Source organism: Pipistrellus hanaki (genome assembly GCF_964339955.1).
Source record: "Pipistrellus hanaki genome assembly, chromosome: 17".
Lineage (NCBI taxonomy): Eukaryota > Metazoa > Chordata > Mammalia > Chiroptera > Vespertilionidae > Pipistrellus > Pipistrellus hanaki.
Window position 1 is genome coordinate 47429158 of NC_140519.1, and position 140036 is coordinate 47569193.

Consider the following 140036-nt stretch of genomic DNA (forward strand, 5'->3'; position numbering starts at 1 on the left):
GTGGCGGTCCCGGGGCCCCACCAGGAGCTGAGACGTGCGCCCCGGGGCTGGCGCTCACTTCGCAGAGACACCATCACCCCCGTGGTGGGGTGGGAGTGGGGGAGGGTCTACACTAAGGTGACCAGATGTTCCGCTTTGGGTGGGACAGTCCCGATTTTTTAGCAATTTGTCCCGCGGCGTTTTAAAAAAGTCTTTTTTAAAGCGCTGTGGGACGCAGGACAAATTGTTAAAAATCGGGACTGTCCCTCCCAAAGCGGGACGTCTGGTCACCTTATCCTTCGCCGTCAGGGTGGAGAAGGCACTGAGACCAGGAGACCGGAGATGGACCTGGTCCCCCCGAGCTCTGGGCCCCGTGTCCCCATCCGTAGGCCGACGTAGGATGGCCTTGTCCACGAGGCCCTCCGGGCTCTCAGGGTCTTACACCTCGGCCCAGACACGCTCACCACGGGCACCGCCCTGGCATCCGGCAGCTGCCCCCAGCCCGCCCACAGGCCTGCGAGCTAGGAAGGGGCGCTGCGTTCTGAAGGAGTGGAAAACAATAGAAAGAGTAATAGTTTCATGGCAGGAAGAATGATGCCAAATTCACGTTTGTATCCATAAATCCAGTGTTATGGGAGCATGGCTCTACTCACTCATTCACGTTATCTGCCAGCGGCAGAGTTGAGTACGGTAGTTGCCATGGAGACTAGCCTGCCACACCTAAGATAGATAGATAGATAGATAGATAGATAGATAGATAGATTTTTTTTTTAATCCTTACCCCTAAGGATATTTTTTTTCCATTGACTTTTAGAGAGAGTAAAAGGGAGTGGAGAGAGTGAGAGAGAGAAACATCAATGTGAGAGGAACACATGATTGATAGCCTTGTATTAGCCACAACTGAGGCTGGAGATCGAACCTCAAAACCCAGGTAAGTGCCCTTGACCAGGATTCGAACCCAAAGGCCCTTTGTGCCAGCACTCTATCCTCTGAGCTCACCGGCCAGGGCTTAAGATACTCATCATCTGTCTCTTTAAGAAACAGCTGTAGCTTCCTGGTCTCACGTTGTCTTTTCAGATTCACACAGTCTTTGGAATACTTGGCATTTGTCTTTCTTTCTCCAAAGGTCACCGCCGTGAAGATCAGGGCCGTTTAGAAGACGGGAGAGAAGGCATGGAGAATTCCTCCCGCCAGGCCGCTGCCCAGGGCTCTGCAGGGCCTTCCCAGGGTCAGGTCTGCCGTGTGCAGCGGGCTCAGTGCCAGCCCCCGACCCTGACATGCTGACCCTGCAGAGATGTAGCAGCACCGACCGTTTGCTCAGTGGTTAGAGCTGGCCCAAGCACAGAGGGATCTCAGGTTCAATTCCCGGTCAGATTGCAAGAGGGCAGAGGCATTTACTGTCTCTGTCGCTGCTCTATTCCGGTCCCGACACGGCTTCTGGCGCATAGTAGGTGCTCAGGCAGTAGGTGTTGAATGAAATACATGAATGAGTCAGAGCGGCCGTTCTTTCCTTCCTTCCTTCCCTCACACAGCTCTTCAGCACACGCCACAGGGACTCGGACACAGGACGCAACCTATGTTGACTGAGCACCTACTGTGTGCTGGCTGCCTTCCCTCCTCCTACCCCGGTTCCACCCTCACACCGCCCCGTGGGGTGGGCTTTGTGCTGGAAGGAAAGTGAAGTCTCAGGCCCGGCAGCCACTTCGCTGAGCTCCGCTTCCTCCTCTGCCAGATGGAAAGGCTTAGCCAATGGAGGGCCTGGTGCAGCAGAGTAGGTGCTCAGTACACAGTGCTTCCCCTCCCCCCGCCCCCGAGGGTGGGAATAGCTCTCCCTGTTGTAGCCATGGGCGCCCCCACCCCCCCTCCAGCTTGTGTCTGGGACTCCCATGGCCAAGACAGAGGAGGGGGCGGCAGGAGGAGAACAGGAGGAAGAGGAAGTGAGAAGGAGCCGCCGCCAGGGCAGCGCCCGCCCTGAGCCTGTGAGCCTTTGGGGGCCGCTCAGCTGCTTCCCTGGCCCGCCTCTGGGGTGGCTCAGGACCCACCGGGGTCACAGGTGGCGGGAGCCATCCCGGGACAGATGTGAGCTGCCGCAGCGCCAGGCCTGGAGGAGGCGCCGGGCGCCCGGGGCCCGAGCTCAATGGGCCCTTTCTCTCTGCGAACAAGCGCCTCCCTGTCGGCCTTTGTTTGTGCGCTCACTTCCCAGGCTGTTCCTCTTCTGCTTTCCCGCCCGGGGCTCGGCGGGGCAGGTGCCTCCCGGAGCGCTGGGCTCCCAGCACCAGGAGCATCACCCCTCTCCCTCTCCCCAGGCTGGGCCACCGGGGGGCTCTCCCCTTCGCACAGGACTCGGGGAGACAAAACCCGCTCACCTGCAGGGACTGGCCTTCGGCACGCATTCCCCCGCCAGCCCCGCCTGCAGGCCAGCATCGGCCACCAGGACAGACAAGTCACCACCTGCTTCTCACTCTTCCCGGCCCAGCTCTGGCGCTGGAGGAGGGGCGGGGGCACAGGGCTCAGCATCTTAGCAGCCGCAGGGGCTGGATTGGAACCCGGGCCCCGGGTGAGGGCCCAGCTCGGCCTCTGCACAGCTGTCCAGCTCCCAGCCCCCCACCATCCAGCTCACCATCACCGTCAGCCATGCTCCCTACCTTCCTCAGCTCATGCGTGTGTGGTCAGGACGCAGGGTTTCCTGGGAACAAGCCCTCAGGCCTCCTGTGGCCAATAGACCCCAGCTGTTACCGTGGCCTCGTCCACAGAAGAAGGCCGTGGTCGGCAAACGGCGGCTCCAGAGCCACAGGCGGCTCCTTGGCCCCTGGAGTGTGGCTCTTCCACATAATGCCACGGCCTGGGCGGGTCTGTGTGGAAGAAGTGGCATTAGAAGAAGTTTACGTTTAAAAAATGTGACTCTCCGAAGAAATGTCAGTCGTTGTGCTGTTGGTGTTTGGCTCTGTGGACGGATGAGGTTGCCGACCACGGGATGAAGGTGTCAGGAAGATGCTAGTGCTGCTCCCACTCTGCACTGAGGAGCAGGGGCCCCAGGCCGCCCCACCGAGAGCGGGGCTGGGGTCGGCTCCTGTTCACAGATTCCCCCTCCAGGTCCCGCTGGACGGAGGCAGTGCTGGGGGGGGAGGAGGGGGGAAGGTGGAGGCTAGGCCTGAGGCCAGTGGTCGGCAAACTCATTAGCTCATTAGTCCACAGAGCCAAACACCAATAGCACAACAACTGACATTTCTTCGGAGAGCCACATTTTTTACACTTAAACTCCTTCTAACGCCACTTCTTCAACATAGACTCGCCCAGGCCGTGGCATTTTGTGGAAGAGCCACACGCAAGGGGCCAGAGAGCCACTGTTTGCCGGCCACTGACTAGGCTGTGGCTGCCGCGAGGATTAAACGTGGGAGTCGCTGCCGAGGCCCGGTGCTCGGGGAGCTCAGGGAGTCCCGTTTGCTGGAGGGAAAGGCTGCAGGCTGCTCCGTGAACGCCCAGGTTCCCGTGTCCTGAGTTAGCCCGGGGCCTGAGTTCCGTCCAGCAGCTCCCCGTGGAGAGGACGGCATTTGCCTGGTCGGGGAGGTTGGGTCTGAGCCTCAAGTCGCACCATGCGCACAGGGAGGTCCTGGCGCCACGCCGGGGTTTCCGACTCGCTGTCTTCCAGTTCACCCTGGGTCCTCGGAATCCCGCCTCGGGGGCCCACGGGCTGCGTGGGGACCCAGCGCGGGTCCTGGGACTCGGTGCGCTGGCCACGGAAGCAGCCGCCTCCTCCGGCAGGGGCCGTTGCCCGGAGGGAATGGGGTGTGGGAAGTGCCCTCACCGCCCTGAGCCGCTTCCTGAATAGGGATAACGGACAGCTGTCAACGTTTACCGAGTCTGTGAGGACTGCCCTGACTGAGCACTTTGGTGAATCAACTCCTAGATGAGATCCTCGCTAACCCCATTTCTGCGGATAGATGAGACAATGACGGCACAGAGAAGTCAGTTTGCCTGCTGAAGGCCACGCAGCAGGTGGGTGCAGGAGCTGGGACTTGAACTCGGGGCTTTGTGAGACAACTACAGCACAGAGAGGTCAGTTCACCTGTCAAAGGTCACACAGCAGGTGAGCGAAGGAGCTGGGACTTGAACTTGGGGATTTGGGGTTTCAGAGGACATTTCAGAGTGACGTGTTCTCACCGTCTCCCCACGGCTGAGGGTGGGGTCTTCCGTGGCGATAACAGGACGTTTCTGTTCCATTTGTTCCCTCTGATTTTCACAGCGACTGTGGACTGGCCCGGAGACGCGTGAGAAACCGTCTCCCGCCCTTGAGGACGGAGAGTCTCCGGGGGCAGGGAAGGCGAAGACGCGGCCTCGCCCTGTCCGTGTTTCGGATAATGAAACCCAGCCCGGGAACAGAGCGGCTGGCCGGGAGCCCGCGGCCGAGCGGAATTCCACCGCGGGGTCAGGCCGACCCCTTCCACACGCTGAGCGAGCGGAGAAACATGCCCGGTGCCAGCGCCCAGCGGGCCCCCGCCGGCAGGAAGCTCGGCTGATCCGGGTGCCTCCCCAGGCAGGACCCCTCCTGTCGTAAACGGTGCCCGGACAGCCGGCCGGTGCGGCTCATGAGCCAGGAGGTCACGGTCAGGTTCCTGGTCAGGGCCCATGCCCGAGGGTGTACAGGAGGCAGCCAATCAATGTTTCTATATCTCTCCCCCTCTCCCTTCCTCTCTCTCTAAAATAAATAAAAACATATAAAAAAAAATGTAAAAGCCCAGCAGGCGTGGCTCAGTGGTTGAGCGTGGGCCTACGACCCAGGAGGCCACAGGTTGATTCCTGGTCAGGGCACAGGCCTGGGTTGTGGGGCGTGCAGGAGGCAGCCGATCAAGGATTCTCTCTCCTCGTTGAAATTTCTATTTCCTTCACCTCTGAAATCAATAATTTATATAAATATATTAATCATTGGTTAATAATTAATATATGTATTTTTTTAGGTTAAAGACTGTATATGGACCATGGAATGAAGGTCCTATTTCTCTAAGGATCGCTTGCATTTCAGGGATGAAAGTGTGTCTTGGTAACAAAGAGATGGGAGTGCAGCCCCACGCTGGCCAGGCCCGGGGAAGGCGCGCCTGCTCTCCTGTCTGTTTCCATCCCGTCTGGAATGGAAAGAGCCTCCAGGAAAACACCCCGGGCGCTGTGTTTTCCCACGCCGCTGGCCGCTGACGGCGGCCTGGCTGCGATCACGGCTTCCCGCAGGCTCCTGCGCGGCTCCCTCATAAATCCCCGCCGCTGAGAGGCCGAGGGAGCGGTGCTTCTGGAAGGCTCTGCTCCTGTCCTCACCCTCGGGAATTAGACTCAAGTCAGGAAGCCGAGGGAGAAATATGCCCGTTATTGTTTCTCTTCTTGTCTTTGTCTGGATGTTGTCGTGAATGTGAACAAAAGGAATACAAAAGAAAAGCTGAGGTTCATGCTGCCTGGGAAGGAACACATTCCAGAGGGAGAAGAGCCTGGGCGGGAGCCAGCCCCTGGCTAAGGCCGCTGTGCAGATCAGGGCGTGAAGAGAGAGCTGGGATTTGCCTTCCGGTTCCCATCCTCCTACACTGGTGAGGGAATACAGCCCCTTTCAGATGCGGGGTTCGAGAATCCTACGGGAGGTGCGTGCGCATGCAAGCGTGTGCGTGTGTGCGTGTGTGTATGCGTGCACATGCATGTGTGTATGCGTGTGTGTGCGCATGTGTGCGTGCATTTTTTCGCCCATGCTGAGAAGGGTCACAGAGACTGCGGCTTAGAATTCGAAGCCACGCACACCTGGATCCGGATCCTGGCTCTGCCCTGAGTGACAAGGGCACTCTTGGGCATTGGTGTCAGTCCTCTGCCTCCAGGACCCTCTTCTTGCCATGGGGAAGGGGCGGTCAGGCCCCCTCGGGGTTAGCGTGAGGGTGACGTGAGGTAACCGTGAGATGCCCGTGGGCTTGCGCTGGGTGCCGAGAAAAGTGAGTTCCTGTTTCTCTGGGAAACACCTGGCCTAACTGGTTTTCCAAAGCGTAAGCAGCGCTCTGTTCGTTAGCCTGGTGATGTGCACCTCTCTTCCCCAAAACCGGTGAGCCCTGGCCGGGGAGCTCCGCTGGTTACAGCATCGTCCCAATTCACCAAGATTCAATCCCTAACCAGGAAACACACAAGCAGCAAGCCAGGCGTGCATAAATAAATGGGACAACAAATCTCTCTCTTTCTCTCCTCCTTTCTAAAAAAAATTAAAATTAAAAATTAAAAAAAAATCAGTATCTATATTTTAAAAGTCTTTTTTAAAAAATATATATTTTATGGATTGTTCTCAGAGAGGAGGACAGAGGGATAGAGAGCTAGAAACGTCAATGAGAGAGAAACATCGACCAGCTGCCTCCTGCACACCCCCTACCGGGGATGTGCCCACAACCAATGTACATGCCCTTGACCAGAATCGAACCTGGGACCTTTTAGTCCACAGACCGATGCTCTACCACTGAGCCAAACCGGTTTCGGCTATATTTTAAAAGTCTTAACAAAAAGTTACCGGTAATCTCCCTGTGGCAGGGATCACTTCTTGGCCACTCAACAGTCACTCTCCATTTCTTCCTGAGTCAGAAAGCCCTTATATTGTTGGGCTGCCCAATAGATGAAAATATAACACAAAGTAATATAATAGAATACGATTCTTGCAGCCTGCTGAAAAACTACATTTCCCAGCCTCCTTTGCAATTAGGTATGTGGTTGGTGGGACCTCAGAGCTAGCTCAGTAAAAGAGGCACGCTCAGCCTTTTCCACATTCCTGCCTGGACCTGATTCCCAGCACACCGGCCATCGTCCCTGACCACTGGTGCCCTTGAGGCCAGAGGCCATTAGTCAAGGGCGGCGAAGCAGGAAGAGAGACAGCGAGAGCTGATGCCTATCGAGCCTCATTAACTCTGTTCCTTTGTGAGAGGAAGGGAGATCTATTTACCTAAGCCGTGGCTGGTGCGAGTTTTCCATTGCACCTGGCACTGGTTAGGACAGATAACCTCGCCACCCCTCCTGGCCCCACTAACTGACGTGTCTCTCTCTCATTGGTGCTTCTTCCTCCTTCCCTCCCTCTCTCTCTCTCTCTCTCTCCCCTCTCTCCCTCTACTCTTTCTTAAAAAAAAAAAAAAATTAATAATAATGGGAAAACTATACTCAGATAAGGATTAATTTTTTAAAAATACAGAAAACTAATTGTTGAAACCTATGGGGATTAGCGTTTAGACAATAACAGGACAGACCACCCTTCAGAGTAGAAAGACCACAGGGTCTAAAGCCAGCAGGCCTTGTATTGTATCTTGGCTGGGGGACGGGGCCATATCCCTTCTAGTTTCATTTCCTGGTGGTAGAATAAGAAGGGACTGGAACTACACAAAAGAAGGCTGTAATAAAGTCAATAGAATAATCTCTGTCAAGTGCTTGGCCCACAGATGGGAGTCCATGCCTACAGCCTGCTCTCTCTGTTTGCATTTCACTTGGCATGGCGTAGCGTGGTTATGGCGTGTTGTGGCGTGGGCCCGCACCTGAAACACGCCTGTTCTTGCTGGGTGGCCGAGGACGTGTGTGATCTCCAGAGGGTAAGACGTGAAGACAGGGGGTCAGAAAAGGCCTAGGGCTCCGCACAGCCTGGGTGTAGCAGGCGTTGCCTTTGTGTGAGTCCCAGGATGCACAGATGGCCCAGGCAGCTACCAAGCCCATGGGTTTGGGCCACGGTCCGTTCTCCTGCCCGCCATCGGGCTGACTCTGCAGGCCGGGAGCCCCGCGGTGAGTGGACACATGCGATCGTGAGGGGAGAGAGGCTGGACACGGAGCGGAGTCCCAGAACATGTCCAGGCCAAGAAGCCGAGGCAAAGGCAGCCCGAAGCTCCCTCTGGAAGGAGCCGCCTGTGTGTTCCTGAGCTTTGGGCCCAGGTGCGTGGACACCTCCTTCTGGCATGTTCTGCAGGTGCGGCTGCAACCCAGCTGGTCCTGCAGGGGCCCCGCAGCCGGGCCTCCTCCCCAAGCTGAGTACCACGGGACCACCTGGCCCCATGTTCTTTCCCGCTAAGACCTGTCTCCTCCCCTCCTGCTGCCTCCTTATCATCCAACCGGAGGTCACATCCTGTCCCATCTGCCGGTCCTCGGAACTGGTCCTCTCCTCCCTCCCCCGCTGTGGCCCCTCCCGCAGCTAACCCATCCTGACAGGGCCCTTCTGATGGAGCGTGGAGCAGGCCCATTCCCGGCCCTGTGCCCATGCCTCCCGGGCTCTCTGGCACTTGGCTGGAAGTCCTGGCAAACCAGGAAGAGAAAGTGCTTCTCAGTTTACTTCCCGAACCACGATCCCATCTGCACCCACCCGACTGGAAGCCTCTGGGCCACGGCCGCCGACCTGCCCACTTGCTGTGGTTCCCCTCCCTCCCCATCCCCCCCTCCACCCCCGCCCCCGCCAGCTCCAGGCTCTGCCAAAGTCCACCTGGCGCTAACCGTCCCCACCCCGGAGCCTCCAAATCCGCCTGCCCACCCCCCCAGGTCCCTGTCACACTCTGACCGCCACCTTATCGCCACCTCCCTGATAAGTGGCAATTCATGGACATGTCTATTGCTCTTCCCCTGACTACAGATTAAGGACTTTGTCTCATTGAGTTGCATAACGAGACGGGTATCCGGGCCAATACTCAAAACATGTGGCCCACTGTGGGCACGTCCTGGCCAATGAGAAGGCCCGGCTGGTGAGCCAACTGCCCTTCGCTGGCACATGGTGGGCACACAGCAGGCCCTTCCTAACATTTAAGAAATAGTTCCTGCACGTGAATTACATTCCCAATCTCATCCCGGGTCTCTTCACACTTCCTTATATTTTTTACCTTCGTTAGGTCCCCTTCTAGCAAGTTCTCTTCGGCTCCCTGACCTCTGGGGAACGTATGGTTCCTTCGCTTGTTCCAGAAATGCCTGTGGGCACGCCTGGGGGCCTGGCACCATGCCGGGCAGCAGGGGTACGCTCACGGACACAACACGTGGCGTCTCCACTTTCAGGGAACTGGGACCCAGACCCCAAAGACGAAGAGCAAGAAGAGGAGAAAACCAGCCACAAAATCCATGGCGATCAGGGGGACCAGCAGGGCGCTGAGAGGGAGTCTGGGGCAGGGCGGGAGCAGGATGCTGGGGTTGGCACCGCACTGTAGGTGGCATCTAAGCATGTGGACTTGACCTGGGAAGCCAGGACGGAGAGCCCTGCAGGCAGAGGGAAGACTCCATGGGAAGGGCTTCTTGTGGGAAGGAGCTGACCCGCTTGGAGGGGGAAAGGAAGGGTCCAGAGGGTGGGCAGAGCATCGCTGAGGCGGGAGAGGCAGCGACCCCGGGGCTCCAGAACGTCGCTGGCAGTGGAATGATGGCCATGGATGACGCTGGGTTCGGTCCGAGTGCCTGGGGAGCCACTGGAAGGCAAACTGTCCTCCGATGTGTTTGAGGAAGCTTCTGTCACCAGGTGTACGACCTTCCTCACCCCTCCCCTTCCGCAGAAGTCATTTCTCCTGACCTGAGCCCGGGCCTCAGAGAGAAGGTGCCCAGGCCCTTGGAATCCTACCCCAGGAGGCCACTCAGAGTGGAGGGCTCCCTGCTGGGCGACCCTGAGCCCCCAGCACCCACCCGGCTCCGGGTACAACAGCCCGGGGTGTGGGAGCTCAGGCCCAGCCCCTCCTCTTCCTCGTCAGGAGGGGAGCCCACTGCCCCCTCCTGAGGCTCTGCCTCTGGGGCTGCAGGCCCTCCGGGCTCTTGTTGACCTGAGTTTGAAATCGGACAGAGGAGGTCTAGTGAGGCCCCCAGAGCCTGTCCCCCGGTGTGACCCCGTCTCCTCCCAGGCCCTCTGAGCCTCTCCATGGTGAGGAATCGCCCCTGGGCCCCCAGTGAGCCCCTTCCCCTCCGGACTCCACAGGACTTCCACGAGCAGGGATGAGAAGAGACACATGATGACCTTCAGCCCCCGGGAAATGGTGCTACAGGCTCTTATGCATTTATCTTATTGGAACCTCCAGGTCCTATTCGCCCCAACGTTCAGGCAGGGAAGCAGGCAGATGCATGGACACCCAGGCCTTGTCCTGCAGAAGACTCCCGGTGTTGCCTGAGTTTTCACTTCCTCCTGTGCCCCACGGGCACGTCTGGTGACCAGAAGTTCCATTTGTCACGTGTGCTGAGCACCGGCAGTGGACCAGGCCCCTCCCAGGCCACCAGGCCTCGGTGATGACTAAGGCCTGACCACCGCCTCTACCGAGAGGCCAGAGGAAAATGGGTCAGCTCACTCTTTGGAGTTACTCAGAGGCCAGGGCCAGCCCTGGTCGTGGAACCAACACCGTGGCTGTGTGATTGAGCAAGTGACTGACCCTGTCTGCTCCAGTGTCAAGGCCACAGCTGGGACAGGAATCACACCTACTTCCCTCTTTCCTATCAGCAAGGCGCTCCCCGGTATCTCCGCCTTAGAGGTCAGAGAGTAAACGTGAACTTCCACCTTCGTCTGGCAGACAAGGCAGCTCCATTACTCACGGGGGTGGCAGCGGGGAAAAATGCAGGTTTAAATGAGACCCAGAGTCCCCATGACATAACGCAGAAATGGCTGGGTTTCAAGGTCACACCAGGAACCAGGAAGTATAAAGGGATTGAAAGTAGGTCACCAATTGATAGCAACACCATGATGACAGAAGTGTTAGAATTACACGAAAAGGGTTTTAGATTGGCAGTCAAAAAAAAAATGGCTTCAGGGAGTAATTATAGACATGCTTGAAACAAATAAAAACATAGAAAGCCTCATCAAAGAAGTAGGAAGTCTCAGGAAAAAAAAAAAAATCCTATAAAATAAAAGGCTAATATGCAAATTGTCTCCTTGACCAGGAGTTTGACCAGGGAGCGGGGCTGGCCTGCCAACTGCCTGCAGCTCCCTCCACCAGCCAGCTCTGTCCCCTGATTGGCTCCCACACCTGATCAGGGACAGGGCTGGCCAGCCAACCTCCCACCTCTCCTCCTTTTGGCAGGCTTGGCCCAATCAGCCCAGATTGGGGTGGGCTGGCCGGACCCCACCCCTGCATGGATTCATGCACCAGGCATCTAGTAGAAGATATAAAGAAATACACAATGGAAATGTTAGAACTGAAAAATGCAATGAGTGGAGTCAAAAGCCCAGTGCATGGGCTCAGCAGCAGAATTAAGGGATAACCCTAATCTCAGGAATCGTCTTCACCTGCAATGCACCGAAGGCTCCTGAACACTGGGGAGTAGGATGGCCATCTCTGTACCCCAAAGGCTCCGCTCTGGGCCTGGATCGTCCTGGTTCCACACACACCACATACCATGCACCAATGTTACCCACACACCATACGTATCACACACACACACACACACACACACACACTCCCTCAGGGACCTCAGGTCTACAGCAGGAAGCAGGATAATGAGAGGGTCGGTGGGGTGGGGTGCAGGGCGGGGTGCGAGTTTTCTTACCTTTGGTTTTCTTTATCACCCAAGGTATATAATTGCAGGTTTTCAAAAACGCTGCTCTGGTAAGAGGCCTGTATTCACTCCCTGTGTCTGCCCGGACAGATCCCAGGACCCGGGCTTAAAGCAGCAGCAATGCTCCCAGCTCAGGGGGCCCCTTCCAGCTGTGAGGAGGCTGTTCCCCGGGGACTCTGAGGGACAGTCCGTCCCGCCTCTCCCAGCCTCTGGTGACGGCCTACACCCCCTGGGGTCCTGGGCTGGCTCACATACCACCCCAGCCTCTGCCTCTCCTCTCCCTCTCAGCTCTCCCCTCCCTCTCAGCTCTCCTCTCCCTCTCAGCTCCCCTCTCCCTCTCAGCTCTCCTCTCCTCTCAGCTCTCCTCTCCCCTCAGCTCTCCTCTCCTCTCAGCTCTCCTCTCCCTCTCAGCTCCCCTCTCCCCTCAGCTCTCCTCTCCCTCTCAGCTCTCCTCTCCCACTGAGCTCTCCTCTCCCTCCCTCTTACACAAGCACCTGATGTGGCTTTAGGACTCTACCTCAATCCAGCAAGGCAGTGTTTCCCAAACTTCTCTCATGATGAGAATCACCTGGTGGAGTTGTTAAACTACAGATTCCTGAATCCCAACTAAGAAGTGCTAAACTAGAGTTTTGGGGAACATATAGGTAAGCTTAGAGCACTAGTTCAGTATACAGTTGTATACTTATATGGGGAGGAGAGTGGAAGAGATGGGAAAGGAGGGGAAGCAAGGGGAGGCCAGGGGAGAGGAGAGGAGAGGAGGGGAGGCCGGGGGAGGCCGGGGGAGGCCAGGGGAGGCCGGGGGAGGCCGGGGGAGGCCGGGGGAGGCTTCTTTGGGTCTGGGATGCCATGAGGGCATTTCCCCAGCCCCTGGGGAGCTGGATGTGGCTCTTGGCCCTTGACCCCCAGGGCACTTGTTCTGAGCTGCTGCAGGAGGGCCCTGTGATCCCGCAGAACCTACTTTGCATCCTGGTCCCGCCTCCTCCGCTGTGTGACCTCAGGCAGGCAGCTGGGCCCCTTTGGGCTCTGTGCCTCCTGTGTGCCCAGCTCGGGGTGCACAGGAGTGAATCCCTCCCCTGCCCTCCCTCCACCCCTGGGGACAAACGGGAACAGAGCCGCGGGGCGCGCTGGGGAGAGAACTCTCTGGCCCCGAGGGTGTGTCTGCACAGTCTGGTTCCCTGCCCTGGGCTCTGGGAAGAGGTCCAGGCTGAGCGCGCTCGGATTCCTTTCCTTACCCACCCAGCCTCGGGTTTCATGGAAAACACAGCCGAGAAGGAAAAGCCAGAGCGGCCTGACTCCGATCCGGGCAGTTACTGTGAGGATCGCAGAGTGGGTGGAAGTGGGGGTCTGCTCGGCGGGCTGCGCAGGGGGTGCTGGGGGGCGAGAGAGCCCCGTCTCCCGGAGCCTCGTTCTCTCCGGCGGTTCCCACGGGTGGAATGACGAGGCCCCAGCCGCCTGTGTAGGGATGGTGCCCGGGCAGAGGGCACAGCGATGGCGCTGCGGCTCTGGGCAGCCCCTCCTCACCCTCGGCCACATTGTCTGCCTTCTGGACCCTGGCTCTGTTTCTGCAGCAATCCAGAAACTTCTCTTGCTTCTCCCCGTGATTGCTCAGCCACGCCCTTGCTGGCTGGCCATCTGGGGCCGAAGGAGGCTTTCTGGGCCCCTGGCTTGTCCCCTGAGCAAGGAGGGACCTGCTGGTGCCTTCTCCGCCGACCACAGCCGCCTCCTCCCCGTGCCTCCTCCTCTTCCTCTCCGGCCCGAACGGAGCGGACTGGGCTTGGCCGGCCGGCACCCGTGTCCCCTGCATTGGCCAGGAGCCTCCGGATTTCCATTCCGGACTCATGTCTCCTCTCTGTGGGCGGCCGCGGGGCCTCGCCAGCGGGGGGACCCTCTCCTGGCCGGGCTGGGGCCTGTGGCCAGAGCCAGGCCCGTTGGCTGCGGATCTCCGGCAGAGGGACCCAGGATGGAAAACAGACGGGGTCACTTGTTCCAGAAACAGGCCCAGCCATCTGCTGACTAAGCCCCGCCCCCACCCCTTAGAGATGTCCGTGTTCCTCACCCTGGGAGCCGCGGCTGGGCCTGTTGTGTGTCTGCAGCCAAGGGGACGTGGTGGGTGTGAATAACGATGACGTTCAGGGTCTTAAAACGGCCCAGGTGCTCACCAGGGTCCTGAGGAGAGGAGGGCAGGAGGGTCAGAGACAAAAATCGGAGGTGCTCACACCTTCCACCCCCTCCCCCACCCCCACCCAGAACTGCCTGCAGCTGAGAGAGAGAGAGAGAGAGAGAGAGAGAGAGAGAGAGAGAGAGAGAGAGAACTCGCGGACAGGCCATTATCCCGCTCACCTCGGGACATTTAGGCCTCGCCCCTCCTCCCACCTCCCCTTTGAGGCTGCCAGGCCCACACAGGCACAGACAGAGTGGGCGAGCTTGGACAGGTTGCAGGCCATTGTCCCACCTCCTCGCTGTGCGCCCCTGGGCCATCGCTTAGCCTCTCTGGGCCCGTTTCCGGCGGTCTGAGGGCACAGAGCATGCCTCCGGGAGCACGGGGGACAACCTAACGCCATTTGGCAGGAAGGGCTTAAAGCAGTGTCTCTGGGTTCGTAGACCCGTTGGCTGACTTCTCTGAGGGAGGATCTGGAAGGATCCTAGCTCCTTTCTCATCTAGCCCCCGGGGGCAGGAGCCTCTTCCTCCTCCTCTCCCTCGGGTCTCTCTTCCCCTCCCCGCAGCCGGGAGCCCAGTGAGCCGAGAGCCAGGCTGCCCCCCTCTGCCCCAGGCCCCCCAGCCCTGCCTCCCACGGAGAAGAGAGGCAGCAGGATGCCAAGACGGCCTCGGGCACCGGCCAGGTGGGCTGTGGCTTTTCCCAGAAATCTCCAGGCTGTGCCAGTCCTCCTGGAACCCGTGCTGTCCTGTGCCAGGGGGAGGCCTGGCTCTGGTCCTAACAGCCTTCAGGAGCACAGGCGGCACCAGGCGGAGAGAGAGGGGCACACGGGCCCGGGCACTGGAGGGGCTGTCGGGGGCAGTGCCAGCCACCTCTCCAGAGTCCGTGCTGAGAGCTCTGCCCTGGGCTCCCACCAGCGCCAGGCGGAGCCAGAGGCAACATGACCCCTTCATGGATAAATAGATGGGCACTCCCCCCGCCCACCACAGGCCATCAGAGAAACACATGCGGGCGACACGTCAGATCTGAGGTCAGACATGCTAACGTGCATTGCGTGTGAAGGGCCTAGAACACGTTTTCTTAAAGTCAGTGAGCATGGTGGGCCACTTTACAACCCCTTATCTCCTGACCCACCCATTCCTCCCACTTCTAGGGACTCACGGTCAAAAGGGAAACCAGGCCCAGCCGGTGTGGCTCAGCGAGCACCGGCCCAGGAGCCAAGTGGTCACGGTGCAGTTCCTGGGCAGGCCACAGGCGGGCTCCATCCCCGGTCTCATCGGTGTTTCTATCGCCCTCTCCCTCATTCTCTCTGAACACAATGATTCATGTACAAACATCACCAGCTCAGTGTCACCTGTAAGAAATAAAAAACTAACTTGTCAAAAATGAGGGATCCGTTAAATAAATAAATGTTGGTGGTTCCCCTGACAGTATGCTAAGTCGACGAGGAGGTCCTAACTGGTTTGGCTCAGTGGATAGAGCGTCGGCCTGCAGACTCAAGGGTCCCAGGTTCAATTCCGGTCAAGGGCATGTATCTTGGTTGTGGGCACATCCCCAGTAGTGGGAGGCAGCTGATCAATGTTTCTAACTTTCTATCCATCTCTCTGGAAAAAAAAAAAATCAATAAAATTAATATATATATTTTTAAAAAGTCGACAAGGAGATAAAAATGTTGATAGGTCTCTACCAGCATGAGAAAATGATCTGATAAAGGGTTATGTAAAAAATAACAAGACATGCGTGTACTAGTTAGTATATATACTATACGGTTTAGTAAGGACACACACACACGCACACATGGTTTCAAAAGAATCTGCCAGAATGATAAACACGGTTATATAAGCTGGGCGGTAGCTTTTCTCCTCGTTCTCACGGTTACCAGCTCTTCAAAATAACAGTGTGCTACCATTAGGTCGCTTTAAAATCAGAACAGGTGTAGGTCATTTGTTGAACCCACACCATCAGAGACACACAGTCTCATTCATTCCCAACACCTGCCAGGTGCCCGCTCTGGGGGCTCCCGCGGCAGATGGAGGCCTGGAGACAGCGCCCCCAAGAGGCTCTCGACGTAATGCAGGGCCCACGCGGCGCCCGCCCAGCCACTCAGAGCCCCAGCTTATATAACCTCCTTTTCCCATAAAAAGCAGCCGATCTCCGCCAGCAGCTGTACACATTGAAGCCATAGGCCCCGGGCGCGTCCGCTGACCTCACCTCAAATGGGCTTTACACGTGCCCACCTGGGAGGGACTCCAGGCCTCCCGGGGGGAAGCTTATGTATTTTTGGAAACGGAACGGATCAACAATAGGCGAGAGCATTTCCTGCCTCTGCTCTTCGGGGGCCTGGCCCTGACTTTCGGAAACCCAGACCCGACCTCACCAACCCTCCCTCCCCTTGCCTCCCCTCCTCTTGCCCGCAGTGTAGGCGGTTCTCTTTCACCAGAAGACCCAGCCGTGTAGACAGGAGGTTGAGAGCAGAGTGTAGACCCCAGAGAGCCGCGTCTGAGTCCCAGCGTCACCGCCTACAAGCTGTATGACCTCCAGCAAATTAGTAAAGCTCTAACAGCTCCGTTTCCTCATCTGTAAAATGGGCACAATGCACGCCTCTTCCACCGAAATGGATGGTGGGTGTTCATCCGTTTGAGTATTTACCGAGTTCTCATTGCGAGGGAGCCCCCGGTGCAGCGGGGAAGAGGCTGTGCAGGAATTCTGCTGAAGAGATGAAACCCGCCCAGCTGGCGTGACTCAGCGGTTGAGCGTTGACCCATGAATCAGGAGGTCACGGTTCGATTCCCAGTCAGAGCACATGCCCAGGGTGGGGGCTTGATCCCCAGCGTGGGCCGTGCAGGAGGCAGCCGATCGATGAGTCTCTCTCATCATTGATGTTTCTCTCTTTCCCTCCCCCTTCCTCTCTGCAGTCAATAAAGATATATTTTAAAGAAAAGGAAGAAAAAAGCCCCGATTTGTGGTCTCTGCCGATTTCTGTGGTGTACATCCTCCTACCATCACCGATTTGAAACCACCAAGCCTTTGACCGGATGGAGAGATTCCTGCATAGCTGACGCGTGGCTTTCAGGTTTAACAGCCAGCACACCATTTGCCCAAGAGGCCAGACTCGGTGGGGTCTTCAGAGGCGTGAGGTTTAGTGGGGAGGAGTCCAAGAGCTATTTGTATAAGATTTGCTGGGCGTCTCCATAGAAGCTTGTGATGGCCGAGACAATTTCTTCCTTCCTTCCTTTCTTTTCTTTTTTGTTTGTTTAAATATATATCTTTATTGATTTCAGAGAGGAAGGGAGAGGGAAAGAGAGATAGAAACATCAATGATGAGAGAGAATCATTGATTGGCTGACTGCTGCATGTCCCCCACTAGGGATCCAGCCATGTGGATCCCCAGTGGGGGACATGTGCAACCCAGACATGTGCCCTTGACCAGAACCAAACCCGGAACCCTCCAGTCCGCAGGCCGACACTCTATCCACTGAGCCACACCAGCCAGGGCCAATTCATTCCTTTCTAGAAAACCTTTGCTCTCTGTGGAATCCCCGTCCCAGCAGACAGGAGGCACCCAATACGATGTGTCAGAGGAATAAATAAATGTCTGTAATAAAACACACAGTGAGCTCAGTGCTGCCATGGAGACTAACGGGGAATCCGTCTTTCTGAGCGGCGGCCGCCCCGAGCGAGGCACAGGCGGGAATTAAAGAAGACACACACCTATAGGGGGCACCGCAGCGTCCACGAGAGACCAGCCCGTCTTTGTTCTTGGGGGCCCCAGCTCCCATGGGGTGTCACTTCCTCTCTCTGTGCCCCCCACCATCATCCTCTGGGGAGAACCTCATGGTGGCCCCCCACAGCTTGGGGAGTGGGTACTGGGTTTCTCTCTCTCACCCATGTTGCCTGTGGCTGAGCTCGGGCCCCCGCACGTTCCCCACCTGCTCTGGAAGGACCTGGTCCTTGGTGCCCAGCACAGGGAACAGGGTCTCCTCTCCCTCGGGCCCTGGAGCCTGAGGACGTGGGAGGGAGCCTGACAGGCGAGGACCGGTTTGCATGAGGTCGAAGATCGGTTCTGGGCCCAGACACGGTTCTGAAGACCTGTTTGGATTCCTGGCTGTCCCCTTGGGCCAGTCGTCCTCTTGGGGATCTTTGTTTCCTAAGCTCAATTTCCTTTGCAGAGTGGACACGAAGCTCCGAGAGGCTGGGTGAGAACTGGGTCCTGAACCCAAGACCAGCTGGCTCAGGCTTGGCCCCCACCTCCACCCACCCCCACCGAAGGCCACAAGTTCTCCACCACGTGGGGTTTGCACCCCTCACCCCCCACCCAAAGTGCCCATGAGATCAGCTGTGTTGACAAAAGGCAGGTCTGGAGGCCTCCAACCCGGTTACTCATTACTTTATTAAATGCTGATACGGCAAGCCCTCATAAACAGGCTACGGGGTGCTAAGTCACCAGAAGGCCGAGCCGGACAAACAACAGCCTTACTGATTAACCACCCTGTTGTCCAGGCCGCCAGCTGCTCCCAGCCCCGGGGGTGGGGGAGCCAACACCTCAGCCAGGAGCAGGGACCAAAGGCCGGCTAGTTTTCTGGCCGAGCTGTTAGGGCCCCTCGGCCTTGTCACCAAGCCCTGGAGCTTCTTAAAAGCTCGTTTTGGGGTGTTTTTCAGGGAAGGTAGCCCCCTGAGTCCTGCTGAGGCCAGCTGTGGGGCAATGATGCTCCTCCCACCGCCCTCAACCCAGCCATTGAGGGGCTTGGCTGTTCCTTCTCCCCCTGGACCCAGGGCCTCAGCTGCCACGTCTGCCCTGGTGCCGGACATTGGGCAACATTTAATGCCGGTGGGTCTTGATCTGGCATCTAGAAGAGGTCAGCAATCCGGAGAAGACTGCAGGTATTATTTAGTAAGAGTCCAAAGATGAAAGATAATTTTGAAAGGCATTGGGGGTCAGGGGAGCTTTAGCTAAAAGAGTTAAGTAGTCCTTGTCTCAGCACCCCTTGCTTTTTATTAACACAAATTGTCCTAAGCCAAGGTGGAGACACACTTCAAAGGGTAGGGTTTAGTACAGATGCATTGTCAGATTGGGGAAATTGGGGAATAGCCTATAGCTGTTCAGATGTTTGGCCAGTAGGAGGCAATAACCTGTAGATTAAGATGCCCTGAGCTGTCAGGCAGCAAACAATCAATTTACTGCATCCCTTTCAGGTTTGGGGAAATACCTTTAGCCATTCCAACAGGTGATAACGTATGTGACTCAGCCCTCCTTGAGTCCCCGAGTTCCTTCAACCTTTTGATGAAATGCTTGCAATTAAAACATGCTGGAACTGGCTCCTGGCACCCTGGCCCTCATGTGCCAGGGCTCAGAGTCAGGGACACGGGCACACACTCTGGCATCCCCAAGTCCAGCCCTCGGGGCTCCTTGGCTTTTACATTTCCATGAACAAGGGGAGGCACAGGACCCCCACGAGAAGCAGCTGACAGCTAACAAGAAGTCCTGGCCTCTTTCAACTCCCCGTGGCACTGTCTTGGTGGATGGCTGTATGAGCTCCCCATGGCCGCTGTGACAAATGGCCCCAAATGCCAGGGCTGAGTCTATTTTGAAGAAGTGGCTTTAGAAGAAGTTTAAGTTGAAAACATTTGGCTCTCCGAAGAAATTTCAATCGTTGAACTGTTGGTATTTGGCTCTGCAGGCTAATGAATTTGCCCACCACTGGCCCAGACCACACAGAGAGGCCGTGAGGGACGCCCTGGTTACCAGCCCCCTCTCTCCTTGCAGAGGTAGCATCAGCCAACTGCTGTGGAGATGGCTCATCCCTCAGAGGCTGAGACCCTGACAGCCTGGAGCGGACACAAGACCCCCTGCCGAGTTCTGTCCGGATTCCAGACCCACAGGATAGGCCAGCAGATTAGAGCAGTGGCCTGGGTCTGCGGGTCCATGCTGCCAGGGACGCAGCAGCGGGAATGTCCCATCCCTGTTCTCCCAGCGGCCAGAGAGACCCCCTCCCCTCGCTTTCTTAAACCTCGCAGTCCCGCCAGGGCTTGGGTGGTCCTGGCCTCTGCCCTCGGGTCTCAGATTGCTCCCCACCCAGGCTCCTTAAGGTGTTTTCCTAAACAAAGCTTCTCTCTGAGGGGCGTTCGATGCCAGCAATGAAGACAGCAACGTGCTTGGTCGCTGCCAGCGTGCTGAGTGCTTGGCACACACGGATGCTCCGGGCATGTTTGTTTTGAATTCCATGTTTCTCCTTTGAACTCCCGAGGAGCCAGGAGGTGGAAGGGCGGGTGCAGGAGTCACTTTAGGATTCCAGAAACAGGCTCCTGGGGGACCCAGCATCTGGATCAGGCAGGAGCCAGCAACAAAAGACCCCGCCCGACCAGGAAGTGGAACAGAGGACACTGAATATGGAGAGTTGGGAGCAATGGCATCAGAAATGTAGAGAAGACTTACCTGTAGGGTTGCCGGGTCAAATATGGGACAGCCCGTCATGTTTGTATTCAGATAAACGAGTGTGTGTGTGTGTGTGTATGCACGCACCATGCAATGTTTAGGACTATTTGTACTAAAAATGATTTGCCATCTTATCTGAAATGCAAATTTAACTCAGCTCCCGGTATTTTTATTTGTGCATTAAAAGGGGGGGGGGTCCCCTCAGTCTTGCCTGCACCCTCTTGCAAACTGGGACCCCTTGAGGGATATCAGACTGCCAGTTTTGGCACAATCCCTGCAGGCCAGGCTGAGGGACCGCACCAGTGCATGAATTTATGCACCGGGCCTCTAGTGCATATAAGGTCTTTGGTTAATCTCTTCCTGCCCTTCCCCCTCCCCCTTTCCCTCTGAGATTCATCAGTCTGTTCCGTGTTTCCATGCCAGTGCACTGAGCATCTGCCCCCTGGTGGCCAGTGTGCATCATAGCTACTGGTCACTATACACACACACACACACACACACACACACACACACACACATATATAGACTAAGGGCCCAGTGTATGAATTTGGGCACCTTGAAAGGAACTGTGGGCTGCAAGGCTGTGAGCAGCAGCTGCTGGCCCAGATTGCCCCTTAGGAGTAGGGGGAGGTGGAGAAGCCCTGAGGGGCAATAAGGGCTGGCAGCTGCCACTCACACATGCTGATGATGCCAAGCAATCAGGGCCGGCACCAGCAGCAGGTGTTAACAGCGGCTCTGGCACCGGCAGCAGCTGCGAGCGCCCAGTGGGACCACAGCACACAGGAGCAAAGAATTTTCAGTGACCACCAGAGGGTCGCCCTGATGACAGCGAGCAGCGCCCTGCCTTGGTCTGGCACCCCCGCTCACCTGCTCCACCATCTCGGCACAGCCGACACCCGCCACGTTCCTCACTCTGCCACCTGCTGCTGACATCCACCATGTTCCTCTCACACCCCCTGGTGGTCAGCGCATGTCACAGCAACCAGTTGTTTGGCCATTTGGTCTCTGCTGATTAGCCTTTCATTATAAGGATTCTGGTAATCCCCATGCACCCAGGGGGTAGCAACAGCAGCGGGAAGCCTGTCTCCCCGGGGTTGGGGGACGATGGGGAAGGGCTGTTACCAGCATCCAGGAGCTGGCACTGCCCCATGGAGCTGGCACCCTGGCAGGGACTGCCTGGCTCAGGCTGGGACCAAGGAGGGGGCGCAGGCCCTGCAGGGATGCTTCCTGAACAAGGGGGAGGAACACCAGGGCTTCTTCCTTCCTCCTGCCCACTTTCCTCCACCACCGTCTCCCATTGGCTTAGCCCAGACAGAGCCGTGGGCAAAGGGACCCTGGGAAATGTAGTTTGCAGGAGGCAGACCTCGGGAACAGGGGCAGAGCAAGACATTAGAAATAGGATCCTATTTATCAAAAACATACTACGTAAACGTCTTTAACCAGTGCTTAGGCCCGGTGCTGAGCGATTCATTTTCATCGCGTCCTTTAACCCTGTACTAAACTCCGAGGGAGAAGCTGTTCTTGTCCACATTTCACAGTTGAGGACTTTGAGGCTCGGAGATGTGAGGAAATTAGCCCAAAGCCACCAGGACGTAGGCGGCTGGGCCAGGCCCTTGCGACCTCAGGGGAAGGCACGTTGGCCCCGTGGGAGGTGGGCAGGAGGACAGAAGTCAGGAGCACAGGCAACATCAGCTCCTCAGTGTTGGGCTGGAAGGGGCCCAGCTTGATCTGGGCCCACACACGTGGGCAAATGCAGCCGCCCCTCCAGTGTCTGAAGGCATACGTCCGTCAGTGCTTTCCTCCCAGCATGCAATGCTGCCTCTGCCAGGCGCTGCGCTGGGCACAGAGGACACAGGGGAGTGAGGCGGGCAGGGGAGCAGAGGTGCAGATCGCCATGCTGGGGCCACTGGAAGCATGGCAAGACCGAGGGTGGGGTGGGAGGAGGGAGGGGTGACAGATCCCCCAGCCGAGGCTGAGAAGGCGACCATGACTTCCCAGCGGCCCAGCCGGCTGCTCCCGCCCTGGTCCTGCCCTGGTCCTGCCAGCTGGTGCCCAAGAGGAGAAGGAGGCCATCTTCCTGTCAGGAGCTCAGGAGAGCTGCAGGTCAGGGAGGGGCTGGGCTTGGCCTCCCAGGGGCACCCCCTCCCGCTCCCTCCCGGGAAGAATTGGACCTCAGACCACCAGGGCTCTGCTTTCCCAGAGGCCCTGCCTCTCCGCCTCTGCCTCCGTGCGTCAGGCTCGGGCTCCCGCTGCCCACAGACAATGCCGAGGGGCCGCGCCTGAATGTCCCTCCTTTACGGGAAAGGTCAGCCGCTGGGGGGACGCGCCATCCTGGAACAGGAAGTCCGGTTTCCAGGACTCGCCGCAATCTGGGCTCTATTTCTGGAACAATTCTACAGGCTCCGGTTTCTTTAGAAAACTCAAATGAAACCCCGCAGGCCATCGGATAAAGGAAAGGCTCAGCGCTGCTTTCTCATGGTTCCTGGTCCTGATCCTCCCTCTCCCGCCTCTCTCTCTCCCTTCCTTTCTGCTCCCAGGCCTGGCTGCTGGGGGCCAGGTAACTCACCATCCAGGCTACAGGGGGTTCCCGGCCTGTCGGACCCCCAGGCCAGGCCCAGACGGCCCCTCGTCCCTCCCCAGAGCAGCCATGGAGGAAGCTGGTCTCTCTTCCTCCTGCTCCTGGGACCCCGGGGCCTCTGCCCAGGACTCTCAGAGCCTCGTTTCCACAGCCACAGCGCAAAGTCAGCCCCCTTCACAGGTTCACTCCAGCACAGGCTCACTCCACCACGGGAAACCTCTTGCATTTATAACTGCTTTATTTATTTTAAAACATTTGCAGCCCGGCCGCGTGGCTCAGAGGTTGAGTGTCGACCTGTTTGACCGGTTCGGTTACGGTCGAGGCACCTGCCCAGGGTGGGGCGTGCAGGAGGCAGTGGATCCATGATTCTCTCTTATCATTGATGTTTCATCTCTCTCTCTCCCTATCCCTTCCTCCCTGAGATCAATAAAAATATATATTAAAAATTTATATTAAAAATATCAATAAAAATATTTATTAAAAATTTTAACCATTTTTAGATTTAGGTAAAATCCACGTCACACGTCATGGTCGTGCTCAAGGGTGCCGCACGCTCCATGGCAGGTCCGCTTTCCACAGCGCGGTCCAACCACCCCTGCCCCTGGCTCTGAAACGTGTGGCTGCGGCCTGTGCCCGCCGCTCCCGCTGCCCGCTGCTCCTGTGCCTGCGGGTGTTGTAGGCACGGGGGTTCTCATGGGGCCGTGCTCGGTGGGCCCGTGGGGTCTGGCTCCGGGGCCTCAGCGGGATGTCTGTGCGGTGGGAGGGGGAAGCCGGGGGCACTCCACGGTCAGGCCGGTCCTGCTGCTCAGCTCACGGCCTCTGGACACCTTAGCCGGCCAGTCCACTCACTCCAGGTTCTCGCCTTTGCCCACTGGGGTCAGACTTGCTCCCTTGACTCAGTTTCCCGGGCCCAGGGGCAGCTACTGCTGTATCTGGAGGGTGTTGGACTCTGTAACACCGAAGGCCAAGCCCAGTTCAGTTCTGGCCTCTGCATGGAGTGGGGGGTGTCTCACATGGTTTTGCAAAGGCCTGCTGGGTCTCCAGTGGTGGAAACGCACTGGCCGAGGGTGGGTGCACGACGCCCCCTGGTGGCCACCATTGGTAGGAGGCATGGTCTGTGCTCTAGGCCAGTGTTTCCCAAAGTGTGGTACCGGTACCCCTAGGGGTCCGGGAAGAGTTTGGTGGGGGTACGCGTGGCACCGGAGTCTGGTGGGGATAAGCACTGCACCGTGCTTAGCTGCGCCTAATTCTACTGCTTTCTCACGAGTACGAAGGGCACTCAGCGTTATGAAAATTATAGAAGGGGTACACATATGTCAAAAGTTTGGGAAACACTGCTCCAGGCCAAGGTCAGCAGGAAGGTTTGGGCAGCTCTGGGCTCTTCCATGAGTAACAGCCCAACAGCCCGCGGGAGGGCATCGCCAAAGGGCTTGGGTGGGAGCAACGCCGCCAGGAACCCAGGGCCCTGGCTCCTGAGGGGAACAGAGGTCGTGAACCCTGACCCGGCGCCCCTGGACTCGGCAGCTTGCTTCGGACGCCCTGGCTGCACCCCTCGCTCCCTGAGTTAGTTCACCCCGAGGCACAATTTCCTCATCAGGCTCTCCTCTCGCCCGAACTGCCACAGGGCTCGGTGAGCGTCAGTCAGGGAGGCGAGACACTCAGTCCGATGGACGGCGTGGCGGGGGAGCGCGGCCGTTAGACCATCTCCTCCCGGCCCGGAGCCGCCACCGGCACCTGCCCCTCCATCAGCCGGCGGCCGCCTGCCGGCAGAAGCCCCAGGGGCCCCGGGCACACGTGTGTCCAATGAAACGCATGTGGACGCCACGTATGTTCGTTCCCACACAATCCCACGAGGCAGCGAACCCGCCACTCCCTTCACGGGGAAGCTCCAGGCCCGGATCCCAGCCGGACCCCTTGGGGGCTGTGGTTCTGGCCGCGCGCTCTCCTGGGGGGACTCAGAAAGGGCGGGAATCTTCCGGCAGCCCACAGATCTACCTACCATACCTCCCAGCCCCACCGCTGCTAGACACGAGGGGCAGGAGGTCTCGGAACCCGTGGGGCCCCCGGACGGACGCTGAACCTGGGCGCCCATGGATCTGAAGGTGCCTTCGGGGGGTTCAACACCCCCAGCTAAGCGTTCTTCATGAGCCTTCCTTCCAGGAGAAGGCTCCAGCAAGGGTGTTCTCACCGGGCTGATAGCAACCACGACCCTTTGCTCAGGGTCACCTGGGTGCCAGGACCTGTGCCAGGCGGTGGCATCACAGGGGCTGCTGGCCCTGCAAACAGGCGGACTCCCCACCTCCCCTCCCGGCTGAGAGGCACCTGGGGCAGGTACACCCACGGCACTCCTGTCCAGTCCCCAGTGGCGATGTCTGGGCGAGGACCTCGTCTCTCTGGCCGCCCCGAGGTTCCCACCTCCACGCTCCTCCCCGCCACGGTCCCGGCTGCCCACGCTATCAGCCCGTAGCACTCCGGCTTCTCTCCAGGCCCCAGCACCGTGCAGCCGACCTCCCTCTCCCTCTCGCTGAGCCAGGGTGCTTGCAACCAACGTGCGCCCTTATCCTGGGACTTCAGTGACACGTGGCGCCCACACACAGCACCTGCCCTCCCTCATCGCTCCCTCCGCCTTCTCTTCGTCACCTGGAACAACTCATTCTGAAGGCCACTCATTCAGACACCTGTGCCCACAGCTTCCCAGCTCTGAGCGGCTTCTGTGAGCACCCTCTGTCCTGACATCCACAGGACTCGTCTGCAGCTCCGAGCTGTCCCCCAGCAACCAGCTCCCGCCTGGGACGTGCTTTTCTTCTTGCCTCCCCCCACCCCCCCCCCTTCAGACAGCTGACGCTGGGGCCCCATTCCCCAGATGAGACCGCGGAGGCTCAGAGAGGCTGGGGGAATCCCCGGTCCCTCCCCCTCCCGGACGGAAATGCCTCCCGAGAGGAAACGGGGAAGGGCAGGCAGCGTGAGGGCCCGCCCTCCGAGAGAAGCCACACACCGCGAACGATAAAATAGCTCTTCTTTAATTCACTTCGATTCCGGTCACTGCGAATGTCCGACAATAAATAAGACACAGCCCAGGCTCACGCACTCCACGCAAATCGCACCCAGGCCAGCGCTGGGCTGTGAAATGCGGGGAACCAGGCTGGGTGTTGGGGGCAGGGGGAGAAAACGCAAAATTTAAAACACCAACCGCCAACCCAAGGAGATTGCCAAAACAAAGGGAGGAGAGAAAGTGCCGGAAAACTTTGGCTTTGGCTTGCCGTAACGGCGTGACGGGCACCCGGTGTGCCCGCGGGCGGGTTCCTGACTGGCCCGGTTAGAGGGGGCACTCGTGCGCGCGCGGGGCCTGGGGCTGTGTGTCTGCAGGTGTCAGTGTGGCTGCAGGCGGCTCCTGTGCCGGGGCCTTGGGGACCTGAGGCTGGGTATCCCTGAGCTCTCTCTGCCCTCACCGCAGCCTCCTCAGCTTCAGGCTCCGCGGTTTGCTGCGGGCAGGGACCCTCTTCCCTGCCTGGGCCTCCTCTCCGAGCAGCCCTGTGTGGTGGACCCCCCAGCACTGCCCCTGGTGGCTGCTCCTCGTCCTCCTGCCCACAGCACCCCCATATGCCTCGTGAGAAACACGGGTCTGGTCACAGCCACTCACCCACCGTGGGGGTCCTGCTGGCCTAGGCCCATCGGGGGGTTCAATCCCAGCCTCAGCAGGTAGCTGTTCTGTGACGCCCAGACGTCCCCAGCTCGCAGGAGGCGAGAGCGGGGGCGCCATCCACTGCTCCGTCCAGTGACCATCTTCCTGGAGGCCTGTCCCTGGGACTGATGGGCCGCCAGACGCTGGCTGAGGTCTTCCTGGCTCCCATCAAGGGTGGCCGTGACCTCCCGCCTGGGAGGGTTCGGCCTCACAGAGACTCCCAGCCTGCACCACCGGGAGAGGGTGACGTTCGGGCGGATGTTAAAGCTGGAACCGGTGTGTGGGGTCTCTCACGGCTGCCTGGATCCCGCATCTCGGGGGCTGTAAGGCCCGTGACGGAACCTCCCCAGGAAAGAGCTCGAATGTAGACTCAACAGAAACTATGGCTTCCATGGACTCTTTCTTACAAGGTGCTCGACACCACCCCTGGCCCCTGAGCGCCCACAATGCCTCCCTCCCCGTGTGCAGAGGGAGAAACCGAGGCCAGGAGAGCAGGCCCCTGGCGTGCCCCGCCATTGCCATTGGGAGCAGCGAGCCCCAAACCCCTGGCACCCCAGAGCTTGCTGGAAGCCGCCCACCACGCAGCTGCCGGTGGAGCAGGAGAAAGGGAGCTGGAACCCAGGCCAGCGAGAGCCAAAAGTGCACACGAGGCCGGCTGGATGCAACGACGAACCAATAAATAATCAGGAAGGGCGCCGAGGAGGGCAGAGCGCGAATGAGGTATGACTGCCCCTCCGATGGCCACGCCCCCAGGATCCCCGGCCCCGCCTCGCCCCGGGACCCCCGGCAGGTGGCCAGCAGGACCTGGGCCCCAGCGTGGCCCTGGGGGAGATGCTGGCTGGTGGGACCCGCTCCGGGGGCCTGGCCGGTAACGGGCACAGAACCTGATGGTCTGTGAACGTCAGAGTGTCTGAGGGGGGGGGGGACACCTGAGCTCTGCCCCACCTCGGGGCGGCTCAGGAACCTGGGGAGCCCCCAGCTGAGAGCGAGGGGCGCTGAGGGTCTCCTTTCCTGGCCGTGCCGGCCTCGGTCAGCCAGCCGGTGCCTCTCTCCCGGGGACGGCAGGAAGGCACACGGAGTGGCCGGCCCTGCCCTGGGCCATCGCTGTCACCCCCGGGTGTTCCTCTCGAGAACAGCGTCTCGGGGAGAGGGAGGCATCTCTGCTGGACTCAGTCACGCCTGCCCGAGCCTGAAGGCCTTCGGGGGGCCTCTCCTGCCACCAGGACGAGTTCGGGGAACAGAGGGGCGTGGGGTGTCGCCTGGCCCCCAGCGTGTGGCCGTCCGGAGGCGCCCCCGCTCGGAGACATCCGGCGAGAATCATAGTGCGGGCGTCAGCCCTGGGCGCCCCAGCAAAGGAGTCTCTGCCCGTCCTGCCTGGGAAACGTCCTTTCTTTTAAAACACAGGGGGCCTTCAGTCTCTGCCCCCCGACCCCCACCCCGTCTTCCGCAGCCGAATCCGGAGGACGGACTTCCCCCGCGTCTCCGCCTTTTCCGGGCGTGGGGAGAGCCCTGAGGGCCGCCAGCCCACGCCGGCTCTCAGACCTGCCCTGCGGCCCCGTGACAGGGCCGAGCAGATGCTGTCCAATGTCGGGGTGCGAGAGGCTGGCCCCAGGAGCCCCAGGGGCGGAAGGGACAGCCCCGGCGGCGAGGAGCGGGGGCCGCCCGCCGGGAGAGGCTGCGCTGGTGTGGCCGTCGCCCGCGCCCCTTCGCGGCGTCATCTCCCCTTGAAGATCCGGACTTTGTGGATGGACGCCAGGGCGCTGGTCACGTTGGACTCAAAGTCCCCGTCGTGCACCCCGGTCTTGCGGAAGGCGCCCGCCGACGGGTTGTTCTCCCAGTAATGGTGCCAGTTCCCCCTGCTGTCCGCCCCGAAGCCGTACAGGTCCACCTGCGGGCCAAGCAGAGGTCAGGCCGGGCGGCCGGGCGGCCGGGCGGCCGGCAGAGCCGGCAGGAGAGGAAGCCGGCAGGCACCCCACACCTGCACACCCCTTTCCGGGGAGCGCAGAGACAACCTCTCTAAGCCTCCCGGGACTCCTGGGGGTGTGGGGTTGAGTAAAAGTCAAGTTCAAGTTCGTGTCGGAAGGCTCCTGGGGAGGGGACTGCACCGGGTGGTCCTGGGGGGGCGGGGTCTCGCCTCTGGGGCAGTCCCACCTCCTCTCCAAGGACCGGGGAGCCGGGGAAGAGGAGCACCCCAGCCCTGCCACCCCCCTGGAGGACCCTGCCAATGCTGCATCCCTTCTCTGGGCCTCACTCTCCTCATCTGGAAAATGGGGCCAAGAGTGGCATCCACGGGGAGGCCGGGGTCCTTTCTTCCCTCAGGCTGAGCTCCACCTGCCAGGCCCCCGGCCTGGCCAGCGGTCGGGGCCGTTCTTACGTGGCCAATGTTTACTGAGTCCTCCTCCTGGGGCCCCTCCTGCTCCTCTGCCCCGGAGGCAGGGAACAACAGCCTGGACCGACCAGGGTGGGAACCTTTTCCCTGCCAAGGGCCTTTGGATGTTTATAACGTCATTTGTGGGCCATACAAAATCATCAACTTAAAAATTAGCCCGGCCGAAACCGGTTTGGCTCAGTGGATAGAGCATTGCCCTGGAGACTGAAAGGTCCCGGGTTCGATTCCGGTCAAGGGCATGTAGCTTGGTTACAGGCACATCCCCAGTAGGGGGTGTGCAGGAGGCAGCTGATCTGTTTCTCTCTCATCAACGTTTCTGACTCTCTATCCCTTCCTCTCTGTAAAAAATCAATAAAATATTTTTTTAAAAATTAGCCCTCTCTGTTTGGTCAAACATCTCATTAACTCGCCACTAACGCCTTGGCAGGGCCAGACTCCATGATTTCTTGGTCCTCATATGTCCTCGGTGCCAGACATTCGCCACCCCTGGCCTACATCACTGGCGGAAACCAGGCGCCCCCTGGTGGCTGTCGAAGGAGGCCCAGGGGGGGAACACACTTCCCAAGCTCCCGGCAGTCCATCCCCAGGGGCAGTGGGAGCCCTGGGTGCTGGTTCCCACGCTCAGAGATGCTGGCGCGAGTGGGCAGAGTGGCCTGAGAGCTGGGCTCTAGCTCTGAGGTGGGAGCCGCAGCCTCACCCAGGTCTCCCATGCCAACGGCTCCTTTGTTTTGCCCCCCAAATTGGCGCTTCCCCCCATTGGTCCTGGGAGCCTAGGGAGCTCACACAGAATGAGCAAAATGTGCTCCTGGGAAGGTGCTTGGAAACCACCGCTCCTCCTTAAAGCATCCGAGAGAGGCCTGCCAGGCCCCGGGCGCTGGGGCCGGGATCAAGGTCAGCCGGACCACAGATGCTCTCACAGGGGCTGGGGTCAAGGTTAAGGTCAGCCGGACCACAGATGCTCTCACAGGGGCTGGGGTCAGGGTCAAGGTCAGCATGACCACAGATGCTCTCACAGGGGCTGGGGTCAGGGTCAAGGTCAGCCGGACCACAGATGCTCTCACAGGGGCTGGGGTCAGGGTCAAGGTCAGCCGGACCACAGATGCTCTCACAGGGGCTGGGGCCGGGATCAAGGTCAGCCCCAGCACAGATGCTCTCACAGGGGCTGGGGTCAGGGTCAAGGTCAGCCGGACCACAGATGCTCTCACAGGGGCTGGGCTTGGGATCAAGGTCAGCCGGACCACAGACGCTCGCATGGCCTCTCGGGAACAGTGACTGAGGGGCCCTGGTGCCCGGCTGGGCCGCCGGGGCCCGGGGGAGGGGCGTACCTCGTCGCAGACGTGCAGGGAGAAGATGACGGAGAGGATGCCGGTGGACGGGTAGCGGCCGTGGCCCTGCAGCCAGCTGTCGAAGACGTACTTGATGAAGGCCGGGTGGTAGACGAGGATCTGCGGGGAGCACACAGCCCTCAGACAGACGGCCGGGGACAGACACACCACCTCCCGGGGCCACACACCGTGGCCACGGGGACACACATGACGGGAATAAGGCCCCAGCACTCAGGGGGCTGCATGCTAGCGGGAAAGGCAGACAGGAGCCTCGCTGAGAAGCGCCAGAAGATGCTGGGAAAGAACTCGGGGCCAGGGAGGCAGGGAAGCCCGGGGGCGGGGAGAGGGGAGGGGGAGAAGGCTCGCTGAGCAGCTGATGTCTCAGCCACATGAGGCTGGGCTGAGCGAGAGGATGCGGCTGCAGGGAAACTCATGCCCGAGCCACCACGCAGCTGGTCTGGGCCCAAAGGGTCCCCAGGCCCTAAAAGGACCCACTGTGCTAGCTTCCCCCTTCTGCTGCTGCAGAGGAGGAAACTGAGGCTCCGGGAGCCTTACCAACGGGCTCAGGGCCACACAGCCAGCGGTGGCTGAGCGGAGGCCTCCTTGTACCAGGCAAGGCCTTGGTGCCGCTACTCATGGCAGCTTTGAGGGGACTTGCCGGCAGCAGAGGGTAGGCGTGTGCAGGAAGCCTCATGCAACCCCTCCACGCACCCCGAGAGCTCTGGAGGGGGCCCTCTGTTCGCTGCGGATGACCCCTTCCGCCCGCAGCCTAGTGGTTTGCCACTGCCTCCCTGAGGACCCCAGTTCTGTGTGACCCCAAACCAGCTGTGGGTCCCGGGCACATTGCCTGACCTCTCTGACCCCAATCTCCTCATTTAAATAAGAGCACGCAGGTCTGGCTGGCGTGGCGCAGTGGTTGAGCGTCAACCTATGAACCAGGAGGTCAGGTTCAATTCCCAGTCAGGGCACTTGCCTGGGCTCTGGGCTCGACAGCCAGTGTGGGGTGCGCAGGAGGCAGCCGGCCAGTGATTCTCTCTCATCACTGATATTTCTCTCTCTCTCTCCCTCTCCCCCTCTCTCTGAAATCCATAAAAATATCTCTATATATAAAAGGCTAAGAGACCGTCTGACCGTCTGACCGTCTGACCAGTAGCTATGAGCCCACCGCGTCCCACCGGGCAGAGCATCTCAGGGGGAGCGGAGCGCCACTCACCTGCTCCTTCTTCACTTTGATCTTCGCAGGGACAGGGATGTAGGTGCTGGGGGGCAAGAGCAGAGGGTCAGCGTGGGAGGGCGGGGCTGCTGCAGGCAGCTGGGGAGGGGGGACTGAGAGGGAGGCTGAGTGGGCAGACACTGCCCTGCCACAGACCCCTGCCACAGCACAGCCTCCCCACCCCCAGCCACAGCCCCCCACAGCCCCCCCACAGCCTACTGCCTCAGCACCTCCTGCCCGCCACAGCCCCCCGCCACAACACAGCCTGCCCCCCACCCCCACCAGCCACGGGCCCCTGCCGCAGCCATGCAGTGGCCCATTACAGACACCAGAGGGCGATCTCGGCTCATTCCAGGGCCTTCTGCTATGTATGGGCCTTCTCCCAGAAAGGTTAAGGGGACCTGCTCCAAGTCCCCTCCCTCCATCCCCCACCCCGCCACACCACCACACACACACACACACACACACACACACACAGCCTAGGGAGCCAGGGAGGCCAGAGCGCCCAGCCCCACCCCCATGTCAGGGTTGCTGGCTGAGGCGGCCACACTGCCTGCCTTTCATCGGAGGGTCAGGGCCTGCATCTTGGGGGCTCACTCTGGCTCTGACTCCAGTGCAGCTTATGCTCCGGCACCCAGGACCCGGTGGAATCCCCCTGCCCCAGCGCCTGCCTCCCTCCTGCCTGCCCGCCCTCCTTTCTCCTGGGAGCACAGCAGCACCTGCCCCCCCCATCCTGCACCGTCCACACGGGCCTCCCACGGGCTCGGCCCCTGGACATGGGAGCCACTTCTCTCCGGAGCAGCAGGGACTCAGGAAGGGGGACAGAGACCCGCCTCCAGCACACTGCTGGCTGGGCCCCGTGCCTCCCTGGCGGGAGGGGGGCATGAACCCCACAACTGTGACCATGTGGTTAGACGCCACATGCCCATGCGTGTGGTCGGGAAGACGTGTGCTCACGAAGGACCCAGGCCCCAGCCGACACGCTCGGCACCCATCCTCCACCTGCGCCCGCCCACCAGCGCCGCTTAGTGGGGCAGACGGCTGTCCGGAGGAGCACAGAGGGAGGGGCCGGAGCTAAGAGGCACCGAGCCCTTCCCAGCGGCCCTGTCCCCGAGAGTTGCGGGGTTTTGGGGCAGCACAGCGTGTGGCCCGCTTGGGGGTCAAGGGGAGGAACAGGCGGAAGTCCGGGGTGTCAGAGGGATGGGAGGTGCGGGGCCAGGGAGGGGGGAGGCGGACGTGGCCTGTGGGCTGGGCGGTGGGTGCATCCTGGGAGGAAGCACGGGGAGGGCCGCATGGCAGGGAACAGCAGGGAACAGCACGGTGGGCGGCCAGGAGGCACCGCAGGACGAAGGGGAGCTGCCTGGCTCTCCTCCTCCACCCTCTGCCCTCCGCCCTCCGCCCGGCGCCCCAGGGGACCTACTGGGAGATGGTGCCCGTGGTGGTGGCGCTGACCACCCACTGCAGGTCCAGCGTCTTGAAGGGGACCAGCACCATGCTGACGTTGTCCGCCAGCTCCCGGAAGCTCTCGGGGTACACGAAGTGGTGGGTGGTCTTGCTCCCCACGTCAGCCTCGAACCCGGCGGTGGGGGCCTTGTTCATCCTGGAGGAGAGGGGGAGACACACACGCCTGGCTCACATGGTCCCAGGTCCCAGGGCCGCTGGGACCGGGGCCGGCGCTAACTCCGAGGCTGCCTTGTCTGTGCAGGGGGCACAGCGAGCAGGCCAGGCGGCTCGGGGACCTGCGGGCTCTTCCTTTAGGAGCTCCAGTGCAGGAGTCTGAGCCCGGGCCCTCCGCGGCGGAGGGGCCACTTGTGAAACCGCAGCGACGGCCTGGCCAGCGGGTATTTCACGGCCAAAGAAATCTGAGCACAGAGGGTGGACACAGAGCCACCCGGCAGCCCAGACTCGGGTCTGCCTGACCCTGAGCCTGACTGTCCCCTCACCACGGACGGCCCCACTGAACCAGGCGTACGCGGAGGCTCCGGGAGGCCAGCTGAGGGGTCTGAAGCTCTGGTCGGCAAACTCATCAGCCAGCAGAGCCCAATGCGAACAGGACAACGACTGGAATTTCTTTGGAGAGCCCAATTTTTTTTAAACCTAAACAATTTCTAACGCCTCGTCTTCAACAAAGACTCGCCGAGGTGTTTTGTGGAAGAGCCGCCCTCAAGGGGCCAAAGAGCCGCATGTGGCTCGCAAGCCGCGGTTTGCCGACCATGGGTCTTAAGGACGTAAACCCAGAGATCACAGGGACGGAAGATTCTAGAAGGCACCTGGCGCTCACCGGCCCCTTCCCCCACCCCCTCGCTGCTGCTGTTTCCCGCTCCGGGCTGCGGGACCGGAGGTTACAAAGAGCCCAGAGAGGCATGGAGCATCTTCCTGGAACCCCTGCCCGCGTGGCGACAGGAAAACAGATTTTACAGAAGCAGCATGCAGGTCGCAAAATCGGGATGGATGGTACAGACCAGAGGAGTCTGTGAGTGAACCTGGCCGTCCCTCCAGGGCTCTCGGTGCCAAGCTCGCGCCCGCTGCGTCCAGAGAGGCCCCTGTGTGTGTCTCCACCCCGCAGGGCAGATGGGACACTGAGGCCCCGGGAGGTCTGTGGCCAGGGGCGCCCAGGGCCCCGGAGGTCTGTGCCAGGGGCGCCCAGGCCCCGGGCGAGGCCGGCCGGCGCTCACCTCAGCACGAAGTCGTGGCTGTCGATGTGCGGGCCGTACCAGGACGCCCGCAGGTTGCCCGAGTTGCCCACGACGGCGCAGCGCCGGCAGCCCACGGCCTTCTTCTCCAGCAGCGGGTCCACGCCGCCCGGCACCACCCGGAACAGCTCCCTGAAGGTGGCGTTCAGGTCTTGGGGCTGCTTCTCCCCCTGCAGCCTCTGCGGCCGAGGACAGAGACAGGTGGGCGGCCGCACGGCCTCCGGGGGGACGTGGGACGGGGGGCGGGGCGGGGCGGGGGCCGGGGCTCTGCCCATGTCCCGTGACAGACGATAGATTTGGAAAGGTAGAGCACGCGGCCCGGCCATGTGGCTCAGTGGTTGAGTGTCAGCCGATGAACCAGGAGGTCATGGTTCGACTCCTTGCCCGGGTTGCAGGCTGGATCCCCAGTGCGGGGCGTGCCGAAGGCAGCCCATCGATGATTCTCTATCATTGATGCTTCTCTCTCTCTCCCTCTCTCCTTCTCCCTTCCTCTCTGAAACCAATAGAAACACACTTAAAAAAATAAAATAAAATAAAATAAAAAAGGCAGAGCACGCATACAAGGGAATACCACTCAGCCACAGAAGGAGGACATGCGGACACACCTGCAGCAGGAGCAAATGGACCCCGAAAAGATGCCGAGACAGAGGACAAACACCGCTGTCCCTCCCACTACGTGAGGGTCCGAGGAGTGAAACTCACGGGCAGAGAGGGGAACGGGGTTGCCAGGGCCTAGGGGGCTGGGGCTGGGGAAGGGGGTTAGGCACAGAGTGTCGGGGGGATGCTGGGAAAGTGCTGGGTGCAGGAGGGGCGATGGTCACGTGAATGCACGTAATGCCTCTGAGCTGTGCACGGATACATGGCCCGGAGGAGGAGTATTAGTTCCTCACCATCAGAGGGAACCCGGGACCGGGTGACCGTGCTCGTCCTGGCCCGGCCGGGCAGGGCTGGGCCCACATCCTGCTGTCTCACCGGCTCCCGGGCCATGGGGCTGCCGCTGCCAGCGTGGGGCTCACTCCCTGAAACCCCTGGGGGAGTGGCCGCAGCCAAGCTCGCCTGCAGGGACTCCCTCCGAGATCCCCCGGGAGGGGCCCCTGTGCGCCCCAACACTTCCAAGTGTCCAGGACCAGTGTCCACACAGAACCCTCTGGTCTCATCTATATACATAGCACATTCTCAACAAGCAGGTGGTGTGTGTGCGTGTGCGTGTGCGTGTGCGTGTGTGTGTGTTAATCCCCGCCTGAGGATTTTTCCATGCTTTTTAGAGAGAGTGGGAAGAAGGGGGAGAGACAGAGAGGAACATCGATGTGAGAGAGACGCATTGATTGGTGGCCTCTCTGCCAAGACCAGGGAATGAGCCTGCAACCCAGCCACACGCCCTTGACCGGACTCAAACCCGGGACCCTTCAGTCCACATGCCTATGCTCTATCCACTGAGCCAAACCGGCCAGGGCAATCGTTTTTGCTTGAGTGAGTGAATGAATGAATGGCCAACATTGCAACTCCTGCAGAGCACCCCTCCCCGCCCCCCTCGGCCGGTGCACTCACCAGCCACCACGAGTAGGTGTCTTCGTACAGGAACGCGTTCTGCACGGTCAGCAGCGGCTGCATGGACTGGTTGAACCTCTGGTCGAACCAGGCGGAGACCCGCCGCTGGCCGACGCAGCGGGAGCAGGTGCAGGGCCGGCGCGGGAAGGCCACCAGCCGCCGGAAGCCGTTGGAGAGCTCCAGGACCAGCTGCCGGGGCAGCCAGGCCGTGGTGGCCACCGTGTGCGAGTAGCTCAGGAGGAAGGAGGTGAGGAAGGCAAAGAGGACGAGGAGGGTGAGCACCTTGAGGGTCCGCCTCCTCAGGGGCACCATGGCTGCTGCTTCCCCCTCGGGGCTCCCCGGCGAGGAGCTCGGGAGGGTCGTGGAAGGAAAATCCCAGAGAAGGCGAGGCGTGGGTGTCCAAGGGGGGGCAGGGGTGGGGGGGGCGGGGGGCCCTCGAGGCTCGCTAGGGTCAACTTCACTTCCGCCCGGCGATGGTCACCAGTCACCCTCGGGCACCGGACATCACCCTGTGACCCTTGGAGGCCAAGGGGTCACTCAGGGGGCGGGATGCCTCTTCTGGCAGCGAGTCTGTCTCTTGCAGAAGATAAAGGAGCCCGCCGCATCAGCAATCCCCGACCAGCCGGTCCTGTCTCTCCCCGGAGCGATAATCCGACGTGAGACCCGAGATCGCCTTTCCCAGCCAGAGGGGCAGAGGGGCAGTGGCTCTGAGACGGGCCAGTCCGGCCGGGGGAGGGCCTGGGAGCAGGAGGGTCACGGTGCGGGGCCAGGAGCCGCCTTGCTGCCGTTCTCCGTCCGTCCGTCCGGGATGGCTGTGTGTGCCGTGTGTGCTGGTGCCGTCAGAGCTCAGACTGACCCCACGGCCACCAGGGTCGTGGCCGCGGGCCGTGGGCGTGGCGAAGGCACCGAGCGCTGTCTGTCATCTGCACAGAGGAGGAAACAACACAGGATGAGGTTCTATTACCTGTTATGACACCCTGGCTGGTGTGGCTCAGTGGACAGAGCATCAGCCTGGGGCCTGAAGGGTCCCAGGTTTAATTCCCTGTCAGGGCACCTGCCCAGGGTTGCGGGCTGGGACCGCAGTGGGGGGCGTGCAGGAGGCAGCCGATCAGTGATTCTCTCTCATCGCTGATGATTCTATTCTCTCCCAAGCCCTTCCTCTCTGAAATCAATAAAGATATATTTAAAAAAACAAAAACAAAACACAGAGCAGCTTGTCCACTTGAGCCAGATTAACCTCCCAAGAGCGGCTCGCGCTGCTTCCCCCTGGCCAGCAGGGGGCGCCCCCACCCCTCTTACCATAGGACTCGGTAAACTCCCGACTTCTGCAGGCAGGGAAGGCACGCGCCTTTGCTCTGGTCTGCCTGGGGCTGGCACGAGGAAGTCGGGGTCCTGCTGGCCATTGTGGGGGTTCCTCGCAGGGCGGGCGGCCAGGCAGGACCAGCAGGGGGCGCTGAGTCCCTGGCGGAGCCGCACCTGCAGCCCACCCACCCCACGCTCTGACCTTTCAGGCACATGAGACAATAAGTCTCCTTTATTGTGTAAAGCAGATTATTTGCAACTTGAAGCAACACAACGGGGCCTCAGATCACACTTGCTCCTGCCTCCGGGCTCCTGGCCCCGCTGGCCCCGCTGTCCAGAACAGCCACCCACCCTGCTCGGGTCCCGCTCATTCTTCAGGCCTGAGCTGGCGCTGACTCCGGGGGGCAGAGGCCTGCCCACTCCTGGCGTCCGCAGAGCCCCGGCTCCCTGTGGCCTGCTCTGTTTCCGCATCTGCCTCCCTCCTCCCGGCGGGCTCCGAGAAGACAGAAACTCAGCCTCACGCTCCGTGGCCCCGACCCCCGGCACACCCGTGGCAACAAGGCAGGCAGGCGTGGATGCGGGAAAGGCCAGCGCTGGCACCTCACAGGTTTCTCTGAGCCAGAAAGCGCGGACTACATCCGAGGGTGCCCGGCCCCACCGGGCTGCGCCGCCGGTGTGCTGTGTGGCTGGAAGAAGCAATCCGACCTCTCTGGGCCATTCCTTGAACCGGAAAAGGGGCCGAGAAGAGAGATGCTGCCCACTCTCGGGGCTGTCAATCACGCAGCCACTCACAGCGCAGGTGCTGGGCCCCGCGGGGGGCCGGGCCCCGGGCTAGGAGGCCGAGATCCAGCAGAGATGACTCTAAGGTGGGAGCTCCCGGAGCACCTGGGGGGCCCTGCGCCGTGGGAGGAAGGAGGCTGGTGGGCCTGGCCAGTGGGGGGCGGGGGGCGGAGGGGGAGCAGGTGTGTATTTGCAGGCAGGGAAGCCGTTCCCGAGACCAGGCTCCCTCTGCGGGACGGAGCCCACTGCGGGGTCTGAGCTGAGCAGGGAGGGATAGGGTCTCCCTGTGTTGGCCGTGGTGATGGGCAGTGCCCTGTGTCCCAACACCAGGCCCGAGACAAATTCACGTACACAGATGCCTGTGAGCCGCACGGAGGGATGGGCCTGGGCTGGGATGACGGGCCGGTCCCCCACCACCTCCTGGCTGCCCGTGGGATCCAGATGCCCGCAGCGGGCACTGGGGTGGAAGGGGCCGGCGGGTGAGTGAGGCTGAGCTGCAGAACGGGGGGAGAGGAGGGGAGGGGGCGACTTAGAGGGACACAGGGACACCCTCCCCCCTCCATCCGGCACGACCCGGTGGCACCACCTACCAGCCGGGGTGCCCATGGGCTCCCACCCCCGGCAGAGGCGCGGGAGCTGGTAACAATGAGGCTTTCAGTCGCCCTGTAAAGAATTATGGTGGAGAAGCAGGAGCACACCCGGCTCGGGAAAGGAAGGAGGAGAGCATGACTTCCCTCGTTCTCTGTCAGGTGGGGCAGCCGGCACACACGGGGAGCGCCAGCCCTGGCTCCCTGGCACGGAACCTGGGCCAAGGCTCACGGGCCAAGCTCTCTGCTGCCAAGTGCACCACGCCCCAGCTAACAAAGGGGGGGGGGGGGGACACACACACGCTCTCCCTGTCCTGGCTGCAGCAGCGGATCAATGGCGATAGAGGGAGGGCGGCAATGACCTGCCACGAATGACCTGTGCCACAGGCGTGGCTCCGTGGCTGAACGTCCACCCCGGAACCAGGAGGTCACGGTTCGATTCCCGGTCAGGCCTCCATCCCCAGTGGGAGGCGTGCAGGAAGCAGTGGTGGATCCATGATCCTCTCTCATCATGGGTGTTTCTCTCCCTCTCTCCCCCCACCTTCCTCTTTCTGAAATCAATAAATACATATACACACACGGAGTGGCCAGATGATGATGGTCTCTGAACACATAATAATCTGGCCACTCAGTGTCTATCCTATATAATAACAAGCTAATATGCAAATTGTCCCCTCAACCAGGAGCTGGAACAGCAGGCAGGCCGACCAACCACCCTGTCCCCTACCCCTGGCCAGGCTGGCCAGACCCACCTGTACCCGAATTCATGCACCGGGCCTGCATTCCAGAGATCATCATAATCTGGCCACTCAATGTGTGTGTGTGTGTGTGTGTGTGTGTGTGTGAGAGAGAGAGAGTGTGTGTGTGTGTGTGAGAGTGTGAGTGTGTGTGTGTGTGTGTGTGTGTGTGTGTGTATTTTGTTTTATTTTTAAGAGAATTGTTTCAGATACTTGGAAAACCCACGGAATGGACAGTGTGGGCTTTTGAATGTGGAGCAGCCGCCTGCTGGACTGGGCAGCCGCTGTCATGAGGCCGGGCCACCCTCCCAGCTCTGCGTGGAGCCCCCTGCGCTACGGGCGCCGGTGAGATGACTGAGCCAACGCTGCCGACGGGCGGTGACATGAGCACTTCGAATGCCGGGCAGTCACCGCTGCCCGCCCCGTCATCCTCACATCCGGTCACGCCCACTTCCCTGAAATGGGAAAGGGAGACCCAGCGACGGCAGGCGGCTCGTTCACGGTCACGCAGGGAAGCGGAGGCCGAGCCCGCGCTCGGAGCCACGCCTCCGCCTCCGCCCGGTCTCTACGCGGCCACGGCGAGTCCTCCCCCTCCACCAAGGCCTGCTCTGGCTGTCCCCCGTTTTCTGGACGTTCCTTTTGGGTTGGAAACCCGTTGTCTGTCCAGCCTCTTCAGGGGGATGGATCCTGCCGGGTGCCTCCTCTCTCTGCCCTGTCCGGTGTGCTGGAGTCACCTATCCCGTCCCTGCCGGTTCTCGTAGTTTCCAGTTCTGGCATTTCCACTGGAGCACTTTCTGTCTACGTGGTGGTTTCCGGTGAAATTCCCCATCCTGTCATCCAGCTCCCCGCAGTAATGGCCATGGGCATTTCATAGCTGGTGGCTGTGCCTGCGACATCGGGGTAACGTGTGGGTCTGTTTCTGCCGTCTGTTTTCTCCCTGTGGCCGTGCGGTTCCGGCCTTGGCCCGGTACATGCGTGGTACATGTGTGGTACATGTGTGGCAGGTGTGGACACTGTGTAGGGCAAACGCGCAGAGGCTCTGGCTGCGGCGGTCCTCGTTCCGGGAGGAAGCTGTTTCCGCCTGGCGGGCAGGGAGGGCAGGGGCACGTGCCCTGGGCCCCCTTGGTGGTCAGGGTGAGGGGGCCGGCTCCTCAGTCCCCTAGGATGGCCGGGCATCTCGGGGTTGTGCCCACCGATGGGGCACAGCCTTCTCGGAGCCTGGCTTCTGTGCCCGCTGTAACCTCCGATTCCTTATCTCCCTGCCGCCCTGGGCGGTGGCCAACAGCTCCGTCTGGTCCCGGAGCCTCGCGGCGGCTGTCTTTGGCTCAGCTCTCGGGCTCGGGATCCAAGCACCTTACGCCCTGGCAGACGCCTTCGGAGAAAAACGAGGTGCAGCACGCTGAGTCCCTCCCCGTCTCTCCGCGGGGCGGGGTGCTCCGGTCCTGGGTGTCGGCTGGCCTGGCTGGCCGTCCTGACCGCGGCCTTTACCTGCGGTGTCCAACTCCCCACCTGGTGACCCCGCCCGAGACCGGCCTCCGCTTCTTCCTCCGGAAGCGGGCCCCGATTTCCCCGCGCTGAGCTGAGAAGGGCCCGTTTCCGTCCGACCCGGTCCGGCGGGGGGGAGCACTGAGGGGCCCGGCCCGTCGCAGGTGCCCCTGAATGTGGGGTTTCCTTACCGAACCCCTATCGGTTTCTGTCTTTCCGCGTGGAGTGACAAGGAACACCCCCGCCCCACCCTTTCTGCCCCCTTGACTGAGGGAGGTGGAGGCTGAGCTCAGAAAGGGGGAGCGACTTTCCAAGGATGCACAGCGAGAGGGGGGTGGGAGCTGAGGGGAGAGCCGGCCCCAGACTCCAAAAGGAGGAGCTGCGGTGGCCGGTGGCTGGTGGCTGGCCCTCCCCGGGAAGGAGCAGGCAGGACGTGGGCTGAGAGGGAGCTGGGAAAGCGGGGGCAGGCAGAGCTGGGGATGGGGAAGAGGGGAGGGAGGACAGCCAGGGCGGGGCCTGCAGGGAAACTGAGAGGCCGTGACCTCCGGGACGTCCCGTCCCTCATCCGGACAACGGAGGCTAAACGCCGTCCCTGCCGCCGAGGCGGCCGGGCAGAGCAGGCTTCAGCTCAGCGTCTGTTACCAGGAAGGACAGACGCTGCTCACGAGGCTTTCCCTCTGCCAGCCATTGTTCTGGGTCACCCCGCCTGGGCCCAGGACAATCGCCGTCCGGGGCTGGGCTGTATCTCCGCCTTCCAGAGGCGGCCTCCGAGGCCCCCGGCAGCCAGAGAGCTGCGAGGAGCCGGAGCGCCAGCCCAGGCGGGGCCCAGCGAGGCGTGTCCCCTGGGGCTCCTGCCTGCCCTGAGCCTGGCCGCTGAGGGGCGGGAGAGGGACGGGACCATCCCCACGTGCAGACGGGGCATGAGCCCTGCTCGGGGTTTGCGTGTGGCCCTGCTGAGCCCCACCCGCTGAGTCACCCCGAGCCCTGCTGAGTCACCCCCGTGCGGGTCTCTGAGCTCCTGCCGCTCAGACCCGGATGGACGGACGGCTCTGCCTCCGTCCTCCCGGCTTGGGAAGGACCAGCCGCAGCTGCAGCCACACGGGACCCTCCGGAAAACAGCATCGGAGAGAAGCCACAGCGTCAGAGAGAAGCCCACCGGGGTGAGGGAGCCAAGGAGAGGGGGCAGTTCACAGGGGGGGTCACTCCCTGCTCCCCAGGGACCAGCTCCAGAGGGAGCACCAAGGGCCCTGGAGATACAGCGGTGGCAACTGCAGGGAGAGAAGGACGCCGTGGAGCTGGGCCTTTGACGGTGATGGAGAGAGCAGAGAGAATGGGGTGAACCGGGCGGCAGTGCAGGTCATGGGGGCGCCTGGCACAGCCAAGAAGAGGAAGGCGCCCTGCAGAGCAGCCATGGAGGGTGGGGGCAGGTCACGAACGTCTGCAGCAATGGGCACGTTGGGGTGAAGGCAATGGGGAGCCACAGAGAGTCCGTGAGCAGCAGAGGGTGATGGCACGGAGGCTGGACCGGCAGGGGTGCACAGACACCCCTGGAGTCGGAGCCCGTCTCCTTTGGGGGCCGCAGTGTCCCCACACCTGCCGGCAGCCTGGGAGGGCCTGTCTCGGGGTGCAAATCCTTCCCTCACCCACGCCTCCCGCTGGCTCCTGCGGGAGGAGCTGCAGAGAGAAAGGTCCCTGCAGCTCACCCCCCAGGTGTCCCATCCATTCCCGCTCTCGGCTGCACCCCGCCTGCTCTCCATCGGGGTCACTGTTCAGCGTCATGTTTGCAGCAAGAAGTCCTGCGGTCCGGGCCAGGCGCTGGGAGGAGCGCCCCGCGGAGACACGATTAGCGGGGATCGGGGTCCTATGACACGGAGCCGGGCGCCTGCTCGTGCTCGGAGCCGCACACAGGAATTTAAATCCTCCGACCGCCGCTGGGAGCCCGAGGGCGCCGCACTCAGACGCCGGCGGCACCCGGAGCGTAAAATGCGGAGGAATCCGGGGAGGCCCGTGCTGGCGCGCCCAGGCCAACAGCTGCCCCAGGGGGACAAAAAAGGGGGATGGCCCCGGTGTGGGGGTGCAGAAACCATAACAGCCATAGACCCCCCTCAGCCGCCTCCCACCTCCGTGTCATCGGCAGGCACAGGAGGCTCGGTGCCCGGTGCTGACAGGACAGAGGGTCGGGCAGGCTCAGTGACCCGCTCGGGGTCACCATGGGGTCAGCGGTGGACGGAGGCAGCAGACAGGCAGGTCCAGGTGGAAAGTGGGGAGAGGGCGGGAGAGGGAGGCTGGAGACCTCGGACAAGCGACCTGACCACAGCACAGCACAGCACAGCACAGCACAGCACACCACACCACACCACGCGTGGCCCCTGTGTGCAAGTAGAAACACAACCACACGTGCGAGGAGCGCCAGCGAACACAGGCCACCGTGAGAGCTCTGGCCGGGGTGAGGGCCGGGGGCCTGCCTGCCCCCCCTCTGTACTAACCCACGAGAGTGGCCATCCCCGAGTGAAGCTCTCAGAGCATGTCTAAGGGTGTTAGTCCTGTGAACTCACTGAATCGCCTAGCACGCCCATTTTACAGGTGGGAACATGGAGGCCCAGGGTCGTGCATTTTGCAAGGAGTGAAGCTCGAGGAGCCCCAGCTCTGCAGGGGAAGTGTCTACCTCCGAGTCTCAGCCTGAGCTGGACCCACAGCAGGAGCCCTGGCCAGAGCCCACCCCATCCCCCTGCCCATGCCCTCTTCCTGCTGGTCTCTGCTCTGCCCTCACCTGCTCAAACCTCCAGCAGGTTCTCTCGACATCCAGACTGAGATCCAAGGTCCTGGCCACAGCCTGCAGGGCCCTGCGAGCGCTGGTCCTCGCCTGCCGTCCGGCTCCGTTTCCCACGTCTTTTCTTTGCTTTCTCTGCCCGAGCGACCCCGGCCTCACGCTTGACAAGCTGAGGGCCTTGGCAGAGGCTCTCGGCTTTGCCCAGAATGCTTTGCACGCCGATGCCGAGATTTTCCTTTCGTAACTCAGGATGCCAGGCCGCAGGTCCACGCCTCCGAGAGACTTCCCCTGGACCTTCTGTACCCGGCGCACAAAGCGCAGCCCCTCCCGGCATTTCCCGTCGGTCTTCCCGCCCGCATTCCTGCGCAGCCGAAAGGATTCTCCGTGCCGCGCGGCTCCCTGAGCTCAGAGCCCGTCTCTTGTTCTCCGCCGGGCTCCCGGCAGAGTGACCTTCCAGACTCTCTGATAACCGCCTGAAGGGTAGGTAGCGTCCCCATTTCACAGATGAGAAAACCGAGGCTACAGGAAGTCCAATGCCATGATCTGCCTCCTCTCACAGTTAGGAGGTGTCAGACCTGGGATTCAAACCCAGGCTGCTTCAGTGCTGCTCTCCGAAGGTGCCCTGTCCATTCCAGCTCTCCGCTGAGCGAGGAATCCAAGGCGCCGATCGCTCTTCCCCGGGGTCCTTGTTCAGCGCTACGTTTGCAGCCAGAAGTCATGGCACACGAGGAACGGCTTGCTTTCGATTCGCTGCACACAGTGGACTAGCCCAGCGCGGGGTCCCTGGTCCGTGCTGCAACCCATCCCGTGTGCCGGCGTCGGCCGGGGCCTGTGGCCGGTCCCCGAGGGCGCTGGGCGGAGGGGGAGCCAGCACACACCTGGAGCTCACGCTGCGGCTGCGCCCGAGTGACCACGTCCCCGGTCCCTGACCCGGGAGTCCCGTCTCCTGCCAACGCCGAGAGCCACTGCCTGGCTTCTCAAGGGAGAAAAACGTGAATCCAGGCGGAACCCCTTTTCTGTCCTGTGTCCCCGGACAGAAGGAAGTCACATCGATACAAGGTCCTCGCTGATGCAGTGACCTTCCTGTCCCACCCGGTGAGCCTCCCGTCCCCGGAGCTTCCCCGGCCCCCCTCCCACTTCCCAGAATCCATAGGGGACTCCGACGTGTCCCGTGACCTGGGCCGGAGGGAAACCTGATTTGATTTTAACAGAGCCATTAGCACTGGTTAGTAAACACAGAACATATTAACCCAGTGCTTTGGGGGCGGGCCTCGGGGAGAACAGAAAACAGAGGGAGGTGAGAGTGTCTGGACATTTGCGTTTTCATGGCTGGAGGGCGAGCAGGGCGAGAACTCTCTGGAATTCGGCCAAATAGAGGACGCGGCAGCCGGCCGGGGCGATCCATCCGCGGAGGGCACAGACGGTGTCTGGTTCACAGTTCGGCAGCCCTGGCGCTGTGCCCGCCCGCAGCCCGGCCCCTCCCGGGGGCTGCTTCCTGGGCACACAGACAGGTGGGCGACCCGGCGGTGCTGGCCCACCCCCAGGCGGCCGCGGTGCCATGGGGAGGAGGCGGGCAGGCAGGCAGGAGCCCCGTGGGCGCTCCTCCTGGGAAACTTCCAGGCGCGCTCTGGCCGGGAACCAGGCGGACCTGCTCTCCGGCTGTTCCTTTTCCAGCGGAATGAGGTTCCCCTCATGGAAGACGTACCGACGCCTCCTGGGCCCCGCGGAGAGAGAGGCTCCTGGCCCGCGGCCACGGGTCCCAGGGCAGGGAGAGGGGGGAGGGCGGGGCCGCCGGGAGGCCCAGGGCCGGGCATCTCGGCGTCACAGAGGGACGCTGGAGGGCCTTTGCCCCTGGGGAAACCCAGGCTCGGGAGCAGATGACCTGCCGAGGTGACCAAGGCGTCTCCAGTGGCACCAAGACTAGAACCTGGGATCTTAACTCCCAAAGCCCATCCACCCCACCCCCAGCACGCCCCGCCTGGGGGCAGACAGGCACGGATACCAACACAGGCGGCGGGGAGCAGGAGGTGTACAGCTTGCAGCATGCAAAAACAGTTATTCTTGCATCATCATCATCATTATTATTATTAATTATCGTTATTGTTATCCTGTTCCCCACACGAACTGTGAGCCTCCGTGTGCACTGAAGGCGGAGAGACCGGTGCTCCCAGCGCAGGGCGGAGGCCCCCGCTGGGCTGTGCACGGTGGAAGGTGGGGGCCTGGGTCCGAGCCGGGCCTCAGGGTCCTCATGTGGGAAATGGGACGATTCCAGCACCATCTCACACCCTCCCTGCCCGGGGGCCGCCCCCACCCTCTGCCCTCGGAGCCTGTGTTCGGAGGGTGCTCCACCCCGCCCCGCCTGACCCCTTCGCGCCCCCGCTGAGGCTGAGCGGCTCGGCCGCCTGTGACACACTTCCCGTGGCTTCTGCAAAAACAACAAACTAAAAATACTGCAAACCGCACCGCGCATCTGCGCCGCCACCCAGGAGGCAGCGAGCAGGGTGCGCCCTGCCGCTGGCTCCCCCGGGGCCGGGCAGGATGTGGGGCCCCCTCCCGCCCTCCCAGTCCGGTTCCCAGGCAGCCTGGAGCCCCGAGAGCCCTCCCCGGGACGCTGAAACGCCTGTCGGCTGGTTCTCGAACCCGGGAGTGCGGGAGGCTCTGGGTGGGTCCTGACCGGGACGCCAGGGCCAGGGCGGACGGGGTTGTTTTTCTCAAATGTCACACCTCCCGCCTCCCACCTCCCTGCTGCAGGGGCTCTGCCTCCTCAGCTGCATGGTCTGCATGAGCATCAGCAGAGGCTCACGGCCTCCCGCCGGACGGGCTGGCGGCCGCAGCTGTACCTGCTCTCAGCCCACTGTACGGATGGGCAAACCGAGGCCTGGGGAAGGGCAGGGGCCGGCGCAGTCCACACAGCGTGGCCTGGCAGAGCCAGACCTGCTCGCCACGTTTCTGGGGGACAGCTGCCATTCGGCAGCGGGTTTCCCTGCTCTGGAACGTGGGTCTCACCCTCCAGGAGAAGTCAGCCACCGAGGCCGAGCTTTTCCGGGCGAGGCAGAGCTGGGGACCCCAAGCCCCGCTGTGGGCCCCCCCCCTCACCCCCAGGTGGTTTGGAAACCAGACTCCCTCTTCCCACAGCCCCCGCGGGCGGCCCCAGAACGCCACGCCCACTCCGAGCCTCCCGCCCACGAGGGGCCCCCCCGAAGTCTGCAGAGACCAGCAGGCCGTTCATTCACATCCACCCGCCACGGGGCCCGCTTCCCCTCAAAGGCTTCTCAGAAACGGCTTCTAAGAAAGGTCCCGGAGCGGAGAGCGGGTCTCAAGACGGGCCCTCAGCCCTCCAGGTGACGGTGACGGGCGAGGGGCCCTGGCGGCGGGGACAGAGACCCGTGGGAGGGGGCCCCGCACTGGACCCCGCCTCCACCACCCGCCCTGCGCACCTTCCTACCTCCCCCGCCTTCCCCGCTTTCTCAACCACAAAGAGCTGCCCTCCTCGGACCAGCCTGGAGCTGCCGCCCGCACCCCATCATGGGGGCTGGGCGCCATTCTCCCCGGTCCGGCCTGGTCCCAGGTGACTCTGAGCGCAGCCAGAGGGGCCCTGGTTACCAGGACTTTCTAAGGATCCGGTGGACCCCATTCCCCGAGCACGGCCCGGCCGCGTGGCTCAGACAGGACTTCCCAGGGCCCGGCGGGGGAGGCGCAGGGAGACACCCACAAACACCACGTCACGGGGCCCACACGTGGGCGGGGGGAGGCAGGGGGACGGTCGTTTCCACATGGTTTCAGGCAGACACAGCGAGGCAATTGGCTCTGGAGCCGGAGAGAGCTGGGTTCAAATCCCAGCTCCGCCACTTACCAGCTGTGTGACCTCGGGGGCGTTCCTTAACCTCTCTGAGCCTCAGCTTCTGCATCTGAAAAACAGAAGGAAAATAAAGAGCTCAGAGGTACCGCAGGGAGAAGGCGGGCAGGCCTCACAGGGGAGAGCAGCCTGCAGCGTGCATGGCTCAGGCTCACAGACACCCCCGCCCTCCGCCCTCCTCCCTCCGCCTTCCTCCCTCCGCCCTCCGGGGGGAGACAGCAGGCACCTGCACGTGGGAGCCCGGGGACCGAGCGCCGGGTTCGAGTGCCGCGCCGTTCATGACAGCGCTGCAGCACGAGGCCTCTGGGACCACTTCCTGCTGTGGGTGGGCGGGAGGGGTGTGTTCTAACCCCGAGGTCCCTCCCGCCCCGGGCCCGGGCTCACCCTGCCGCAGCTCAGCTTCCGGCCGGCCGGAGGAGGCCACCCGGGGTCAGGCCCCAGGGGACCGTGTGCCAGGGCAGGGCCTGTGCGGGGCACCGGGAGGTGCCCAGAGAGCGTGTGTGAGGACCAGAGGCCCTTCCACTGCCTCTTGGGGCCTCAGCACGAGCAGCCAGAAGCCATTGGCCCTTTAGCCAAGGCTCCTGACCGGATGCTGGTGCCACACCGCGGACCAAGGCCAAGTCCCTCTCTCCTCGAAGCTCACGCGTCCGGTCACACGGAGCAGTGACATTCCGCAGGGCAGCGGGCGGCAGGGAGGCAGCGGGGGCTCGGAGGGGGCCAGCCGGGCGAGGACAGCCGGGCCGGGGCGCGGGCCAGGGCACGGGGACGGGGAACCACGGGCCCGGCGGCAGGAGCGGGCACTCAGCCGGCGGCGGCCAGGCAAGCCTGAACGCCGCCGAGTCACTGGATCGCGTTACGGGGTGAGGTCAGCGAGGTGACACCAGGACAGAGGCGTGCCACCCAACAGGTGGGCACAGGGCGAGGCTGCTCTCCAGGTCCCCTTCTAGCCACATCCTCCAGGCTGGCTCGGCCCCTGGGGAAGCAGCTGTACCCCTGTGGGCAGGGGAGCTCCCCAGCCGACGCCCCCTTTCGGTGCCAGAGGATAAGCCTCCGGAGAAACCCATCGGTGGCCCCCAGAACACAGCTCCGCCCCCACATGCTTCTCGGGGGCCACCGGGGAAGGTGCCCGTCAGCTGTGGACGGGCAGTGACGTCACGGCCCTGTACCCCGTCTCCCGTCCACCCACCTTGGACTGCGGGGGGCGTGGGGGCACCTGCCGTGACAGGGGGCTTTCGGAGGGGCGCCCCGCCGTCCTGGGTGCTGACACGTCCTTACTGGGCAGCAGGAGACGGATGCTGAGAGCGTTTGGGGCCTCCGTCTCCTCCTCCAGAAAGGAGGGGCACAAGAGAGTGGGCGAGAAGGTGGCTCCCACCCCAGCCGGTGTGGCTCAGCGGGTAGAGCGTCGGCCTGTGGACGGAAGGGTCCCCGGTTCCTTTCCAGTCCAGGACAGCCCCAGAGAGGAGGGGCCCAAAGCCCCAGCCTGACCCTGGACGTGACTTCTGTTTCCCCGGGAGCTGTCCCCTCCCTCGTGGGGACTTTTGCCAAGTCCCCAAGGTCTGAGCCTCCGTGTGCTGATCTGTCCAGAGCGGCACCGAATCAGGACAAATGGCTGCCTCCTGGGATGTTTCGTCTGCGGCACACAGCCGTGGACGGAACGTTCTGTCAGCTGTGACTTTTTTTTAAGTATATATATATATGTGTGTAAAAAATCAATAATACATATATATATGTATGTATATATGTATACATATATACATATATATATATGTATTATTGATTTTTTACAGAGAGGAAGAGAGAGGGATAGAGAGCTAGAAACATCGATGAGAGAGAATCATCGATCAGCTGCCTCCTGCACACCGCCTACTGGGGATGTGCCCGCAACCAAGGTACATGCCCTTGACCAGAATTGAAGCCGGGACCTTTCAGTTCACAAGCAGACGCTCTATCCACTGAGCCAAACCGGTTTCGGCCAGCTGTAACTTTTAAAAATCAGAAAAACCTCACACACACACACACACACACACAAAAAAATAATAATAATCTGGACTCTGGCTTCGCTTCTTAAAGGAAGGGGAGGTGCAGGAACCCTGGGCTCGCATTCCCCATCGGTGGAGGCTGCTCAGCAGTCACTTCCTTCGGTCAGAAGCTCGCCAGCTGTCCAGTGTGCCCCAGGCCCCACCGCTCCCTATGGCCTCACCCAGACCGCTTTATCCACTGGCATCCCCCGGTGGGACCCTGCCCGGGGTGCTCTAAAGATCTCCTCTGGCCATGACATGCCACTGGGTGCTGTCCTGCCTCCTCCCTGCCCGCCCCCCCGGGGTAGACAGCAGAGGGCCCCAGCCTGAGGCTGAGCCTCCAGGGCTGCCTCCGGCCGCCCCGCGGAGGGGAGCGGCCTGCCTCTGCCAGGGCCCCGTGCGCCGGTCAGCGAAAGCCGAGCACCTCCGCAGTGCCCTGCAGGCCGAGCACTGAGGCTGAGGCTCTGTAATCACCCGCCCTGTAACAAAGCCCCGTTTAGAAACCTTAGAGAGGCAGGGCCCGGAGTGCGCTCTCCTGGGCGATTTCCTGACTAGAATTTCAGGTTTGGCCAACGCATCGTCTGACATTGACCCTCCTCCAGCGAGGCCGACACCCGCCGTGCAAGGTCCCGCTGTCTGCCCGGCGCTGCGGGAGCCGAAAATAGAAGCAGGGCGGCTGCACCCCTCCCCGGAGCCACCCTGGCGGCCTCCCAGGCCGCGGCAGCCAGCCGGTCAGGCAGAGAGGCGGTGACAGCGCAGGACGGGAGGGCCCTGCCTCCGGACAGACACCCCACTGAGCCCTACTGCACGCCCAGAAAGGACCTCACCTACCTCCCACGTTTCACCCCGATGTATGGGGGGGGGGGGGGTGCTCGGAAAGGCGAGGGCCCCTCGTGGAGGGGGCAGCAGCCAGAGGTGCTGGAGCAGGCCTGGACCCCAGGGGTGTGCGGCTCCACGTCTGGGTTTGCAAAGGAGACCTGAGCCTGCTGGGCAGCTGGGAGGGAGCGGGGGGGGGGGGGGGGGGGGGGCGCACAGGAAGGAGAGCAGGAGTGAACCCTGGGTGGGCGAGGGGCCAGGCTGAGGCTGGGGGACACACGGAGGTCTGGGGCCTCACTAGCAATCAGAGAGATGCAAAAAAGAAGAGGAAAAAAAAATAATAAAGGAAAGGAGCCGAAACCGGTTTGGCTCAGTGGATAGAGTGTCGGCCTGTGGACTGAAAGGTCCCAGGTTCGATTCCGGTCAAGGGCCTGTACCTTGGATGCGGGCACATCCCCAGTAGGGGGTGTGCTGGAGGCAGCTGATGGATGATTCTAACTCTCATCGATGTTTCTCTCTATCCCTCTCTCTTCCTCTTTATAGGAAAATCAATAAAATATGTTTAAAATAAGAGAGAGAGAGAGAGAGAGAGAGAGAGAGAGAGAGAGGGAAAGGGACAGAATACGCACACAGGGTGAGACATCACTCGACACCCTTCAGCCCGCACAGCGTCCCAGGCCCCGTGACGCCGGGTCCGCGGGTTCTGCAGACCGGCCAGCTCACTGGGCGGGAAGGCGGGCTGCGGGGCCACCCCGGCCAGGCCCGCGCTTCGCACACAACCCACGAGGCACGCTGGCCGGCCGGCCCCCGGTGCCCGGTGCCTCTGTCTCCCCGCCCTGCTGCTCGCCCAGCTTCCAGGGAAGTGGAAGGGAGACATCCGGGCCTCGGAGCGTCTCCCGAGGCCTCGATAAGAGGTGATGGAGATAAAACAGAACCAGATTCTGTGTGTAGCTGTTCCGACGTGACACGGGACGTGACACGGGGCGGTCTCGCTCGGTCACCCCCGGAGCCCAGGTCCCGTCAGTAGACCGGAGCCGGCCCTCGTCCTGGCCCAGGGGGAGCTCGGCAAGCCCGGGCCCCCGCTCGCTCAGGAGCGAGACTGTTACGGCTGCTGGCGGTCCCCTCCGCCCTCCTGGAGGAACCACCTACTCTGGTCCGGGATGTGACTGCAATGCACTGTCCTCCTCCTCCTCCTCCTCCTCCTTCTCCTCCTCCTCCTCTTCATTCTCCTCCTCCTCTTCCTTCTCCTCCTCCTCCTCCTCTTCCTCCTCCTCCTCCTCCTCCTCTTCCTCCTCCTCCTCTTCCTTCTCCTCCTCCTCCTCTTCCCCCTCCTCCTCCTCCTCCTCTTCTTCCTCCTCCTCCTCCTCCTCCCAGGGAGAGGCCTCCCGCTCTGTCCCCGGCCCGCTGGGGGGTGCTGGGGGTGCTGGGAGGGGAGCTGGACGGAGAAGCCAGGGCGGACTCTCAGAGGACAGTCGGCTGTGCTTAGATATCCGTCGGCCCGTCTCCAAGCTGCTTTCTGGCTTAACAGAGCTGGTTTCTGGCCAACTGGGCTCAGTTCGCACCTAATTCCAAACAGACGGCTCTGAGCCCAGCCCCCACCCAGCCCCGGGCTCCCCGCCTGCTGCAGGGGCCCGGCGAGCAGCGGGGGCCGCCTGAGGGGGGGTACGAGCGGGGGGCGGGCTAGAGGGGAGCTGCAAGGCCTCCTGGGGACGGCGGGAGGTGGTTCAGTCCCTCACACACCACAGAGGCCCGGATGGGAGGTCCATGTGGCATTCCATTCGCCAGAATCCAGGCAGCCCAGGCCCGCCCTGGGGCACGCCTCCGCCACAGCCCGTGTCACGTCCAAACAGCCACACGCACGCCGCTGGGCCTCCACGCCAAGAGACAGCCGGCCCCGTGGTTCAGCTCGTGGCCTTGAAGCCACGGTGACCAAGTCTGAGTCCCGCACTGCCCAATCTTTGCTGGCCCCTCCCCCCAGTGTCTCCCCCCTCTCCGCGCCTCCCCCTCCTCTGTAAGGGCAATGCCCCCCCCCCGTAAGTCTCTCCCCGCCTCTGTGCCTCCCCCTCTTTTTTTTTTTTTTTTTTTAATATATTGATCTTTTACAGAGAGGAAGGGAGAGAGAGAGAAAGTTAGAAACATCGATGAGAGAGAATCATCGATCAGCTGCCTCCCACACACTCCCCACTGGGACATGCCCACAACCAAGGTACATGCCCTTCACGGGAATCGAACCTGGGACCTTTCAGTCCACAGGCCGACGCTCTATCCACTGAGCCAAAATGGTTTCGGCGCTCTTTGGCGGTACCAAAACCAGCACCGCCCTCAAAGCGACCTGTGCAGAGGGTTGGAAGCGTATGTAAAGCTTCTGGAAGCGTCCTGTCAGAGGGACAGGGGACCCCCCGAGGCGGGGACCCCTCTCCCCAGCGTTGCTTATGACGCTCAACACACACTTGTTTTTTGGGTACTTTTGTTGGTCTGTTTGTTTTTAATCCTTACCAAGGATTTCCCATTGATTTTCAGTGAGAGTTGGAGGGAGGGAGAGAGAGAAACATCGAAGGGAGAGAGACTCAGGGATCGGCTGCCTGCCACACACAGGTGGGGACCGAACCTGCAACCCAGGGACGTGCCCTGGACCAGGAAGAGAATCCACAGGCCTCCGCCAGCCAGGGTTGTTTGTTCCCACCGAGAGGACTGAAGGAGTGATTCCCAGCCCGTGTCCCAGAGGAAAGCCCGAAGCACAGAGAGGGGGAGACCGCGCCCCCGGCCCCCCAGCTGGGCGTGGCCGAGCCGGGACCCAGGCCTGGGCAGCATCCCCCAGGCCAGAGCTGGCACCAGCAGGCACCGCCCACCCCTGTGCTGAGCCGATGACAGGCCCCCACGTTACCGACGGGACACCCCGCCCAGCTCTGGGGTCTCCTCACCCCACACCCTCGCCCAAGGCCTGGGCTCCGGCAGACTGTCCTCCCAGGGGCTCGGGGGGGACGGAAGGCGTTGATGAAGGGCAGGGATGGCTCCCCAAGTCCACGTGGAGGCCTCCTTCAAGGGCCCGACTGATGTAAGGTGACCAGGCGTCCCGAGTTTGGCGGGACAGTCCCGGTTTTTAACAATTTGCCCCGCGTCCCGCAGCAGCGTTTTGGGCCATTTTTTAAAAATCGGAACTGTCCCGCCAAAAGCGGGATGTCTGGTCACCTTAGACCAGTGTTTCCCAAACTTTTCACATATGTGTATCCCTTCTATAATTTTCGTAACGCTGAGCGCCCCTCGTACTCATGAGAACGGAGAATTAGGCGCAGCTAAGCGCGGTGCAGTGCCTATCCCCACCAAACTCCGGTGCTATGCGTACCCCCACCAAACTCTTCCCGTCCCCCTGGGGGTACGCGTGCCACACTTTGGGAAACACTGCTTATGTGGGGAGCTGCCCTGAAAACAGGGCACTTTTTCCTCGGAGCTGCCCTGGAAGCAGGGGTCTCTTGGTGGACACAGCTCTGGTAGGACAAAAGTCATAGCTCTCATGAGAACTTGCTGTCAGCTTGTTTTGCAGCTTGTTAATGTAAAAATACTACTGACCTTTGTAAAGAATAACATATGCTGTTTAACCTGCTGCTTGCGTATAGATTAGAAGACAATTCTCTGCTTACGTGCAGAAACAAAGATGTGGTGCTGGGTAAATACTTAGCCTAAAGGCCAGCAGGTAATTATCTGCTGACCTGTATCTTGTACCTCCCTGCTTTTGCTGTATAAAAACGAGCTAAGAAATAAACTCGGGCCGAAGCCGGTTTGGCTCAGTGGTAGAGCGTCGGTCTGCGGACTGAAAGGTCCCGGGTTCGATTCCGGTCAAGGGCATGTACATTGGTTGCGGGCACATCCCCAGTAGGGGATGTGCAAGAGGCAGCTGGTCGATGTTTCTCTCTCATCGACGTTTCTAGCTCTCTATCTCTCTCCCTTCCTCTCTGTAAAAAATCAATAAAATATATTTAAAAAAAAAAAAAAAAAGAAAAAGAAATAAACTCGGGACTGCAGACTTCAGTCTCAGTCCCCCCGACCCCATCTTTTCTTGTCTTTCTTTTTTTCTCATCCTCACCCCCTCCATCAGGTGCTGTTCATTGCCGGCAGGTTCCGGCATGCTTAGACTGATGTGCAGAGTCTTCAACCAGCTCACGCCTCCCTTTTCACCCGGACGGCGCGGCCCCCGCGTGGGGCCAGAGGCCTGGTCGCTGTGGGCTCCTGAGGTACCACCCACATGCAGAGAGACGGAGCGCTGGGACTTCCAAGAAGCCTGCGATTGCAGGGCCGGGTGCAGCAGGCAGCCCAGCGCGTTTCCGGGGCCTGCAACACCCGCAGGATGTGAGCGAGGCCGCCCGCCCAGGAGGAAGCACAGGCGGCCGGCAGCGGAGAGGGAGGGGTGGGTGCACCCAGGCTCCGGGGCAGGGCGTGCAGGGCGGGGGGGAGTGAATGAGGAAGCGGGGACAGAGCCCACGCTGGCCGGCGGCGCAGGGCACGGGGAGGGCTGGGCCCTCGGACACATGGCTGGGCTCAGTTCTCGGAACACATCAGCGGAGCCATCGGCCGACCGGGCCTTGCAGCCCCGGGGCCCGGAGAGAAAGCCGAGGACGGGAGAGGGGAGATTCGACCGGCCCAAGCGCACCCGAGTCCTGGCTCCTGGACCCCGATCAGGCCGATGCCAGGCCCTGGACAACCGCCCACACACTGCCCCCTCCTGGCCAAGGGCTGCTGTCAGCGAGGGGAGGCTGTTTAAAGCCGGTGGGCTGGGACCCTGCCTGTCCTTCTCCAGACCCCAAGCCAACGGGGGGGTGAGGGCTTGGGGAGGAAGCCCGGATTAGGAACGGAAGCACCCCGCTTCCCCCTCCTCTCCTCCGAATGCTGTGTGATCCTGCACAAAGGACGTAGTCTCTCTGGGCAACACTGTCAGTGGGGGAAGGGGTGGAGCGGATGGGTGTGACCCTCCCCGATTCCCTCCAGCTCAGAGTCCCATGTGACGCATGTCCGCCGGGCGCTGGGTCACGAACCGAGGCCCCGGTGTCGGGGTGCTGGGTTCAAATCCCGACAGTGCCCGGAAATGGTGCCCCTGGAGGAGGGGGATGGGTTTATTGCCCGGGGACCCCAGAGAGCCCAGCCCAGGGTGCTGGCAGGGAAGCAGCAGGGCCTTGCCCAGGCCACGAGGCTCAGAGGCTCCCTGAGTCACCCCCACGTCCTGGCTGCCCACCCCGTGCCAGGGGCGGTGCTGGGCCCTGAACTCCATGGGAACAGGATCACACCGGAAAACACTAACAATGTCTGCTGCCAGGCTCTAGACTGGCAGCTCCCCAGGCAGAGCCTCCAGGGGCACTGCGGTGCCATGAGAGCACACTGCCACCAGGGGGCAGGCCATCGCTGAGGGCGCTGGGCCTCGGGTGGGCCTCCCAGGGCGGTGGCCGGGAGCTGAGATCCTAAGGGCAGCACAGGACATGCTAGGGCTCAGACAGCCGACCTCGGAAAGGAGCCTGTAAGCTCGTACTGGGGGCACCGTGCAGGCCGAGGGCACGTGGGGGGCCGGGAGCTCCCAGGGAGCACTGGGCGGCCAGGCAGCAAAGGCTTCTGGGGCAAACCATCTCGTGTGGGGGGTCCTCATCCTGACAGGACAGGGCAGCCAGCACACAGGTGGAGTACAGGCTGCCATGGCCAAGGGGACCCAGCCTCTGCCTGTGGGATTAAGCGTGTCCCATGCGATTGAGCATGCCCCATGGAATGCAGCATAACTCGTGGAATGTAGCATGTCCTATGAAATTGAGCGTGTCCCGTGGAATTGAGCATATCCCGTGGAATTGAGCATATCGCATGGAAATAAGCGTGTCCTTTGGAATTGAGCGTGTCCCATGGAATGTAGCATGTCTTATGGAATGTAACATGTCCTATGGAATTACGCGCGTCCCATGATGTAGCATGGCCTGCAGGAATCTGACGGGTGAATGCCGGGCACCGTGCTGAGCACCAGGGACGGGCAGGGAGGGTGCGAGCCTCTGAGTGCCAGGCAGCCGCCTGACGACACCGCCTGGGGGAACACTGCCGCTGCACAGCTGGACACAGCCGGCCGCCACCAGCATGTCCCCTCAGAGAGTCCTGGCCAAGCGACGTCAGAGTGAGTCCGCTTTGCCCACCCGGTGTCCTAGCTCCCCTCCTATGTTTCAGATTCACCAGGGAAGGGAACCAGGCACCTCACCTCCCCCCCGATAAGGGCAGAACCCCAGCCCGGAGTGTCAGCCTCTCTCTCTCTCCCCCTTCTCTCTCTTCACCCGGGAAGTTCTCTGCACCCCTCCAGGATCTGTGAGGAATAAGCCTTGGTCTGTGTGTGTGTTGGGGGGCGGGGTGATTTCTGAGGTGCAGCTACAGTCTCAGTAAGACCCCGGCAGGGAACGTCGGAGCGGGAGGCTGTCTCCTTCATCAGGCCGGGCCAGGCCCCGTGAGTGGCGGCCCCCAGCAGGACGCTGCAGGTAAAACACCCGCCGTCGAGGCTGTTCCTGTCTAACAGGGTCCTCGCGTCCCTGCGTATATTGACAGGCTAATCCTATGAGACTGGTGCTTGTGTCCATTTCGCAGATGAAGACACCTTAGGCGGCTCGCCCAGGAGGGACTTGAACTTGAGCCATCTGCCTCCCGAGTCCACGCTTGTAAAATGACTCTTAAAATTACTCTGGGTTCGCAGATGAGGGACTCGGGGGTGGGGGTGGGGGGGGGGGACCTTGGCGAGGCCCAGGTCACGGCCAGCCTGGTCCCTCCTGCTATGGAACGTGGACTCTGGCCCCGCCACAGGTGACGTAACCCTGAAAGGCGGACGCAGCTGGATGCCCTTGGGGAGCCAAGGTCGCTGCTCAAAGCCAGTTGTCCACCCGCCAGGCACGACCAGATAAGAACCAGCGCCTTGCCGAAGCCGGTTTGGCTCAGTGGTAGAGCGTCGGTCTGCGGACTGAAAGGTCCCAGGTTCGATTCCGGTCAAGGGCATGTACCTTGGTTGTGGGCACATCCCCAGTAGGGGGTGTGCAAGAGGCAGCTGGTTGATGTTTCTCTCTCATTGACATTTCTAGCTCTCTATCTCTCTCCCTTCCTCTCTGTAAAAATCAATAAAATATATATTTAAAAAAAAAAAAAAAAAAAAAAAGAACCAGCGCCTTGAAGGTGACTCAGTCTCTACGTTTGGCTTCCAGAGGCACCTGGGAAATCCAGCCCCTGGCCACCGCCCCCCCCCCCCCCCCCCCCGTGCCCGGGACACTGGCACTGCCAAGGCCTCTGGGTCCGGCCGCCCGAGAACCGTGACCTCCCCCCGACCCTGAAGGCCAGCGACTGCCCACGCGGTGCCCACTGAGTCAGGGGCCCTGAGCTTTCCTCTTAGGCTGTCAGGTAAAGAAATGACTGAGCCAACGGCCAACATCAGTGCAAATAAACCAAAACCATACCTTTTTTTTTTTTTTTAGTCAGATTAGCAAAAACAGAATATGTCTTAATGTGTGGCAGATTTTTTAAATTCCTTTTTATAAATGTTTAAGTTAATTAACTAGTTGTATGTGGGGGGGGGGGCAGAATTTTAGTCATTAGTCTACGTGTGCCATGAGATGTAAAAGGTTGACATCCGCTGCTGCAGGCAGACACGTTCCCTGATCTAGCAGTGGGGGGCGCCCTAGTCCCACCCTCCCAGCCCACCCCAGTCCCACCCGAGTGCGGCTGAGCTATAAATACCACTGGTGGTGCCACGTCTATGTTTAGTGAGCAGTTACTATGCACCAGGCACCGTGCCCAGCGCTCTGAGTCACCGTCTCATTCAGTCCTGACGGACCGGGGCAGGTGGGTGGCGGGACCTCCTCCTTCCTCTCAGACGGGGGCGCCAGCCAGGCAGCCACCGGTGCCCGCCAGGCTGGCTCACTCCGGGCCCACGCTCTTGAACCCTCGACAATGGGGGAGAGGGAGGGGGAGGGTCCACCTCCCCTGGTGGGTGAGACTGGCCCCATTTTATTAAGAGAACAAAGTAGGCATCAGTTACAGCCCGCACCGAACCCAGCACCGCGACTGTGCATACACTGTGCATCCTGTGTCTGCCTCGCCCGCTGGGTGACGAGCGTCTTGAGGACACAGCTCTGTCTTATCCTGTGTCACCTCAGTGCGGGGCTGGTGCCAGGGCCTGGAGTGTTTGCTGAGTGAGTGGGCGAGTGAGCGAGTGGGTGGGTGAGTGAGTGAGTGAGTGAGTGAATGAATGAATGAGTGAGTGAATGAGTGAGTGAGTGAGTGAGTGGGTGAGTGAGTGAATGAGTGAGTGAGTGAATGAGTGAGTGAATGAGTGAGTGAATGAGTGAGTGAGTGAGTGAGTGGGTGAGTGGGTGAGTGGGTGAGTGAGTGAGTGAATGAGTGAGTGAGTGAGTGAGTGAATGAATGAGTGAGTGAGTGAATGAGTGAGTAATGAGTGAATGAGTGAGTGAGTGAGTGAATGAGTGAGTGGGTGAGTGGGTGAGCGAGTGAGTGAATGAGTGAGTGAGTGAGTGAATGAGTGAGTGAGTGAATGAGTGAGTGAATGAGTGAGTGAGTGAGTGAATGAGTGAGTGAGTGAATGAGTGAGTGAATGAGTGAGTGAGTGAGTGAGTGAGTGAGTGAATGAGTGAGTGAATGAGTGAGTGAGTGAGTGAGTGAATGAGTGAGCGAGCTAGTGGGAAAGAAGGAAGAAGAGCCTGACTGCCATCTCCCCGTCTCCTCTCTTCCAGGGAACGCCCTGCTCGGGACCCCGCAGGCCTTCTCAGAAAGGCTATCAGCTGCAGACATTCCACCGGCTCCGGGGGCCCCTCTCTGTCTGAACTGTCAGCGTCCTCTTATCTCATCGGAATGCCCGTCTGCTTCGGGGCCAGCCGATAGCAGGCACCGGGGAGGGAACACCCTGGCGTTAGGGCCCTAAAGGATGTTTGAGACAAAACAGGCCAGGTTAGGCCTGGTTGCCAGGCAGAGGGGCCCAGACACCCCAGGGGGGCCCAGACACCCCAGAGGGGCCCAGACACCCCAGGGGGGGCCAGACACCCCAGAGGGGCCCAGACACCCCAGTGGGGGCCAGATATCCCATCTGTCCTTTGAGCAGCAATCCCCCTCCCGCATACCTCCCCCCTCCAACTCCTCTCCCCCTCACTGTTTATCTCTTTTCAGCACTGGCCTGAGTCCCAGGACACCCCAGGGCCATCACACCTAAACTGTCTGTCTCCCTGCAGGACAGAGCGCGCCAGTTTTCATGAGCGCACTTCCCCTTAGGAAAAGGAGAGGCCTGCACCCCCCCCCCCACCCCGGCAGAGGGGATCCCCTCCTCAGGACTGTCCCAGCGAGCAGGCCACCTTACAAAGAGACCAGCAAAGGCTCCAGGTCCCTGCCCCCCAGCAAGATCCAAGGAAGATACCGCTCCCCCGCGGGGAAGGTTCCTGAGCCATTTACGCAGGAAAAGGGGCCGCATACCCCACCTGACAAGCTCCAGGGAGGCCTTCGCGGCGGCCTTGCAAACTCAGAGGCTGCAGGAGCCGTGTAGGATGGTCTGAAATGCGAACTTTCTCACTAAAAGCGGTGTATGGCGGGCAGGCATGTCCTAGGGCCGGGGCCGGCAAACTCATGAGCCAAATACCAACAGCACAACGACTGAAATCTCTTTGGAGAGCCACATTTTTTAAACTTAAACTTCTTCTAACACCACTTCTTCAACATAGACTCGCCCAGGCCGTGGTATTTTGTGGAAGAGCCACACGCAAGGGGCCAAAGAGCCGCATGTGGCTCTCAAGCCGCAGTTTGCCGACCACTGGCCTGGAGCAGTATTTACCCTACCGAAGGCCCATCTTCACCTTAACGGGGCCTGTCTGGGGTCCTCTTGCCTGTAGGATGACACACCGGATCACATGCCTTTGCCAAGACAAAGAAATGTCCCTTTTCCAGACGCCCCAGGGCACAGGCTCTGCTCTCCGGAGACCACACTCCCCCTCACTGTTACTGCTGCCACGCCATTGCTGACTGTCAGCCTCCCACACCCCCTGGGTAAACGGTGGATGTCCCCATCATTTCACTGTTTGCCCAATCCCAGAAGCTCCCCCCTCTGCTTCCTCCCGCCTCCCTAACCTGTCCCCAGCGGAGTCCGCGTCACCCACACCCATCTTCTCCTTTGACTGTAACGCAGAAAGCAGGGCCAGAGCTGCCGCTTTCCCGAGCCTTCGAGCAAGCCGGGAGGTTCTGCTTCAGGCAAGAGTCCTCAGCTTGGCTCAAAGCAACTCACAAGAATTCTCTGGGGTCTGACCGTCTCTCATGCTGACGCGTACCTCAGTCTGTGGAGGGGCTGTCCATCTTGGTCCTCCAACGGAACGGTCCTGGCCACGAGGCTCAGAGCGTCCGGCCACCAGCGCCCCTGGCGATGCCGACGAGTCCTGCTGGCATTTCCAGGTCAGAGATGCCGAGTCTGAGGATGAGACCCGCTGGACGGAGAGAGAGAGTGCAAGTGAGCGCGGACGTCCCGTGGGCCCACGGACTTCACCCACTCCCCGCCTGCCCAGCACCTCAGGCCTCAGGCACTGCTTCAGTAAACACCTGCTTTGTCCCACGCACGGACCCAGGGCCGGAGGCAGAACGGGGCGTGAATCATAACAGAGGCCCTCCGAGGGCTCAGCCCGGGGAAGGAAACAGACAAGGAGCGGCGGGCGCGGCTCAGGGGTTGAGCATCAACTCATGACCTGGAGGCCACGGTTCAGTGCCCGGTCGGGGCACACACCCAGGTTATGGGCTCATTCCCCAGCGCTGAGTGTGCAGGAGGCAGCCGATCCATGGTTCTCCCTTCCTCTCTCTGAAACTAATAGCAAAAAGAAAACAGGCAAGTAGACTGGGGGGACTGGTCCCAGGGCTGGGAGTGCCATGCGGGAGAACTGGGGAAAAAATCACGACTTGGTCCAAGAGAAATCTGAACAGGAGTTAGTGTTCCACCTGCTTCTCCATCGGAGCAGCGGTGAGACGCTGTCTGGCGAAGAGGAAAGGCTGGGAGGGTGTCTCCACGGAGCTAACGGAAGGTGAGAAAGCCCAGCCAGCGTGGCTCCGTGGGTGAGCATCGACCTAGGAACCGGGAGGTCACGGTTCGATTCCTGGTCGGGGCACAGGCCCGGGTTGTGGGCTGGATCCCCAGTGCGGGGCGTGCAGGAGGCAGCCGATCAGTGATTCTCTCTCATCATTGATGCTTCTACCTCTCTCTCCCTCTCCCTTCCTCTCTGGAATCAATAAAAAATACATTTAAAATGTCAGAGAGAGAAAAAAGGTTGTGAAAAAGTGTGAGATCTGGTTAGCACCGATACCACTGAGGCCAGGCAGGAAGGGGCTTTGCTAGCGGGTCTCTGAGGTAAGAACAGACTCCCGGCTGAACTCTGACGGCGGCTCAAATGCTGAGACTTGTGCAGGGCACACCCCCCACCACGCCGCCCCCTCTCTTCCCCCCCCCCCCCCCGCCTCCCTGATCTCCCATCCGACCCTCAGGCAACCAGCCCCGGCCACACTGCTCCTTCCCGGTGACGAACGGGCAGCTGCGGCGAGTCTACCCGCCCAGCGTGACCAAGGCAGCCAGGGGTCCGGGGCCCACCCCAACGGGGCACCCCATTGCTCCTACGGGCCCGAGTCCTCATCTCAGCCACGGAGACCGGAGAGGGCGGGAGGCCCCGCCGTGCTCACCACACCTCCCACGCACTCCCCATGCGGCAGAGCTGGTTTCTCCATCCGCTGACTCTGGGCCAGTAACGAACTCGACCCCAATAAAGGCTTAAACAGTGCTCCCGCTCAGAACGTCCTCCGTCTGGCTGCTGGGCACGAACCACGCCTCTGCCGCATGAACACAGCTGAGCCAGCCCCGGGAGGGTGAGGAATTACACAGACAGAGGCCTCGGCACCCCAGCCGAGCCCCCACGGTGGTCTGAAGGAAATGAAGAAATGCCCAGTCAGCCCACAGACTCAAAGGTTCGTTGTGTAAGGCACCAAGGTCTGGGGCTCTTTGTTACGTACACAGAGGAAGCTAGCTGATACAACCCCCACGTTGCCCGCAGGGTGCTGGCATGTTAGATAGGTCAGCCCGTGTGGGCGATGGTCAGGAGCTGATGAGGACCGGAATGCAGGCAGGGCTGCGGGCCCACGGGGGAGTGAGAGACTCGGAGCTATTTTAGGAGTAACATCAGCGGGACTTAGCTGCAGACTGAGCCCAGATTCCTCTCAAGGCAACTGGTGCTCACTATAAACAGATTCTATTTCGGGCTCCGTGGTGGGGGCGGGTGTTTATATAGAAGATACACGCGGCGGCGGGCGGGGTCAGAGCAGTCAGGGCTGCGGGTCCGGGGAAGGAGAGCTGGGGAAGGGGGTCTCTTTTCCGCCCCTGCTGTTTGAGAGAGGAATGAAGGTGGGGGCTCGCTAACCTGGCTCGCCACTGCTGCCTCCTCCCCTGCCAGCCCCGGCTCCGGCCCCAGCTCCGAGCAGCAGCCAGAGGCTCCTCATCGACCATCACCCAGACCTCCTCTCCCTTCATAGCTCACCCCTTGCCCTGGCCCTGGGCCTGCTGCTCCGTCTGTGATTCCAGCATCCATGGCGCTCCCGGGGGACAGCTCTGCTGACCCCTCCCACAGGGCGAGGCCTGGCCCCGCACGGTCCCCGGGTCCCCCTTGTCCCTGTAGAGCATCCATCCCCGGGGAGCCGGGGCGTGTCCCTCACCACAGCCCACCATGCCTCGCACCTCCAGCCCCGGGGGGGGGGGGGGGGGTGGGGAGAGGGGGAGAACGGAACCCGTGACTGTTCTTTAAAAGTCCCAGGGTTGTAAGTTTGCCAGTTCGGGTGATGCAATTGCCAACTGTGTGTGTGTGTGTGTGTGTGTGTGTGTGTGTGTTGCATATATATTATTTTTTATATTGATTTCAGAGAGCAAGGGAGACAGTAAGAGAGATGGAAACACCAATGAGGAGAATCACTGATTGGCTGCCTCCTGCACATCCCACACTGGGGATGAAGCCAGCAGCCCGGGCTTGTGCCCTGACTGTGCGTCGAACCGTGACCTCCTGGCTCCTAGGCCGATGCACAACCCCTGAGCCACGCCGGCCAGGTAGGAGAGGCCGCAGACTCCACTCTGGGGCGGCAGCTTGGCTTTTGGGGGCCCCCTCGGCTCTTCCGGGCGAGGTTCAGCTCTGAGAGGGGAGCCCACCTCTCTGCTCAACAGAACCGAATGAGGTAAAACTTTCCTTGAGGAGCACAAGGCTGGGGCCTGGGTCCATCCCTCAGCACCGGCCTGGGCCTCAGACACCACGGAGGCTCACCTCTGAGGGGCTCAGCTCCGCCCTGCGGGTCTGGGCCCAAGGCAACCAAAGAATCCAGGTGTCAGCCCTCGGAGGACTTCTCTGAGACCCGCCCCAGGTTCCAGGCCCCAAGCCGGTTAGGGACCTGGCCACCTGGGGCATGTGTCACTCCCTTTATTCATTTCCTTATCTCACCTGTCTGTTCCTTCATTCTTCCATTTACCAGGAACTTACTAGGTGTCAGACATCACCTCAGTCCTTTCAGCTCTTACTCCTACTGGACCGACTGCCTGGGTGTGGGCGGAGGGGAGCGCTGTTCTCCTGGTCACTGGATTTCCCCACCCAAACCCCGTATGGGTAGGGGAGACAATGACAAATGAGTGAGTGAGTGAATGAATGAATGAAGGAATGAAGGAATGAAGGAATGAAGCAGATAGCACTCTGAGGATCACTAGGCTGTGGCTGATTTACCACCAGCGTGCTCCAGACGCCACATCTCACTAATTACGAAAACCGATCACTGCTGATAACCATGATAAGAAGAAGCCCCGATACCCACATCAGGCCTCGGGAAACCTGTCCGTTACATTACACTCAGAGCCCCGCCCCTCCCGGCGGAGCCTCCGGTACCTGGCTCCACAGCCTGGTGCCCCGCGGGGGCCACCTGTGACCTTTGGTTAGAGCCTCAGACTCATCTTGGAGCAAAACACACACCTGGAGCAATCCTGCCATCAGTCATCCCGGCTTTTAGAAATGTACTTGGCTCCCGGCCTGCATGGCTCAGGGGTTGTGCATCAGCCTATGATCCAGGAGGTCACGGTTCGATTCCAGGTCAGGGCACAGGCCCGGGCTGCTGGCTCCATCCCCAGTGTGGGGTGTGCGGGAGGCAGCCCATCAGTGATTCTCTCTCCTCATTGGTGTTTCTCTCTCTCTTTCCCTCTCCCTGGCTCTCTGAAATCGATACAAATAATATCATATATTTGAATCAGAGTTGGCAATTGCATCACCCCAACTGGCAAACTTACCACGCTGGGACTCTTAAAGATAGGGTGCACTCAAGTGTGCCCCCATCCCGGCCTCAGTCTCTCAGCTCCCCTCACAGCTCACAGGGAAGGTCACCTCCCCTGCGGGTCCCAGGAGCAGTCTCCTCAGCTACTTAAGACTCTCCTCGCCCACTGCTTTATCTCAAGGGCCCAAGCCCTGCCACGCCCTGCCACGCCCTGCCACATCCTGCCACGTCCTGCCAGGTCCTGCCACGTCCCGGCTTTAATTTCCCCCATGTCCAGACCCTTCCACCAGGACTTCCAATCAGATCTAAACTCTTCACAACAGAGGGGGCGTGTTTACACACACAGCCCTCTGAGGAAGACGGATCAGACATAACCCCGCTTCCAGGGAGGCCCAGAATGGCCCCGTGACTCTGCCACCCGGAGACTCGGGGGCAAGGGAACTGTCCAGCTGGTGCACAGAAGATTAGGACAAATTCCAGTAAAACACACACACGCCACACACACACACACACCAGTCCTCTCCCGTCTCCTGTTCCGCATGGTAGTCACTCCTTCTCTGCCCCTGCCCGAGCCCCCCCCCCCCAGGCCCAGCCCCTCGTGCCATGCACGCCCGCTGCTGCCTGCAATGTAACGCAGTCCCTCTCACGAGAGAGTTCCTTCCCGACCTCGTTTATTCCCGGGACGGAGCAGGGTCTAGCAATAAAGCTCTCCCTCGCGCCCGCCAGGCTGCTTCATAAATCACCGCCTTTCCCCTCGGAGCCAGAACGATCATCTGAAAAATCGTGCCCGCGGCCGGCTGAATAACGTGCTGCACTTTACACCGCAGGCGTCTCTCCTCCGGGGCCCGAGGGCAGTTCCCTGACTGCGTGGCCGCCGGGTCTGGCTGTGTGCGTGCGGGGACAGCCTCTCTGAGGGTCCGTCCACGCGCTGGCGAAACAGAAGCCGTAGCTGCTTGAATACTCGGCGAGGCTGATCAGAGAACAAAGTGAACAGAAAAGCGACACGTGATCACTTAATCACCACCAGTGGCAGACTCCGTTTCTAACTGTTTGTACTCATAACTCCAGCTGACCGGTTCGGTGGCCTGTGGGGGTGTGTCAGCATCTGCATCCTTTGCAGGAGCCTGAATGGACGCTTGCAGAGAGTAAGGAACTCGCTCAAGGTCACGGGGCAGAGGGGAGCCCGAGAGGTGGGCTCCTCTGTCAGCGGGGGTAACATCCGCATGTCCCCAGCCCTCCGGCCCTGGCCAGCCTGTCCCGGGGGGGGGGGGGGGGGAGACAGCAGTTCACTCCTGGGCTTGCCCCCGAGCTACCCCCTGGGTGGGGAGGAAACACAAGCAAAGAACCAGGCCTCCCTGGACCCCGAGGGAGGTGAGACATGAGCAGGTGGGTGGTCTCGGAGCCCCATCTCCTGTCCAGACACAACGATGGTGGAGAATGAGATCAAGACCCAGACTGCCAGGCCGACCAGCCTGCCCAGGGGACAGGGACCAGAGGGGACAGGGCGGGTCAGAAGCAGACGGAAGAGCCTGGTGTGGCTGGGATGCCAGGTTCAGGGCCGCCCGCCGCAGGGAATGCTGGCGCCGAGGGCGAAAGGAAGCTGAGGGGAACCGCTGGGATGGTGTCCCCACCCCCAGGGGGGGCCGTGCCCCGGCCTCGGGGCCCAGGCTGAGGAAGCCAGCCTGCCGGGGCCTGGGCAGGAAGTGGGTGTTTGTCAGGCCGCACAGCTGTTCTCTGGTGTGCATCCTGCTAGGGCCTGGCTGCCTGGCTAGGGGCGGTATTATTATTAACAACAGCCACCACGGACATTAACAACAGCTCAGACAACGAGGCCAGCGCCCTGCTCGGCATTTCGGGTGCACGGCTTCATTCCCCCTTCACAGCAGGCCTGGAAGGTGGCAGTCCCATTTCACAGATGTGGAGACTGAGGCTCTACAGATACTGTCACTCGCCCCAGGCCACACAGTTAGACATCGGCAAAGCCAGGGCCATGTGGAGCTCAGGTTTTCTGTCACCACCCAGACGGGCTGGGCTCCAAGAAGGTGGTCCTGCCCCCTCAATCCCACAGGTTCCTGACGGGAGGGAACCTCCATGCCCGGGCTCCCTGTGGCCAGCCGTGGCTCCCCAGTGCCCACCGGGCCCAGGACGGACATCTCCAACTGGTTTCCAATCTCTAGCTTCTCGGTCCCCAAATACAATCCGTCCCACCACCCGGAGCCGAGGCCACCAGTTCTTTCACCGGAGCCAACGCTCCTGACGCCCCACCGGTCCCACCCCAGCCCTGCCTACGGGACGGCGGGCGGCGGGTTTCCCTAACACGTGGGTCTCACTCAGTCTCTTCCCTCTCCCAGGACAAACCCGGGGTCACGCCTCATTCCTGAAAGAACGCAGGTCACGTAAGACCCACTGAGGGGGGCCCCTCCGCCCCCTCGATCTTTTCCTCCCACTCCTTCCCCTGTCACATCCGCGGCTGGGTCTGCGGGCTCCTCCCGGGGACGCATCCCGGCACCGGCTCTCCCCCCGTCAGCTGCTGTAAGCAGGTCCTGTCCAGCCCCCAGCAGGGCCCGGGGTGTCCCCACCCTCTCCCCCATCACTGAGCTCCATGTTCCACCTGGGAGGATGGACAGGCTTGTGCCCCAGGCCCACTGCTCATGGGATCCCCTGCCCTCCCTCTGGCTCTGGCTCTGGCTCTGGCCCCCACGGGCCCCTGCCCCAAGCCCTGCTGGGCTGGCTCTCCAAGGAGGGAGGAGGAAGGAGGGAGGAAGGAGGGGGTTGGGAGGAGGAAGGAGGGAAGAGGGAGGAGGGAGGGAAGAGGGGGGAGGAGGGAGGAGGGAGGGGGGAGGGAAGAGGGGGGAGGAGGGAGGAGGGAGGGGGGAGGGAAGAGGGGGGAGGAGGGAGGAGGGAGGGGGAGGAGGGAGGAGGGAGGAGGGAATGCTGGTGTGAACAGCACTTTGCTCCCTGTCCACCCAGAGCCGGGCTCCGCTCTGGGATTGGGGAGGGATTGTGAAATGTGTGTGTTTTCTAGGCAACCACAGCCTCCTCTCATTAGGGAGGCGTCACTGTGCTTTTGAAGAAAGATCAGAGGAAAGAAAGAAGGGGGGAGGGAAGGAAGGAGAGAGAGGAAGGGGAGGGAGGAGGGAGGGAGGGAGGAGGAAACCTCTACTAACCACGGAGAGCTTGGCCCAGAGGGGGCTGGTGTCCCGCAGTGGGTCCTGGTGCCGGTGACCGGGCCGGGCGGTGACCGGGCCGGCGGTCCTGTTGATCGCCTGACATGGGGCCCTTTGGCTCAGGAGGGGCTTTGTTCTCCGGCCGCTCCTCTGGCTCAGAACAAAGTGCAGGAAGTGGGAGGGCGGCGGGCAGGGGTCCGGTTAAAGCCGGCGGGAGGCCTGACACCTCCGCCCTGTGGGTGTGCCTCCGCCTGTAGGTGTGTCAGAGGGCACGTGGGGACGTGGAGGGAGGGGGTGCGCCCCCTGCCCCAACTCGGCCTCTCCCATCCCCACCCCGGGGGACCTTAGGTCAAGAGGCCAACCTCAATGAGCCTCGATGCGCCTTCCTGTCCAAACACCTATAACCGTGACGCCCGAGAGCCTCTAGGAGGTCAATAAACGGGTCCAGAATGACCCATTCGGGGTATTTCCTGGGCAGAAACTCAGCAGAGATTGATTGATTGATTGATTTAATATTTAATTTTTATTGGTTTCACAGAGGAAGGAAGAGGAAGAGAGATGGAAACACCAAGGATGAGAGAGAACCACGGATCGGCTGCCTCCCACATGCCCCGCACTGGGGATGGAGCTCAAAAACCCAGGCACATGCCCTTGACCTGAATGGACCCGGGACCCTTCAGTCCACAGGCTGACACTCTATCCACTGAGCCACACCAGCCAGGGCTCAGGAGAGATTAAAAAGGAAAAGAAAGAAAGGACACAGAGATGCCAGAATCCACCAAAACCAACAGGAACTTGCTCCGAGGAAATGGAGGCACAGAGAGGCCGAGTCACTCCCTCCAGGCCACACAGCAGGAAGCAGCAGCGCCAGTGCTTTTACGGAGTGAGTGAGTCAACCGGCGAATCACTGAGGCCCTGGTGCAGCGCAGGCCGCACACAGGCACCACCGAGCCCCCCGGCACACACGGGGGCTGCTGAGCCCCCGGCACACACAGGGGCCGCCCGGTCCCTCCTGTCTCTGCTCTCCAGTGTGCAGCCTCGGCGGTTTGTTATCCAATCGACTCTCACAGGCCTCCCTCCGCCCCTCCAGGAACAGGGACGGCTTAGGGACGACGCGGTGGCTCAGGGTGGGAGACCGGCCTTTCCCCTGTCCCAGGGCCGGGTCCCATATCCAAAGCCGCCCCGGGGCCAGCCCCTCGCCCCTGCCCGTCCGGAAGCCGGTCCTCACACGCACAGCGGATAACGGATCACGTCCTGCAGCTCACGGAGCGTGCTGGCCTCGCCCTCTGCCCTGCCGTCGGGGGAGACCGCACAGTGACCGGAGCCTCATCTCGGAGCCGGCTCTTCCCGCCACTGAGCAAGGCGTGGCCTGCACTCGGCTTTCCTGTGCGGTGGGAGCATGCCACCGGGCTGCCGCCTCACCGGCTCCTGGGGCTGAGATTCCCCTTCCTCTGCCCCACGCCTGACGCCCAACGTGAAGACGGCGCTCGGACCCCCCCCCCCCCCCGGATGCTCTCCGAACAGGCATTCTCGCTGTGGCAGCTGATGTTTCCCCTGCGATGGTCCTGACTCACCGACTCCCCTCGTGGGGAGGATGAACAACGATCTCCCTCTCGGCGGGAAGATGCTCGGTGTTGAAAGGGACGCCCTGGTCCTTCCTCTTGGTGAGGTGCCCCAGGGGCGCCCTCCAGGGAGCTGGGTGGGGTGTTCACGTCCCATGGCCACCTTGCTGCGCAGGGCGCTGCCACCGACCCCCTGGCAGACTCCCAGTCCTGCCTGACCCCCGGGCACCTTGGGGCTGTCCCCACTCCATGGAGGCCAAGAAACCAGCACTTGCCATCAGCCACGCAAGGCAGGACGTGGGCTTCTGGCAACCCAGCAGGGGATGGCGGGTTAAATAAACCATCCAACGGGGCCCCCATGGTGAGTGGGGGGGAAAGGCCGGGGTGCGCAGCCTCTGGGAGGACCCGGGGCCCGGGGGATGAGCTGCTGGCAGAGCACCGGGAAGCAGTGTGTGCAGAGGAACAGGACCTCCTCCCCACAGGGCTGGTCCAGGATCTGGGTCCGTGTGCTGTGCCCATGGGATGGGCTGGCGCACATCCTGGGCTGGGCTGGGCTGGGCAGGGCTGGGCAGACGCCCACTGTGCCCTGTTTCACATCTGCAATCTGTGCCCCGTTTCACATCTGCAATTCGGAGGGGGGCTGCCCTGCCCTTCAGGCTCCTTCCTTCCCCCACCCCCCTTTCCCCGCCCCCACTCCCCAGGTCTAGACACAGGGTGATCCTGGGAGCTACACAGCGTGGGGCCTGAGGTCTCAGGCTTTGGGCACAAAAGGCGCAGTCAGGAATCGTGTGGCTCTGCCACTCCGCAGTGTGGTGACCGTGGGCACGTGGCTGAGCTCGGAGTCTCGGGAAAAGGAGCCGCTGAGGAGCGGTGGCACACGGAGGATTCGGGGGGAAGGGAGAGGCGGGGTGACCTTGGCTGAGTCCCTTCACCTGCATCACCAGGAGCAGCCTGCTCCCAGGTCGCTGGGAAAGAACGGGCCTGAGGGCCGAGGAGGATCAGGCTGCGGTGGCCAGGGCTGCGGGAACGCAGAGGGCCCCGTTCCAGAGGCGTCTCAGCTCCCCGACCGCGGGGCGTTCTCTGCGGTCCTTCCCGCGGGTCCACGGCAGGAGGGAGAGACGGCAGGTCTGCACAGCCGGGCCAGGCCACGTCAGGGCGTTTATTCTGGGCTCCGGCGGAGCCTTCAGAGAAGAGGTGTGTGTGTGTGTGTGTGTGTGTGTGTGTGTGTGTGTGTGTGTTTCCTTTTCTGTTCTTGCCACTGAGCCTTTCATTTCTGAAAGGTAAATGCCCTGAATCAGATGGAGTTCCGTCTCTCCTGCGGCGCTGTTTCAGGCTCTGAGCGTGACAGGCTCTTTGGAGCCCGTCCACCCGCTGGGGAGAGGAGGGCAGCAGCCAGGTCTGCTTTGGTTCCGTTTTTTCTGGCTGGGTTTTTCTCAAGAGCCCTTGGCTAAGTAAACACACATGAAGGGGGTTTTTAGCCAGTTCCGCTGCTCCTTCAGTGTGGACCCAAATGGGTTTCTTTCTTTCTTTCTTTCTTTCTTTCTTTCTCTCTTTCCTGCTTGTTCAGTATGGACCCAAATGGGTTGGTTTCTTCCTTCTTTCCTTCCTTCCTTCCTTCTTTCCTTCCTTCCTTCCTCCCTTCCTTCCTTCCTTCCAGGTAGCAAAATCTAGTACAATGCTGGCTATCTGGGCCGGGTTTTCCCACAGGCATCTGGGGAAATTCAGAGAAAGTATTTCCTTATCCACCAAACATGAACCTTCCCAAAGTCCTCTCTTCATTCTGCCAAACAATTCGGAACTAATGTTCTTTTTTTTCCCCCGCAACTCCCGGCCTCCTTAATCCGTCACCAATGAGACCCACCGATGTCCCTCCTCTGATGGCGATGTATAAACACAGATGTGACCCGCCATTCTCCGGAGCATTATCTCAATCCGTTGAGGTCATGTGTCGACAGTTTGGCTCGAATAAGCTCACTAAAATTCTTTACAGGTTTCAATGTGTTTTTTGTTGTTGTTGTTTTGTTTTGTTTTTGTTGTTGTTTTATGTTAACAAGCCTCAAGCCCAAAGTCAGAGACAGAGAGAGAGTGGGAGGCGAGGTGAGCCTCCAACTGTACACCCAGGTCTGGGCAGAGGCAGGGGCATGGAATGGTGAACTAGGGTCCGTTTTTTAGCCAACCACGGGTTTCAGCAAATAGTGGGGCCATGCCTGGTGTTGGGGGGCAGGAGAAAAGGTGACGGGAGGCCCCTGGAGGACCCCAGGCACCCTGCTGCTGGCACCCCTTCCCCACCTCAGAGCCAAGCGCCAGTTCCCACAGCGGCCATCAGAGGGCAGTGCACCTTGTCTTTCGGAGCCTCTCTCTCCTGCAGCTCCGGGGAAAGGAAACCAACCAGGGGGCTCTGCCAGCGGCTTCTAGGAACGGGCGGCTGAGAGCCACATGCAGTAGGTGCTCACGGCACGTGAGAAGCCGAAAGGGCTTGCCCAGGTAAATTCAGGTGTGCCCGACAGCTCAAATGGGGCAGAGAAAGGGGTGCCCAGGCCCCTGCCAGCGCCTGCCAACCTAGAGGCCTTGGGAACAGCCTTTGCACTTACTACGTATCACGGCACAAGTCCATGGGCATGGCAGCCCGAAAGCATGGTGGGTGGAAAGACACACAGGGGCAGAGCAGGGCGGATGGGCCAGGGCAGAAAGCACCCCGCCCCCCTGCCAACCCCAGGTGCCTGGCAAAGACCGCAGGATGAAACCTGACCCCCAGGGTGACCTTTCCCCCTAGCCTATTGCTGGCCATGCCGAGATAACATCATAACATCGAGGCCGCGATGTTAGCATTTCAGCTCCAGGCCCAGACAAGCAGCCCGGCCAGACCAGTGGCCCCGGGGCTGACGTCAGGACCAGCTGCAGAGGAGAGGCAGCCTGCCCTGGGGCGCACAGTCCACCAGCGGGGACCCAGACCCTGAACGGCACACCTGGAAACCGCTGAGCACTCTATCTCAGCGGTCGGTACACACATTTGTCCACAGAGCCAAACAGCAACAGCACGACGACTGAAATTCCTTCTGAGAGCCACATTTTTTAAACCTAAACTTCTTCTAACGCCACTTCTTCAACACAGACTCGCCCAGGCTGTGGTATTTGGTGGAAGAGCCACACTCAAGGGGCCAAAGAGCCACCTGTGGCTCTCGAGCGGCGGTTTGTGGACCACGGCCCCCTGGGACGGCTCCTAAAACCTCCATCCTTATGGCCCTCCAGACAGAGGACTCCGCTCCTAGGTCATCCCCTCCTCTGGGCCCGTTCCCTCCCCGTTAGTTCCCATCCCCCCAGGCACATCACCACCACACACCCCACTCCCAAACGCCTAGGCCCTTTGGCTCTGCAGCTTGTATCCTCCGTCCATTTCCTCCCAAATTACTGCCCCTCTGTGGTTCCCTAAGTAAGTGCTCTTCCAGTTGGCGTCTCGCCTCTGAATCCTCTCCTGGCCAGAACTCCAGTACCAAGGCTGCTGAACCCGGTCCTGGTCCGGTCCGGTCAGACACCGGGTGCCCTCCGGCGCCTGCAGACAATCAGGATGGGACAGAAGGGCGGGTGGGGGGGGGGGGGTCCCCCGGAGGTGGCAGCCAGAGGGGTGTCAGATGCCCAGACCTCCGGAAGAGGCTACTGTCCTCAGGGTCAGCACTGCCTCCCTCTGCTGGACACCCAGAGCCAGGGGGACCAGCCCCAGCCCCAGCCCAGCCGCCACTCCTGCGCTTCTGGGCGCACATGTCCCGGGCCAGAGCGCCCCCCCAAGCCTGCCTGCCCGGTGGTGGCTCCGGGCAGGGCCTCTCTGGCAGGAAGGAGGCGAGACCCGAGGGCTCGGGACAAGAAGCTGAACCGAGGCGACCCGTCCCCCCCTCCCGGAGACCAGGCCCCGGGCGGCCGTAGGCTGAGGCCCGCTGGCTGGGGGACACGGGTGCCAAGCCCGGCGCAGCCTCAGCCCCCACCCACCTCCAGTCTGGCGGCCGCGGCAGAGTTTCCTCTCTCAAGGTCAAGCTCACAGGCACCCCCGCTGGGCAAAAGTTGCGCCACCGCCACCGTCCCGGTTCGGAATCTCACAGTAACCCCATCCGGGCGACCGGCCTGCCCCGGGGTCAGGGCTCCCGCCCCTGGGGCGCTGCCAGGAGCTGCGGGGCGCCCCGGAGACTCGCACAAGTGGCTCACTTTTGTCTGGTTCTTTCGGTTTTTTCGCGGCCGCGGCGGCGCCTAACGGGCCGAGGAGGGCGGCTCGGAGTTTCCCGCTGCACCGGCGCCACCCTGCCGAGCTCACTGCCGCCCACCCCAGCCCCTCACTGCCCCCCAAAAGCCACGTCCAGCTGCCCGGCCCGGACCCCAACTTCTCCACCACCGAACCCCCAGAACAGCGGGCCCCCGAGTCCCCCTCCGCGAGGGCCCGGCCGCCTCCCGGGGCTGCGCCTGCCCCCAGCAGCGGATCGGGGGCTGGACCCCGAGACCGTCCCGCGGCCGCCGGCCCCCGCGCCCCCCCAGCTCGCCTGCAAAGCGCCCGGGGGCCCCCGGCCGGCGAGGAGTCCTCTCGCCCGCGCCCGCCGGCCGCCCGGCGCTCCCCCTGCAGCCGCAACGGGGAGATTCCAGCCCGGCGCCCCGCGGTGTCACGGGGGCCGCCCCGGGGACCGCTCTCCCCGGGACCTGGCATGAGCTCCGCCGCTGGCGCTCCCGGGAAAAGCTGGAGATCCCCCAAGATCCGATCCCCAAGATCCCGGGGGCGCCGGGGCGCGGGCAGGGTCGCCCTATGCGCGCCCTCTCCCCGGCTCCTGGGGTCGTGGATCCCAGCCCCACTGTCCCACCCTCCGAGGCCCCTCCCGCCACTCCAGTCCCCGGGGGGCGATCGCCCCGGAGAGCCCCGGGCGAACCTGCCCGAGGAGCCCCAACTCCGCGGCCGCGGCCCCGGGCGCGCGCACTCACCGGGCGGGGGACGCGCGGGGATCCCCGCGGCGCCGGGGCGCGGGGGCTTCGGCGGGCGGGCGTCCCGGACACGCGCCCCTGTGCCCGCTCACATCGCCGCTCCCTCCGCGCTCTCCGCCTCCTCCTCCGCTCCCTCCGCGGCCTCCGCGGCCTCCTGCCTCCGGCCTTTGTCTTTGCAAAGTGTCGAAACTGCCTGGCATCGTGGAGCTCCGCGGCGGAGGGAGGCCGGGGCCCGGAGGCGGGGGGAGGCTGGGAGCGGCCCCGGGAACACCTTCCCCCGGGCGGAGGGGGAGGGCGGAGCGGGCGGGGCGGGCGCCGGGGCCGCGGGCCCTCCCCTTCCTCCGCCCCGCGCCGGCTCCCCGGCCCCCGCCTCCTCCGCGCGCTCCGCTAGGCTTCCCCTCCCCGGGGCTCCCGCGGCCGATCTGGGGCTCCGCAGCCACGTGGACCGCAGCCGGCGGGGCCGAGAGGCCGGCCGGCCCGGGAGGCGCTGCGGGCGGCGCGGGGACCGGGAGGGTGCAGCTCCGGCCGCCGCCGGTGGGTGGCCAGGCGCGGGCAGGGCGTCCGGGGGCCCCGAGGGGGCGCCTCGCGGGGTCAGCCCAGGGCGCCCGCTAGGAGGAAGCGCGGCGCCCTGGAGAGCCCCAGTGGGGTGCGGGGTAGCCAGGAGGGGCCGGTCCCCCTGCTGGCCGCTGTGCAGAGTCACCCCGACCCGCTCTAGGAAGTGGGGACTGGAGTGGGACTGAAAGAGGGGAAGGGGAGGAGCGAGGCAGGGCTGGGGCGCTGGGCAGGCCCAGTGCAGCCCCAGTGTCACCCCAGCTGGTCCATGGTGACACCCCTGCCTGCCTCTCTCTTCCTCCCAGGGTCGGCCTTCAGCCTGGTCCAGGGCAGGGGGACTCCAAGGTGCCTCTGCCAGGGCCAGACCCTGTGGGGCAGTGGGAGGAGAGTGTGCCCTCCCTCCGGTCCAGGGAGGAGGGGAAGCCGCAGCAGGCTGGCTGGAGGGCCGGATGCCAGGGGCCGGATGCCCGCGTGGGAGGCTAAGTGCCGGACGCGGGTTTAAGAGGCATTAAAAGCATTCTGGCTGTGCAGGTCCAGTCCTCTCGCTGGACTCCACCTCTTTCGCAACTTTTCAGAGAACTGCTAGAGGACAGAGGTGCCGCTTGGCCTCGGGGTCAGTGGATTCTTCCAGCTTCCGGCGGCAGAGAGGTCAGGCTTCTGCTACAGCCCGCGGAGACCGTCAGTCACCCCGAGGTGCCTGCCAGGGGAGGCCTTCGGGCCGGGGCGCTGGGTCAGACTCCGTGTCTTTCTTTCTCCAGGATCAAGTGGAGTTTATTTCCATGACGCAAAGTTGGTTCAGCAGCTCCAAATTAATTGTCATACTCCACAGCAACACAATGAAGGGTCACAGTCATGTGGCCGTGTCAATAGATGAAGAAAAAGCATTTGATAGAGCCCAGTATCCAGTTACGATAAGAACCTTTGGAAAAGTCGGGTTAGAGGAGACATACCTAACCAGTCGTGGTAAAGGCCGTACACAGACACTCACAGCTAACATCATACTAAATGGTGACAAGCTGAGCACTTCTTTCTGTTTTTCTTGAAATTGAAAATTTTTTTATATTTATATTTATTCAGTTACAGTTGGCATTCAACATATTAGTTTCAGGTGTACATCGTAGAAGAGAGACATCTATATTAGTTATAAAGTGATCCCCTGATAAGTCTAATAGCCATGACACCATAATTACAATATTATTGATGACTAGCGGCCTGGTGCATGAAATTCGTGCACTGGGGGAGGCATTTGTCCCTCAGCCCAGGCTGCACCCTTTTCAACATGGGGGCGGCCATCTTGCGATGCGAGGGCGTGAGGGCCAATTTGCATATTACCACTTTAGTATATAGCATATTCCCTGTGCTGTACTTGACAGCCCCATGACTGTTTGGTAACTACCCATTTTTACTTCTTACACCCTCCCCCTTTTCCACAGAGCTCCCAACCCCCTTCCCCTCCGGCTATACAGACTTCTTTGTTCAAATACTGCGGTCACTCACCGTCATGGGCTAGGCCGGCTGCAGAATCCCTCAGCTTCCTCAGCTCTGCTGGACTCTCCTCCTCTGCGGACATGGGCCTGCTGACCATCGCGGAAGGCGGTTGTGATGATTAAGCGAATTCATACCTGTCAGACCCTCAACACGACCCATCGCGTGTAGTAAGTGCTCAGTTAAAGTGAGCTATGCCGCCGAAACCGGTTTGGCTCAGTGGAAAGAGCGACAGCCTGCGGACTGAAAGGTCCCGGGTTCGATTCTGGTCAAGGGCATGTGTCTTGGTTGCGGGCACATCCCCAGGAGGGCGTGTGCAGGAGGCAGCTGATGGATAATTCTCTCTCATCCATGTTTCTAACTATCTCTCTCCCTTCCTCTCTGTAAAAAAATCAATAAAATATATATTTTTAAAATAAAAAAAAATAAAGTGAGCTATGCCCACGACGGACTTCTCCAGGGCCAGAGACCCCCAGTCCTGGAGACGAGGTGCTGGGGGCCACAGCTGGGCCTTGGGGGAGAAAAGGAGAGATGCTCAGAGGAGAGCGAGGTGGAGGAGAGGTGGATTTTAAAGGGGCGGGGAGAACAGGAGTCGGGGGTGAGGGAGACCAAACAATAAAACAGAAAGCATGTGCGTCCCAGCGTTATGTAAGGAGCCCTGCCACGTACCCTGGGGGCCTGGGGCCGGGCCCAGGGTGCTGCCCTCGGCGAGTGGTGTTTAATGGCCCTTGGTTTCTGTTTTGGTTCCTGAGGGCCGGGTGGGCCTCTGACCTCCCTCGCAGCGTTGTGTGCGCTTTGCCCCGTCTGAGATGTGCTCCTGCAGCTGGCATCCCAAGAATGCGTGCCTGTGTGGGAGGAGGGGGCAGGGGCATCCGCTGTGGCTCCGGCCAGGGCCGCATCTGCCTGCCTCTCCCCGCCGCGCGGCGGGCCGTCCTCCGCTCCCAGTCATCCTCGGAATGCCAGCGCCGCCTCCGGCGCCCTCCGGGACCTCCTCACGCCTGGCGCTGTCGGAGGGCGTGGTCACGTACCTGGTGGCTCTGCCTTCGGGGGTGACAGCTTTGTGGACAGGGGGTGGCTCAAGCTTTGCCTCCGCCGCATGCCTGCCACAGGGTAGGTGCTCCCTCCAACGCTCGGCTCCGGATGGATTCACAGAGGAGTGTCCTGGATGGAAGGGATCGAACAGGATCACACCCCGGAAAGCAGCTGGGCAGGTGGGAAACGAGGGGATGCTGCAGCCACAGAGGGCTCTCCTGGCAGCGCCTGGGGGAGGGTCAGATGGGGCCGGGCAGTGGCCCCGGATCAACCAGCTGCTCCCACTTCAGCCCGGGGCCCCAGGCGGTTCCCCTGGGTGACTCCACGGTGAGATGGGAAGCTTCCTGAGAGGGAGTGACTCCGCGGTGAAGCACACACAAGTCATCGCGGGCTCCATGGCAAGCGCCTGCCCTCAGGCTCAGTGTTTCCCCAGAAGTGGCGGGGCGGGCGGGAGGGGGGGTCAGGGTGTGTGTCTCAGGGAGAGCAGGCACACTGCGTGCAGGAGCCCAGGTCTGGGGCGGGGAGGGGGGCGGGGGGGGGTGGTGCGCCAGGGCTGTGGGTGCGCACTCCCCTCGCCCCCCGCGTGTCTCCTGGCAGGCACTGCCGGAGGACAACTGGCGTTAGTCATCCCTCGGGGTGTCTGCATACAGAGTCCCCCGGGAGAGCCTCGACATTGACTCAGCGTCTCCTCTCCCCGCCCCATGTCCTCAGAGCAGCAAGGCTCCAGGGGAGGATGGTTACGGAAACGGATGCCAGTGCCCAGCCCTCCTCGGGGCGGAAAGACCCTGAAGGGTCTGGCGCCATCCGGTGACGGCGCAGAGAAGCCACGGCCGCCTCGCCTGGCTCCTCGGAGGTGAGCTCAGAGCGGCTGGCACGTGGCGCTGGCGTTTTGGACAGTGTTTTACTGGGGCCCTTGGGGCGTGAGGAATGGGCCCAGCTTTCCTTAAATAAAAAGAGGGAACGGCCCTAGCCAGTTTGGCTCAGTGGATAGAGCGTTGGCCTGTGGACTCAAGGGTCCCGGGTCCGATTCCGGTCAAGGGCATGGGCCTTGGTTGCGGCCACATCCCCAGTAGGGAGTGTGCAGGAGGCAGCTGAATTGATGTTTCTAACTGTATTAAAAAATCTTCTCTGTAAAAAAAAAAAAAAATCAACAAAATATTTTTTTTTTTTAAAAGAGGGAACTCGGGACTGTGCAGACTGAGCTGGAAGTGGGGAGGAGGACAGCCGGGTCTGTCTTAGCCCTCTGGCACCCTGCCCCCACCCCCCTCCTAGCTCAGCTCTCACCCTGACATAGGTTTTCCCTGTTAAGATGAGGGTAGGGGGTAGGGCGGAGGCGGTATCTGTGGCCCCACCCCATCCACACATTGGCAATCCCTTCAGCTTCACACACACACACACGCACACGGCGCTCACCACTGTGGGTTTTAGCTTTTCTAGACCAGGAGTCTGATTGGCAGGCCTCCTAGGTCCTGGACCCACGACCCAGCCGAATGGGCTGCCCAGCAGTACGGGCTGCCGGGAGAATAAAGGGAGCCACACGGGGATTTCTCATCACAGGGGATGCGGGACGTCACCCCGGGGCCCCCTGCCAACCCTCAGAGTCTTGGGGGCCTTTCAGGCGGCAGCACCAGACACGCTGCACTACTCACGTGTCAGTGCCAACGGCCTGTGAGCCCGCGGGCCGGCGGGTGGGTCTCGACCTCCCGGAGGCCTTGGCCCCAATGCGGCTCCAGAAGTAGATCTGACCTCCGTGGGGACCAATGGGAGAGAGAGAAACATACTTGGGTTTTTTAATGGTAAGCCCGGGGCACTTCCCTTTATCCCCAACGGCCCCTGAGCCAGAGAGAGCTCTTATAACCCCACCTCGCACCCGTCTCCCCGTGGCCACCACCCGCTGTCCTCTCCAGCGATGGTCTGGTCTGGCTTGGTTTGGTTTACTAGTTTGGTTTGGTTTGTTCGTTGGTGGGTGTGGGTTTTTATTAGATTGCACACGGCATTTGTCTTTCTCTGCCTGACTTAACCTCACCGAGCATAACGCCCTCTCGGCGCCTGCGTGCCGTCGCACAGGGCAGGGTTTTATTCTTTTCACGGCCGGGTAGAATTCCATGGTGTGCGCACACGCACCACACCTTCCCCCACTCACCTCCCGACGGGCGCCTGGGCCGCGTCCGTGTCCTGGCGATCACCTGCCGTCCACCGGGGGCTGCCGTGGAACACAAAGGGGACCGGGACGGAGCCCCGAGGACATGGCGGCTGCCAGGAAAAGCTATGGGATGAATAATTCATCCCAGAACATGACTCTCTATAGATAAGCTCTCGGGTCAGCGGTTTCCGAGCCTGGCCCCAAATCGGGGAGAGAGCGCTGTGGCTGGTGTTAGGTCCAGGCAGGGGGGGAAGCCCAGAGCCCATGCAGGCATCTGCAGGGTGGATGGTGACAGAGATAGCTGGCGCCTTCCGAGCCCCCTGGCCCGAGGCAGGAATTCCACGCTCTCACGCCCTCCCCCTCCCCTCACCCAACAGCTGGAGAAAAGAGGTACCTCTGCCACTTCTTTGACCAGTGAGCTTCATTAAAACCTCCCCCCTTTTTAATCGCCTGGACTCTGCGTCTTGCTTCTGCGTCGCACACCTCTGAGCTGGGCCTCAGGTTTCTCCTGGAGCCTCAGGGGATGCCCTCAGCGCCAGGAGGGTGACGGCAGGAGGCCTGTTCGTTGCAAGGGCTCCTGGAGCCCCTCCCACTCGGGGGTGGGCCTGCGGTGGGGTCCGAGGTGCGCCTATAGGACGGCTTCCTGCTGTAACCAGCGAGGGGTGGACAGCCTCAGCTCCCTCAGCCACGAGGCCCAGTGGATCTGTGGGTGGTCTTCTTCATCCGAGGTCCCCGCTCCCCGTCCTGGCTCCGCTGCTGGCCCCACTGCCACTGGACAGTTTTCTTCTTTGACCCTGCGTGTTCCCGTCTGTACCCTGAGGAGGTTGGGTTAGAGCCGTGTCTTTAGGTGGGCGTGAGGGGACCCGGGTCCACAGTGGGCGCCTACGGGCGCTCACTCACTTAGCCAGCGGGCATCGAGGGCTGGCCCTCTGCTGGGCGCCGCGCTGGGTCCTGGAGACGTTACAAAATCAGTGCTCAATGGTCCTGATGGAAGGTACTTCGAGAGGGAGCCCACGGAAGAGGCCTACGTGGCCGTGGGGGGCTGCCACTTGGGCCAGCTGTTCCGGGCATGGGAACCCCTGGCTCAGGTTATCTCTAAGGGTCCTTGCAGCCGGAAACCTTTGGTTCCATGATTTTCCTTTTCGAAGGTTTTACTTCTGAGAAAGTCAAAACAGGCGGGACGCAATTACCACACTTGAAATCTGTCCGCGACCCCAAGGCCCACCTCTTCACTGTGGGAAGGCCATTGCGGGGCTAAGTCTTTAGGGATTGGAACTGTGCTGTGGCATGGTGGTAGGATATTTAAAAACCAGCCTCTGAGCCTGGGAAATGGGGCAAAGGAACAGAGAGGGCCAAGTCCCCAGCCCTGCCTGCAGGAGGAGGCAGCCTGCACAGAGGCGGGGGGGGGGGGGGGGGGGAGGGGGAAAAGGAGGTGAGGCTCTGGCCTCTCCCAAGTGGGTGGGTGCCGGCTCAGCTGTCAGATCAGAGGCCTGGCACCTTCTGAGTCTCCCACTTTCCATCTGCAGAATGGGCCCATGGCACCTGCCTCTCAGACTCATTGGAAGGAGAAAGGTCATATGTAAAAAATCACTCACTGGTTGCCAGATCCTTAGTAAGCATTAAATAAATGATGGCCATTATTAATTTAAGCATCTTTCTTAGGCGCAGGATACTCGTCAACATTCCTGAAAAGGTTTATAAATGAGAACAGGAAATTACACGCTTTAGGAGTTGCCGAATGTCGAGACTCCGTGAAGCCAGCGGCATCTCTCTGGGGAAGGAGGCCCGTGATTCCCTCTCCTCCAAACTACGTGCCCAAGTGGCAGTGGCCGCCTCCACATTTTGAATTTGTACCCCCACCCCCACCCCCAGAAGGAGAGCAGGTTATTTTTATACCAGTTGAAACCGAGCTTAAATATCTACATTTGGGATGTGTGTTCCATGTTTTTTCTTGTTTTTTTAAAATATATTTTATTGATTTTTTACAGAGAGGAAGGGAGAGGGATAGAGAGTTAGAAACATCGAAGAGAGAGAAACATGGATCAGCTGCCTCTTGCACACCCCCAACCGGGGATGTGCCCGCAACCAAGATACATGCCCTTGACTGGAATTGAACCTGGGGCCCTTCAGTCCACAGGCCAATGCTCTATCTACTGAGCCAAGCCAGCCAGGGTGTGTTTCATGTTTTAAGAGAATAAAGATCACACCCATCTGGTGGTGGAGAATCAAAAACAAGGCCCTGTATTAGTTGGTGGTGTTAACTTCTCTGTATTTTTGTAGTTTAATAGATTACCTTTCCCTGAGACTAAACCTGCAAAAATCCCCCCCCCTTTCGTTTTAATTGTGGGGTGTTCAGGTTTGTTTTTATTGATTTGAGAGAGAGAAGAGGAGAGAGGAAGAGAAACATCCACCAGCTGCCTCCTGCATGGCCCCTAATGGGATCAAACCTACAGTCCGGGCCTATGCCCTGACTGGGACTCGAACCAGCAACCTCTCAACCTCTTGGTGCACAGGAGACGCACACCACACTGAGCCACACTGGCCAGGGGTCCCCTCTTTTGATAGGGAAAACAACACACGGATGCGTGCTTGCTGGAGGGCCTCTGCCACTCAGTGGTTTGTGCAGCTGCAGGCATGAACGTAGGCAAATCCCTTAGCTTCAATTCAGCTTATTTATGCCTAAAATGAGGACGAGGATGGTATGGAGCCTCCAGGGCCACTAGGGGGTTAAATGGCCAGCACACGGGTCGTGCCCAGGGGAGGAGCACAGGAACGGAGGGGGGGCCTGTTGCTGGTGTGTGTATTGATTGGTTAAGTATTTCCGTGTTGACATCTATTTTGAACTGCAAACTCATAAAAGCAAAATTAATGTTTGCTTCTTGCACTTAATGACCTGTATTTAATGACTCTGGAGGCAGCTCAATCTACCTCGAGGCCTTGCCGAAAGCGATGGCCTCCGTTTTAAGAGAGGGGACATCTGCTACTTATTTGGGGAGTCGATTGGGTAAAATCACTGACGTCATCAGGGTGCCCGAGGCCCCAGGCCCAGAGCCAGACCTGGAAGGAGGCAGGACCCCATGAGGCGGTGAGATAATGGACCAGGAAATATTCAGAATTTCACCCATGGAATCAGCTGACAGTGTCTGCCCCAGTGAGGGTTGGGGAAAACCCCACAGAACAGTAGCCAGGTCGGATTTGAGTTCTGCCCGTGACAGTTCCCAGGCTGCCGTGGCATTCGACGCTCAGGGACACAGGCTGTTCCATGACAGTGCACACACCCTACCCCCCTGCCCCCACAATTTACCTCCTGGTCCAAGCTGGCTGCTCCAGCTCCAGCCATCGCATCCTTATTCCAGGTATTCAGGAGGTCGAGCATGCCCGTGCTCTTTAAGGACATCTCCTGCAGACGGCCCACACCTTCTGCCTCCCGGCATTCCCAGGCCACGGCCAGCCACCTCGCTGTGAGGGACGTCGGTAAATGTAGTCTTGAACCCGGGCACGTGTGCTGAGGGAGGCGGGTATCCGGGACAATTAGCAGGCTGTGCTACAGGGGTCAAGGGGTTAGGTCGCTCCACTTAGATCCAGGCAGGAGGCCAGGAACTAATCCCACGTGCAAAAAAAGTGTGGACTTGGAGATGCTTGTTGCCATAGTAACTAGAAAAAAGACTGAGTCTGCCAAACTGTCGTGAAGGAAAACAGTTGTCCTTGTACCTCAGGCCCTGTGTTCTGGCCAGAAATCTCTGGTTGATACTCTCAGATGTTGAGGAAGGTACTTCCTTGTGATGTTAAAAGACAGCAATACACACTTGTTTATTCTCCTGAGTGCTCAACACTTTCCCACCGGGGAAAGCTGAGACACACCACGCGATGGGGAGTGAATAACGATGGTGGGAAGTCAGCACGTGTTTGGTACCTGTAGTATGTGCTATAACCATGAAAAACAAGTTTTCGTGTTTGACATGTTACAAACATCATGAGCTTGAGAAGGTTAATCGAAAACGTCAGTAAGTAGTTTCGTGGAGACATACAAATTGTCCCTGGAAAACTTAAACAAAATATTATAAAGCTTACCTTATTTAATTGTTTAGGAGAAGTGAGAGTCTTTAAACCTACCCTGTTTCCCCGAAAATAAGACAGTGTCTTATATTAATTTTTTCTCCCAAAGTTGCGCTAGATCTTATTTTCAGGGGCTGTCTTATCTTTCCATGCGCTAGGACTTATTTTCGGAGGATGTCTTATTTTCGGGGAAACACGGTAGTTATGACTTTACTCATTGCCTCACAGCACGTTTTGAATGCTGAGGAAGGCATGTGCCTGTCACATCGGTTCACTCGTAAACATTGGGTAAGGGGTTTGATGAATTGCTATCTGGGCCCATTGCTTGAAGCGACCTTTTAGGTTCTGTCAAACATTGAAAAAGAAATTCCTTTATTGCAATTGTTAAAATACAGTCTGTGTGGAAAGAAATTGGCAAGATGGATCGAAAGACCCAAAGAAAAACGGATTTTTAAATGATTTTATGTCAATATGCCTTTAAAAACCAACCTTCAGTAGTTTTCTATGTGTAAGAGCTGCCTGATAGTAGCTCAAACCCACAACCGCAGCTTTTTCCCTCTTATTATCAATTATCCCCGGTGCCCTTTTATGTGCACAAAGGGAGAATTCCTTTTCCCTTGAGTAGTGAAACTGTGTGTCTTCGTGTTTGCTCCAGGCCACATCTGACGGGGAACCTGAGTTGGCCTTTGTTTTGAGAAATGACTCCCCTCTTTCCAAGTAGTTTGGGGAGCCCACTGGTCAAGGGACCTGCCTCTTGCTAGGTTCTAAGATGGCAGGTGTCACAAGCTAGTCCGGTCACCCGCGCCGCCTCCCTGCAAGGAGGGAGCACCAGCCTCTCCCCTCCCCCTCCTGCTTCTTGTTTGGCCCAGTAGCAAAAGGGCAGGTTCAGACGCCAGATTTCATGTGCACAAATCCCAGCTCTGCCAGAGGGGTTGATGAAGGGGTTAGGTCGCTGCCTCGCTGGGTGACGCTGGGCCCATTCCTTAACCTCTCTGAGTCTCAGCTTCCGAAACCATCAAACCAGCTTCGTAAGAGCGTCCCCTTTAGTGCTGTAAACATTAAACACGCACCTATAAAGCTCTTAAGTAAAGACTGACATACAGTAGGTGCTCAGTACATGCTTATTACTATTAGTGCCTTGTTGATGAGTTTTATTATGTGAATGAGCCCAAACTTTCCCATTGACTTCCTTTCTTGTCTTTACTTTTTAACGAGGGACTATTTCTGTTCCTTGCAAGCACTGTTTTCTGGCTGAAATAACCCTGGTATGTATATATATATATATAAATTCCTGCCCGGCTGAAATAACCCCGGTGTATATATATATATATAAATTCCTGCCCGGCTGGCGTGGCCCAGTGGAGGAGTGTCAACCTCTAAGCCAGGAGGTCACAGTTCAATTCCCTGTCAGGGCACATGCCCGGGTTGTGGGCTTGATCCCCCGTGTGGGGCGTGCAAGATGCAGCTGATCAGTAATTCTCTCTCATCATGGATGTTTCTATCTCTCTCTCCCTCTCCCTTCCTCTCTGACATTCACAAAAATGTATTTGAAAAAATAGAATAACAGCCCTGGCTGGTGTGGCTCGGCCGGTTGGGCATCACTGAAAGATGGCCAGTTCGCTTTCTCTCCCATCAGGCACGTGCCCGGCTCCGGGCTCGGTTCTCGGTGGGGGGCCTGTGGGACACCGCTGTTGGATGCTTTGCTCTCACGTTCACGTTTTTTCTCTCTTAAAAAGCAATGTTAAAAGAGAAGAGCCGAAACTGGTTTGGCTCAATGGATACAGCGTCGGCTTGGGGACTGAAAGGTCCCAGGTTCGATTCTGGTCAAGGACATGTACCTTGGTTGTGGGCACATCCTCAGTAGGGGGTGTGCAAGAGGCAGCTGATCGATGACTCTCTCTCATCGATGTTTCTAACTCTCTATCCCTCTCTCTTCCTCTCTATACAAAATCAATAAAATATATTTAAAAAAGAGAGAGAAGAGTGGTCCACCCAGTATCCACCTGCGGGTCTCCCGGAGCCCAGCCCCCCAGGCCTCAGTCACGCGGTCCCCGCTGAGAGGGCAGCTGTCCGGTGCCGGTTGCCCAGGGCCAGAGCTGCCCGCGCTCCGGGGGACGCAGAGGCGGGTACCTGGGCTCCGCGGACGGCAGGGTTTGGTGTCCAGAAGAAATGGCTGGGATCCACGAGAGCGATGGCCCGGCCTGGGATGCAGTCAGCGCCGAGCCCTGGGGACAGCATGACCGTGTCGGAGCGAACCGGCAGCAGATGCTGGCACCCTGGACGCGGGGAGATGCTCGGGCCCCCGCAGGCAGGAGGGGACCCGAGGCAGGAGATGACAAGATGACCATGGAGGTGGACGCTCTCTTCCTCCTCCCGGACCCCATGCCACCCAGGGGGGCCTCTCAGCCTTGTCCCCTGCAAACCTGCAGAGGAAGTCAAAGGCTCAACCCCGCCCCCTCCCCGGTGCCATCCTCCTGTGGAAGTGAGAAAAGAAACCAGATCTTGTTTATTTTATGTGACAGTTTCTTTAATAAAATATGACGTGTTTTATGCCAACCCACAGACAGCAGCTTGCAAAAAAATTACCCGGCCGGCATGGCTCAGTGGTTGACCGTCAACCTATGAACCAGGAGGTCATGGTTCAACTCCTGGTCGGGGCACATGCCCAGGTTGTGGGCTCGATCCCCAGTGTGGGGCGTGCAGGAAGCAGCTGATCCATATTCTATCTCATCATGGATGTTTCTTTTTTTCTTTCTTTCTTTTTAATATATTTTATTCATTTTGTACAGAGAGGAAGGGAGAGAGATAGAGAGTTAGAAACATCGATGAGAGAGAGTCATGGATCAGCTGCCTCTTGCACACCCCCCACAGGGGATGTGCCCGCAACCAAGGTACATGCCCGACTGGAATCGAACCTGGGACCTTTCAGTCCCCAAGCCGATGCTCTATCCAAACCGATCTCGGCTCATCATGGATGTTTCTATCCCTCCCTCTCCCTTCCTCTCTGAAATCAATAAAAATATATTTAAACAATGCTCATCATTCGGCTTCCACGTCTATCTGTGTGGCCAGTGCACATGCTCTCTCCCCCTCCCTCTCACCCTCCTGCCTGCTGGCTACTCTAATTAATAATAATGAGGGTGAAATTACTTTCTCTTAGAATCCCACTGAGCAAAGGCTGAGGGGAAGCTTGTGTTACTACTCGAGCAGAGAGAAGAATTCCAGAGAAGCGGGGGAGAGGGAAGAGGAGGGGCAGGCGGGGCGGAGGGGGGTACATTGGTGGGGTCAGGTTGCTGGGCTGGTCACCTGGGTATTGTTATGCTCCGGGCACCACGGAAGGGACTGTTGGGGAGGGCAGTAGGGAGAAGAGCGTGATCAGTGGCTCTCACTCCTGTCAGTCAAAGGTTTGGTCAGAGGGGGGGTGGGGGGGGAGGGAGTTAAGGGGGAGGAGGACCCCATGCAGAGAGAGGCCTGGAGAGGGTTGACCTGGTGGGAGGGGCTGCAGAGTTGGGTTGGTAGGAACTCTGGGGCAGAGAGGGAGGCTGTGAGGAGCTGGCTGGGCCTGGGCCCAGGTGCCTGCCTCCCCTGCGGGGGGCGCTGTGGAGCCCTCCTGCCCTGCACATCTGGCCACCATTCCCCGTGACTGGATTGTCCTCAGTCTCAGCTTGTCCTTGGCTGCGGGCTCTGCGATCTGTGGCAGGCCTCTTCATTTCCAGCACTTTTCCGTTCACTAAAGGGATAGCATGAGGGTCGGATAAACCAATAAACAGGAAAGGGGGGCTTCCAGGCTCGCTGTGGGTCGGCGGGTCGGTGGGAGGGTCCAGAGGCCCAGGGATGCTTTCTAAGCCGCGCCCAGAGGGAGGAAGTCCCAGGCCGGCCGTGGGCAGGAACCCCAGCACAAACGTCACCTGGGCGGTGGGGACACTGCCTCCCACCGAGGCCACGCAGGGGGGACTACGCTCACGGTGGATCCAGAAAGTGAGTGCTCCTGGTTCCCTAACGCCTTTTTTTTTTTTCTTTTTTTTTTTAACAAAAAAAGGGTTTATTCACAGTTTATCAACAATGCCGCTGACGGAAGGTGGCGGCAGCAGCTGAGAAACTCTCTGTGCCTTGCTGTGGCTCAGGCCGTGAGGCATGGGCGGTTGTGATCATTTGGACGGAACGCAAGGTAAGACGATGATCACGTCTGAAGCTCCTCTGGTACCAGGGACTGCGCCGGGCGCTGTACACCCGTTAGAATATTGTGAACATGCGTTGTGAACATGTATAGTGAACATGCGTTGTGAAAATGTATAGTGAACATGTCTTGTGAACATGTATAATGCGCTTCTGATGGTCCAGACGCTGCTCAGCGCGGTGCCACGGCCTAGCCTACCCTCCCGGCAGCCTCTCCCCACCTGACAACCCGGGAAAGGGGGGCCCCGAGGAGGCGAGTCACTAGCCCCCGTCACACCGCAGGCGGGAGGTGGGGCTGGGATGACCCGTCAGGCACCTGGCTCGGGAGTTCACACCCCATGCCCCGTACCTTCCCTTGTGTGGTCCAGGGAAGCCAGGCTGCCATCTTGTCTGCAGGTTCAGCTCCCCAGCTGCCCCCTATCCTCACCCCACCCCCATCCGCACCCACCCCTCCCCCCCCATGCCCGTTGCTGGTGCCAGGAACATCACTCGTTAAACCCTCACCTGCCACCTTCTGTCCCAGGCCCTGACACCGCCCTCGCTCGGCCTCAGTGGACCGATCAGCAAGGTGAGGGGGAACCTGCCTGTGCCTCGGGCGGGGGCGGGGCAGCCAGACCTCGCAGGGAGCGCGCAGAGCGAGAAAGAGGCTCATGGGGAATGGTGCGATCGTGGACGCTGCAATGCAGAACAAACGCTGCGTTTTTCGAACGCAAAGCCATAGAGCTACTCTGGCTCCACCTGGATGTCAGCCTCAGGGACATCCCCACCTCCCGCCTTTTCCTCTGAACGCCCGTGACGGTTCATCGGTCACTCACCTGGCCGCCCGCTCAACGCCCAGCCCGGATGCCCTCCTGCCGAGCCAAGGCCGCCGTGGGGGTGGCGTTTTGAAGGCAAAGTGGTTGCATAACTCGGATGCGCTCCAGGGTCCGGACCCGGCAGAAGTCCAGGTAAACAAGGGATAGCAGAGAAGCGGGGGCGTGACCCATGGCACCCACGGTGAGTGGGCAAGCCCACTGCCAGAGGCTATATCGGTCTCTCTGGGGAAAGGAGGTGCTTGGTCCTGGCGTCCGGCCGGGCCGTGGGCCGGCAGCAAAGCCACGCTTCACAACAAGGATAACCATTCTCCCGGGGGTTTGGGGGTGGGGGGCTGAAAGGCTACCGTGTAGACAAGTGCTCCCCATGCCGTCCTGGCAACCAGGCCCCCTGAGGGTCTCGTACATGCAGGTGATTCGGCGGATTCCCCCCCACACACACACCCAAATATCAACAGGACAACGATTGAAATTTCTTTGGAGAGCTGAAAGCCGACTTCTGCGCATGGGCCACGAAGTTTCCATCGCACTGACTGGCCCAGAGCTGGTCCCGGGCCTTCCTGCCCCGTGGGCCCTGCGTGTTGGGGGGGGGGGGGAGGGTGTCTGGAGCAGGTAAGTGCTCACACGTCCCACTGCCTCACTGCCTGGCCCCACGTCGGACCCAGTGTGTGGGATGGATGCTTCCCTATTACTCAGGGACTGCGGTGACTTCTGAAGGTGACCTCAGGGTCATGGCTCCCCTGAGCTGTCCCTCAGGGCGGGGGAGGGAGGGAGGACAGGCCGGTCTGAGCCGGGCCATTGGGGAATTACCTCCTGCCAGATGCAGCCCTTTAATAAAGAATCACCAGGACACTAAATGACGGTCATAAAGGCGTCATTGCTCCAGTGAGTCTGCTCCCAGTTTGGGCCTCGGGCTGTCCCACCTCCGGCGGGTCTGGTACCTCGGACAACCGTGTGCTAGGTACGGAGTTTCCCCTCCCGCTGGCCCCCGGCTCCGGCGCTCACTGTTGCCACGCGCTGCTTCAGGCACGGGGCCGCGGGGAAGAAAGGCCCCATCTCTGGTTATTCCAGTCGGTTCCCTGAGCGGCGACCCCTGGCTTCCTGTCATCAGCTTTCATCCCCATCAGATGGCAACTCGGCCTGTGCCGCCTCCATGTGGACCTGCGGCCCACCCAGGTCACCCTCCCCCCTGACCTTCCGCTGATCCTGAGCTGCACAATCTGAATGCTGTTCTCCGGACCCCAGAGATGCGGCGGTTTGGGTCGTGGCTTTTTCCTCCCACGGGGAGCTGGGTGTTTGGAAATCAGCCGCGGGAGCGGCTGGCCGGGTGTCAGGAGGGGACAGCCACTGCCCACTGAGCCGCTCATTACCGCTTAATCCCGGCGCCCGCGTGTCTAATCGGCATCAGGACCGTCTCCGGGGAGAGAGAGGCACCAAACACTTAATAGCGGTAATGATCCCGGGGAAAGTAATGAGCTGAAAAAAGGCCTGGCGCTTCAAAAAAAATATGATTTTCCCTAAATGGTAAAGTCGATTAGACGTGAATGGGAAAGAGCTCACAGTTAATGCATACCTCTTACCGGCCAGACGGGTCGCCTCTATCCCTCTCAAAATCCTTTTCCAAACAGGACCCTGAGGTGGGTGAGATTGATCCCGTTTTAATAGGGGGGTGGGGGGGGAGTTGATGCTCCAGATTTCCAGAGCCGTGCCCTGGGTCACGTGGCTCCATAGCAAACGCTCTTCCCATGACTCTCACTGGCCTGACTCCAGCCGAAGGTCATGGTCAGGCGGCAGGGGCCAGTGTGTGGGCTGAGCTGCAGTGGACATTCAGGTTGGACACCAGAAGGAACTTCCTGACCCCGGAGTGGTGGGGCGGATGGACAGATGACAAATGGCTTTTACTTACTGTTTTGATGATGATTATAGGGCCTGGCCCGGCCTGGCTGGGAGAGCTCTGTCATTACACTAATTACTAATTACTAATTACTAATTACATGCGAGGCATTGTCATGTTATTTAAAAAAAAAAAATGACAGCTTTCTGAAGGCCCAGACTCTGTGAAGTGGGTGTTACAGTTTCTGTTTACATAATAAGGACCCTAAAGCTCTGAGACCCGCTGGACAGGCTGAAGGTCACGCCCTTGGAAGTCAACCCCGTAGGCCAGAGAACGTGTCCTTCAAGGCGTCAGGCAGGTCAGCATGAGCACTTTCTCCCACGATGGGGGGGGGGGGAGGGTTGGGGGGGGGACGGATGGATTGGATGACTCCTCATTGTCCATCGAGCCTTGGTTTTCTAAATGCAAGATGTGGCAGTTCAGGGAGAGTTTCCAAACAGTGAAAGAATGCCTGAAGGTTAGATGTTGGCCCCCTACGCAGGGCAGAGGCTGGGAGGCGCTGGCGCTGGTGGTGTTGGTAGGGAGGGTCCCAGGGGGCCGGGCAAAACCCAAAGCCCTGACCACAAGAGTGGAGAACCTCAGGGACCCCGACTTCCAGAGGCAACCGGCTGGGATATCCACGCAAACCCCTTCCCGTCGTTTCCCCACGCCACAGGTGGAAACCATATCCCATAGGCCAGAGGTCAGCAAACTGGTTCGCGAGCCACATGCGGCTCTGTGGCCCCTTGAGTGTGGCTCTACCACAAAATACCACGGCCTGGGCGAGTCTATGTTGAAGAAGTGGCATTAGAAGAAGTTTAAGTTTAAACAATGTGACTCTCCAAAGAAATGTCCATCGTTGTCCTGTTGCTATTTGACTCTGTTGACGAATGAGTTTGCTAACCACTGCCATAGGCCAAGTTCAAGCACAGTCAGCAGAGACCACCTCCAGGCCCGAGGTGAGTGAAGACAGGAGGAGGGGTTTACCGTCACACCACGGCCAGCCCTTTTCCCCGTGGACAACCAGCCCAAACAAGCCCCACAGCTCAGGACGGCGGTTTCCTAATTTGAAAGTTTGCCGTGTGCGTACTGAGAGGAAGGGGTGTCTTCAACACACTCGATTCCACACGTGACACCCCCTCGTTATACCTTTGCTGCCTCTTGAATAAAACCCAGACTCCCTGGCTCCGGGGACGTGGCCTTCTGGCGAAGGGCCCTTGACCTTCGAAGCACGCCCCGAGTCACCTGACTCCAGCGTGTTCTTCGGTTCATTGATTGACTGACCCCGCCGTTACACATTCACTCGGCCAGGCTCTGGAGAGAGACGCGTGAGTCAGCCCTTCCGGTTGTCCGGGGACCTCACGGCCTCTGGGGCGGGGAATGAGGAACCAGGGACCTTCTACCGCAGTGGTTCTCCACCTTCCTCATGCCGCGACCCTTTAATCCATTTCCTCATGCGGTGGTGACCCCCAACCATAACATTATTTCCGTTGCTACTTCATCACTGTCATTTTGCTGCTGTTAATGAATCGTAATGTAAATATCTGTGTTTTCCGATGGTCTTAGGCCAGTGGTCAGCAAACGGTGGCTCTGTTGACTAACGAGTTTGCCGACCACTGGGATAGGGGCTTAATCACAAACAACAACAACAGCCTTTAATTATTGCAATCGGGAGTCTAGGTCAGTGGTCGGCAAACTCATTAGCCAACAGAGCGGCAAATCGCAGCTCTCGAGCCGCAGTTTGCCGACCTCTGGCCTAAGGCCGTCGGAAAACACAGACATTTACATTACGATCCATTAACAGCAGCAAAATGACAGTGATGAAATAGCAACAAAAATAGTTTTGTGGTTGGGGGTCACCACTGCATGAGGAGCTGTGTTGAAGGGCCGCGGCGTTAGGAAGGTGGAGAGCCACTGCTCTATGGGGTGGTGCGTGCCACGCTACAGGGAAGCCAGCTGGCACGCCGCATCTTAACAGCGGACTCTGCACGGGGCAGAGGCGGGCATGGCGCGCTGTAACTCCGTTTGGCTCCCAGAGCCCAGAGCCAGTGAATCCCAGGCCACGTCTGTTCCAGCTTCTCCCGGACTCTCCCCCTAACCTCTGCGTCACCTCCACGTGGCTGTCTTGGCTGGCCCCTTCTCTGCTCCCCCGGCTCCCAGGAGAAGGGGTGCCACCACGGAGATGGGAGCCCATGCCTGTGCCTCGGGCCGTCCCAGCCCCTGCCTTTCTGTGCCCACAGGGATGGCTGGCACGCCCCCTCTGCGCCTCCCCCAGCCCGCCCGCTCCGTTTCCATGGCCACCAGCAGCGCTGCCGCCACCAGCCGGGCCTGCCTGCCACGCGTCCGGGCCTTTGTGCCGCTGTCAGAATTGACATTTCACTTCCCGGCTGTTGACTCGCCTTCTGTTCTCGCCTCGCGTGTCATTGCCCGGGGGACCTCTTTTCTTCGGGGTGCGCTGCCTACCTGGTAACGAGGCCACGCCAGGAAAGAGCGCTTAGGCTGTGAAATCAATCACGGAGACACGCAAGGCCTCTGTGGGGTCTGTGCCCAGGGCGTCCTGGCTGCAGAGAGAGAAGAGGCGCCGGGGGCTGGGTGAGCAGCTGGGGGGCAGGCAGGTCCCCCGATTCCGGCGGCTCATGGGCGTGTGTGAGCTCCTCTGTGTGTCCATGCGTGTGTGCGTGACCAGGTATGTTTACGGACACCTGTGGGCCTGGGGCCGTGTTGGCAGCGTGACGGTGACCGTGCGTGCCCCACGCTCCGGGAAGGCAGGAATTCACCCCCACACACGGCGCTCACCAGCAGCGGGGGGGCACCAGACTCTGACCCCGTGCCAGGCTCTGAGCTGGCACCGGGCGTCTGAACACGAATGAGCGAGATTTCCACCCTCAAGCAGCAGGTACGCTCAGGAGGGAGTTGCTCACGCCTCGAATGATTGGCATCTGGGTGAAGAAAGCAGAGCAGGCCCTGAATGTCGGGGGAGGGGGAAGCAGTAAAAGACAGTCTGCCAGCTGGTACCTCAGCTTCCCCATCTCAAACAAGCATGACCGTTGCAGCTGCGAACACGGCGACAACCCTAGGGCAAATGTCCAACTTCTGAGTTAAATAGCTGTTACCCTTCCTGAACTGCTTATTGCAAAAGCAGAGTGCACAGTCACAGTCCTCCCTAATAAAAGAGAAACATGCAAATTGACTGTACCTCCCCTACATCCACCGGCCAATCAAGAGCGAGTATGCAAATTAACCCAGCCAAGATGGCGGCTAACTTGCATACCCTGGTGCAGAGGGAAGACCGAAGACAGCGTAGAAGGAAGCCAAGTGCTACAGAAGGGAGCGAAGCTGCGGCGGAGAATCAATTTCATAGGATCCAACCCTGTCTCTGCTTAATTGGCAGCTCAGATCCATTGATTGTCCGGTTACAGCTGGAACTGTGAGAATCCACAAGCATGTGGGCAGATGCTCGGAAGGAACGGCACGAAGAAACTCATTAGGTAAAAGGTACACAAGCACACTTTGATTGCAAGTGTCCAAGTAAATCTTCAAGCTACGACAAACAGACCTCAGCGTTGCTCGGATTTCCTGTGCTGTGGAACGAATGAACCAGGACCCTCACGCACGCTTCTGCTCCCTGCTAATATTTCCCCAACCTCCTTCTTCCTTCATGTGCCCCTCAGCACTCCTAACTAAAGTGCACACAGCCCAGCCAGCCGTTTCTAAAGGACGGGAGACAGGCGTGCAGGGCTCCGGGAGGAGGGGACGAGGCAGCGTCTCTCCTCTTCATCTTTCCGCTGCTCGTTAGCGGCTCGGAGCCGCGCGAGGGAAGCCCGAGGGGACACGCATGGAGGTGAATCTATCGCAGCGCCGGGCGCGCTAACGAGCGCATTGGTCAGAGAGAGGCGGGAAAGCAGCCCTGACTGAAGAGCCCGCAGAACCCGCGGCTCCCCGCTGACAGCGTCGGGAGAGGAGAGAAAAGCAATTTCCGTCTCCAGCCTTGATTCTCTTCGCGCTGCTGGCAGTTTCGAAGGAAGAGAAGTTATGGCTATTTTACCTCCAAGAGCAATGGGAGCTCGTCAAGGATTCCTCCCCTGAAAGCGACACTCAAGCATGCGTCTTACTCCTCTGAATTCGAAACCCATCCATCTGCCTGCAGGAGGAAGGAGGCTCGCAGACCATCAGAGCTGTCCGGAGGGGGCAGGCCGCCTCCTCAGGGTGTGAGCGCCCTGTCACCAGGGGAGTGGGAGTGGGAGCACGTGGTTCGGTGGACAAGATGCTTCTGGGGGCTCGGGCATGGAAAAAAGAGGCTCTGGGAGGAGTGGAGGGCTCGAGACAGGGTCCCCTTTCCCACTCTAACGTCGACCTTCTGTCCTGCTGGAAAACCAGCCGGTGGGATGAGAGGATCACCGGGTTTGGGAACCAGACACGGAGTTGGGGGTTCTGGATTCACTGGTTACTATGCGCCATGGGCCAGCTTCCGGTCCTGGTCTGTATGAGCCTCAGTCGCTGGTAATCAGAGGGAGATCAGACTATTACCTGCTCACCGGGGGGAGGGGGTAAGTTAGAAGATGCAGGAAGGGAAGGTGCCCTCCCCGTGGCCTGTGTGACGTAGTATCAATAAATACCATCATGAGCTTGATTGTTCGTTGGCTGTTGTTTAACTCGGCTACTCTATACGGACCCCTTCTGGGGAGCTTGGCGCTTTCACCCACAGTTCTCATATTCCTGGCAAGGGCTGAGCTGTGGCCCCCAAAAGTGCCGTGTTGAGCTCCAAGCTCCAGGACCTCGAAACGTGACTGCGAACACGGCGACCACCCCAGGGCAAACGTCCAATTTCTGAGTTAAATAGCTGTTACCCTTCCCGAACTGCTTATTCCAAAAGCAGAGATGAGTGCACAGTCACAGTCCTCTCTAATAAAAGAGAAACATGCAAATTGACCGTACGTCCCCTACGCCCACCAGCCAATCAAGAGTGAGTATGCAAATTAACCCAACCAAGATGGCGGTTAATGTGCATATCCTGGTGCAGAGGGAAGACCGAAGACAGTGTAGAAGGAAGCCATGAGCCTTTAAAGAGATAACGCAGGTACGACGAGGGCCTATGGCCGAGACCTGACCCAACATGACTGGGGTCCATACAGGAAGAGGAGCCTGGGATACAGACACCCACAGAGGGAGGGCCGCGTGAGGACTCGGGGAGAAGACGACAGCTGTCTGAACGCCAAGGAGGGAGGCCCCAGGGGAAACCAGACCTGCTGACATCCTGACCTCGGGCGTCTTACCTCTCGCGTGGTGAGAGAATACCTTCTTGCCGCCCCAGCCGCCCAGTTGATGGCTCTGGGTCATGGCAGCCCTGGTGAGCGAACCAGGAGGCGTGGACCGGGAGCCTCGCTGCCCAGAAGAAGACACCGAGGTTCTGAGCGGACCAGTGACATCTCCAAGGCCACCAGGCTCCCTCCAGGAACTGTTGTTTGCAGCAAATATCACACTCCGAGTGGCCAGTAGAGTGATGATCGCACAGTACACAAAGTGGGGGGACCCCTGGTGACAGAGCAGGGACCCAAACTCTCGCCCCCTCCCACGATCGGGCCCTCCTCCATCCCAGGATTCCTTGCTCCCCTACACAATGAGGCTACAGACCCTTTCTCTCTCTCCTTCCTCCCGCTCCAGACCTTGGCTCGCCAGCGCCTCGGTGACTCCCGCAGCCGCTTCACAGAAGTATTTTAGACACAAACAATAGTACCGGGTTTTGCCTTTGCGAGAGGCAGCCGCACAATCCCGCAGACACCGGCGACTCACTTTGATCATCGCGTTAGAGCTACCCGCTGTGTGCCCGGCCCTGACCGGCCTCCCTGCGCGGGGAAATCTAACGCTATTTTTATGCCCTTTCATCTCTGAACAACATCCAGGCTCAGCTCTCCCGGCCCTGGATTCACAGAGAGAGGACATGCGTGGCCGGTCTTACCCAGAGGAGGGGAGCCCAGGCCAGGGCCCTCGGCCTGTCCAATGCTCTCCTCCGGCTCCCCGGCTCCCCGGTCTCCGGGGGAGCTCCCTGGTCCCATGTCAGGCCCCGCCTCTTCACTCCAGGCTCTCCACAGGGTGCTGTCAGTGCTTCTAAAGGGCCGGCCTTACTCAACTGAGCCATGTCATTGGGAGGTAATGACAACAGTGACACCTCCATGTGACTGTCAGGGAGAGGTCAGAGGTCAGAGGTCAGGGCCCACACGTTGGCTGCTTCTGCCTGGTCCCTTCCTTCAGAGCTTGGCACGGCAGTTGGCATTTAAGTTCCGCTAACGCAGGAAGCACCTCGAAGGGCTGACATGAAATACGCTATTGTGTTTCCTTCCAGGTCTTCCTTTGGGTCTGTGCACGGGGCTCCTTTGTCCTGTTAGAAGCTTACGGTGGGGACATGGGCTCAGGTCGCCTGCCCTCTGCAGATCCAGATTAAGGGACTGGGCCCGTGAGAATGACAGCCATACGGGGAGAGGTTCCGTGTCATTCACACCGAGGCACACGGGCACCTAGTGTCCTTGACAGCTGGGGTCCTGGGGCGCTTAGTTGGAGAAGAAGGCGAAGGCTTGGGTGCCCTGTGGGTGCTCCGACGTCCTCCGTATGCATTGGCCAGGCCCCGGGGCGAGGCCCAGACCACCCACACCGGCAGCCGAGTGGGTGAAGGTCCGTCCGCCAGGACCCGTGGCTGCTGAGCCGGGAGGAAGGTGAAGGAGAGAGAAGCCTGGGTGTGGGGCCCGGCGGGCGTGAGTCCTGGCCGATCCCCTAGGCCCGTGGTCGGCAAACTGCGGCTCACGAGCCACATGCGGCTCTTTGGCCCCTTGAATGTGGCTCTTCCACAAAATACCACGGCCTGGGCGAGTCTAGGTTGAAGAAGTGGTGTGAGAAGGAGTTTAAGTTTAAAAAATGTGGCTCTCCAAAGAAATTTCAGTCATTGTGCTGTTGCTATTGGCTCTGTGGACTGATGAGTTTGCCCACCACGGCCCTAGGCGCTGCCAGGAGTAAGGGAAAGGCAGGGAATGTCAAAGGGCCCGAGCCCGTCACAAACAGGACGGCTGGTCGGAGCCTCCACGATCTCCAGGTCCGAGTCCCCGCTGCTCAGTAGGAAAGCACAGGAGTTGGGGGGCCTTGAAAAGGCCAGGAGGTCCCCGTGGGCAGCGGAGTGGTCTGCAGTGTGCGTGCTCACTCCCTGGACCTCCTGCATCCTGGAGGCCTGCGGAGCCCTGACTTGCCTTGTCTAAGGATGAGGGTCCAACCGCTCCACTTCGCAGCTCTGCGGGGAGGGCTGAGCCGTGACCACCCGGAGTGCCCCCCCCCCCTTTGACTTTCAAATTAAAACGTGTCCTGGGAAGAGCGGGTCCCTTTGAGGAGAAGCCTCCCTCCTCAGGGAGCCCTCCCTGCTCAGCCAGGGGTGTGGAGAGATTTGCTTTCTTGCAAGGAGCCATCCAAGCACTGCGCTCCCGTCTCTCCCCTGGTTCCACCTCAGCGCTCAGAGGTCAGGCCAAGAGCTTCAGTGGAATGTCACTCTGGCCAAGCACATGAGACAGCAGACGGTTCGCTCTGGGGTAGGATCCAGCCGCTGGGGGGGAGGGGGGGGTGTGATTTGAGATTGGGGGGGGGGGGGCAGGGCCTGGCTCCACAAGGGGGTCTGGGCATGGCATCTCAGGCCTGTGACCCCAGGTCCCATCACCTGGAGTCCAAGTTCTTTGTCCACGGAGGGGTGAGGCCGAAACAGTGCCAGGCACGACCATTTCCATTCCTGGGGTCCCTGCCAACGCCCCGCTGAGCGCTGAGCGCGGAGCAGCAGTGTCTGGCCAGCTGCTCAGAAGCCGTCCTCCCCGCGGGGAGGTGTGGGGTGTGGGGTGTGGGCAGAGCTTGGAGCGGAGGGAGCTGCTCTGGAAGAGAACGTGCAGGGTCTACCTTCCGAGGGAGCTGCCCAGGCCCAGCACAGAGCTGCCCGTGTGCCGGCCTGACGGAGCCTGACGGTGCCTGACGGTGCGCGGCGGGAGGCGGTGGCAGGAGGCCACGTGGGCGAAAGGGAGAGCCCCCCTCGGCTCTCACATGTCCCCCCAGGTTAGTGGAGAGCTATTTCTGAAGGCATTTATTTGGAACCTATCAGGTGCGTGCGTGTGTGTGTGTGTGTTTAACATATATTTTTATGGATTTCAGAGAGAAAGGGAAAGGGAGAGAGAGAGATGGAAACCTCAATGATGAGAGAGAGTCACTGATTGGCTGCCTCCTGCACACCCCACACTCGGGATGGAGCCCACAAACAGGGCATGTGCCCTGACTGGGAATCGAACTGTGACCTCCTGGTTCATAGGTTGATGCTCAACCCCTGAGCCACGCCGCCGGGCAATCAGATGTTTTAGGGCACATGTGTCAAACACAAGGCCCGCGGGCCAAATCCAGCCCGCCAGGCCTTGCAATGTGGCCCGCACCGCGCTGTCATCACTGCACTCCGCTGTCAGTTTATGACATTGTCAGTTTATGACTGTTCAGTAAACCATTCGGCCCGCGATTTAGGCTGGATTTTAGATTTTGGCCCCTTCTCTGATTGAGTTCGACACCCCTACTAGGGGAAGGATGTGCAGCTCCTTCCCAGGCTTTTCTCCACCTGAACCGGAGGTGGCCATCCTGCCCCTAAAAAGCCAGCCCCGGACACGTGCACGGAGGAAGGGTTTCAGAGACGAGAGCAGGCCTCGCGGGGCGGTGGTCTGAGACAAGGGCACGTGAGGGGAGCCCCACGCACACTCCTGGGCCCGATGGGAAGTCCCCGGACTGCGGGGGGGGGGGGGGGGGAAACAGGACGGAGCCGGCCGGTGGCCCTGGGCCTGGAGATGGAACTGAGACCGCGTGAGGCCCGGGCGGCGGGATTCTCGGGGAGCGGTCCAGAGAGGAGCGCGCTCCCTGGAGAGAAGGCTCTGGAACTCTGCAGAGGCTCCGCGCACCCCGTGGCTGTGCCAGGCGGGCGGAGCGTCATTCTCTGGGCCCTGACCTCCAGGCGGTGCCCACGGGCAGCCTCGTGCTCCCCTGTGTGTTCCGCCTGCGGCTTGCTGAGGTCCCAGGGGCAAGTCCACTCGCTCCGCAGGAATCGAATGAGGTCACATCGGTGAGGGGCCTGGCTCATCGCTGGGCAGGGACCCGGCTCAGTGCTGGGTGCGCAGGTCATGGTGTCTACTCCGGTCCCCTCTCCCCTTTCTCTTCCCCCTCTTCCTGCCTCCCTCCGCTCCTTCCTTTCCAATTCCTCCTCCCAAGCAGGAAGCACTGGCGTATTTCATCTCGGCTGCTTCCAGCCTCTAATACTTTACTGGTGTATAACATGCGGCAAATGTATTTCCTCTCACGCTTCTGGTAAACGTCGCTGGAGCAGAATGAGCGCCTCGCATCCCTCGGGGAGGACAAATGAGACTGGAAATCTGCAGGGAGCCAGGCTGGACCGGGAGGCACGTGCTTGTAGAAAGCGGTCCTCATTTTCATCTTAAAGTAGGGGTGTCGAACTCAATCAGAGAAGGGGCCAAAATCTAAAATCCAGCCTAAATCGCGGGCCGAATGGTTTACTGAACAGTCATAAACTGACAATGTCATAAACTGACAGCGGAGTGTAGTGATGACAGCGCGGTGCGGGCCACATTGCAAGGCCTGGCGGGCTGGATTTGGCCCGCGGGCCTTGTGTTTGACACATGTGATTAAAGGGTGCGGCCAGAGGGGGCCTGTCCGGGGACCTGAGACCCCCCTCGGGTCCTGGAGGCCCGTGTCCCCGAGGGCAGGCCCAGCCCCGAGCCACAGGGAGGCCGGGAGGGCCGGGCCCGGCCACAGCGTGCGGCAGGAAGGGGTGGGACCGTGCGGCCATCCGGTCGGGGTGGGGATCCGGGCGCCTGGCTGGAATGTGGGCCCCACCTGCCCAGGTTCCTTCCCGCCGCCAGGGTCCCTTCTCGCGTCTCTAGTCTGGGACGCATCCTAATGCGCCCGGCCAGTCGGTTTCGATTCTGTTTTTATTTTTAATTCATTAATTCAGCAAACGTGTTCCCGGTGCCGGGAATCCTTCCGGGCCCGGGGACGGATGAATGTGGCTCTGTTCGGCCTCCAGGTGCTCCCAGGTGGTCGGGAGGCGGGCCCTGAATGGGTCCTTTCACGCCGCGTGGCTGGAGGCCGGAGGAGGGTCGTTTGGGGACAACAGAAACATATGGCCGCTGGGCCTGCGAGGGGGGCCTCTGGGAGTCTGTGGGCGAGCCGAATGTTAAGCGGAGAAGAGAACAGAGCTGGCCAGAGAAGCATCAGGACGAGGAGGCAGCAGCCAGGATCTGGGGGGCAGGGGCGTGGGGAAACCTGAGCGGGAAGGCAGAGGTGGGACTTGAACTCAGGTCTGCTTGATCCAAGGGCCAACCTCGCTTCTCCAGGGTGAGAGCCTGTAGGGGCGGGGGCGGTGTGCTGCTCAGCACAACGGACAGCAGGACGGCTCACCCCTCATGTTCGGAGCCCCTTCTCCTGCGTCCTGCCTGCGCCAGCTCTGACCCCTGTGAGAAGAAGGATCCCCACAAGGGCCGTCTTCTCCAGGCAGCTCACTCACTTCTAGATCAAAGCCACGGCTGGGGGCATCTGACTGGCCGATCTCACATCACGTGGCCGAGCCCCACCAGGGACGTGGACTTGACCGCAGGGGAGGCCCCGGCCGCCCGGCCACAGGGTGCCGCTGATTCACGGGGGAGGGGCCCGGCATGGCCGCCCACAGACCACGCAACGTGCTCCGAGGAAGCGCCGTGTTCCGCCGTCTGGACTTGTAAGGCTCAAACGAGTGGCTTTTACTTCATTGTTAAATGCGTTTCCCCCTTCTGCGTCTCTCCAGCTTTTCCTCACGGGGTTTCTGGAAAGAGCAACCTCCGTCTCCCAGGATGCTTTTAAAATGCAATTGATGGCACACATTTTATTAGCATTCTGCCGCTCAGCGGCGCAGCCCACGGCCCGCACGGCGCACAGCCGCCCGCAGAGCGTGCCAGCTGGAGACGGCGTGGGCCCGGTATGTGCAGCTGTCTTCTGGGGGGCGAGGGGATGTTTGGATCGGGCCCAGGGAGTCCAGACAACTGCGAGTTCCAGAATAGCCCAACTTCTCCCCATCCGACTCCAGGGGAACGGCGCTATGGACCCTCTCAGCGGGAGGCCTGCCAAGTCCAAGGGGCTCCCCAGACTCAGCCATCACCATCATAATTTTAACGCCTGATTGAAAAAATAACCCTCCCTGACTGGTGTGGCTTAGTGGATACAGCGTCGGCCTGCGGACTGAAGGGTCCCGAGTTTCAATTCTGGTCAAGTGCACATGCCTGGGTTGTGGGCTTGATCCCCAGTAGGGGGTGTGCAGGAGGCAGCCAATGAATGATTCTCTCTCATTGTTGATGTTTCTATGTCTTTCTCCCTCTCCCTTCCTCTCTGAAATCAATAAAAATTATATTTTAAAAATAATAATCCAAATCGACACAAACCATCCATGGTGAACAAAGTATCAGGAGGATACGCACAGACAGAGTCTGACCTGCGTGGGCATTCGTCCTGCCTCGCACCCCTCCCCTCAGCCCCTCCCCACCAGACCTGTCTTCACTGAAGAAGCTGAGGTTTTGTTCATCGCCAAGTGTTTGCATGGGTTTTTTATTTATTTATTTATTTATTTATTTTATTGATTTTTTTACAGAGAGGAAGGGAGAGGAATAGAAAGTTAGAAACATCGATGAGAGAGGAACATCAATCAGTTGCCTCTTGCACACTCCCCACTAGGGATCTGCCTGCAACCAAGGTACATGCCCTTGATCAGAATCGAACCTGGGACCCTTGAGTCTGCAGGCCAATGCGCTATCCACTGAGCCCAACCGGTTTTGGCTGTTTGCGTGAGTTTTGATGTGGTTGACTATTGAGCATTATTGATCGTGATGAGTGAATTTCATGGAGCCCCTCTCCATTTCACCCTGGGGGCGGGGGGTGAGGTCTCTCTCTGGCCTGACCCTGGTCCTTGCCCTGCGTAGGACTCGATGGAGGGGAGGCCGCAGCTCTGGACCCAGGAAGCATGGCCTGCTCGCTTTAGAGTAACGGAGGCTGAGTTTGGGGAGATGGGGGGTGGGATGGCGTGGGAAATAAGACATGCTGGCTGGGTGAGAAAGGAAATGCAGAGACCACATTTCAAACACCTACAGAGATCTCCCCCCCGAGCCCTCCGCACCGCTGCACCCTCGCCATGTCCAGCACCGCCTTAGCGCCCCCATCCTGTGACCGAGCTGACAGGGAGGCTGTGCTTCCCCGGCCTAGGCCGTGCTCGGCAAACTCATCAGCCAACAGAGCCAAATGTCAACAGCACAACGATTGACGTTTCTTTGGAGAGCCAAATTTTTTAAACTTAAACTCCTTCTAATGCCACTTCTTCAACATAGACTCGCCCAGGCCGTGGTATTTTGTGGAAGAGCCACACTTAAGGGGCCAAAGAGCCGCACGTGGCTCGCGAGTGCAGGACAAAGGAAACGCCGAGGAGATGAGATAAGACACGAGCATGGCTGTCTCTGGGAGGGAGGGTGACCCGTGGCCTGTGTGTTCCTCTCCGTGTTGTCATGGACCTTCCCCGGGTTCTACCATGAGCTCGGATGGCCCATGTGTTAGGAACTTCCTTCTCACAGAACCCCAGTGCCCCTCAGTGGCCGCCCGCCAGGCCCAGGGAGCCCAGGATTGCCTGTCCCTGGAGCCCCTGAGAGGGAGTTCCTGGGGTGCCCCCCTCTCCCTCTCCCTCCCTTCTCTCCCTTACTACCCCACCCCCCCATCACCACCACCAGCCCAGCAGGCAGAACTGCAGGTGCCTCCCTGCCCAGCGGCTTTGCCAGGAGTCCTCTTTGTGCCTGGCTCTGGTCAGAGGGGGCTGCTGGGACCCCCACCCTGGTGACCAGCTGCGAGTGGCTGCAGGCGAGTCCCTCAGCGCCCAGACTCCTTCCCGAGCACAGACGGGGCCTGAGCACCACCCCACGGGCCCTGGGGGCCCAAGCACCACAGCCCAGAGCTTCCGGCCACGGGGGAGCACGCGGGAGCCGCCCCGATAAGGACAGCGGGCGCTCCTTCAGGATGAAATCCAGCCGCTCGTGTGACATGTTCATTTGTTTGTTTTAAAAATGCCCGTCATTGTTCTCCTTGTTACAGAGTCATCTGTGCTCATTACAGAGCCATTGGAGCGTACCGGTGAGCGAGGAGCGGCATGCATCACGCGTGCCAGCACCGGAGGCGAACCTCGGCCCCGGTGCCTCTCCCGCAGGCGGGTGCGTGTCAGCGGACAGAGGACGTGCGTTTCCACGCGATGGGCCTCCTCGGCGACCTCCGGTGAGGGCCTTTCCATGCCGACGTGCTTTTCCCGCCTCGAGCGGCTGTGAGCCACATGCCGGCGTGGCCCGCGCCGGCTTCCTAGCTCGCCTTTGCTTTCCGCTGGCAATGGGCCGTTTCCACACGGGCGGCCTGGGCCGTGGCCGAGCAGGGGCCTCTTCTGCACGCAGCCCACCGGCCACACGGAGACTGGGGCGCCATCGGATGCACCCGCAAAGCTCGCCCCGGTTCCCGGTTCCTGGAGCGCCCCGGGCCTCATCCCCGGGGGTCCTGGCTGCGTGGCCCCTACTTCACTTCCCGTGTCGGTGGGTGTGCCTTCTCCGGACATATCAGAGGAAGGGACCCTGCAAGCAGCGCGCGGCCTGTCGTGTCTGGCTTCTTTCACATGTTGTTTTGAGGTTTATCCATGTTGTAGCGTGTATCAGCACCCTGTTCCTTTTTATTTCAAACTGTATCCCCAGGGCCTGCTGCCGAGGGTTATGGTGTGTGTGTGTGTGTGTGTGTGTGTGTGGAGTTAGGGCCATGCAGGGAGGGAGGGACGTGTTGGGCCAGTGGTTGGCAAACTCATTAGCCAACAGAGCCAAATACCAACAGTACAACGATTGAAATTTCTTTGGAGAGCCACATTTTTTAAACTTAAACTTCTTCTAATGCCACTTCTTCAACATAGACTCACCCAGGCTGTGGTATTTTGTGGAAGAGCCACATTCAAGGGGCCGAAGAGCCGCCTGTGGCTCGAGAGCAGCAGTTTGCCGACCACCGTGTTGGGCGGCTATACTGGGAGCTGTCTTAGGATCGGCCCATGTTTAAGCCTCAGTGGCCCATGTGCGGGGCTCTCCAGCAGCTGGGGGCACAGAAGGCAGGTGGCTCTTCTCAGCTCAGCACGAGAAGCAGCCAGAGCAGCCTGTGCGGCCCTTAGCCCCACGACCTGGGCACTGTCCTCCGGAAACAGGAGGACCTTCAGCTGCTCAAGCTCGGGCCCTGGGGCCGGCCTCCCGGGCAGACCCAGACCTGTGCTCGGCCTGAAGCCAAGGCTGGCCGTGCTGTTCTCACCGAGACCAGAGGCCAGAGGCTGCTGGAGGGGCTGGGGCTGAGCCGACAGGGAGTCTGGGAGGCGCCGTCCTGTGACCCACCTGCCAAGCCTCAGGCCCTGCGTGGCCTCAGGGGTGTGAGTGCTGTTCCCACCAGGGCTCAGCGCTGAGCCCAGCGGAGCCGTCCCAAAGAGCCAGCCGAGAGGCCTGCAGACCGCCGGTCAATCAAGCCACACAGTCACCCCACGTGTTTAAATTCACACTCAGGAGAAAGGGGCTGGACACACCCACGAGGGTCCCAGGGGCCAGACAAGGACGGGTGTGTGAGTCCCCGTGCGGTGCATGGTCCACAGGAGGGGACACAGCAGGGAATGCGCTGCGGGGCCAGCGGCTTGCCGCCTGGCTAAGGCACCGAACCAGCAGGGGACTGAACGCCCGATGCCCGGGCGGCTGGCCGGGTGCCTGGGAAAGCTGTGCCTGCTGGGCAGGAGGAAGCGGCCTCCGTGACCTGGGCCCACAGTTGTGTAGACGCCAGGCCGGGGCGCGGATGCGGGAGGCTGCCTGCCCTCGGCCAGGGCTGTGGAGCCACTGGCACCGCGGACCCTCCTTGGGTAGGGCCTCCGGGTCTACACGGGGCAAGCTGGGGGCACGGGCACCGTTCCTTGTTTTTGACGAGCATTTTCCTGTTTCCTGTTTCCTGTTTCCTTGAGTGCCAGCCAGGCCTTGTGGTTAACCCCGTGGGGGTGAGTAATGAGGAGGAAGTGAACAATGAACGTCCCATGTCCTCTCACCCTGCGCTCTGTGTGGCCCCAGTGAGGCCTCTCGCACCCGGCGTCACCGAGGGGCTCCAACGACTCCTTCGCTTCAGGGACCGCGAGCCGCTGGCAGTCACTGTCATGAGGTCTTCATGGGCAGCCAGTGTCCACGGTCCCACCGACATTCTCTCCGCCAGGGGTCAGCCAGCCGTGGGCTCGGAGAGATGGCCGTGTCTCCACAGCAGCAGCCTCCTGGCCCCGGGCCGCGCCGGCTCCTGGCTCCTCGCCGGACCAAACGAACCCCCCAGTTCATCCCCTCGCCCTGTTTGGGCGGGAACCCAGGTGGATAAACCATAGCTGACACGTCCCCTGGCTCTCGAGACCAGGAAATGTGACACCATCTTCTCTAAAGACTTGAAAATGAAAATCATAGAGCAGTTACAGGGGCACTCCTCAAGCCCTTTCCTATTTGTTCCTGAACTTGATCCGGGAACAGCTCTTAAGAGCTCCTCTGGGTGCCTGAGAAGGTGACCCCAGGCCTTTCCCGAGATTAGCCCGCAGCGGATAAGGATCAAGTGCTCTCACAACGGCTCTTAGCGCTGGCAGGGGATGCCCGCTCGGGGCCACTTAGCTACTGGACAGCCCGTCCCTCCCGGCAGCGGAAGGGCCAAATCTGCCGCCAGCTGCAAAGCAAGAGCACTCCACATGCTCAGGGACCGTCCTCCACCTGTCTGTATTGACACAGCAGGTGATGTAATTCTTTATTCCTCCCGGTCTCTAATACATCGCATGGCATGGCACATGACTACATGAGAAGCAAGGGGAGATAAGAAAGGTACTGATGGTGCCTGAGGTGTACCGTCCTTAAGCTGCTCCCTTAACTGACGGAAGTCTTTAAGACACACACACATGGGTACCTGCTGCTAGATGTGGTCTGAGTGTGGCAGGTGGCAGACATAACTGGCGGGGGCTTGATCATGAACTCTATTCCATGGATAATGGAGACTCTTATTTTTAAAATATATTTTATTGATTTTTTACAGAGAGGAAGGGAGAGGGAGAGAGAGCTAGAAACATCCATGAGAGAGAAACATCGATCAGCTGCCTCCTGCATACCCTCCACTGGATTGAACCTGGGACCCTTCAGTCTGCAGGCCAACGCTCTATCCACTGAGCCAAACCCGTCAGGATGATAATGGATACTATTGAAGGGGGGCAGGGATGGACACGCCAGATTTGCATTTACACAGGCCACTCGAGCGAAGTGTGGAATGTGGAAAGACGCGAGGCAGGAGGCAGGGGGAAGAAGCCAGTGGAAAAATGACTGATTTCTTACTCAACTTCCCCAATGAGCTTATGCTGACTTGCTGTGATTCTGGGCTAAGGACAGTGCCTGCCACCTACAGGCCGGCCATACATCCCTGTGAGGGGGCTGAGCAATGTCATCTGGGGGACCCCATGGACAGCACAAGAGAAGATAATGGGTCTGAGAAGTGGGGGGTAAAAGCCGAGAGACCTTGGTGATTGTCAGAATCGGGTGGAGTCTGAGATATCTCCAGGCCTGTGTAGCCTGGGGGTTGGGGTTCTCACTGAGTGAGATGGGCCAGATGTGGGGGGACCCTGCTGGTTCAGGACGAGGTTGAGGTGCCCGAGGACCTGCAGGTGGGGTTGTCTAGACGTGACCTCTGAGCCTCTCCCCCCTCAGCCCTGGCCCTTTGCACATGCTGCCCATCCAGACCTTCCTCTGTTCACTCTTCCTCACCTCGGACCCAGGTCAGCCTCACTTCCCGGGGCCAGGCAGTCAGGTTCCCTGGCATCGGGCTCCACCCACGGAGCCAGCACCTTCCTTTCTGGCCATGGCCCTCAATTGGCAACCGACCCCCATGAGGGTGGCTAATAGATTCATGTCTACGTCCCTCTGGGTCAGCTCCCTATGCCAGGACCGTGTCTCTTTCTGGTCACCAGTGAACTCCTAGTAAAAGGCACACGCCTGCACTAGTATTTGTTTAGCACTAACTGGTGTGGCTCAGTGGATAGAGCATCAGCCTGTGGAATGAAGGGTCCCAGGTTTGATTCCGGTCAAGGGCATGTACCTTGGTTGTTGGCACATCCCCAGTAGGGGGTGTGCAGGAGGCAGCTGATCAATGTTTCTCTCTCATTGATGTTTCTAAGTATCTATTCCTCTTCCTTCCTCTCTGTTAAAAATCAATAAAATATATTTTAAAAAGATATTTGTTGAGTGAATACATAGGTGAGAGAATGAATACATACTTTAACAAATAAATGAGTGCATAAATAAACAAGGGCCAGGGGGCTATGTCTCTTAACACATCTGAGCTTCCTCGCGGGCTCAGAAAGGCAGAGTGGGGGAGAGCAGGGCCAGAATGACTTCCTAGACTTGAAGCCAGGTGTCTGTCACCCACCTGCCCCTAGTAGGTCCGCGGTGAACACCTGTTGGAGGATTCCTGGCTTTTATTACCATCTTATCTTATTGTCTTTAGACAAGAAATGCAACCTCAGGGGGCCTCGGTGTTCTCATCAGTGGGGAATAGGGACATCTGTTTTGGTTTGTTTTATTAAAAAACGAGAATGTGATGAGATAACATGCAGATGTCAGGCGCGTAATAGACACTCAATAAATGCTTATTATCAACAACGGCGCTGTGTGACACAAGTTCCCCAGAACTTAAGAGGAAAATAAAGATGCAGAGAGTGCAGCATTGCCAGGGGTGTGCGTGCGCGCGCGCGCGCGCGCGCGCGCGCGCACACACGCACACACACACACACGCACACACACACCCTAACCACGGTTCCCATCAGCTTTCCGCAGCTGATCACACGCCGTGAACGGTTTCCCAGTGTTGCGGGCTGTGAGCCAAGCTCAGAGGCGGGGCTGGGTTTGGATCCGTGCGTGTATCCAAGGGCAATGCCCACCACTCAGGGCACACTCAGCACCTGCGGCTCTTTGCGCATAGTAGGTGCCGGAGCTAAGGATAAAGGGAGAGAAGAAAAGAAGGGAGAGGGGGAAGGGAGGGGCAGGTGTGTGTGTGTTGGAGGGGAGGATGGGGAGCAGGGTTCTGTGCGGCCACCAGGCCCGGGTCTCGGGGAGAGCCAGCACTCGGGTCCTGGCAGAAGGCTCCTTGTCTGAAGCACCTCCCACCTTTGATTTATGACAAATGCCATGCGGAGCCCCCACATGCTGGCTTGGTCTGGCTCCATGCGGCCTGCTGGGCCGGAACGTGGATCCTGCAGCTGCTGTTAAATTGCCCAGGATCCCGGCCACCTCCCCGCCACTTGCCAGACTCTATTAGTGGATGCAAGAATTCGGTGATCTCACAGATGGCGAGGCGTGCCATACATTCGCACCGCGGTCTAGTGTTACTCCTCTCCGCAGACCTCAGCTCCGTCCCGAGCCCCCCCCCCCCCCCGGGCCATCTCAGCAGCATGACACGGATCATGCCACCTCTCAGCCTCCCCCCTGCCTCCTGCACTAGGCAGCTTGCCTGTCAGCAAGCAGCTGGAGCCTGGGTTTGGAAGTCATCCTAGAGCCCAGAGGAATGGGTGTCGGGTTGACTTGGATGCAAATCTCAGCCCTGCCCCGAAGGCGGCGTGACCTGGAGCACATTCCTGAGCTTGTCTGAGCCTCCAGTTCTCACCTGCAGGACTGCAGGACGGGGAGAATGGACCTCACTCGTGGGTGCTGTGTGCCAAGGCATGCCGGCCATCGACCCGCCTCCTGCACACAGAGAGAATCCACGAGGCTCCTCTCGCCTCTGCCCATCCACGGCCACGCCTCAGAAATTTACCAATCCGCACAGGGCGGCCATCTTTCCGGGTCCCTCTCAGCACACATCTCAGCACACAGTAGGGCAGCAGGTCTCACCCCTCAGCATGCTCGGGCCACATCACAGCGCACATCCTCGCACTCGCTCCGGCAGCACAGAGACTAACTGTGCGCCTTCTCGGTCCCGCTGAGGCCTCGGGGCTGCCGGACCCAGGAGTCTGCATTGTAGAGACAGGCCTCGGGTGAGTGGGGTCCCCCCTGAGAAAGGCCCATTTTCAGGAAGAACCTGTGGTTCGTGGTGCCCCCTGGTTCCCGGCAGATGGGCCTGTGGGCCTGTGACGAAGCGGAAAAAGAATGGGGATTTCCAAGGGGATGGGAGGGAGGGTTCCTTCGGGGGTGTCTTCTCTGAATGGGGAAGGTTTACAGGCCTCCATCGCCGAACCCCAGGACGGCTATCGGGCCCAGATCAGCGCCGGGAACACGAGAGGAGAGCCGCCGTGGCCCGTGACCGTATCTCGGTCCCCCTAATTGAAGGCTGCTGGCGGGACGGCTCTCTCGGCATCCGAAAGCTCCCTCGGGGCAGCCGCCGACAACGGCCACCTACATGCCAGCCGTGGTTGCTAGGAAACTCTGTTCTAGAACATTCTTGTGTCTCCTGACCAGTGACGTCAAGCGTGCTTGCCTACACCACACATGGGATTCTGCTGACCAAACCCATGACCGTCTTTCCCGAGCCACACAGAGGACAGTGCAGGCCTGACTCGGGGCCACGGTGGCTGGTGAAACGGGTCTCGGCGGCTCTGAGTCTGTTCGCTGGACAGACGGCACCTGTTAAACAGCAGGCGTGAGGCCGCGCTCTGGAGTTCTAGTCCTGGGACACCTCACTGCATGGTAAGGCGCACAGGCTTAGAAAACGTATGCATCTACCTATCTCTTTGTTTATTTTTAAAATATATTGTTATTGGTTTCAGAGAGGAAGGGAGAGGGGGAGAGAGAGAAATCCATGATGAGAGAGAATCATGGATCAGCTACTTCCTGCACACACCCCCACTGGGGATGGAGCCCACAACCCGGGCATGGGCCCTGACCGGGAATCGAACCGTGACTTCCTGGTTCATAGGTTGACGCTCCACCACTGAGCAACACCGGCCGGTCTATCGATTTATTAAATTGAGATGTGAATGACATGCAAGCTACCATTTGCCTCCTCTGTTAACCGCTTTACAAATTAAGAAGGCGTTTTAGTTAGCTTTTGTTTCTTTTGTAAATGAATCTAACAAAGCTCTCTCCACCCCTCCCGGCCTCTACGAGAGCAGCCTCCCTTCTCAATCAGGGAAACCGAGGCAGGAGCCGCCCGACAAGTCCTCCCAGATGTGCAGCGCCCGGTGCTGCAGGGAGCGGGCTGGCAACAGGGCGGCTGGGGTTCGCGCAAGGACAGCCCGCCCGCGGAGCCTGCTGACGGCTGGGCCGAGGCGGCCAGGCTGAGAGCACCGGCCTCTCTCCTTTGATCCACACTGCGCATCAGAGCCGATCACCCCGGCGGTGCCTCACGTTACAGCTCCGGGCTGACTCAGCGCTCTCTGAGCCCACGCTGGTGACAGTGCCTCCCCCGCAACTGTCCTTCACGGCTTCCAGGGAAGGGGGAGGGGACCCTGGGAGAGACAGGGGACCAGACTTCCGCTCGCCTCTCCCTGGGGAGAGAGCCTCTCTCTGCCAGTGAGGCCTGTGCGGTCTCATCATTTTAAACAATCTCAGGAATGGGAGATTTTAAATTTTAAGAGAAAGAAGAACGGAGCAATAACATTTGTGGAAATGTTAAAAATAAAAAAGGAAGGGAAAAAATGTATCCCAGTTTGATTGATTCTTTTAATGATTTATTTCTTTAAAAATTATCTTTTTATTGATTGCAGAGAGGAAGGGAGATGGGGGAGAGAGAGAGAAACATCCGTGATGAGAGAGAATCACCGATCGGCTGCCTCCTGCACGCCTCCTGCTAGGGATGGAGCCCACAGCCCGGGCCTGTGCCCTGACCGGGAATGGGACCCTGACCTTCTGGTTCATAGGTCGATGCTCACCCCAAGCCCGCTGACTGGGCTGATTTCATTTCTTGGCCCGACACAGAAGCGATGACGAGCAGTGAGGGATGAGGGCGATGCTGATTAGAGCGGACGCACACGGAGCCCCTCTGACGCCCGGGAGCTGTGTGGCCTCCTCACTGCAGTGGCATCAGGCGTGCATGCCTACAACACACATGTGATTCTGCTATCCACGCCCGTTACCACCTTTCCAGAGCCACACAATGCACAGCGCAGGCCATTCACATGCAATGACTCTCCTTTGCTGAACACGTATGTTTGGACAGTATGACTGTGCTGCAGGCGAGGGGGACGCATAGCTCTCTCTGCCCAAGAGGACCTTCCTGTTCGAGGTGAGTGTGTGTGAGATGCAGAGGGGAGGCGAGCAGGGGAGGCAGGGACTCGCTACCCCTGCCCCATTCCCACCACTGCCCCCACCCCCGCTCCTCCAGCCACACTGTCCTCTCTGTCCCTCAAATCCCCTGGGCTCCCGGGGCCCTGGCCAATGCCGTTCCCTCTGCCCGTCTACGTCCCTTCCCTTTGCAGAGGTCACACCCCGACATCCTGCAGGCCCTCCGCGTGACCCTCATGGACCAGACCCGGTCCCCGTCCGTCATCCATGCGCCTTCCTTCAGGATGCTGGTCAAAGATGCCATGAGACTCGCACCTGGGTCCTATGCGTTAGTGTTGTTCATGCCTTAGACTCCATGCATGGAGGACAGAGGCCACTCCTGCCTCTATTATTATTATTATTATTATTATTATTATTATTTTAATATATTTTATTGATTTTTTACAGAGAGGAGGAGAGAGGGATAGAGAGTTAGAAACGTCAATGAGAGATATTCATCGATCAGCTGCCTCTTGCATACCCCACACTGGGGATGTGCCGGCAACCAAGGTACATGCCCTTGACTGGAATTGAACCTGGGACCCTTCAGTCTGCAGGCTGACGCTCTATTCACTGAGCCAAACCGGTTTCCATCTGCCTCATTATTATGTATCACGATGCCCTGAGGCCACTCCTGCCTCATTATTATGTATCACGGTACCCCGACCCCCTACCCCAGAGCATGGATTCAGCAGATGCTTGCTGGGAAAGGAACAGCTGGAGGTGTGTTCAGGTAGCAGGTGCGTGCGGGTGAGAGATTCCTTCTGAGCAGGGCCAGGTGTGTGGCCTCGGCAGGACTCTGGGCACAGCGCTGGGCCCCGAGGACACTTTGCGGGTCGGTGGTGGCATCTTGGAGCCTGACCCTCCAGGGGCGGGCCTTGCCCTCGTGGCCTGGGTTTGAAGCTGGAGGGAGATACTCAACTGTGGGTGCTGGATGCCCTGGCTGTGCCTGGGCGGGGTGTGTGTGTGTGTGTGTGCAAGGCGACGGCTCCCCACGGACCCAGAGCTCTCGCTGCTCTGACACTCGGCACGGTGCCCTGAGGTCTCTGCCACAGGTGGGCACCCCCCTCTGTAATCAGTTACCCCCCCCCCCGGGCGGCCCCGTGTCCCTGCTGCCCCTTTCCCCCTGCATCACACGGAGCACGAGCACCCTGCCCCAACACAGGAGTGCCATGCCACCTGGGTCCAAACCCTGTAGTTATAGACGGTGAGACGAGACAAGCTCATCTGTCACCAAGTACTTTTCTCCTTTTGATCTTTCCCCTTCCCTCCCCCAACCATATAAAACCGGAAAAGCCATCTTTCTCTCACGGGCTGCCCGGGAGCAGGTGACCTGTCAGGTCTGGCTCACGAGCTGGGGGTGCCCACCCCCCGATGGGCACTCTTGTTCCAAATCCCAGGGTCTCCTCTGCCGTCCCACAGCCGGGCTCCGGGCGGCTGGGCCAGGTCTCACACTGCCTCCTCCGGGGAGAGGGCTCCAGCGTCCCTCCCCCATGCCGGCCCAGCGGAGGCTGACCACAGGCAGGTGTCAGGCCGGCTCCCTCCCTGCCACGGCCTCCAGGGAGTGGGGCCCCCGGGGAGGCTCCGTGCATCTGAGGGACACTGAGAGGGACAGGGTGGGGCTGACAGACACCAGGGAGCTGCCCGCAGCGGGAGAGCGGGAGGCTGGGTCCCTGAGCTGTGGGCGCCACCTGGGGCCTCGCCGCTCATTCCTGGAGAGGCTCGGGCTCACACTTGGCCTGGGGTCTCAGCCACATGCTCTTTCCTTTCTTTTCTTTTCTTTTCTTTTCTTTTTTCTTTTCTTTTCTTTTCTTTTCTTTTCTTTTCTTTTCTTTCCTTTTCTTTCCTTTCCTTTCCTTTCCTTTCCTTTCCTTTCCTTTCCTTCCCTTCCCTTCCCTTCCCTTCCCTTCCCTTCCCTTTCCTTGTTTTATTTTCTTTTTATTTTTTATTTTTTTAAATATATGTTTTATTGATTTTTTTACAGAGAGGAAGGGGGAGGGATAGAGAGCCAGAAACATCGATGAGAGAACATTGAACAGTCGCCCCCTGCACACCCACCACCGGGGTTGTGCCTACCACCAAGGACTCGAACCCAGGACCCTTCAGTCCCCAGGCCGACGCTCTATCCACTGAGCCACACCGGGCTCGGCAGGCTCTTTCCTTTCAGCCTCTGAGCATGATTGCGGGAAACCCGCCCTGCCCTTCGCACCCCGGTTATGAAATAGGATTTGCCCTCCCTCGGGGCCGGGAGATAAGACTCCAAGGGGGTCAGGGACACGCGGAGCTTATGAAGAAACCACAGGTCGCCGCTGGTTTATGTCTACACAACGCCACCTCGCTGACCTGCTTTCCCGCCCAGAAAAGCCTTGTTCTCGTAAATGGCCCGAGTGGGCGCCAACCTGGGCACCTGGCCCCTCGGGCTCCGCCCCTCGCGCCCACGCGGTTCACCAGAGACGCCCGTTCTCTCTCTCTCGCCCCACTTCACCGGGGACCTTCATGTCTGCTGAGTGGGCGGCTGGGATGTGCCATCTCATCACAGGTTCACGTCCGGTCCCCTGGTGAGGGCAGAGCTGGGGTTTTCCTCTGTGTACGGTCATTCCTTCTGCTTTCCGTGCAGCGGGACCCGTCTCGCCCACCCTCTCACGGGCTGCGCGGCTTGCTGATCGGCAGTTACTGCACGCTCTGAAAAGTGGCTCGCTGTCAGTTTGCAGGTGCAAATGCCTCTTCCAGGCTTGGGCCCATTTTCACACGCTCGCTGTGGCTCCTTTAGATGAACTGAAGTTCAGCGTCAGGGCCAGAGCCCACTCCTGCCCACACCGCCCCCTCACTCCCAGGGCTGACACCAGGGCCAGAGATCTGGTCAGTCAGTCTCAGGACCCCGGCCCCTCGGGAATGTCTCAGTTACTTTTGTTTCTCGGCTTTTCCACTTCTATTTTATAACCAATCAGCCTGTCAAGTTTCACGCCTTCAAAAAAAACAACACACCAAAACAACAACAAAAAAACACATAACAACCATATTTGGAATTAAGCTATTGTTCATCATTGCTCTCATAGTGTTTTACATGGTACATCTAAGTCCATGGTACTTACTCACAGAATCCACATCTTATTGTTTTAATCCTCACCCAAGGATATATTTATATTGATTTGAGAGAGAGAGGAAGGAAAGGGAGAGAAAGAGAGAAACATCCATTGGTTGCCTTCCATACATACCACAACCAGGGATCAAACTTGAAACCTAAGTGTGTGCCCAGGTCAGGAATCAAACCAGCCACCCCTTGGTGCCAGCGATGATGTTCCAATAAACGGAGCCACCGGGCCGGGGCCACATCTTATTCTTACAGTGTTCATAGTCCTGATACACAGCAAGTCTCCTGCATGGATGAATGAATGAATGAATGAATGAATGATAAAGTCCTCTATGCAGCCGAGGCTCACTCTGACGTACAACCCCCAACTCATACCACAACCCAACTGCTCATTTTCCAAAAGGCCAGGGGACGATGAAGTCGGGAGAGGGAAGGAGGCCCTGTCATTATGTGAGCACCTGCTATGCGCGGGGGGGGGGAGGAGGGAGCGACGAAGAGCCATTGGGCATCCTGCGAAAAGTCAAGCACTCGATCTGTGACCCTCTTCTCAAGGCCGCGTGGCTTGTGGGGGCTTCTGTGTGTGTTTCCTGGGGAACCCGGATGCTGGCTCCCTGCACCCAGTGCTGAGACCAGGAGGCTTCCGAGGCGAACGCTTCCTTAGACAAGACGCACCAACAGGCTAAAAAAATGCGACCAGAGCAAGGCAGGCAGCCTACACAGGCCCACGCTTCTTCTGCGCGATTTTCCCATCATGCTCGCAGACAGGGCCTCCGGGATGCCGATGAAAGAGAGGACAAAAGCTCTCCTTGGGTCCGGGGGGGCGGAGGGGGGGATGACAGAGATGGGAGAAGGTGCTCAAGCAGAAGGCTGTCTAGAAAGTCATTATGGGCTTTTAAGCAAGTCCTCAATTATAATTACGCTAATGGCTTTAATAAGTCTGCCGTTCGGAGCGGGGATGTCCTGATGTGTCAGCTGTCGCGTGCCTCCGTGAAAGGCTCTCTCTGTGTGCCACTGAAAGCGGCATTGAGAGGGCACCTGTTGTGGTGAATTCTGCCAAGTTCTCACTCAACAGGGGTCGGGACCTCTCATCGTATTCAAGCCCGGCTCAGCACCAGCCGCAGCGCCCAGCGCCCAGCCCCAGGCTCCTCCCGGCTCTTCCCGCCCTGGGCCTTACCGGGCAGCAGGAGAGACTTGCAGGGGAGTACGTCGCTGTGGCAAGTGCGGCTCAGCCGGGTGGCATTCAGCTCCAGGCTCTGCCTCACAGCAGCTAGGGAACGATAGGAGAGCCCGTGCCTCAGTTTCCCCACCCGTGAAATGAGTATAATGCCCTTCCTCCAGGTGCTGGGGGCGATAAACAATCCCACATGTGTAAAAGTGCCAAGCCAGGAGCTTTTCCCCATTATGGCCAAAGTCCCTTTTTGCAGAATGTTGTCCAATGTCACATAGGTACAAAATGGCTAACACAGTGAGCTGTGTCCAAAGAGCAGAGAGAGAAAGAGAGAGGGAGGGAAGGAGGGAGGGAGGGCGCTCTGTGAAGTCAGAAAGGGCCGATGGCGTCCTAGCCCTGCCCTGGGTCCCCTGTGTGACCACGTGGAGCACCCTCTGGCTCAGGGCTCCTCCCCGCTCTCCCCTGGCTGGCTGCTCTCCCTCCAGAGCCTGGCCAACAGCTGGGAACGGATGCCGGAGCTGCCTCCTCCAGGCAGCCCCCCTGCCTCACTCTCCACCCCGTCCCTGCCTGGCTGGTTCTCACCATGGGACACATCGCCTCCTGGGTGCATGTGCTGTCTGTCTCCTCGCCAGAACGCCAGCCCCTGGGAGGCAGAGGTACGTGTCCCGTTGGCCGGCAGCACCATGCCCAGGGCGGCACCCGGCACGGACCAGGAATGTGAAACACCCAGCTGGAGGGATGTTTCTTGGAAAATAAGGACTTTTCTAAAAATGCTGCGGGACTCGGGACAAATTGTTAAATATTGGGACTGTCCCGCCAAAAGTGGGACGTCTGGTCACCTGACTCTAAGCTCCCCACTCTCCCGGGATGGGAACACCTTCCGCCCGGGTTCCGAGCCGGGGCTCTATCACAGCGGTCCGCAAACTGCGGCTCGCGAGCCACATGAGGCTCGTTGGCCCCTTGCGTGTGGCTCTTCCACAAAATACCACGGCCTGGGCGAGTCTGTGTGGAAGAAGTGGCGTTAGAAGGAGTTTAAGTTTAAAAAATGTGGCTCTCCAGAGAAATGTCAATTGTGCTGTTGCTATGTGGCTCTGTGGACGGATGAGATTGCCGACCACGGCGCTGTCAGGTCTCACAGGCACCGGGGAATGTCGTCAGTGGCGGTGACAGTGGCCAGCGGGCCCGGGGCCGAGCCAGGCCCTCCCAGCGGGCCCTGCAGCTCAAAGCCTCCGCCCGCGAGGAGGAGGACTGGGTCAGGGTTCCCCCAAACCCGGCTGCAGACCAGACACACCCGGGGAGGGTGTGGGGGGCTGAGAGAACATAGCTGCCCTTAGCACCACCCACACCGTCCAGCGCTCGGACCACGCTCAGCTGTATTTATTTTTTAAACATAATTTTATTGACTTCAGGGCGGAAGGGAGGGAGAGAGAGAAAGAGGGGGGGAAGAGAGAGAGAGAGAGACATCACTGATGGGTGAGAAGCATGGATCGGTGCCTCCTGCCCGCCCACACTGGGGATGGAGCCCACAACCCAGACCTGTGCCCTGACTGGAAACGGGACTGTGGCTCCTGGGTCAGAGGTGGCTGCTCACCCCCGGAGGCCCCTGTGGCCGGCAGGAGTGTGTATTAGGTCCCAGAGCAGCCGTGGGGGATCCAGCTCAGAGGTCAGCAAGGAGGAGGCTCCGGGGAGAGAGCTCCTTTCTGATGCCAACGTTTCCCGGGCGGTCCCTTCACTATTCTGTGAATAAACAATCCTCAGCCGAGACAAGCGCTATACACAGCACAAGAATCAGCAAGGACAGGGGGCGAGGGGCCATTGAACAGAGAGAACTTGCTGGCAAGGAGGCAGCGACGTGGTCAGACAGAGAGCCTACCCCGGACAGGGAGCCGGGGAGCCGCCATGATGGGCCGGGGCGCTGGCCAGACGGGGTGCTGGCCCTTGTGGGGGTGTCACCTCCTCCTCAGGCCCCTCCGTGAGCAGCTCCAGCAAGCCCGGCGCCTCTGGACCTCCGTCCGACACCTCCCTGGCAGGGGAGCTCCGTCAGCTTCCCGGTGAGGTCCGCACCGAGCCGGACCACGTTCAAGGGCGGACGGGGTTCCCTCCCCCGGAGCGGTGTCTGCCGTGAAACAGACGCTGGTCACGGCCTCTCGGCCTCTGCCTTGAACTTCATCTCGAGCCTAGCGTTTACACAGCTGTGCGCCCCGCAGTGCAAAATGCTGAGGCCAGAGAGAACCCTGCTGGTAAACAAACTACAATAAAATAACTTCGTGTTTACGGTGAAAAAAAAACATGCCGACGTAAGTCACTGGGCTGATATTTTTCTCCGTAATTATCTGGGTCTGGGCGGTCCGATTCTGTCGCCATTAGTCACAGGTGGCCACTTACTTATAAACACAATTCAAATGCAATTAAAAATTTTGTTGTGGCCCGACCAGCATGGCTCCGTGGTTGAGCGTCAACGTATGAACCAGGAGGTCACGGTTCGATTCCGGGTCAGGCCACAGGCCCGGCTTTCGGGCTCCATCCCCAGAGCGGGGCGTGCAGGAGGCAGCCGATCCGTGATTCTCTCTCATCACTGATGTTTCTCTCCCTCTCCCTTCCTCTCTGACATCAGTAAGAATACATTTTGTAAAATATTCCGTGGAGTGGCTGCACCGGCCACGTCTCACGTGCGTGGAAGTGGCATGGGCAGGGCGGGGACTGTGCCGGACACACAGAGAGACTCTCACTGTCCCGGCGGCGTCTGTGAATGTCCTGGGAGCACCTGTCTGAGGAGGGGCAGCTGGTGTAGAATCCACGGCTGACGCCTGTGCCCGGGAGCGGCGGAGCCCGACCGAAGCCGTGGGGTTGAGGGAGTCTCGGCACGTTCTCTAACCTCTCACGACTGTGGGGGTTTGACCGGAGGCTGTCAGTCACTGGTAGGGGAGCCCTATGGAGGGCGCTGCTGAGGAGGGAGAGGCGGCTGCGGACAGACACTGGGAGGTTTTCTCCCCCAAAGGCAAGCCCCTGGGCCACCGTCACTCCCCCTGGGGGGTGGCCGCCCTTCTCACGGCCCCTCACCTGGTGATGGGGAGACGGGGGGGGGGCGGGGGGGCGGCCGGGATGGGGTTCGGGATGGGGTTCGTGCCTGCCCTGCACCCCCGAGGGAGGAAATCCGTCCTGACTTTGCAGCTGCTCATTCCCCAACTCACACTTTCTCTTCCTTCCCACGGGCACACCAGCCGGCTCTTAGGAAAGGGTCAGGCACTTGGCAGCTGACGCTGGGCCTCAGCCGTGGGGACCCGGCTGGGTGCCACTGTCCAGGGATCCCCCTCCCGGGCTTCAGTGATCTCCTGAGCGTGACGGGAGCCAGGCATGGCCGTGATGAGCTGCTCGAAGGCGGGAGGGAGACAGCACGTCCCAAGCGCCGGACACAGGGCCTGCCTGGAGACACGCGTCACCGCCAGCTGCCGGCAGGAGGGCACCGGCGTTCCTGGGTCAGGCAGGCCTTGGCGCCGGGCCAGCCGCCTCATCGCCGTTAGCCACCTGTGTCGCCGGGGCCACGTCTCTGTTGATTTCTCCACCCGTACGCTGTGAACGGCGCTGCCCCCTGTGGGGACGGGCGCCTGCGAGGAGGACGGTGGGAGGGCGCACGCCGGGGCCGAGGGCTTCGCTCACGGTGCGGGCGCTGTCAAGGCTGCTGCGTCTCCCGGGCTGAGACGCATCCGTGGGGGCGAAGCTCTTCCGTGTCTCCATCAAGGTCGAGACGAACCGGACCACACACCAAACCACAAATGGGTTTCCCCTCCCCCATGAGCTGCCTTTTGCACAAACGTCCGCTCGGCTCCCGGAGGAGGTGGGCAGGGAGGGGGAGGCTGTGTCCGGGGCCCTGGCTGGCGAGGGACACGCAGACCTGTGGGCAGACCTGTGGGCCGGCCGTGGGAGAGAACGGAACGCTCTGCAGGGCAGGAGGCTGGGTCCTCACCTTCCTTCCCCACCCCTGCCCCCAAAAACCCGGCTCAGGGAGGCTGAGTGCAGGCGGGAGGTCTGGGGCCAGCCCCACTCGCCTGGGCCATGGCCCCGCTGAGCTCCCCAAGCTTCACCACCTTTCGGTAAAACTCTTGTCATTATTACCTGCTGGGATCGGTTCTCGGCACAGAACCCAGTCACAGCTTCCCACCTGCCCTCTGCCTCCCTCAGCATCTTCCCGCTCCTCCTGGACCGGGGCCTCGCCAGCCGCACACCGCCCCCTCAGCCAGGGCCACTCCCTTCCCAGGCTCCCAGCTCCCTTGTCTGTCTCCCCATAGGGGACGCGCTGGAGGCAGGCTCTGGCTACCACCGCAGGTGTCCTGCATAACATTGTGTGGGGATAAAGAGAGGAAAGCAGCCAGAAAGGCGGGAAGGAAAGGAGGAGGGAGGGAAAGGGAGAAATAGAGGAAAGAAGGAAGAAGAGATGGAGAGAGAGAGGGGCGGAGGGAGGGAAAGGAGGAGGGAGGGAAAGGGAGAAATAGAGGAAAGAAGGAAGGATGGATGGAGGGAGAGAGGGGCAGAAGGAAGGAGGGTTCCTAAAGGGGGAAGACAAGGAGTAGCAGGTCCCACCACAGAGACCCTCACAGGAGCAGAGGAACCAGCGGAAGGAGCTCTCGGAGGCCGGAGCGGGAACAATCTGAGCAGGAAAACTAATTAGGATTGGATTAAAACGCAAAGGACAAAATCAATATTCATGAGGCTGTGCTGATACCCGTAAGGAACCACATTACTAGGGGAGACGTTCTCAGTGGATTGACACGGATACTCCACCATCAGAGACGTCACGCGGACACCCCACCCCGGTGCCAGCTGCACGGGGTGCCTCCTCCCAGGGGCTCAGTGTAGGAAGGGGGGGTGGCAAGCACCTCACGGTGGAGGGACCTGCCCAGCAGGACCGTGCCAGGCAGTCAAGGTTAGACACCAGCCGTCATAACTCATGTCGACTGCGTGCACCCGGCACAGGCGATGGAAATGACACTTTGAGCTGCTTCCCCGAAACCAGTAACCTGGGTCCAATTGTGAGGAAAACATCAACTGCCAACGGTGGCACATCCTGCAAACACCCACATCCTGCCCTGCCCCCTCCAAGTCCTCAAAGCCAGGGAGTCTGAGAACGGCCAGGAGAGGGAGGGGCTTGAGGAGCCATGGCGACCGGGTGCCCGGTGGCACTACCCAGCCTGAGGAGGAGAAGGGGAGGGACTATGCAAACCTGAGGGGACCGTGGGCTGTGGCTGCAATAAGGTGTCACTGTGAGCTTACCATGAGTTCACGGATGGTAACCAATGTGCCATGTCTAATGCGAATGGCGGGGGATTACACGTGTGTAGAGACAGACTCTGTAATGGATGCTCCATTTTCCTTTACGTCTAAAACATTCTGAAAGTATTTGAACAACAGGAAAATGTAAGTGTTATCAAACAGCATCCAATCTTAATATCTTGACCTGATTTGGATCCTGATTCACCAAAAAGACAGAGAGAGAGAGAGAGAGAGAGAGAGAGAGAGAGACCAGGACTCAAACCAAGGACTGAGCCTTTGTGTAAGACGTTTGTGTTCCCCTGTGATACTCAGGGAAGTAGTCTTGCGTCTTACAGATTCTCCCTTCCCATGGACTGCTCCCGGGAGGAAACTCCCGGCTAGCCTTTCCCTGTCAGGACTGGGTGAGCTGCAGGAATTCAGCTGCCCCACCCCCACCCCAGACCATGGGAGCGATTTGCATTCTGAAGACCAAAGTCAACAACCCAGGTTCCTGGAGGAAGGTCACCACCCAGGTAGCTGCCACTTGCACCTCCCCAGCCACAGGCCAGCGGGCGCCTGCTCTCTAGCTCCACCTACTGGTCCCTGTCTAAACCACCTGCAGAGGGGCACGTGGCCTGTCACATCCAATGGGCACTGAGAAGGAAAAAACAAAATTCCCGCTCCCCGGGAACACTGGGCTGAAAGGAAAATTTCAAGAGGAATCTCTTCCTTTAGAGCAGTGGTCGGCAAATTCATGAGTCCACAGAGCCAAATATCCACAGCACAACGATTGACATTTCTTTGGAGAGCCACATTTTTTAAACTTAAACTTCTTCTAACGCCACTTCAACATAGACTCGCCCAAGCCATGGTGTTTTGTGGAAGAGCCACACTCAAAGGGCCAAAGAGCCGCATGTGGCTCTCCAGCCACGCTATGCCGACCATTGCTTTATGGAAAGAAAGACCAAGTGTCGGAGTCACTGAGCATCGCCAGGTGTGGGTCTACATGCGTGCAGGCTCCTCCTCCCTGCAGAGAGAGAAGCAGGCGGTGTCCACACCCACGTCACCTCCTCTTCCCCAAAGACCTGACCTCACGTGCCAACACCCTCTCCCACCTTCCCCCCTCATCGGCGTAGCTGTGGGCAGCAGACTTCTAAGAGATGGAGGCGAGGAGAGTGGTTGCAGCAAGAACTGGCCCACATATCCTTTGCTTTTGCTGTGAGAGAGAGAAGCGCGCAGCTGTGAAAGGTTAACTCGTATTTAAACACACAATTGTGTTTCCTGTTGGGCCTGACCAGGAGGAGGAATGATGTTTGTCTAAGTAGAGGCTTGTGGGTTATAATTGAAAAGGCACAAAGCTCAGCCAGTGCCCCCCCACCTCCACCACCCCCACCCCTGAGGCTGGATGGAAGGGGGGCAGCAGCGGAGGTGGGTGCTGCAGGCTGAGGGCCCCAGGCCCGGATGTGTCCCTGCCTGCGGGAACGCGCCCCAACCCTGGGGGAGGCGGGGGAGAAAGGCCCTGCCCTATTGGCTGAATATGTGGAGCCGCTGACACCCCCTCACCCCCTTCAGAGCTCCTCATGGAGCTGACTCAGACCCCCCGTGTAAGCTGTGCCCAGGCCTGGGGACTTGGGGGGCAGAGGGATGGATAAGAGCTTTCTGCACAGGGATTCCCTCGGGGCTGCCACCTCACAGCGGGCACCTTAAGGTGCTGGCGGGCACGCTCCATCTGCGATGCCTGGGGACTGTGCTCGCCAAGGCACTCCTCCTCCGTCAGCACCTCCCTCTGCCGCGGAGCCACTCTGTCAGCGCCATCCAGACCCCTCAGCCCCTGCCCCGGGGCCCGCCGGGTATCCGCCCTGCAGCCCAGAGAGCCAGTGGCCGCATGTCAGACTCGGAGGAAGCCGAGCCACCATCTCTCGCAGTAAGTGAGGCAGCTAAACAAGCCGTGACAGTGTGCCCCCAAATGGCCAGGCATTGATGAGTAATGGGCGCCTCCCTGATTTCTGTCCAGGATGGACCAACCAGAAAAAGCCCCAAACGCACCCCCAGCCAATCACATCGGACCCACTTGCTGACTAGCCCGCCTCTGTTTCCCCAGGTCAAGCAACAGCCTCAGTGGGGGTCCAGCAAAGCCTTCCAGCTCCCTTCGCGTCTGCAAACCACAGTCTTTGCTGCAGCCCTGTCGCTGACTATCTCCACCCGGCACACCCCAGAGGCCCGAGGGGGTGACCCCAACATGTACCCCGTGGCGGCAACTGCAGAGAAATGGCAACGGACCGGGTTCCCCCTCTCCCCTCAGGCAGACGTGGCATGGAGCCTGTGCAGCAGCCCTGGCCTGTCCTGGGCACCCACACACCTGCCTCTGGTGCTGGCGCCCCTGTCTCCACGGCCAGCCCCGCCCTCTCTCCCCCTCTACCCCCTCCCCCTCCCCCTCCCCCTGGCTGCAGGACCGGGAGAAATCCAAGATCACTTGGCTCCTCCGCGGCTCTCCAGGCGCAGGACAGTCTGCGGCCCACAATGCGGCTTTTGTCCGTCCGGAGATCGTGGGACCGTTCGCTTTCACCGCCCCGTGACTGCCAGCCTCTGAAACACCCCGCGGAGCGGACGCCAAGGCGGCCATCAGATCTGGCAGCGGCACAGGGCTGCCCTCCCCGTGCCCCTGGGGTCCCGGTGGCGGCGGGGTGAGGCGGGGAACGGGAGACACGGGGCAGTTAATACTCTTGAGAACTGCAGGGGTGGGACGGGCCCGAAGGGGAGGCTTATGGAGAGAGGGGTGGGGGTGAGGGGGCGAGCGGGGCTGTTCTCTGCCTGAAACCCGACCCGCAGGGGAGCTGCTTTCCAGGCGGGCTATTCTGGGTGTTTCCTGGGACAAAGGAGGAGGTTTCGGTCGCAGGACTCAGGATCCCCTGGAAGATAAGCGAGAAACGCTCTCACGCCCGCGGCCTGCTGTCCCCCTGCCACCGCCGCCGCCCAGGGCAGCGACAGGACCGCGCTGGGGCCCTGCCAGGGCCTCCGCCTGGCCCCTCGCCCACCGGGATCAGGTGGCTGGTCTCGTTCCCGATTCTGGGCCGCGGACCCCCAGGACAGAGACGCCTCAGCCTGCCGTCGAGGCTGTCCGAGCTGCCCTGCCTGACACCCCATGGCGGCTCCAGCTTCTTTGGCTGCAGGATGTCGGCGGGTTGGCCAGCCTCGCCGTGCCTGCTTCTCCTTTTACCCGGAAGCACGGGCCTCCTGTGGGAACCCGGGAAACCGCGGCATCGAGTTTGCAGGCGGTCGGAGGTTCAAAGCGGTTCCTCTGGTTTGTACCGCTGTGACAAGAATGCGATGACACACGTGTGCCAGTGGGTCTCACGATGGTATAGTTCAGTGGCCAGCAAACTGCGGCTCTCTAGCTTCCACCCTAAACCGGCTGGAGAAATGCCTGCACATTTGCACAAACACCCCCCGAAATGCTTAGGGAAGCAGAAGGTGATCTGTATGGGCTACAGTTATGCATGCGAAGCTCTGAGTGTGTGTGTGTGTGTGTGTGTGTGTGTGTGTGTGTGTGTGTGTATGTGTAAGTGTGTGTGTGTGTGTGTGTGTGTGTGCAGGGGGTGGATTGCACTATGCTCCACTTTCAAATGTAGTCGTTTGCAGTGCTGCGGGGAGGAAACAGGTGCAGCGGCGGCACCCTGGGCGAGGGCCGTGGTCCGGTGCCTCGTTCCTAGAAGCAGCACGGGGACGGGGACGATGCCTCCGAAAGCAGCCGAGACAAGCCTGCTCCCTCCCGGCGGCGGGAGGCCCCTCGGACCCCTCTCCAGGGGGGTGGGCGCGAGGGCAGACCCTGCCTTCCGTCTGCAGAACCAGAGACAAGACTGTGTCCCTTTACTAGACGCCTGTCAGCGCCAAGGCATTTTGTATTTAGTTATTCTCACTCCATTCAGATCGAGGTGGTGAATCTCCTGCAAAACAGCTCCCTCTCCACGGCTCCCATCAGCTCTTCCAAGATTTTAGTAACGAGTTTGACGAAAAGCTGCCAGTCCAGCTTTGAGAATGCCCGCAATCGGCCTCGGCTGTGAAGGTGACGCCGTCTTCACGTGGTTCAAAAATAGGGCTATTTCTCCCCTCCACGTCAGTCTCACAGAAAGGGAGCAGGCGTGTCCCCAACTGGACAGGGCATCCTGAGCCACAGCCAGAGCCAGGCCTGCAGAAGCTGCCCCATCTGGAAACCCGAGGAGGGTGCCAGGTGTGGCACAGGGGTGCTGGGCGCGCGGTGACTCAGGCTGCAGAGCTGCTGACGGACAAGTTTCAGGGCCACCCATGCCTGTTCCCTGTGACTGGAGCTTGGATTTCATTCCATCGCTGTCCTGCTCAGAAACACCCCCTCCCGGTTGGTGGTGCCCAATCTATCCTCCGGATCTAATTAGCGAACTTATTTGTCAACCAAAGCCTATTTAGACAACATATCAGGCGCTGGGGGATAAAGCTGGGTAAAGGCTGGTTCCAGGCTGAGAAGGTGCTCCAAGCCCCGTGGAGAGGTCTGTGATGTGGAGTTTATTCCAGGCAGGATGCGGGAGGCATGTGGGACCAGAAAGAAGAGAGAGGACCGTTTTGTGTGTGGGTGGCTCCAGTCAGATGTCAGGGAAGAGCAGGCATTTGAGTTGGAGTCCAGCACAGGAATGAAAAGGCACACACCCGGGAGGTAGTGAGGTCCAGGCTCGAGTCTACAGTCAGCCTCTTTTGACCTCTCTGTGCCTCTGTTTACTCATCTGCAAAATGGGGCTAGGAGTTATTCTAACTGGCTAGACAACCTTAATCAAGACAAGCTTCTTGGGACCCAGTATCTGTCTGATCTCGACAACAGAGACACTGATTATATAACACTAGAGGCCCAGTGCATAATCCAGCCTGCACCCTCTCCAATCTGGGACCCCTTGAGAGTTGTTCGACTGCTCGTTTACAGGGATCAGGCCATGGAGGTGTGGCCAGCCTGGGTGAGGGGCTGATGGCTGTTTGCAGTCTGGCCACACCCCAGGCAACCCAAGCTTTCAGCCCCTCCTTTTTTCTTTTTTTCTTTTTTTTCCCAGCACCTCCTTGAGCTGGCAGCAGATATCTACGATTTATTTATTTTCTGTAATTTAAACTTTGTAGCCTTGAGTAGAGGGCTGGCCAGGGCAGGTGGGAAGCTTGGCTTCCTCCATCACCAGGGTCAACCCAAGCCTCCTGCTCACTCCAGCTCCATGGCTACCGCCATCTTTGTTGGGTTAATTTGCATACTTGCTCCTGATTGGCTGGTGGGTGTAGCAGAGTGATGATCAATTTGCGTGTTTCTCTTTTATTAGTGTAGATAGCCTATGGGAGCATCTCAGCACACATATTTGTTAATCAATGCCTATCAGATAATTGTGAGCTGGATGAATAATTATCCACTGCTTCTTGATGAATCGAAATTCCATGTTATCTCAAGACCAAGAAACCTGGGGGGTTCCCAGTGGTGAAATTCTAATTGTGGTGGTGACTCCTGGAGTGTATCCACCAGGGCCGAACACCACATGCAGTTTTACAGATGGTGAAACTGGGGATGTGAGTGTTTAAAGCTTCGCTTGACACTCAGTGTGGGCTGGACTCCAGGTTCCACTGATGGCTGGGCTCCCAGCCTCCCGAGGCCACCACGTGCCTGCCAGCGACTAAGGGGAGGGAGACAGAGGTGCTATTCCTGGCACCTGAACAGCGAGTGGCGATGGAAACAGAGTGTGAAGAGAAGGAACAGTGTGTCCAAAGTCCTCTATAGTTTGCTCCAGCTGGTCGGCCAGGAGAAAGGAAATCCCAACATGTAAGTGTTTGCTCAGCTCATGCTCAGTGACACCGAGAAGCAGGTCTGGAACTCCGGTCCCAGATGACCTAGCTCAGGTCTCTTCCCACGGAAGAAGGGAGATAGGAGTGTCCCCATGTCCCCAGCACTAAGCATGGATTAAAAAAGTAAAACCAGCCTGACCGGTGTGGCTCAGTGGTTGAGCATCAACCTATGAACCAGGAGGCTATGGTTCAATTCCTGATCAGGGCACCTGCCCTGTTGTGAGCTGGATCTCCAGTGTGGGGTGTCCAGGAGGTAGCCAATTAATGACACTCTCATCCCTGATGTTTCTCTCTCTCTCCCTCTCTCTCTCTCTCTCTCTCTCTCTCCCTCCCTCCCTCCCTCCTTTCCTCTTTGATATCAATTTAAAAATTAAGTAAAACCAGAAAAAAATATGCGTGAGAAAGAAGCAATTTCTTTTCCCAACTCGCAATTTGGGAACACATCTGGGCGGGGCAGGGCTGGCAGCTTACGTGGAAACTGACGTCGCTGTTGACTTTGGACCATGTTTGAGGCTCCAGGAAGAAAAGAAAGATTCTCTCCCAAGAAATTCCTGGGAATTAAAAACAACCCATGTGGAGAAGAGGAACCAAGATGGCAGCAGAGGTGATCTGCTTGCTGCTGCCCACAACCACATCAAAATTACAACTAAAATCAGAACCACCGTCACCCAGCACTGCAGCAGGAAAGCTGGCTGAATGGAAGTGCTACAACTAGAGAAGTAGAGAAGAAAGCACACTGAGACTGGTAGGAGGTGCGGAGGAACGGAACAGGCTGGTCTGGCACCCAGGTGTGCCACTTTTTTCATTAGGAGGGAGACTTTCTTGGAGCCTGCCTAGAGGAGTGAGGAGTCCCAGACCCCCAGCCCAGGGTCCCAGAGCTGGGGAAAGAAGTCCCTATAGGCTGTAAGAACTACGGACTATAAAAACAAGTGCGGATTAGGGCTGAGTGACACAGAGGCTTCTAGAGACCCAACTGCTCCTCTTAAAAGACCGGCACCACGAACTGAATTTACAAGCTCCCACTTGCTCTGAGCTCCTGTGCCTGGCAAGGCTCTGGGTACCCAGACAGATACAGGGAGAAACTGGACTGTCTGGTATCTAGGCAGGAATGTGGGGCAGCTTTATTCCACACCGAGGTGCTCACAGCAATCATTGTTCCTGTGCTGGGACCTCCCTGGTGCAAGGCTTACTGGCAGCCATTTTTGTTTGCTCCACCCTGTAGATTCCCAGAGACCCCTCCCCACCAAGTTTACAACCCCACCCATGCTGTGAGCAGCAGCTTTTGCATATAAATGGTCTGTCCTTTCTCAGCCTAAAACCTATCAAACAAGCTGCAGCTGGATCAGGGAGCCCCAAAGCTATCAATAAAAGGCCCAAGGCCAGCACCAGCAGCAGCCTGCCTTGCTTCACAGCTGGGCCTCGTCTGGGCACTTCCAAACCAGATACAAAGAGGAGGGATCTTCAGATCTCTCTGTAGCTCCTGCTGGGTGGCCCCAGGCAGTGGCTGACTTTGCACCTCCTTGGAGATCCAAGAGCCAGTGTATCCAGTGGTCAGTGAGAGACCATACCAGATTACAGCTCTTCACATTCATAAGCAACACACTCAAGGGGCAGACTCAGCAAGCACCAAAGCCCCACGGAAGCAAGTCCTGCTCCACAGGGGTGTCTCCTCCATAGAAGCTCTCCCACTGTAGTCACAGCTGGTCCTCATAGCCAATTGCAATAAAGTCTCAACTACAACAAGACTGTGCTCACAGCTCACAAAGAGGTACACCTAGAGTGCCCAGCTCAGGTGAATGGGGAGGCTGAACCACTGGGCCCTATATTAATTACAAGAGGCCACTCTGTCAACTCAAGGAGTCTTAGCAGCTACCAAATACATAGAAACAAACACAGGCAAGCAGCCAAAATGTGGAGACAAAGAAACATGTCACAAATGAAAGAAATGGAAGAAAGCAAACTACTGGATATAGAATTCAAAACCACGGTTATAAGGTTACTCAAGAATCTTCTAGAAACCTCCAAGGAACTTAGTGAAACCTTCAAGGATCTTAGTGAGAATGCCAAAAAAAGATAAAAAATAAAATAAAAAAAAGAAAGAGAAAAAGGAACAGTCAGAAATTAAGCATACCCTGACTGAAATAAAGAATAATATACAGGGATTCAACTGTAGACTAAGAATCAAGTCAATGAGTTGAAATATGAGGAAGCAAAAAAATAAATAAAGAAAAAACACACCCAAACAGAAGAGCAAAAAGAAAAAATAACCCAAAAATATGAAGATAGTGTAAGGAGACTCTGGGACAACTTCAAGTGTACCAACATCTGAATTATGGGGGTGCCAGAAGAAGAAAGAGAGAGCAAGATATTGAAAACCTATTTGAAGTAATAATGACAGAAAAACTCCCCTATCTGGTGAAAGAAATAGACTTACAAGTCCAAGAAGCACAAAGAACCCCAAACAAGAGGAATCCAAAGAGGACCACACCAAAACCCATCATAATTAAAATGCCAAGAGCAAAAGACAAAGAGAGAATCTTAAAAGCTGAAGGAAAAAAACAAACAGAAAAACAGTTAGTTACCTACAACGGAGCACCCATATGAGTTTTTGCTGATTTCTCAGCAGAAACTATGCAGGCCAGAAGGGAGTGGCAAGAAATATTCAATATTCAAAGTGATGAATAGCAAGAACCTACAACCAAGAATACTTTACCCAGCAAAGCTATCATTTAGAACTGAAGGTGAGATAAAGAGCTTCACAGACAACAAAAAACTAAAAGAGTTCATCACCACCAAACCAGGATTAGATGAAATGCTGAAGAATATTCTTTAAGAAAAGGAAGAAGAAAAGGGTAAAGATAAAACGTTATGAACAACAAAGTGATAAAAAATACATACCTATCAAAAGTGAATCTAAAATAATCAAATGAATAAAAAAATCTGATGAACAGAATAAACTGGTGAATGGAATAGAATCAGGGGCATGGAAAGGGAGTGGACTGACAATTCTCAGAGGGAAGAGGGTGTAGGGGGTTGGGGGAAGAGATTAGACAAAGATCTTTTATGTGTGTATGCAGTACCTGTGGACAGACAATAGGGTGGCGAGGGCCTGGGGTGGGGTGGGAACCAGATTAGGGGGAAAAGAGGAACATCTGTAATAATTTCAACTGTAAATATTTAAAAAAAAACAAAATAACAAAATAAAATTTATGTTTTTTTTAAAAACACAAACACAAGTAATAGTGTCCTTTGGGGGCTGAGGTCTGAAGGGAATTCAGGCTCCTGGTGCCAGTTCAGCAATCCCCTCTGTGCACCCCTTACGGCCTGAGGGCAGGGACAGGGCTTTGGCCCCTCCCTTCTCTCCCCCACACCACCCACACGGGGGGCCTCTCAGCTGAGTGAGGACTCCAGGGCGGGGCGGAGCTCTGAGAGCATCCTGAGCAACAAGAACTTGCAGGGAGGACCCCGACTGGTGGGCTCCGGCTCGGAAATGCCTTGCCCCTGGTTACCAGCCAGGGGTGTTTCCAGAGCTGAACTGCCAGATGACGGGAATGTGTGTGTGTGTGTGTGTGTGTGTGTGTGTGTGTGTGTGTTACTCAACTCCCGGGCGGGAACCCTACTCCAAGCGGTTCCAGACCCGGGCGGGGGATGGTCCCAGAGCCTGCCTCGGACGTAACCTTGGAGATCAGCCGACAGAGGAAGTCCCTCAAAGAGCAGCCCACCGGCCAGGCAGATGGAACTCCCCCACTGCATGTAGCTGTTCCTCCCTGCCCATGGGGGACGGCTGTGTGGGTCAGCCACCGGCCCCTCCCCTCTTTCTCCAGAGTGGAAACAGCCGTGACCTTGTCCTCTTCCTGTTTTCCCTCCACGATTGTACCCTGGGTGTGTCCAGCGTAATGAGAATATCACTCATCCCCCATGGTGACGGGCCATGAAGCACACACCCACGGGAGCAGGGGCGCTCCTCCACCCGCCACGTGGACGGGAACCGACCCATCGCCGCCGGCAGCGAGCTGGGAGGAGGTGGGCATATTCTCGCCTGTACAGAGGGCAGCTCCCTTTCAGGAAGGGGTGTTTCTGGAACCCACGGGGAGGAGGGAGCAGGGGTGAGACACAGTGGCCTCCGCCCTTCTATGCATCAGAGCCCAACCCTCTTTAGCTCTCGGTTCCTGTGTAACCGATGCTCCCAGACCTAGTGCCTAGAAACCACGCCCCACGCCCCTGTCTGGCCGGCTGCTCTGCGTGGGTCCTGGGGCTGCTCCGGCTCCCAGAGAGCGGAGCAAGCAGCCACCGGCCCCTGAAAACCCAACCCGAGAGGCCCCCGGTCACCGCCACCATCTTCCTCACGCCCACATGGACCACAAGGTCAGCTCAGGGTCAAGGGCAAGACGGACGGGGATAAAATAGGAGACCCATTGGCACAACTTTTGGCTAATGACTTACTCCAGTTCGCCCCGGTCTACAGATACTCACGTCTCCCTGAGTGCACAGCACCCCAGACTCCCAAGCGCCCCCAAGTCTCGTCCCCTCATCCCATCAGGGCATCAGGCTGAGGCGCCACGTCTCGCCATCTCAGGGGGCCGGCTGCAGAGCAAGCTTCTGAGGGGTGAGAGTCCCACTCCTTATCACCCGAGGACGCTCAGCCCCAGGTGCTCACCTGCCCCTGCTTTGCAGCCAAGGCGGCGACCACGCCAGTGACCAGGGACACGCGTGTGGGCTCACTCTCTCAGCCTGGGGGGGAAAGGGGTGCTGGATATTCGACCTCGACCCTCTCCCCCCATTCTGAGGTCCCTCCTAGCGCCCGCGTCCCCTCTCTGCAGCAGAGGCTGTGACCATGCCAGTGACCAGGGACACACATGTGGGCTCACTCTCTCAGCCTAGTGGTCGGGGGGGGCTGGATATTCGATCTCGAATCCCCCCCATTCTGAGGTCCCTCCCAGCGCCCGCGTCCTGCGAGCCCACCCTGGGGAGTTCTGTCCTGGGGCCTGGCTCTGATCTTAGGCGGTTCCGGTTCTGCCTGTGCCCTACGGGTTGACACTCAACTCCTTTGACGGCACAAAACCAGGCCAAGACGCCCCCTCCCCACCCCACAGTCTGCATGGCTGCCTGGCGCACAGCAACTGCCACGACCCCACACAGGCTGGGGGCCCCGTGCTCCCATAACACGACTCCCCTATGTAATGTGTTCCGGGAACAAAGCTTTTTGACACACAGTCTTCTGTCGCATTTGCACAGCACTATGACATGGTTATTGCCTGGCCCCCATTTTACAGCCGGGGAAACTGAGGCTTGGGGAGGTAAGACCCCTCGGACCCGAAGTCACAGAGATCGGTGTCAAGTTCGCTTCTCAGCTCGAACAAACAGGAAGGGAGGAACGAGGTGCTTCCCGGACCTTCGGGGCAGAGCCGGGGCCTCCAGGGTCAGCCAGGAAACCACGGGCCTGGAGCGAGCAGATGTTCGAGTGACCTCACCCTGACTCAGCCGCCGGCCGGTGGCCGTCATTCAGCCAGTCCCTCAGCCCCCGCCCGCGTCCGGGCCGGTCTCTGTTTTTCCAAACCGTAACACGGCTCCGCGGCCGTCCCGCCCCATTAGACACAAGGAGGAAACGGGTCCTATTTCAGCAGAGGAGACAATTTAGAGCGTAACCCCAGCACACCTGTCACACTCAATCATCCGGGACTGCTGGGTGTTACCGGGAACGCAGACCAGTCTGGCGGCGTTAGACCAGTTCTCCCATTGAGTCTCATCTCCGGTCCACACCTAGCGGATGGATCTCAGGGGGATGGGCCCTCAGGGGGGTCAGACAGGACACGTCCCGCACCGGCCGGATCCTCGTAGCAGCGTTAGCACGTGCTGGGGGCTGACCTGGGCGTCAACCTACTGCACCGGACTCTCCGGGGACAGGCCCGTGCACTTGAACTTCAAAGTCGTTCTGAGCGAGCGTCCTTTGGCCTGAGCGTCGCCAGAGACACCTTGCCCCCTCACTCCTGCCCCCACGCCCGCTCCAAGGCGGCCCACGCCAAGCTGCTCACGTCACTGCAGTCCGTCCTTGATGCTGAACAGAAACGCGTCATTTTGTAGTTCTGATCAAAGTTGTACAGTAGATGCCCGTGGCCCGTGAGATCGTTTGTCTTATTGGCACTTTAAAGTTTAAAAGTCATTGTCAGCCACAGAAATAGAGCTTCTGAGGACCCGGCTGCTCTTGAATATTGGGGCTGAGCCGATGTCAGTGGGCACCAGTGACCCGCCCCGCCTCTGGCCCTGGCACCTCCTGTGTCACTGTCACCGGCCCACGGCTCCTGCTCCTTACCCACCGCCCTCTGGAGATGCTGAGGCGGAGACTGCTGCTCCCCCTTCTAGGGGCTCCCTGTCCGCGCGCGGCCCCTCCCGGACGCAGTGGCCACACTCTCTCGGGCTGCCACGCCCGACATGCCAGCGCTTTCTGCCCTGGCCGCACCAGGGCTCCCGGCTCTCCGCCATCCCCGCTTCTCCGCTGGATTCTTCCGTTCGTCACGTTTCCCCCCAAAGCAAGAGCCAACATCCGCTTCCCAGGCGGCTGTGCAGCCCAGGCGTGCAGACTGCCGGGTTATTTCCTCCTGGAAGGGCCTGGGGCTGCACGTCTTCCCATTCCGCCACGTTCTCCCACCACCTCGCCGTCCTCGCCCCACGTGCTTCCTGACGGGAGCTGAGCAGGGGATGCGGATATGGGACAGAGTCGCCGTCTCTCTAGAACCCAGTCCTGCAGTGTGGTCTACGTCGGGGCGTGCCACCGGGCTCATGGATGCTATCTACCTTCACCCACACACACGTTACCCGGCGTCGGACTTGAACTAAACGCAGGCGCATCCTCTTACCCCAGGAGACTTCCTCTCCCCGCACCGTGGTTTCGAACACGCCGCCTCCCAGGGCGCGGGCAGACAGCTTTATCTCTGCTTAATTTATTGGCGAGCTGCTGGAATCCCACGGGGGCAGATAACCACTCCATTGTTAGGAGCACCGAAGGGAGGGAATCTCCATAAACGCCCTGTGTTCTGCCAGCACGACACAGGCGAGGCTCGCCCTGAGCTTGTGATCGTGCGATTCTGATAACGGCTCCGTTACTGCTCCGTCTGCTATCTGTGTGATGAGGGAAAGGAAGGCTCATTTTCTGCTCCACTAATTCTTGTCGACACACCAACAACCAAAGCCTCTCCCTCCGACACACACTTTCCGGTCAGGGTGGCCCCATTCTGTACACAGCTTCCTAACAGTCTCCTCAGCCTCGGGACACCTGCTCCTCCGTCTGTTTTCATCGTATTTTTTACTTGAGGGAGGGTTTTTTTTGTTTTTCTTTTAATTTTTGTGACATTTAAACATAGTGCTTATAACTTATTAAGTTTTAAATTATTTTTAATTAACTGTGTGTGGTCCATGCTTCTCTATCATTTTTAAATATATATATTTTATTGATTTTTTTTTATAGAGAGGAAGGGAGAGGGATAGAGAGTTAGAAACATCCATGAGAGAGAAACATCTATCAGCTGCCTCCTGCATACCTCCTACTGGGGATGTGCCCACAACCAAGGTGCATGCCCTTGACAGGAATCAAACCTGGGATCCTCCAGTCTGCAGGCCGACTGAGCCAAACCCGTCAGGGCTTAAAAAGTATTTGTATTGGTCTCAGAGAGGAAGGAAGAGGGAGCGATAGAAACATCAATGATGCGAGAGACTCATGGACCGCCTGCCTCCTGCACGCCCCCTACTGGGGAATCAAGCCCCCAACCCGGGCATGTGCCCTGACCGGGAATCAAAGTGTGACCTCCTGGTTCATAGGTGGACCCCAACCCCTGAGCCACCAGCCAGCCAGGCTCTATCATTTTTTCTGTTAACACTTCTACTCTGAAATGTGAACGTTTCAGAATTAGCATTGCATGCAGGCTAAACCTGTTTTTGTTACGTACTCATGATTTCTGGTGAAGTGTATTTTTTTTTATAAGTATTTGATACTGCACCAATTACACTGGTTTTAAAGGAAAAGGGTTGGGTTGATACCTCTCTCCCGCTGAGAAGGTAGTTTCTTCTTTATCTGCATGACTGAGCGTGTTATTTTGCCGCCGTGACCTTTCACCTCTCACCTTTGGATGGGGTGAGAACCGTGACTCCCAGAGTTCCCCTCCTGGGCCAGGTGTAAGCAAGCGCTGACTCACGATGGACAACAGCACGCTGGCTGGACTGGGGCCGTGAGAAAAAGCCGTGCACGCAGAATGAGTCATAGGAGCACGGTTTTCTGGGCGAAAGCTTAGCTTGCTTAAGTACTTAAACAAATACGTTGAACCATTAAAAAAAAAAAAAAAAAGCTTAAAAAACAAATGAAATAAAATGTAAATAAATACATAAACCCACCTTATAGCCAAAGTGCACATTCACATCACCAGGGTCATATCGCCAAGGTCACGGTCCCCAGGTTCACCCTCCTGCCTCTCTCAGCTTTCGGGTTCTGTCGACAATCCTGGGTGGTCTTTAGCCTGTGGAAGCCCCCTCCCCACCCCCACCCCCCAGTCCCTGCCTTCATCTCCACGTGGCCTTCTCCTGCTTCTGTGTCTGAGCCCGAAGGTCCCCTCATTCTAGAGAATGAACGCTGAGCTCAGGGCTTTAACGCTCACCACAGAATGAGTAGCTGTCAGTCTCTGCGCATCTGTATTTGTCATTCTGCTTACTCATCTATCTGTCTATCACTCAATCATCTACCTATCGTCTATCTACCTATCTATCATCTATTTGTCTACCATCTGTTTGTCTGTCTATCTCATCTATCTATGACCTGCCTCAGTCAACAAATGGTTGCGACAGGTTAATACTTATTTAGTCTTAAAATCCTTCAGTGAAGAAAGTACTATTATTATCCATTTTACATATGAAAAAAACAAAAAACAAAAAACCACCTGGAAATGAACTTCCCTTTTTTTATTAAATTTCCATTTCCCACGTATTAAAATATTTGTGAGATATAGAATCAGACACTCCATCATCCTAATGAATTCCTCTGTGGAAGCCTTCATGCTTATTTCTGAACATCTACCCAAGACCCACACCGGAAGCGGCCAGATGTGGTTTGGGCCAGAGCGCGCCCCGGTCGGCGGGCCTCACCTCTACTGTCCTCTGTCCGGGCAGCCATCCTCGCTGGCGGGCAGGCCTGAGGAGTGGAGGCTCTGTCCAGGGGTCGGCGATCGCCTGGGGCGAGGGTCCCCGCCCTCACGGTCCTCTGATGGCAGACATCCGCCTGGAGCCTCGGACGCAGGGCCGGCGGGGAGTAACCAGTGCGTTCGGAGGCTGTGTGTGAATGAAACCGGGAGGGGGATGTGCTGGAATGACAGCCCCGAAGAGGCGGACGGCGGATCCCGATGTGTGCGTCCGGCACAGCCTGGGAATGGAGTTCCCATTGTTCATGTCCGTGCTTTGCAAAGGCAGGCCCGAGCTTTCTACCCTGTTTCCCCGAAAATAAGACAGTGTCTTATATTAATTTTTTTCTCCCAAAGTTGCGCTAGGTCTTATTTTCAGGGATGTCTTATCTTTCCACGTGTTAGATCTTATTTTCGGAGGATGTCTTATTTTCGGGGGAAACACCGGTAGCTGTGTCTCTCACCCAGGCGCCGCCCTGGGCTTAGCAGAGGCAGAACCAGAGGCTGGATGTGGAGATCTGAGCATCCTGTGGGCCAGAGAAGGCCTGTCTGTTAGCATACTGATAAGCAGGACTGTGGGCTTTGCTCTGGGTGGGGAAAAAGAGCCCATGGCCACACGTTTATACGCCCGGAGAGAGGCTGGCCAGAGAAGGCCAAGGCCGTGTGCAGCGGAGTGCTCTCTGCAACGCGTCCGTCGGCACGTCACTGGGGCTTTAAGGAAGCTGTCACAATCGCAGCTTCTGTTCCCACGCTCCGCACCTGCTCTGCAATCATCCCGCGGCCCCGCTTTGTGTGGTTAAGGCCTGTGAGTGTGGCTTCCTTCTGGGGCGCTGGCCATGTCCGGCTGGGTGTGGGCGCTGATGACAGAGTGGACAATGGGGCGAGACCGCGCCCTCCCCTCCGCACACTTCCTCTGCGTGAGAAGGGGCCGGAGGTGGTCAGAGCCTGGCCCCCGGGGAGGAGGTCAAGACCGTCCTCTCGAGGTGATGAGAGCCCCCGCTTGGGAGCAGTGCCACCCTGACGTCACCGGGGAGCGGGGCACGGTGCCCAAGGAGGGGAGACTGTCCACGCCCGCCTGCCTGGCCATTTGCAACGGAGGCGGACTCCTGGAGTCACGCCCACCGCAGGCACCGATGTGTCGTGACACACGAGTGACACCACATTTCCAGGAAGGGCGCACAGCAAACCCTGTGCCGAAGCACGCCTGTGCGGTGGGCGGAGTGCCACCGTCCCGGTCAGGAACATCCATTCAGTGCGGCGTGGTTGGAAGCTGTGAGGATTAGGCACTAGTGGCGTATTGTGTGCCAAGAGGTAAAGGGTTGTATACGACAGTGGTGGGCAAACTCAGTCCACAGAGCCAAATATCAACAGGACAACGATGGAAAAATCTCTTTGGAGAGCCACATTTTTTAAAACTTAAACTTCTTCTAACGCCACTTCTTCAACATAGACTCGCCCAAGCCGTGGTGTTTTGTGGAAGAGCCACACTCAAGGGGCCAAAGAGCCGCCTGTGCTCGCAAGCCACAGTTTGCCCTAACCATGGTTTTAGGTGATCGTTGCATTTCCGTAGCATCGCCCAGCATAAGCCCTCAGCGCGTTTCACCTCCCCATAACACCAGAGATGGTGTGATTAGCACCCCCATTTCACAGATGAAGGAGCGGAACACGAGAAGCGAAGAAGTATTTCCAAGGAGACGGAGCCAGGAAGAGTGGAGCTGGGTCTGGGACCCGGGCTCTCGGGATCCGTTCTCTGCGGCTGGTCCTCAGCCCGGGCCCCGGCTCTGTGCTGGGAGCTGCCGTGTTCTCGCCGGCACACCCGTCAGGCAGGTCCGATGCTGCTTGTTTCCTCTCCCTCCCTCTCTGTGGAGGCCCGAGTGAGGACCGCGGAGTCTCAGTCTCTCTACTCCAAATAACAAGGCCTCAAACAACAGAGTCAAGGTTGGCCCGCAAACGGGTCCCTGGATGATTCCCCGGTGCCAGTCTGCCCACTGGTGACAGTGATGGTCGCGAGGTGATGGAGGGTGAGGAGGAGGACACGGAGGAGGGGCCGAGGAGGCCTGCAGGCCCCGGGTTAAGATCCCCCACCCTTTCCTGGGCTGTGGGTTCGGGCTGTTAGAATGCTGTTAGAACACTGTTAGAGGCAATTAGCTCCCTGAATACCCCTGAGCCCGTTGCCTTCCCCGCCACCTTCCCCGCGCGGCTCTGCATCTGTAAAGAGCACCGCCAGGCAGTAATCCTGCCTGAAGAGCAGCTCGGCCCGCTTCCTATGCAAATAGAGCGCTGCCGTAGGGGAAGGCCGCGGCAAGTCGCTCGCCCTCGGTGGAATTTTCAAAAAGAAAAGGGACAAGTTGCACCTGCAGATCTTTCAGTCCAGGTGCTCCTTCCCCCGGATGGATGGGGATGATACTGAGCGGTGGTTCAGGGCTCCCCGAGGCGTGTGAGCGAGGAAGCGGGGAGGGCGGCAGCGGGCGGGGTGCTGAGCGCGCTGACTGGGCCTGGGCGCTGTGGGCTGCCAGCCCAGCCCACTGCGTCCCTGTCCGCTCCCTCCCCGCCACCTTCCCGGGAACCGGACCGAGGGAGCAGGCGCCATCACCGCACCCACCGCCCACAGGGCTGAGCGGCTCACACTGTAAGCCAGTGAGGGGACTGGAAAACTAAATGGATGCTTATAAGAATCAGGTGTGGGGTGCGGGGGGGAGGGGGAGTCAGCCTCTAGCACCCAGATGGCTGGGCGCCAGCCGCCCTTTCTTGGAAGCATCAGAAATAAGAAAGGGTGCTCCCTGCAGGCGCCGGCGGAGGGACTGCAGCTCCCGCTTGGACGGTCGTTATAAAACAAGAGCATAGAGAGACACACGCAGGGCAGGGATGCTGAATGCTGGTAAGAGCCGGCCACCTGAATATGTGTGATTTGTTTTCCTAGAAAGTTCGCCCCACCCCAGCGAGGCTGCTGTTCATTAGCGAGGTGGCCGGCTGCGGGGCCAGGACTGCACGTGGCCTGTTACCCCGGCCACGTTACAAGAGAGGAAAACAGGATGATCAGAAAAGTCTTTCTCAGTTCACGTCAGGGGGGCGGGGGCCAGTCTCCCCACAGCTCTGGGGCTTTGTCTGGAGAAACGACTGTGAGGCCCCAGCTCTCCGGAGTCTCAGAAGGAGCCTTCCTCCGCCCCAAGAGGGGGTGGGGAGGAGCAGGGGCCAGCATGGGGGGAGGGAGGGGCGCGAGGAACCCACACCAGCTGAGGACCTACTATGGCCAAGTCAGGGCTGTGTGCTTACCTACGAGGCACTGAGTTAAGAGTCTTGGCCAAATGCAAGGCCCCATTGAGGGAAGAGCCAAGACCCACCTCACATGTGTGTGTTTGTTTGTTTGTTTGTTTGTTTGTTTTGCTTCCAAGTCACCAAGCAGACCAGGTGCCTGGCGACTGGAACATCGGAGAGGCAGCCCGGAAATGAGAGCATGACTGCAGCGGGACTGACGCCTCCGTCTGCCTGTGGGTGGAAGGAGACCCCACCCAGTGCCGGCTTTACTGGCACTGCATCCTCCCGGGGCCAGGCAGAGATGAGCCACTCAATAAAAATCCGAGGCTCAGCTACGGCTCCACCGCACGCCATTGCTCAATAAATATCTAACTAAGGACTGTCAGAGGCGATCTGATCAAACCACATTACATTGCATCCTCTTGAGAAAGAAATCCCTTCACGAGTTGCTTGATTCCCCCCTTCTTTCCTTCTTTCCTTTCTTCTTCCTTCTATCATCCTACTCACTGGCCCATGCACCCAACCATCCTTCCATTTATCCATCCCATCCACCTAACCAACCTTCCTCCCTCCCTCCCTCCTTCTCCCTCCTTTCCTTATTCCTTCCATGGAAAGAACAGGCTCTGTTGTTGGAAAGAGAAGTCCAGGCCTCCTGTTTGTTGCTGATTTGCTGTGTGTCATTGAGCACATTTCTCTCCCTTCGCACTCCGGTTTCTCATAAGTAAAATGGGTAATAAACCCAATTGGCTTTCTGTGGGGTTCACGTGAGACAGCACACGGGAGAGTGCTGGGGACCCGCCAACCATAACGACGCTCAGTCAATGGCCATGCCTCTCCCTGCGGTGCCATCTCAGCTCTCACGCTGCCATGACGCCGAAGCGCCTCCTGTTTCAGACCGTCAGTCTTGTCACCCGGCCGTCGCCCCAGACCTGGGGGCTGGCAGGAGAGAGCAGACCCCC

The 140036-nt window shown here is 59.4% G+C and overlaps 1 protein-coding gene across 3 annotated transcripts; it reads right to left on the reverse strand.

The window, feature by feature from the left end:
- Nucleotides 1-25620: 25620 nt before the first annotated feature.
- ST3GAL1 (ST3 beta-galactoside alpha-2,3-sialyltransferase 1) lies at nt 25621-74122 on the reverse strand. 3 transcript variants are annotated; one of them, XM_084864742.1, is made up of 9 exons: nt 73815-74122; nt 60139-60291; nt 46986-47040; nt 35472-36394; nt 33906-34102; nt 32651-32830; nt 31231-31276; nt 30018-30137; nt 25621-28191 (listed from the first exon to the last, which is right to left on the reverse strand). In XM_084864742.1, the coding sequence occupies exons 4-9, from the start codon at nt 35781-35783 to the stop codon at nt 28018-28020; spliced, it is 1029 nt and encodes a 342-aa protein (XP_084720868.1). In that variant the 5' UTR covers nt 35784-36394; nt 46986-47040; nt 60139-60291; nt 73815-74122; the 3' UTR covers nt 25621-28017. The 3 variants fall into 3 exon arrangements, with proteins under 3 accessions (XP_084720868.1, XP_084720870.1, XP_084720869.1); XM_084864744.1 differs by having other exon boundaries at nt 60117-60291; XM_084864743.1 differs by lacking the exon at nt 73815-74122 and adding an exon at nt 64149-64169.
- Between the last annotated feature and the right edge of the window lie 65914 nt (nt 74123-140036).

Bases quoted from the DNA above. Each gene is read 5' to 3' on its own strand.
- ST3GAL1 (XM_084864742.1), bottom strand. From the start codon at position 35,783: ATGGTGCCCCTGAGGAGGCGGACCCTCAAGGTGCTCACCCTCCTCGTC. The intron at 34,103-35,471 runs GTGAGTGCACCG...CCTCGGCCGCAG, and splicing joins ACACCTACTCGTGGTGGCTG to AGGCTGCAGGGGGAGAAGCA. The intron at 28,192-30,017 runs GTACGCCCCTCC...CTTGGCCCGCAG, and splicing joins CCCTGCACGTCTGCGACGAG to GTGGACCTGTACGGCTTCGG.